The 140,842-nt window shown below is 45.7% G+C and overlaps 7 protein-coding genes and 1 pseudogene across 28 annotated transcripts in view; 4 read left to right on the forward strand and 4 right to left on the reverse strand.

Annotated features, from left to right (window-relative positions):
• Positions 1–606: 606 nt before the first annotated feature.
• LOC308490327 (zinc finger protein 805-like) lies at positions 607–18,677 on the reverse strand. Its single transcript, XM_081032380.1, has 4 exons — positions 18,422–18,677; positions 12,282–12,408; positions 10,635–10,730; positions 607–4,577 (listed from the first exon to the last, which is right to left on the reverse strand). Exons 1-4 carry the CDS (start codon positions 18,434–18,436, stop codon positions 3,484–3,486), a joined length of 1,332 nt encoding a protein of 443 aa, XP_080888506.1. The 5' UTR covers positions 18,437–18,677; the 3' UTR covers positions 607–3,483.
• Positions 18,678–23,367: 4,690 nt separating this feature from the next.
• On the reverse strand, positions 23,368–53,420 carry LOC308489449 (zinc finger protein 550-like). 6 transcript variants are annotated; one of them, XM_081030576.1, is made up of 5 exons: positions 53,080–53,410; positions 51,060–51,186; positions 48,923–49,018; positions 36,409–36,483; positions 23,368–24,219 (listed from the first exon to the last, which is right to left on the reverse strand). In XM_081030576.1, the coding sequence occupies exons 1-4, from the start codon at positions 53,089–53,091 to the stop codon at positions 36,440–36,442; spliced, it is 279 nt and encodes a 92-aa protein (XP_080886702.1). In that variant the 5' UTR covers positions 53,092–53,410; the 3' UTR covers positions 23,368–24,219; positions 36,409–36,439. The 6 variants fall into 6 exon arrangements, with proteins under 6 accessions (XP_080886702.1, XP_080886704.1, XP_080886700.1 ...); XM_081030577.1 differs by lacking the exon at positions 23,368–24,219 and adding an exon at positions 29,217–29,227; XM_081030578.1 differs by lacking the exon at positions 36,409–36,483 and having other exon boundaries at positions 24,150–24,219.
• Positions 27,357–48,898, forward strand: LOC308489448 (zinc finger protein 181-like; the record flags this gene model as incomplete). Of its 9 annotated transcripts, none has more annotated exons than XM_081030570.1 (6): positions 27,357–27,601; positions 28,264–28,340; positions 32,805–32,925; positions 33,185–33,280; positions 34,285–34,358; positions 34,581–36,547. In XM_081030570.1, exons 2-6 carry the CDS (start codon positions 28,332–28,334, stop codon positions 35,754–35,756), a joined length of 1,476 nt encoding a protein of 491 aa, XP_080886696.1. In that variant the 5' UTR covers positions 27,357–27,601; positions 28,264–28,331. The 9 variants fall into 9 exon arrangements, 6 of the variants coding, with proteins under 6 accessions (XP_080886696.1, XP_080886694.1, XP_080886695.1 ...); XM_081030569.1 differs by having other exon boundaries at positions 27,512–27,601; positions 33,182–33,280; XR_013992098.1 differs by lacking the exons at positions 27,357–27,601; positions 34,581–36,547 and adding exons at positions 43,225–43,355; positions 43,889–48,898 and having other exon boundaries at positions 28,222–28,340; positions 33,182–33,280.
• A 4,431-nt stretch (positions 53,421–57,851) lies between the features above and the next one.
• LOC308489856 (porimin-like) lies at positions 57,852–58,613 on the reverse strand (annotated as a pseudogene). The gene has a single exon. The product of its transcript is annotated as a porimin-like (transcript).
• A 3,054-nt stretch (positions 58,614–61,667) lies between these two features.
• On the reverse strand, positions 61,668–71,565 carry ZNF792 (zinc finger protein 792). The gene is made up of 4 exons (XM_081030720.1): positions 71,068–71,565; positions 67,821–67,947; positions 67,180–67,302; positions 61,668–66,526 (listed from the first exon to the last, which is right to left on the reverse strand). The coding sequence occupies exons 1-4, from the start codon at positions 71,098–71,100 to the stop codon at positions 65,031–65,033; spliced, it is 1,779 nt and encodes a 592-aa protein (XP_080886846.1). The 5' UTR covers positions 71,101–71,565; the 3' UTR covers positions 61,668–65,030.
• Positions 71,566–101,625: 30,060 nt separating this feature from the next.
• On the forward strand, positions 101,626–126,002 carry GRAMD1A (GRAM domain containing 1A). Of its 4 annotated transcripts, XM_081032323.1 has the most exons (21): positions 101,626–101,725; positions 102,550–102,868; positions 111,656–111,866; positions 111,955–111,975; positions 112,416–112,500; positions 112,628–112,731; positions 112,818–112,913; positions 113,771–113,851; positions 116,937–117,049; positions 117,220–117,370; positions 117,895–118,093; positions 119,089–119,232; positions 120,823–120,941; positions 121,020–121,162; positions 121,744–121,847; positions 121,931–122,104; positions 122,196–122,283; positions 123,183–123,194; positions 123,521–123,628; positions 123,711–123,831; positions 125,544–126,002. In XM_081032323.1, exons 2-21 carry the CDS (start codon positions 102,600–102,602, stop codon positions 125,634–125,636), a joined length of 2,436 nt encoding a protein of 811 aa, XP_080888449.1. In that variant the 5' UTR covers positions 101,626–101,725; positions 102,550–102,599; the 3' UTR covers positions 125,637–126,002. The 4 variants fall into 4 exon arrangements, with proteins under 4 accessions (XP_080888449.1, XP_080888451.1, XP_080888450.1 ...); XM_081032326.1 differs by lacking the exons at positions 101,626–101,725; positions 102,550–102,868 and adding an exon at positions 105,649–105,869; XM_081032325.1 differs by lacking the exons at positions 111,955–111,975; positions 123,183–123,194 and having other exon boundaries at positions 111,656–111,886.
• Positions 126,003–128,815: 2,813 nt separating this feature from the next.
• SCN1B (sodium voltage-gated channel beta subunit 1) lies at positions 128,816–138,477 on the forward strand. Of its 2 annotated transcripts, none has more exons than XM_081032327.1 (6): positions 128,816–129,211; positions 130,865–131,031; positions 131,810–132,050; positions 137,088–137,229; positions 137,687–137,758; positions 137,848–138,477. In XM_081032327.1, the coding sequence occupies exons 1-5, from the start codon at positions 129,172–129,174 to the stop codon at positions 137,751–137,753; spliced, it is 657 nt and encodes a 218-aa protein (XP_080888453.1). In that variant the 5' UTR covers positions 128,816–129,171; the 3' UTR covers positions 137,754–137,758; positions 137,848–138,477. The 2 variants fall into 2 exon arrangements, with proteins under 2 accessions (XP_080888453.1, XP_080888454.1); XM_081032328.1 differs by lacking the exon at positions 128,816–129,211 and adding an exon at positions 129,569–130,184.
• Positions 138,478–139,668: 1,191 nt separating this feature from the next.
• HPN (hepsin) overlaps positions 139,669–140,842 on the forward strand; it is a 19,039-nt gene continuing 17,865 nt past the window's right edge. For 2 of the 4 annotated variants that reach the window (XM_081032958.1, XM_081032954.1), the window contains exon 1: positions 140,413–140,562. The gene's annotated coding sequence lies outside the window, so the exon portion shown is untranslated. Of the gene's footprint in view, positions 139,798–140,412; positions 140,563–140,842 lie in introns of those variants that run through there. The other 2 variants (XM_081032957.1, XM_081032956.1) reach the window with 2 other exon arrangements.

Consider the following 140,842-nt stretch of genomic DNA (forward strand, 5'->3'; position numbering starts at 1 on the left):
TTCGGGCTTCTTGAATTTGGATATCCTTTTCCCTCACTAGATTTGTAGAGTTTTCAACCATTTTGTGTTTAAGTAAGCTTTCTGCCCCTTTTTCAACTTCCATGTGTAGTTATCCCTTGGTATCCACAGGGTATTGGCTCCAGGACACCCTGTGGATACCAAAATCTGCAGATGCTCAAGTCCCTTGCATAAAATGGCATAATATTTGCATAAAACCTAAGCACATCCTGCCCATACCTTAAATCAGCTCTAGATTACTTATAATACCTAATACAAATAGTTGCTATTCTATATTATTTAAGGAATAATGACAAAAGTGTACATGTTCGGTACAGATGAAACCATTGTACTGAACTGTATAGGCCTACCTACATGGCGAGTCAGCAACAATGTAACATTTTTTCCAAATACTTTTGGAAATACTTTTGATCCATGGTTGGTTGAACCCAATGATGCAGAACTTGTGGATACAAAAGGCTGACTGTATATTGGTTTGCTTGATGGTATCTGTTTGTACTGGTCTCAGCCTATCAATAACCAATGTTGTGGTTGGATCAGTCCATGTGTCTCTTGTTACGACTGCAAGAAACCCTTTAGCAATAACCATCAGGAAACTTTGAAAATATACAAGTTTATTACTTACAAGACCTGGAAACTACACAGTACACCTAGAGCCACACAGCAAATTTGCAGGTAGAGGGAGCACACTTAGGGTTCCACTTATATTGTGGTTGAGGGTGGGGGCCTAGGGTTTCAACAGGCTCACTCTTTATTGGTGAATTTAAAATATAAGGGTGGGAATTTAAAGTGTCGGAAGAGAAAACAAGTAGTCCAAGTGGTCAGTTATTATGAGGTTGGTGCAAAAGGAATTGCAGTTTAAAAGGTTCGTAATTTCAAAAACCGCAATTTTGCACCAACCTAGTAATAGCAACAAAGACCTCTAAAACAAAAAAGCCTCCGTGGGGGAAGGTGGCCTGGCTCTTTAGCTATTTGTGTGGCTGGCAATGTGTTGATTCATACATTTGAGGTATGTTTTTGAAGCAGATGCCTCTTTGAAATGAATGCCTTGACAATCAAAGCTAAGTCAGGTACTTGCATTATAAAAACAAACAAGCAAAAACAAATGCCAGGGCTTACATTAGTGTCCTCCGAGTCCAGTAGACTTTCTTTGCTCTTTCTTTCCTGTTTTTGTTTCTGTGTATTTTCAGGACTGTTTTCTGAACTCGCTGGTTCTTCCTTCTGCTTGATCAAGTTCACTTTTGAAGCTCCGTATTCAATTTTCTAGGTCAGTCATTGTTCTTCAGGTCCCATAATTTGTTTGGTTATGATTTCTATCCCATTGTTGAACATCTTGTGTTGTTCACAGTTGTCCTGATTTTGCTTAGCTATCTGCTTAGCTGTCTTGGAGCTCACGGAACTTCCTTAAGATAATTAGTTTTTCAGTCTATTTTGTAGATCTCCACACCTTTAGAGTCAGTTACTGATGCTTTATTTCATTCCTTCGGTGGCACTCTTTCCTTGTTCCTAATCCCAGCAGCCTTGCATTGGTGTCTGCACATTTAAAGAAGCTACCTCTTCCAGTAACGATAGATAGGCTTCAACATGGAAAGCCTTTCACCAATCAGATTGTGCAGACATTCTGGGAGAGGCAGCTGGTGGATTTCTCAGGAAAGCCTGGTACCAGAGTCCCTGGGTTGACAGGCCTGGTGCCAGGGTCTACAGGAGCTGGCCTGACACCAATACAATCACCCAGACCTTGGCACTAGGCCAGTCAAGGACTTAGCTACATAGCCTGTCCATATGGGCAGGCCAGGAGCCTGGGCTTGACCTGGCGTTGGGGTGGGCCTGGCGCCTAAGCCTCTGGCCGCAGGCCTGAATGCATAGGATTTGGCCTGTAGCCAGGAACCAATGTGGCAGGCCTGGAGCCTGGGTCTCCCAGAGCTGACCTGGCATCTGGGTTATATGGGGTAGACTAGAACCTGGGCCCATAGAGCTGGGTCTAGAATCTGAGATTGAGGGGGTGGCCTGATGCCAGGAACAACTGGGGTGGGCCTACAGCTTGTGTTCATGGGTGCTGGTCCAGAGGGCCCGGCCTGGAAACTGGGCATGTAGGTCTGGAACCTGAGTCTGAGGGGAGTACCTCGGCCCCAGGGTGCACTGGGGAAGGACTAAGTCTGGGTCTCTGGGCGCAGGCCACTAAGATGGTAGGTGGGTGGGAGCTGCAGTAACCCTGGAAACTGTTGGAACCCAGGTCTGCTGGGGCGGGCCTGGACCCTGGATTTACAAAGTCAAGCAGTTCACTTTTCCACGAGAGAACTTCTGAGTGGAGAGACTCTCTCTCAGTGCTTATCTAAATGGATTTAGGTAGAGGTAATGAAGTAAACTGAAACTGTTGATCCTACCTACCATGCATCTTTTCTCATTTCTTTGCTCTACCTGAGTGTTGAAATCTCTCACCTGGATACTAGAGCTTTCGAGAAGGCATTTTTGTGTGTGAATCATTGTCAAATTGGAGTTTGTGACAGAATGAAGGCTGGAAGCTCCTATTCCACTACCTTGCTGATGTTGCTTTTTATGTCTTAGACTCTTTACATCCTAAGTAAAACGGAATGAAATAATTAATTCTAGGTGCTCCTAATGATGCAGATTCCTTGAAAGGCGCCATTTGTAGAGGAAAATAAAGAAGGTCAAGAAAATAATTTGATTGACTGAAATGGGTGAAAATGGTAAGCACCTGATCCAAGTTGGGAATCTGGGTCTGACTGTCTCTGGTGTCTATGCTGTTTAACCAAAAACTTCACAAATTGCTCCAGAAAGATCTTGAATCCAGCCATATCACTGGAGTCATAACAGCCAATCCACACTCACTCAGCAACAAATTCTATCTTAGTTTTGTCATACATGAAACCATTTACCCTCACAACAGCCCTGTGAAGTAAGTACTACATTACTAAATTACCCATTTTACCACTGAGGACACTGAAGCAGAGGGAAAGTTAGTAACCGGCACAAGGCGACACAGCACCCAGCCAGCAGAGTTGGGATTTGACACCAACGTGTTATGGCTCCAGAGCACTACACTAAGCAGGAAACACCTCACAGTCCTGTCAGGAGCCAGCAGCCTTGGAGAAAACAGGCCATGGTGGTGCAAGGGAGAGGTGAATGAGAGGATTTAACTGTGGGAACGTGAGAGCAAAGGAGGCATTTTGGTTATTGCATGAAGTAGTAAAAAATACCGTTTCCTACAGTGAGGCTCCTATTATGCTGGACAAAGATGAATATTAAGTGAAAGCAATTCCACATGTACTGGCTTATCTCATGTGAATCTGTTGGCGTTTTATGAGGTGCGCCTGGAGAATGAAAGCTTTCCTACACTTGATGCACTCACAGGGCTTCTCTCCAGTGTGAATCATCATGTGTCTACTGAAATAGAGTAGTGATACAGCAAAAGGCTTTCCCACAGACTTTGCATGCAAAGGGTTTTTATCTGGTAGGACTCATATGATGACTACAAGATGAGTGTGGGTCGAAGGCCTTTCCACATTTATTGCATGCATGGGGCTTCCCTCCAATGTGTTGAATATTCATGTGTTGACACAAATTAAACTTGGAGCAAAAGGTTTTCCCACATTCTTTGCACTTAAAGGGTTTCTCGCCAGTGTGGATCCAACTGTGTTGGACAAAACCAGACTGGAAGGAGAACGATTTTCCACATTTACTGCACTCATAGGGCTTCTCTCCTGTGTGAATCCGCCTGTGCTCCGTAAGGTGTGACTTGCGACAAAAAGCTTTCCCACACTCGCTGCACTCATAAGGCTTCACTCCAGTGTGAATCTGCATGTGTTGGCTCAAATTAAATCTGTAGCAAAAGGCTGTCCCACAGTCTTTGCATACAAAGGGTTTTTCTCCAGTGTGGGTCTTCTGATGCTTACTTAAATTAGAATGGCTGAGGAAGGCCTTTCCACATTTACTGCACTCATAGGGCTTCTCTTCAGTGTGACTCTTCAGGTGTCGCCTGAGAGCAGAACTGTTGCAAAAGGTCTTCCCACATTCTTTGCATTCGAAAGGCTGTTCTCCAGTGTGAATCTGTTGGTGCTGCATGAGGTCTGATACCCACCTGAAGGTCTTCCTACACTGTATGCACTCGTAGAGCTCTGCTTTGGCACGGACACAGTCCCGCGCAAGATCCCGATTCCTGACATTCTGGCAGTCACTGTATTCATAGCGGTTCTTCCCTGCTTGATTCATGGGGTCTTTAACTTGTCTGTGTGCATGACTGTCATGGAGAATACCTACTAAAGAGACTCGCTCCTGTAAAATCCTTGAGTGTGGACTGTCATCTGTCCCCAGCTCATTGCATTTAGGGTTCATCTTCCCAGTGCCAGTCTTCTTGTGGGGCTCTGTCACTGGCCTTAAGATTCCTTCCTGCCTTTCTGATGGCCCTTCTTGAGTTTTGGTTTTTCCAGTCCTGGAGTTCCTTGAAGCAACCTGTCTCCGCCATAACTGAAGTGAGGGTCCCTCAGACAAGAGCAGCTGAGAAGTGGTTGACGTTGTAGTCTCTGATTTTGCTCTGGTTCCTGAAAAAGAATTCAGTACACAAGAGTGACCTATTAGTGACGCCAACACAGAAGAAACAAAATCACCACTTTTTGAGGGAAAATAATGCCTCTGAGCCTGTTATGTTTTCACATTTCTGAAACCCAGGTTTATGATTTTGTTCTTTTCTGTTCCTTGGGCTCTTGATGTTTAAACCGGGAAAACTCAAGAGGGGACGCTGAGGCAGAGGACAGAAGGTCTGGTGAAAGAATCTTCCTTATAGTCCTGAGTCAAAAAGGGTGGACAGAATTATGATGACATTATATACAGTACGTTGGCTCTAAGAGAGAACCTCTCATCATCGTGCTAGGAAAGCACAAGTAAGATGCACTAATTCTGGTCCAGATGAGAGAGAGAGAAATCACAAGAGGTTTCCCAGGAGGTGCACCGGGAGTTGTTTCCTAATAGAGAGGTAGAAACTGCCTGACAGAGGAAGTGGAAGGGGGTGTTGCAAGCAAAGAGACAGAATGTACAAAATCAGTCTTGAGTGAAACCCAGATGCCTAGAGAATTTTAGGGCATGAGAGGATGTTGAAGATATGGAGGTAGAAACACACAGAGGCAGAGGGCAAGCAGGTTCCCAGGATTTTGACTGGGGTGCCAATGAGTACAGTCATTGCTATTCCCCACAGTTTACAAGGTAGAAGTGAGCACAATACGAGCAAATATATTGAGTCTGCTGTACCAGAGGAATAGCCAGGTAAAAAGACACAAAACAGATATAATCTAGATAGCGAAAAAAATAAATATTTACGTCGAGGCATTATGTAAGTGGAAATATTGACAATATAAAGGTGTTCATTCTTCCTCAATGGGTCTATAAATTCAATACACTCTAGATAAATTCACAGTAATGTTTTTCATAGAACTTAAAAAGATGATTCTAGATCTTATGTGGAAGAATAAAGGGCTAAAACATAGGGCCAGATGATTTACTGCTAAATTGTACCAAACATTTAAGGAAGAAATAATACCAAGTATCAATTCTGTATAATCTTTTCCAGAAAACAGAAGAGGATGGAACACTCTCAGTCTCATTTTATGAGGTCACATTACCTTAATATTAAAACTGAAAACTGATATTACAAAAACTGCTATCTCTCAAGAGAGACTAATATCTCTCAAGATCAAAGACACAAAAATACTGAACAACATATTAGCAAACTGAATCCAAAATATGAAAGATAATATTAATACATCTCAAAGAACAGAGAGTCAATGCAGGAATGAAAGGCTGGTTCAACATATAAAAATAAATCAATGTAACTGACCCTATTAAAGGACTAAAAAAAAAGAAAGAAAGAAAGAAAACTGTGATTACATCAACAGACAGAAAAATCAATCAACGAAATTCCACTTATGATTAAAAAAAAGAGACTCCTAAAGACCTATGGAATAGAATGGATGAAGTGCAAATCTAATAATACGTGTGGAATTTGTGTGCTAAAAATTACAAAACACTGGTGGAAAAAATAGGAGATCTAAATAAATGGAAAAATATTCCATGATCATGAATTGGAAGACTCAGAACTGTTAAGATGTCAATCCTCCCCAATTTAATCTTTCAAGTCGGGGTGGCCGGATGGCTCAGTTGGTTACAGCCCGAGCTCTGAACAACAGGGTTGCCTGTTCGATTCCCACATGAGATGGTGGGCTGTGCCCCCTGCAATTAAAGATTGAAAATGGTAACTGGACTTGGAGCTGAGCTGCGCCCTCCACAACTAGACTGAAGGACAACGACTTGGAGCTGATGGGCCCTGGAGAAACACACTGTTCCCCAATAAAAAAAAAAAAATAAAAGTAAACCAAGTGTAAATCAATTTCAAGCATAAGGAAAAAAAAAGTTTAATCTTTCAAGTCAACATAATCCCAATGAAAATTCCATCCAGTTCTTTTTGACGATACTAAAAAGGCAATTATAAAATTTATATGAAAAGGCAATGGAAGTAGAATCAACAAAATAATTCAGAAAAAGAATAAAGTCAGAGGATATACCTCACCCAATTTAAAACCTACTATGAAGTTACAGTAATCAAAACTGTGGTGTTGCTGAAAGAATAAACATACATAGATCTGTGGAATAGAACAGAGAACACAGAAATAGCCACCTTCAAATAAGCTCCTTTTTAAAAGATGCACAGTCAATTCAATGGAGAAAGATAGTCTTTTCAATAAATGACTCTGGATGTTTATAAGGGGTAGAAAAATATACCTTGACACATCTTATAGAAAAAAATAACTCAAAATGGATCATAGACCTAAATGTAAAACATAAAAATATAAAACTTCTAGAAAAACACATAGGAGAAAATCTGTGAGACATAGTGTTCAGCAGTGAATATTTTGATAAGAAAAGCTCAATTGTTAAAACAAATTGATAAATTGGACTTTACCAAAATTAAAAAATGTTTGCTCTATGAAAGACACTGTTAAGAGAATGAAATAAGCTACAGATGGAGAAAAATGTTTGCAAATCATATATCTGATAAAGGACTCATGTCTATAAAGAATCCTTAAAACTCAAATATAAGAAAACAGTAAAAACAAAATGAGCAGAAGATCTGGACAATTCACAAAAGAAGTTGTACATGTGAAAAGGGGGCGTATGTCATTAGACATTTGATTGTCTAATGACAATCATTTGTCATTAGAGAAATGAAAATTAGAACCACAATGAGTTACCGCTACGTATGTTAGAAATGGCTAAAATTCAAAGAAAAAAACTGCCAATACCAAATGCTGGGAAGATATAGATCACAAGGACGTCTTACTCATTTCCAGTGGGAATGCAAAATGGTATCGCCACTTTGGAAGTCACTTTGAAGTCAACCCAGCAATCCAATTTCTAAATGTTTTCGCAAATGAACTGAAATTTTATACTCACAAAAAAACCTGTATGTGAATTATTACAGCAGGTTTATTCGTAATAGCCAAGCACCAGAAACAGCCAAGACTGTGAATAGATAAACAAACTGACATATCCAAACGTTGTAATGCTGCTCAGCAAAAAAAAAGAATGAGTTGTAGATTTACCCAATGACGTGGATGAATAGTAAATGCATTCTGCAAGTGAAAAAAGCCAGACTCAAAGAGTAACAGATTCCATCCATATCATTCTGGAAAGAGTAAAACTATTGAAACAGAAAACAGCTCAGGGGTTGCTAGTGAATGGGGAAAGGGACACTGGCTGCCTATAGAGGGCTTGCCAAGGGAAACCTGTAGGTAATGGAACTGTATTGTATTGTACTGGGGTGGGGTGTACGTGCCTCTATGCATTTGTCAAAACCCATAGAACTGTACATTACAGTGAGTGAATATTAATGTGTGCAAACTAAAACCAAACAACAAAAAAATAGGATGTCAGGGGATCCCAGGATGAAATGCACACTGCGACAAATGCACCTAAGTGAATTATAAATGTAAGGCTTAACCTCATTGAAGGGCGGGTGGAATAAAGCGACATGGGTTAACTTTGGAAAATGGTGCTTGGGATGCACAATGTAAGGCTAACGACAAAACTAACTACAGTTGACTCTGGAACTGCATAGAGGTTAGGAGTGCCTATCACCTGGACAGTGGAAAATCGCATAACTTACGTTGTATCTCTGCATAGTTAACTCATTCCCAACCGTAGTTCCCAAATACGTACACATAAACATTTTACTCTAGATGGTAAATTTGTTTCCCAGGGAAACTACTTTACATGTATAATTGAGTTGAAAAAAATAAGTCAACAAATGGTAGATAAGACAGGTAGAAGCTAGGTTTGTCATGGTCAGAGAAGAAAGTTACAAAAAAGCAAAGAGGGAAGGCTAGAGTGAACCATGTCCAACAAGATTAGAGTTGGAAAATAAGTATAGTGTACACACCTGTATTCTAGAAGCAACACTGTAGCCACGTGCCCCCCCCCCCAGTACCTAGATCTTGTTTCTCAGTACTACTATTTGATAGTACTTAGAAAAGGGAAGCAGGGATCCTTGGAGAGACAGCTGATTCCATGGCAAAGACAGGGAAAAGAGAGAAATCTGGCCTCTCATAGTACCAGAAAATAAAGTCCTCAAAAACTAAAGAATAGGGACATATCAAAGGGACACAGAAGCCATCCTGAAAGAGCTCCCAAGGTCCAGAGTTTGCAAAATAAAACAAATAAATATAATATTGGATTACAACCCATATAAAACAAATATAAAACAAATATACATGAGTATATTTGTATAAATATACAAAGTATAAAACAAATGTACATGAGTCCACACTGATAAAGGACCAATTGGATAAATAAATAAATGTGTGAGACGAGACAAGTTATCATAATACATAGAGGATTCCTAATAATATATGTAGGTACTTCTCTTCCCCTTGAGTGTGAGCTGGACTCTTCCAAAGAAGAGAATACAGAGAGGGAAAAATAATAACGTCACAGTGAAGAAATCTGGTCGATACAACCTTAACCCAGTGATTAATGTCACCATCAGCAGTGATGTGTGGATATTATGTATCCCTCACATGAGCTGGTAAGAAGGACACTCACCTCTGTGCTAATCTTACCAAAACCTATTACCCCAGTCTAAACATGAGTAATGTAGCACCGAAACCAAATTGAAGGACATTCCACAACAGGCCTGACTAGAATTCTTGTTCAAAATTGCCAACAACATGAAAAATAAGGTGAGACTGAGAAACCATCACAGGCCAGAAGAAACTAAGGGCACATAATCAAATGAGAGATGTGACCCCAGACTGGATCCAGGAAAAGATAAAGGACATGGATGTTAAAACTGGTCAAATCCAAGCCTGGAGTTTAGTTAATAAACTAAACGTAGCATGCATAACATAGTTATGTATTAATACGATATTAACATAGGAGTAATAATAGGTGAAGGAAGAGTACACAAAAACACTATATCATTTATTTAACTTTTCTATAAGCCTCAAATGATTCTAAAATAAAAAGTTGACTTAAAAATGAACTTTTTGGCAGTTAATTAGTCCCACTCGAGCGTATGTTCCTCTTTCTTTTCCCTGCTCGTCGTTACAAGGTTTTATAGTAAAGAAGGGATAGGAAGCCAACGGAGCTAGGGGTTGTTTCTGGCTGACAAATGGGAAGATGGATAAATGAATGGAGGAAGGTGGGACGCAGAGTATAGGCACATATAGTAAGATAGGCTCTTTTTCTTCTGAGTCCAGAAGGACATGTGAGATGTTATGCATTGTGATTGATACCATTACATGAAAGATCCTAATAGCTGAGCTCAGGCATGGTGCTAAGCAATTTCATGCCTTAAACGATTATACCTTCAAACAGCCCAATGAATTAGACATTATTACCACTTTCATTTTTCAAGAGTAGGCTGAGTGCAGCAGACTGGATCGATGTAAAACAAACCCACCTGCTCTTTGCCTTGGGCACACGGCTAAAGCTCGTATCCCTGCTCCATCCTAAGAGGGATGGCCAACTGCTGAGTTCTCGAACAGAATGCAAGGGGAAATGACGTGTGTGCGTGCAGCTGAGTGTGACTCAATCCCTCCTCTCGTTTCCCCTCTGCCAGCAGAATGATGCCAGGGTAACCATAACGCCACATATGGATGACAGAAGGCACATGAGTGACTGTGTGACATGAGCTCCCATGCTGACCCACATGGACCCTGCCATGAGTGAGAAAAATATTTTTCATGTGTTGAGCCACTGAGATTTTGGAGGTCATCTGTTACTGCCGTAAGCATTAACCTAGCCTGACTTAGCTAAAGGAGGAACAAAAACGCCATACCACTTCCCTATCATCACAGGGCTGGTGAGGGGCAAAGGCAGGTTTTAAGAGCAAGCAGAGCCCTCACTCTTACCTGCCAGAACAGGTTCTTCACAGGCAGCAGTAAAGAATGTGTTGAGGTGGGAGGGCAGAGGGACCTCAAAACAAAGGGCTCTACCCCAACCAGGCACCCAAGGAGACCACAAGAAGCTTCCCCCGGAATTCCAGAGGCAGTGGTCCCCTCACAGTTAAGGCTGCCATGACAACCACTGCCTAAATCTTGGCCACCCACCTGGACAGACACTTTGGGAGAGGCCTCTCTTCACCATCCATAGCTCTTGCCTGTGCTCTGGCAGGTGGATCAGCTCTGATTTGGGAACTGAACATCCTGTTTATGGAGAAAGAAATAACATATGCATATTTTAGCAAAGACAAGAAGAAATGTCTCAATGCTGTCTGGGATTTCGGGACAGAGAGGAGACCTCGGAATAAGGCTGCTCTTGTCCAAGTTGATGTGTGACCTGGGAACCAAGGCCAAGAATACCATCACTGGGTCCTAAAGGCTGAGTGAGGTAGTGCTGGCTGTCGAGGCCGATCCATCTCCCTTGAACTCCATTTTAGAGAACCCCCCCAAACTGTTCAAATGCAGTCACAGGACCCATGAGCACCAGCGCTCCTAGAAGGTTAATTATGACCATTGCTATTAATTGCTTTTCTTTACACTGACCCACTTTTTATTTTCATATATGTCTTCAAAAAGGGAATCTTGTGTCAATGTGAGAAATTGAAAAACCAGTTTCATTTGTTACAAGTGGAAAGTTACTACAAGAAAATCAAAATAGCACAGTTAAGTCTCTGTGAACTCACACTGCCTGCTCAGGGCTGTGAGTCTGAGGCTGTCCCCTCTGTTGAAAAGGGAAATTACCAATAGTCAAAGGGGCATTAAAAAAGACAGCACAAAACAGGTACTTCCTCCCTAAACAATCAGCAAGCAGGAAAGAAAGGGAGCAAGCAGGAAGAAAAGGGAACGGCTTTCTCTGATTGTCTATCAATGACATTTCTCGTATTTGTACTCCCTAAAATGGTCTCCCATACCAAGAGAGGTTCATGGCCCAGCCTTCAGGACACAAGGGATGAGCAGGTAGCCATCAGGGGCCAAAGGAGCCTTTTACATGAACTGTGTATAAAGAAAGATGCCCCCTGGTGTCCTGTCTTGTTCTCTTATTTTCAGAACAACATCCCATTACCCATGGGTCCTGCTGACTAGGCCATGAACCAACCAAGCTTGGCCACTCAGTTTCCATCTTATGGGAATCTGGGCAATGGACAGACTATGGCCAGCCTGTGCCAAGCACTGGAATGAGAGGTAAAGGGGAGTGTGGCCACAGGTGGCTACTTCCTGCCACTAGGATATCAGTGCAGACAGACAGGTGAAGAGGAAGACAGAGAATGCAAAACACAGAGAGAGAGGTAGAGACAAGTAATTGGGGGTTTTCTTAGAATGAGGACAGGGGTGGCCACTTCTTGGTATCAACAACCTGTGGCAGAAAAAGCCAATCTGCTGAGAATGGCACAAGTAGACTCACAGAGACATAAAGATCAGAAGTCCTTGAGGCCAAGATCTAATCAAGATTTCTTCTATTTCCTGAAGTTAGCCTTTCATGGTACCCAACTGGACATCTTGCTCTTGAATATTAAAAGAAACCCATATGGCCTCCTGCAAATCCCTCTCCTTTGGTATCTAAGACATTTTGAAGGGAACTATGTTTCTTGCCCAAACTTCCCAATAGGAGATACAAGGAGACAAGCCAGGAGAAGGTAAAACCAATGCATGTTAGGGTTGCGAGGTGGAGAGAGAGCACCCTATAGAAATCTTCTGAACAAAAAGTGGAATGAAGGAGGCTGTAGGTCCCCACAGAAAGGAGCAGTGAGGCCTTACCCAGAGAGACCAGGAGCCTACAGGTATCCAGCATCACTTCTCTGTATAGGGTTTTCTGGGCAGGCTTCAGCTGCCCCCATTCATCCTGGGTAAAGATCACTGCCACATCCTTGAAGGTAATTGATGCCTGAAAAGTGAAACAGAGGTAGCTTCATTGGTCCAGGGCCAGTCAGATGGGATGAGAGCCCGATGCCCAGTCATTGGTAAAGGACCACAGAGCCCCAAGGCCAGTATCACTGAGCACTTCCTGGGAGACTAGCTCTGTGACAGGTTCCAAAGAGTCAGCCACAGCCGTTGGACAGAATGCGATTGTGTTAGAGACAACAGCTTTCTATGCCGAAACCATTCATGAAAGACACAAGACGCTGGCCAGGCCATGTGCCCTGAGAGGCACAGACGACAAGCACTTTGGGAATGAAGAGGAGTACGGAGGACATGACAATGATTAAAGTATCAAACATGACAAAAGCAGTGGCCGCTGAGGCTTGCGGGTCCTTACTGTGCTGAGCCATGCTGAGGCTTCACAGCCACGCTCCAGCTCTGGAGCTGGATTCCGACTTGGAGTCTAGCCCCCTGGGAATGATACTTGCCTGCTCTGTACTCCGGGGGAAGTCAACTTATTTCTCTGAGCCTTGATTCCACATTAATACAGTAGTGGTTCCCACTTCTCCAGGTGGTTGTGAGAATTCAAGAAAAAATGTTCATGAAGCAAACACATGTGCTTGGCACAGGTCAGTGCTTGGTGTTCTCCCTACTTTCCTTAATCCACCCACAGCTATGATGTAAACACCATTATCATCTCTACGGCACAGCCAGTGACCTGAGATTCAGGCAGCTCTAGCAAGTCACCCAGAGTCACGTGTCTCCGGAACACAAACAGAATTTGAGCATCCGTGAAAGACCACACAATCTCACTCTCCTGAGTGAGACCACCTCAGAGATACTCCCTGCCTGTGTGTACACACTTCCATCTGGCTGGAAGGTCCGCCACCCCCCTCATTCCCAGGTCCACATGTCAAAGGGACACCTTCCTGCCTTCCAAAGTTCACACTAGGTATAACCCCCGGGCATCCCCAGTCCACTGTGGCTGGAAGGGTGATTAAGGACACAGGCTGTGGTGGTCAGTGTACCGCGTGTTGACTTTTGGCTACTTAGGGGCTATGTGACCTTTGGCGGGCCTCAAATTCCTCTTCTATAAAGTAGGGATGATTAAAAACCTAACTGTAAGGTGGGGATGACTCTGCCTCAGCACAGATCGAGTGCTAAACGAAGGCCAGCTCTTATGGTTGTTTAGTCATTTTTGTTCCTCTTTGTTCCCAGAACACACTGAATAAAAAAATGAGCCAAGCCCTCGTGTCTGCTTTTGTAACTATACCAGATTCGGTGCACAAAGATTTCAGAAGATGGGCAGGTGGGGACGGGATGCTTTATATAGAACTAGCAAGGCCAGGGAAAGACCCTTCTAAGAGGTGACACTGGGGCAGAGCTGGAAAGGGAGGAAGGAGGCAGCTCTGCAGAGATCTGGAGGCCGTTTTCCAGGCTGGGGAAACTGCATGGGCAAAGGCCCGAAAGTGGGAAAGAGCTTGGAATGTTCAAGAGAGCTTAGCTAGAGAGCAGCGAGCAAGGAGGAACGGGAGAGAGCAGAAGGGGAAGCAGATGTCGCCTGGCCTTACAGGTCATGGTAGGAGTCCCTGAGGAGTTATTCACTCATTAACCACTTATGGAGCCCCAGTGACAGCTCCTGCACTGTTCTAGGTCTGAGGATAAGGCAGAGAACAGGAGGCCATGTTCCAGGGTTGATGACAGGTACCCAAAAAGGAATGCAAAACTACGATCTCGAATGGCCAGAAGGAGTCTACAGACAACAAAACAGAGTGAGGGTATCAGAGATTGGGATGACTTTAAATGGGGTGAGTGTGGAAGGCCTCTCCTAGGAGGGGACATAGGAGGGAGCATGAAATGAAGTGAGAAAGGGAACCACATGGAGGACAAATAAGACAAGTCCTGATAGTGATTAGGGTTATGACAAAAGTAAACAGGGTGCCATGCTAGAGGGCAATCCAGGGCCTGTCGTGTGTTTATGTCTAAAAAGGACCTGCACACCATTGTTACTGATGTTGATGTAAGAAACATCCAAACCTGTTGAGAATTTTTGTAAGAGTTTATTTGAGCCAAATGGCAACACTGCCCAGAAGCCAGATCTCAAATCTCCAGAGAATGAGTTTTGCAACTTCTTTACATGTGGAATTAAGGTGGGAAAGGAAGATTATGTGAAGGTGGGAGAAGGTAAGGTACAGGACAGTTAACAAGATCATGTGCTCCCTTGAGGGTGGTTACAACATCAAGGGGTCTGGAAAAGAGGACTACTGCTGGCTTTTCAAAGGTGTGTTAACCTAGAAGTACAAGAACAATGGACAGATTTTGCTTAAAGCACAGATAAACCTTTTACTAAAGAAGTTTTAGGCCTGGGGCATGACTTCCCACCATGACCTGTCCAGTTACGCATTTAGGACGAGATCACCCTGTGATGTTATTTTTAGTTAGATTTATTGCAGCACCCCTTTTAAATCCACTCTGAATATGTGATGGATTTGCTTGTCACATGTGAGTGTCTGTAACGCCAGGTGTAACACTGGGGCTCAGCTCTCAGCAGATGAACGTTGGATATGGTAAGGCCGAAGAAAAACAACGGTGCCACAGAGAGAGGGTTCATACTGATATCTTCTCGAGGGCACTCGGTTGAGACACAGGAAGCTACATCTGCGCTCTCTGGAGCAGCCCAGACAGCTTTATAGCATACAGAACGATAGTGGCTAATGGCCAACGGGTTACATAAGTGCTTACATAGGGATGAGTCCAGTGCATGTGCAGTTACATAACCGAGCCACGACTTTCGCATGTGGGGCCGAGAGCCTGGCTCTACTGCTCTCTTGGACCTTGTCCCAACACTCCACCCCTCCAGGGTCTCGCCTCAAATCTACACAATAGGTGTCTTCCATGAGGGACCCTGTGCGAGGAAACGGGAGCATTGCATCCACAAGCCACAGAACAGTAAAGGCTGCAGCAGCAGACCACCGAAAAGCAGGCGACACCTGCTATGGCCAATAGGGTAGTGCGCCAGCCGGAGGCTAGAGAGGACCATCTTCATCCGGACCACGAGAAAGATTTTCTGTCCAGTCCAAGTAATGTCCCGGAGGGTGTCCCTCGCTGTCAATTTAGATAGCCATTGCCGTTTGGAGCGGTTGGCCAAATTTTCCACAGCAACCTGGAGGTTGAACTCGTGGGCAGTTCCGTACAGACCCAACAAGCCAAATGATTTGCCACACCGGCAAAAGTGTGGGCACAATCCACCAGGGCCAGACGGACCACTTTCACCCGGACGGACTGTCCACCATAGCTGTCAATGACAGCTGGCAGCCCGGGAAAGCATTCGGGATTCTCGTGCAGGAGCGAACATTCCGCACCTGTGTCCACGAGAACAAGGACTCGCTGCACACTGGTGGGGACCAATAAATAGCTAAGTCAACATAAGGCCTCTGGTCCCCGCTTTCCTCCGCCAAGCGGGTCTCTTGGCCTTCCCCTAGTCAACACGAAGGATCCAATCATCAGCCTCTGCTGCCCCTGAGGTGCCGGGTTTTGGGGCAAGGTAGTCCTGTAGCGAAACCGCCAGACACAGGGAGAGGCCTTGGCAGTAGGTTTTTCCTTCTCTCTTAGGGATCTGAATGGCTGTTCTAGCTTTAATTGCTGCCACAATTCCAACAGAATCTTGTTAAACTTTCCATCCAATTTCTCCCTGTCGGCCCCTGCCTCTAGCAGGTCAACCCACATTTGGGTTTGGGTGACCCGAGTGGGTCCCCTTTTTCCCTTTTGGATGGTGCTATGTACCCCCTTCCATACGTGCACAGCTTCTGCCTCTCCCAGATTGGCTACAGTGCCAGTGACAGCATTCATTGGTTGTCCTACGTATGGTGCCAAAATGGCCACCAAGGGACCGAAGAGGGCAGAGGGAGCTGTTTGCAAGATCACGTCTAGCATATCGGCCATAGAAACCTCCTCATCTGGCCTGTGTGTCCCTATATTGTAAATAGCATTCTTCATGCCCAGCTCTTGCAATACTTGCTGGAGCTCCGCATAAGTTAACCAGCTGTTCCGGTTGCCAGGAGGCCACCGGCATTGGGCCAAGCAGTTCGGGCCACAGCCATTACCCATCCCAGGAGGGAGTAGTTACCCCAAGTTTGATGAGCATTTTGTAACCATTGCCGCAAGGTTGGGTGAGTGGTGACAGAAGCCAACTTTCCCATCTCTGGTCCCGTCAGGAGCAGACCGTCCACCCCCACATCCCGTAACCACAGTAACCAAGTGGCCAGCGACTCAGGGGGCTTCTGCTGGAAGCAGTACCCCAAGTCCACCAGCTTTGCCTGTGTATACGATCGGAACACCTGATACTTGATCACCTGGGGCAGGGGAGGCAACTGTCCTGGGGCCCCACAGGGTTGCTGTGTGTTTACCTTCTGTGTGTGTTACCATGGGCCTGGCTTGGAAACGGAGTGAGTACCAACCCCTCCTCGTCCTTATTGTCTTCCTCAGAGGTGTCTACAACTGTGGCAGAGGCCTCCTCACGCTAGGGTAGCTGCTCCGTCCTCTCCCTCAAAGACTGTACCTCCGCTCCTAAAAGACCCCGAGTTTTCTCCTTGCAGATCGCATTTCCTGCTCCCAGGGCAGCTCCTCTCAGGTTTCCTGTGACTGAGTGTCCATGTGCAGAGACTGCTCCGCCACCTTTTGGAGAGCTGTGAGAAAGAACTAGCCCACGGCACCTGCAGCCACCGGGTAGCGCACTTTTCAAAAGACTCCTCCAACTTCAATAAGGCCTCCTTCAAGACCTTAGGGGACCTATCCATTGCCTCCTACTCCGGAGGTGGGGGGCCAGGTCTCCAACAATGTGGCTACTGCAAACTACATATTAGTAGGGGGCCACTCTGGGATCCCACCCTCCGGGGGAGCAGCTCCATGCCTTCGGCCTCCATTGTATCTTGCCAACTACACCAAGGGTAATGCCAGGTGTAATGCCAGAGCTCAGTTCCTGGCAGGTGAATGTTGGATATGGTGAGGCTGAAGAAAAACAATGGAGCCACAGAGAGAGGGTTCATACCAATATATTCTCAACGGTGGCTGATCGAGACACAGGAAGCAACATCCGAGCTCCCCGACAGCTTTATAGCATTCAGAACAACAGGGGCTAACGGCCAACTGGTTACAGCTGATGGCCAACTGGTTACATAAGGGCTTTACATAGGGATGCATTCTATGCATGTGCGGGTTACATAACTGAGCCACTACGGTTCCATGGGGGGCCAAGAGCCTGGCTCTAGCGCTCTCTTGGACCTCGTCCCAACACTGTCTTAAACAGGTAGATTGATTCAGTACTGTCAGTGGCAAGTCAACCCCCCTTGCAAGATGGCAACTGCAAAAGATGAGTTCGGGGGATTTCTTGGCTCTCAGCCTGACCTGCAATCTTCTGTGCCCCAGCAGAGCAGCAGCAATTCCAAACCCACCTTTCCCCCCAGGCTATCCATCTCCCACTCCACTCATCAGTTATGTAGAGGCCAGAACCAGGAAGGCCCAAGGGCCAGATTCTTCTTGGGGTGAGCCCCTAAGATCAACACACAGCCCAGGAATGCACCTCTCTAGCAAGAGTACAGAATGACGCTCCCGGGCGTGCTGGGGGACAGACACACATAACACCAGGGCCCTTTCCAGTTCCCTACACCAAGAGGGAACCATAGGTAACACTCATTCTATAGCCGAGAAAATGTAGGCCAAAGATCATGAGTGGACCGAGACAAGGTCACAGTCCCGGAATGGGTACCGGCCAGAATCCACACCGAGTCTCTGCACTTAACAGCCCACGTCACACCCAGCAGGAAGGTCCACGCGGACAGCGTGTGCTGGAGAGATTCTGAGAAGCTACCTTTCCTCCTTCCACGCCGCCAACTGGTGAGTGCCAGACATGAGAATCTCTCCATGCAAACCCCATTCTGGATGTCATACAAGGGGCTGCGAGTGACCCCCAGGCCAGGACCCCCAGATCCTACGACAGCGAGGGGAAGGTGAAGACACCCCCGATTAAAACCAGCTCCTACCTGCGCTAGGTCCATGGGAGAGAGCACCAACAACGAAATCCGTGTACCAAGCGGGGGCCAAGACAAGCAGCGAGAGACACGATCTAGTGAGCTCACTCCAACCCTCCCCCGGGTCCTGCAAGGCGCGGAGGCGCTGCCTTTTCTTACGGTGCTTCTCTGCAAGATGCGGAACGGCCGCCAGTCCTGGTGAGTCCGGTGGGCACAGAACACCGAGGTTTGCGGAACCAGGTGGACAGTGACACCGGAAATTCCGCCCAACCTCACGGGAGGCAAGCAACGCCCTTTCACGGTCCCTTATTGGCCCACGTTGCACAGACTTCTGGGTAACGTAGTTTCTCTCCTGCTTGCAGCCAGACCCCGGGAACTCGTTCCCATCTCCTGAACCACCCCATCTCCTGGACCCGGTGGGGCGCTGGGAAAAGGTGGCTTTTAGAATAGGGCAGGGCTTCGCTTTTCTTAAGAGGGAAGCACCCTGTTTTATCTGTCACCCATCACAGGAAACTAAAGACACATGATTTCATATGTCCCTGTGGGAGCGCAAGAAACTTTCCTCGACCCTCAAGGTTCTTTCAGCTAATCTAATAATTCAACCTATAAAAGACAGATAACAAGAGAAAATAAGCAAATTTAATATATACCTGCTGTGAACAAAAAAGGGGGTCTGTAGTAAATGTGATAAGCTAGTGACCAAAGTAACCTCACAGGGTGATGTGATCGGAAATTCCTGACTGGGCAGTTCAGGGTGGGTACTCGCGCCCCAAGCCCATAACTTCCTTAATAAAAGGTTTATCTTTGCAGTAAGCACATCCTATCATTTGTTCTTGTGTATCTAGGTTAACACACCTTTGAAATGCCAGAATAATTCTCTTTTCCAATCCCTTGGATGTTGTAACCACCTGCAAGGGAGCGCATGATCTTGTTGCGTATATGCCATTCCTATTTACTGTGAATATTAAATATTAACTATCCTGTACTTACCAATGTAAAAGAAGTGTGTAACTCTCCATTTACTTTTTATCCAACCCTAGAGATTTCCCCGTTTTGCTTTCTCCTGCCTCCTTAATCTACCATTTATGGATTTCATGTAACCTTCCTTACGTTTTCTCCTTTGTTTCTACCGGTATGTATCCGGTATCTACAAAATGAACTGCAAAAATGCCATTCTCTGGAGATTTTCTCAATCTGTTGAGATCTTGCTTCCAGGACAGTCCTCAATTATAAAAATTTTATATAGGTTTGGACTTTCTTTTGTCCACAGCCTATAGGGTCTTGGTTGCCTTTAGCTCAAAATAATCTGCATACTACAGAGGCACATCTTGGGGTGACTTATTCTGAACCGCTACAGTCCCCTCCTCTGCAGCTTCCTGAGAAGTTTTAATTTCCAAAGTTGGTTTGCTAGATTGTTCCATATCTCATTAAGCTAGTCTCGGTCTTGGTAGTTCAGTTAAACAGCTGTGTCTCATTTCAGGAGGCGGAGATGTAGGTAGGCTGCCAAAGCTAGGCCTATGGTGCAAACAATTATGTATTTAACAAGAGGTATCACTATAGAAACAAAAGAAAAATAATGGTTAATGACTGAAGCAGATCATAATCTCAGTTTCTGAGTTTTGAAGGCAGCCAGTTGAGATTTCTAGATGTCTGCCCCCAAAACATCTTCAGATGGAGTGAAGGCAGGCCGTGAGAGTCTGATAGATTCTCCTGTTCTGCAGTTTGAATGTCTTTGGTGATTTTTCTGCAATAGGCATGAAGACTGCCCATATACTATGAGTTGTACTGGTGATTTCTCTGAAGTGCATATCAAGTCATCCCACTTTAGCTCGCATGGCTTTGGCAAATGGCAATTTTGTTCTTTATATATTTCTTTATGAATTGTATTTAGTGATTTTTATTTTTTTAAAAAATTATTGGGGTAATGTATTAATAACATTATATAAATTTCAGGTGTACAACTTTATAATACAACATCTGTACACGCTATTATATGTTCACCACCAAAAGCCTTGTTTCCTTCCATCACCATGTATTTGACCCCCTTTACTCTTTTCATACTCCCCCTACCCCAACCCACTCTGGTAACCACCATTCTGTTGTCCTTATTATCCATGAGGGGTTTTTTTTGTTACTTTTTGTTTCATATTCCACATATGAACGAAATCATAGGGTTCTTGTCCTTTTCTGTCTGACTTATTTCACTTAGCATAACACTCTCAAGAGTAATCCATGTCATTGCAAATGGCAGTATTTCTTCCTTTCTTATGGCTGAGTAGTATTTCATTGTATATATGTATCTCATCTTCTTTATCCAATCATCCATTGAAGGACACTTAGGTTGTTTCTGTGTTTTGGCTATCATGAATAATGCCACATTGAACACAGGGGTACATATACTTTTACGGATAAATGTTTTCAAAATTTTCAAGTAGATACCTACAAGAGGGATTGTTGTCATATGGTAGCTCTATTCTTATTTTTTTGAGGAATCTTTATATTGTTTTCCATAGTGGCTGTGCCAATTTACATTTCCACCAGCAGTGAGTATATGATGGTTCCTTTTTTCCCACATTATCTGCAACACTTGTTATTTCTTGTCTTTTTTGATAATAGCTGTTTTAACAGGTGTGAGGTAGTACCTCATTGTGGTTTTGATTTGCATTTCCCTTATAGCTAGTGAAGTTGAACAACTTTTCATATATCTGTTGGCCATTTGTATGGTTTTGTGGGGGCAAATGTGTCTGTTTACGTCTTCTGCCCATTTTTTAAGTTGGATTGTTTGTTATATTGTTGTTGAGTTGTATGAGATCTTTATATAGTTTGGATATTAGCCCCTTATTGGCAGTATCATTTGCAAATATCTTTTCCCATACAGTTGGTTGTTTTTGTTTGTTTGTTTTGTTGATGCAGAAGCTTTTAGTTTGATATAATCCCATTCATTTATTTTTGCTTTTATTTCCCTTGCTTTGAAGTCAATTTCATAAAATCCATTCTAAGACCAATGTGCATGATTTTAGTACCTATGTTTTCTTCTACGCATTTTTTTGTTTCAGATCTTATATTTAGGTCCTTCATTCATTTTGAGTAAATTTTGGTGTATGGTGACAAATAGCTGTCTAGTTCTATTCTTTTGCATGTGGCATTTCAATTTTCCCAGTGCCATTTATTGAAGAGGCTTTTTTTCTCTCTATCGTATGTTTTTTGTCTCCTTTGTAAAAAATTAGTTGTTCATATACACGTGGGTTTATTACTGGACTCTCAATTATGTTCCATTGGTCTGTGTGTCCATTTTTCTGCTAAGACCATACTGTTTTTATTATTATGCTTTTTAGGATAACTTTAAGTTAGGGAGTGTGACACCTTCAGCTTTGTTCTTTTTTCTCAGGATTGCTTTGGCTATTTGGGATCTTTTGTGGTTCTATACAAATCTGAGGACTTTAAATTCTATTATTGTAAAAATTCCATTGGGCTTTTGATAGGGATTGTATTGAATCAGTAGATTCTTTAGGTAATATGGACATTTTAACAATGTTTGTTAATTCTTCCAACCCATGAACACAGACTATCTTTCCACTTCTTTATGTCCTATTCAATTTCTTTCAACAATGTGTTGTAGTTTTCAGTGTATGGGTCCTTCACCTCTCTTGTTAAGTTAATTACTACATTTTTGTTGTTGTTGTTGCAATTATAAATGGATTTTGTTCTTTCTTTGTTGGCTTCAGGTGTACAAAACAATGTAATAATGTGGGGAAGATGTTAGGGAAATGTGCCTTCATTGGCTGATATGACTCCATTGTTTCTTGTGTCTGTTTCTTCCTCATCTCATCCCTGGCAGAGGAGAGATGAGGAGAAGTAACCAAGGTATATAAGAGGACATGGCAGACACGTTGCCAAGCCTTAAATGGCCTTGGGCCAATGGCCCCAGGTGGAAACAGCAGGTTGTTTGTCCAGATGAACTTGCCCTTCAGCCACATAAACAATATCCTTATCACATTAGCTGCTGAACCCTCCCAGAACTGGCCATTCCCCGAGGGGGAAGCAGGAACAAGAAAATTGGCTCTAAGGTGCATCTAAAGAGATATATAAGACAGACCTCAATTGGCAGTGCACTGGAACTTGCATGCAGCTTGCAGTGTTGGGGGACCCCCCCAGTCTTGAGCCGCAGACCTGGTGAGGTCTTTTTCTTTGGTTCCTAACCTTTCCAGTGCTGTCTCCTCACTGGAGTTTGGTGAGCTTCTTTGGCATAACATTGTTAGTAATGTGTATAGTTTAGTCTTAACTGACTTTACCTTCTGTCATTGCACATTTTCTGATTGCCTTTGTCTTTTGCTATGGTATATTTCCAAATAAATTGATTGGGTCCTCTTTGGCACGTGCTCCTCTCCATTTCCCCACTCATCATTACAAACAGCTACACATTTACACCGCTCACAAAGTGATAACTGCCCCCAATCTACAACCCCTCTGACAGCAAATATAGCTGTTACAATTCCATTGACTGTATTCCCTATGTTGCAGTCCACCTCATATATAGTTGACATTCAATATTATTCAATTACATAGTTGACATTCAATGTTATTCAACTTCAGCTTTAGGTATATAGTGCAGTGGTCAGGCATCTATGTAGCCTATGAAGTGTGTAAATGGGATTTTTTTCATTTCTCTTTCTGATATTATTATCAGTTTTAATAATTGTATGTTCATTTAGCATAGCATCTGTAGTGTAGGAGTTGGAATACATAAATATGAAAAGAGTTAAATTGCTCTGCACAGTAGAAGGCTTTCCTCCCCTTGTCTTCAAGAAGGTAGGGGTAAATAAGAGAGATTTAGCAGGGCTTGGGATGATAAAAGGATACCTGAAGAAAAAGATTGAGAGGAAAGCACTGAGTTCTGTTCAGTTCCTTGTTAGATGTGAGCACTGGGATTTCTCAAATTGAATCCTCACACGCAAGATGAATTTGAGAATACCGACCTTGTTTTGTGCCTGGCTTTTTGCTAAGTTACAAATTATTTGGGGGTGGCTCAGTCTCTCTTGTTTCTGAGTCTGTCCACAATCTGATTTTAGAGAGTTCTTCAATAAATGGGAGAATGAATTTTAAGATGAACAATATTCAGAGGCATAAACTCTAACTTGTATAGTGCTCTGACCAGCTTAGAGAAATGTTTGATCCTTGAGCAGAAGGCAAGTCAGAATCTAGAGACTTGGGGGGTCTCTGTAGATGAGCACAGAGGGGCTGAGAGTGGGGAAACCTGCAGCAATAAGTAGAGAGGCATTCATCAGGAACCAACTGGGTTTATCAAAGTGAGACATATAAAAGGTAAAGAATGAAGGTCGTGAGTAAAAAGAGACAAGTATGTTCACAAAGATGAGGATGCTCTATGTGGCTTCGTTCTTAGTGAGCATTTTTTTGGTGAGAGGTTTTTGCTGTGAATGTGTAGGACATCCTCACGTCTATCACGTTGAGCATCACGGAGCCAATGGCCGCAACTGCAGCCAAAACAACACATCATTGGAGGATAATATCACTAAATGCGATTAGCACACAGTTCTGTCAATAATTATGCCAGAACGGTACCCCAAATTCTGTTTCTCTGTGAGGATTTTGCTTTCCCTTGTGCCTGTAATATACATAGGTACAATAAAATTTACCGGCATATGAAGGTTCCACCAGAGATTAATTAAAAAGCCAATGTACTTGGGGGCTTTGACCCTGAGACCTTTCACTGAGGGCTGCTGAGGCTAATTGTGATGTCCTGGAAGCCATTCAGGATTGATGTGGTGCCAAGGGCCACCCCTCTGGTCATTCTGTGAAAATAAAAAGAATAGTATATATGCACACATATTCAGGAAATATTTCATTCCAAAAGCTGCATTGTCTCAAGTATTCATTTAGCGAGAAGAACCAGTTGGCAAATATCAGGTTTTTGAAAATCAAATTTATGTGCCTTAACCCCATCCAATACAATAAATAAAGATGTAGTAACAAAGAAGTACAGTATTCCCTAGTGTTCCACCTGCTGACTGAGAAACAAATATAATCCCCATTGCCAAGGCACTGTATGACATTCAATCACAAGGATAATAGGTTTATTCAGGACCAGTAAATCCTAGGAAGGAACATAAGTGGTGTACTTTATCAAGGCAATTGAAATCTATTGTATACTGCTAATCATTCTTCCCCACTCAGAAATGCCGTACATAAAATACATTCCTTACCTTAAGAACTTTAAAAAATATTGAACATGAAACGTCAGTTAGGTTTAAAACATACACTTAAGTGTGTTGTTTCAGTTCAGCATATACATCAGTTTTTTTTCTTTTTTTTTCTTTTTTAAAGATTTTATTGGGGAAGGGGAACAGGACTTTATTGGGGGAACAGTGTGTACTTTCAGGACTTTTTTCCAAGTCAAGTTGTTGTCCTTTCAATTTTAGTTGTGTAGGGTGCCATTCAGCTTCAAGTTGTTGTCCTTTCAGTCTTAGTTGTGGAGGGCGCAGCTCAGCTCCAGGTTCAGTTGCCGTTGCTAGTTGCAGGGGGCACAGCCCACCATTCCTTGCAGGAGTCGAACCCGCAACCTTGTAGTTGAGAGGACACACTCCAACCAACTGAACCATCCAGGAGCTCAGCGGCAGCTCAGCTCAAGGTGCCGTGTTCAATCTTAGTTTTAGGGGGCGCTGCCCACCATCCCTTGAGGGACTCGAGGAGATGAACCGGCAACCTTGTGGTTGAGAGCCCACTGGCCCATGTGGGAATCAAACCGGCAGCTTTTGGAGTTAGGAGCACGGAGCTCCAACCACCTAAGCCACCGGGCTGCCCCCACATCAGTTCTTTAAATATCCATATCCATATGTATCTTGTCCTTATGCCATTTCTGTTTTGTCTGTGCTAGAATATCTTTCTGCACTCTCTCTAGTCAAATGTTCCACTAATGACTAAATATCTTATACAGTCTATAAATGAATTTGAATGAAAATGCTGGTGTTCAAGATATAATATGGATAACCTATGTCAGAGTATAATACTAACAGAATAATCGACCATAATCAAACTAGATTATTAAGTGTAAGAGCCTTTCAGTATTAGGACTTTGAAGCTGAAGATTCAGTTGCATTTCAATGAGGAGCAAGCTATAATGACCACTACCATAGCAAATATTCAAAAACATTGCAGCCCCCTCCAAAAAAACTGAAAAAAAAAAACCCATAAAAATATTCCTGCCTATCCCAAACAATAGAGAATGAAAATATAAAGACTGTAAAGCAAATCATTAAACAATTTTATTTTTAGATAATGCAATGCCTTTCTTTTTAAGTGAAGAGGATTAAATCAAAATTTAGTAGAATATACGATGCCCAAATACAAAAAATATATTAAAAAATCAAGTCTTTATATATCTTAGCATCAAACATATGAAAATATATTTAAAATACAGTTGACCCTTAAATGACATGAGTTTGAACTGTGCAGGTCCAGTTATACATGAATTTTTAAAATAAATACTGTAAGTGTATTTTCTCTTCCTATGATTTTATTTCATTTTCTCTAGCTTACTTTATTGTAAGAACACAGTATATAATACATATAACATACAGAATGTGTGTTAATCAGCTGTTTATGTTATCAGTTAGACTTCTGGTCAACAGTAGGTTACTAGTAGTTAAGTTTCTGGGGAGTCAAATTATATGCAGATATTTGACTATATATGTGTGAGGGGGTAATCTCACACACCTGTAATCTTGGCACCTGTAATCTCACACACCTTGTAATCTTGGCACCTGTAATCTGCTGTGTTGTTCAAGGGTCAACTGCATTTATTTCACATCTTTAAATGTCCATTAAAAACTTGAGTAATAATGACAAGAAATGTGCATTATGTGGATAGTGAAAAAATTTTAATTTCTTTTTTTAAAATTAAATTTATTGGGGTGACAATGGTCAACAAAACTACATAGGTCTCAGATGTACAATTTTATAATACATCATCCATGTATCACATTGTGTGCTCACCACCCAGAGTCAGTTCTCCTTCGATCACCATATATTTTACCCCTTTTACCCTCTTCTACCACCACCCTCCCTACCTTCCCCCCCACCTTACCCTCTGGTAACCACTAAACTGTTGTCTGTGTCTATGAGTTTTTGTCTTGCTCCTTTGTTCCTTTAGTTTTGTATCCCACATTTGAGTGAAATTATATGGTTCTTTTTCTGACTTATTTTGCTTAGCATAATAATCTCAAGGTCCATCCATGTTGTTGCAAATGGCAGTATTCCATCTTTTTTATGGCAGAGTAGTATTCCATCGTGTATATATACCACATCTTCTTTATCCAGTCATCTATTGGAGGACACTTTGACTTTGGTTATTTCCATGTCTTGGCCACTATAAATAATGCTGCAATGAACATCACAGTACATATGTCTTTATGGATATTTTCAGATTTTTGTGGTAGAAACCCAGGAGAGGGATTGCTGGGTCACATGGTAATTCTATTCTTAATTTTTTATACTGTTTTCCATAGCAGCTGTCTCAATTTACACTCCCACCAACAGTGTATGAGGGGTCCTTTTCAGTAGAGGCCAGTTCTCATCCACCACCAGCTAAGGACTGCCCACATCCAGGCAGGAGAACATGAGCGGCAGCAGACGAATGACCCAAAAACCTTTCACCCACATAATTTTCTGAGAAGTGTAGTCTCGTGGTTCAGACGCCATTGTCTTTACAGCGCAAGTGTAAGGTAGCAGTGTTCAACACAGGCGAGGGTTGTCTTCTCCATCCTCTGCGTGCACGGCCTGATGAGCTGCTCTGCGGGGACAGCTCCAGGCGCAGTAGTTCCTTGGAAAGCCGAGGCAGTAGTTCTCGCGGGGCTCGGAGACCACGCGCTGCCACGGGGACTTCTGGGAAATGTGGTTTTGCAGGAGGCGACCGGCGAGGCGCCGGTAACTTGTGTCCCTGACACCCAGGAGTACGAGCAATGCCGCTCCAGTGTGCGCTCCGTCCTTGGTCCACCCCGCGGTAGTCTTGGACCCGGCGGCGGAATTCTCCGCCCTGGAAGTTGGGAGCGCTCGGGGCAGTGCAGTTTCCGCGAGGGCGGCGGCCATTGTTGGCTCACAGCGACCCGGCGCGTCCCGTCCGCGGAGGTGCCAGCCCCGGACGTCCCGGCTCGGGCCTCCGGCCCGCTGAGGATTCGGGCAAGTGTGGGTCCGGGGAGGGCGGCCGGCAGGCCTCAGGCTGGCGGTGCTGGGCGCTGGGCACTGCCGCCAGATCTTGCTGATCCCAGGGTCTCCCCTCCACGTGAGCCCAGGCAGGGCCATAGCTTTGTGGGCCTCTCTGTCCCGCTCTTGTCAAAGGGACCTCAGAATGGCCCTACCTCTTACCTCCTAAAGCTTCGCGAAAAGAAAATGGGCGAGTGAATGTACCGAGTACGTACTGAAAGGAAACGCCATCTACAATTGTTTTTGTTACCCAATCACGAAGCGGGGGCTTTCTAGTTGTATCCCCTGGAACAAATTGCTTCACTATCGCCAAGTTTCAGTTTTTTCATCGTTCAAAAAGGAAATCTGGAATAATGTGAATGCCCACCATGCGTAAAGGGGTGAAGATTAAACGAGCGCACATTGAACATTATTACTGTTTTATGAATTTGTCTCGTGTGTATAAAAGCTGATTTACACGCGGGTGGCACCTGGTAAATGGTTACGTCATCCTAAGGAACACTCTCTTAGTTCAGAGAAAGAGCGGAGCTCTAGAAAGTGATTCCCACTGTGCTTTTCTATGCAGGTGTGGCCCAGAGCTGCAAGATAAGCATGATTTTTCATAACTGCTTTTTCCTGTGCTTGATCTCCCTTCTTAGGACAGTACCCTTCTAAAAGAGGAGAGCCTGGGAAGAGGACGGTGTTGACGATTGGAAACTGGGAAGTCATGTTCCAGGTAAGTTGATATGTCTCCAAATCTTCCTGAAACACCTTCTTATCAGGACTCTTGAGTGTTTGCTTTGCTTCCCCTACCATTTCCCACTTAACAATGTCCGTTTAGGGACTGGATCCATGATTTCTTTCATTATAACAAAGGATGGGGCCTGCAAAAGAACACCAAAGTAGTATCTTCTCTGTTTCTCATCTTTTCTACCAGTTTCTTACTAGAAGCCTCTGTAGAGTCTTGGACGAAACTTTTTAATATTACAGTTCAAAATTTAAGTTTGTAATTTAGGTTATTTGCTTTATGGTTGTCAAAGTTGTATCATGTGGTCTCAGTGGTATATCAATTCTTTCAGTTATTCAAGTCAAGAGATGTTTGGAGTCATCTTGATTTCTCCCTATCTCTCTTTTTTTTTTTTTAATTAATTTTATTGGGGTGACAATTGTTAGTAAATTTACATAGATTTCAGGTGTACAATTCTGTATTACATCGTCTATAAATCCCATTGTGTGATCACCACCCAGAGTCAGTTCTCCTTCCATCACCATATATTTGATCCCCTTTACCCTCATCACCCACCCCCCACCCCCTTACCCTCTGGTAACCACTAAATTATTGTCTGTGTCTATGAGTTTTTGTTTCTCATTTGTTTGTCTTGTTCTTTTTGGTTTATATACCACATATCAGTGAAATCATAGGGTTCTCTGCTTTTTCTGTCTGACTTATTTCACTTAGCATTATTCTCTCGAGATCCATCCATGTTGTCACAAATGCTCCTATATCATCTTTCCTTAACGCCGAATAGTATTCCATTGTGTATATGTACCACAACTTCTTTATCCATTCATCTATCGAAGGACATTTTGGTTGTTTCCATGTCTTGGCCACCGTAAACAAAGCTGCAATGAACATTGGTGTACACGTGTCTCTATAGAGAAATGCTTTTATATTTTTGGTCTCCCTATCTCTTATAACTCACATTCAGACACTGTAGTTGGTTCTAAAATATATATACAGGATATGTACAGATTCTGACTATTGGTTACCCTGTCACTGCCACCACCACTGTCACCCTGATCCAAGCCAACCTAGATTTCAGTAGCCCCTAGCAGGGTTCCCTGCTTCTGCTATTGACTCTCTTCAGTCTCGTCTCAGTACAGCTGTCACAGTGATCCTTTTGTTATATAAAATCTCATTCCTCAGCTTAAAACGATTCGATGGCCCAGCTCAGAATAGAAGTCAGAGTTCTGTAGTGACTTAAAAAGCTTTATCCAATTAGGCTCTCTATGACCTCTCTGATCTCATCTTTCTTCTCTGTCTCCTTGTTCCCCGTAGGCTCCAGCCACACTGGCTCCTGCCTCTGGGCCTTGGAAGTTGCTGTCCCATCTGCTTGGAATATTCTTTCCCCAGATATATGCATAAGCTTGCATTCTTACCTTCTCTATATTTTTGCTCATTGGTTGCTTTCTAAGTAAAGCTTCCCCAAACACCTATTTAAACTTGTCAGTCACCTTCTTTCAACTGTCACTTTCACCCTTCCATCACTGTTCTGCTGTTTTCCATAGTACTTACCATTCACTAGCTGATATACTATGTGTTTAGTATATACATATGCTCATGGTTCGTCTCCTCCCACTGGGAGGGAGTTTTTTTCTTTTTTGTTGGCTGTTTTATCTTCAGTACCCAGAGTGGTACCTGGCACAAAAACAGATGCTTAGTAAATAGTTGTTGAGTGAATGAGTGATGAAAAAATGGTGGGCAGAATCATGGGGTGGAAGGTGAAGCTTGCACAGAAGGTATGAGTGACAGATGTGCATGTTGGGCAAAGTCTGGTTTCTTGGGAGTATTAGATAATTAGAATTGAAAGAACTTTTGTGTTTTGAAGTGAAAGCTAAAATGAATTGATTGCCAAAATCATTCATTGATTCATTTCCTAAACACTAATGGAGTACCTGTTCGGAAGAGTCTTACCTAGGTTTGAGTCACACTGACATGCAGGACTTCATGTGCAGTACTGTCTAAGAGAATTGTCTACAGTGGTGGAAATATTCTAAATGTGTGCTGTCCAACATGGTAGCCACCTGCCCCATGTGACTATTGAGTACTTGAACTATGATTAGAGTGACTGAGACATTGAATTTTTTTATTTTATTTAATTTTTAATTTAAATTTATATAGCCAAATGTGGCTAGTGGCTACTGTATTGAGCAGTGCAGAACCTGTAGAAAAGTAAGAAAGCATAAGAAATTATGATAAGTGCGAGGACAAATATCCTAAGTTCTCCTGTGGACAAAGATGGATGAACATCCCAGGCTACCCAGGCAATTGACGGGGAAGAAAGAGTTGAAGCATCCCTGGGGAAGCAAGGGTGGAACTGGTTTTGGTGGCCCAAAGTACCTGGGAGGCAGAGGTGGAAGTGAAGTTATACTGAACTGAAAGAACACCTTGAGTACAGCTAGAGATGCCTAAGAGAGTCTTCCAAGGAACTGCCAAACTTATCTACAGCAGTGGTTCTCGAACAGGAGGTTTTGTCCTTCTTGACCCTACCGATAGGGGACATTTGGTAATATTTAGAACATTTTTGGTTGTCACAACCCTAGGGAGGAGGGGGGTTGCTACTGGCATCTAATGGATAGAGGTGAGGGATGCTACTAAACGTCCTGTAGTGCACAGGACAGCCCTCCACAATATGAGGATTATACAACCTAAAACGTCAATAATGCCACGGTTGAGAAACGTGATCTAAATAAAGAGCAAAGAGTGTTAGTTAGTTAATGAGGTTTCTACTTTAGACTTTTAATACAATGGCATTCATTAATGTGTTCAAAACTTAAAATATGAAATATCTTTGCCTTGGTGGAATAAAACCTAGTGTTTTATGCATTTAACATAGTGTTGGTAAGAATAAATACGAATGGAAAAAAGAATTTTCCCTGGTACAAAAGGGAAAAGACTCCCCCTTCCCATTTTCTTAAGAGTATTTCCTTGAGAAAAACCTGTAATTGTAAACCCTTTCCCTGTCCCCTTGAGATGCTTGTAAATCTTTTTCAAAGTGAAATAAGTCTCTGCCAATTTTCCAAGGCAGTGAAGTCTTTCTTAGGGTTTTGGATCCATCTCTTTGAAAGGCAAACACGAAGTAAGATGCTCCCTTAACTACCTGCTTGTGTGGGAGTTTTAGCCTAGGGTCCTGGCTCCAAGTTTAAACTATGTGCTTATCATAAAGATAAGAGAGGTTTTATTTTTCTTAATTACCTGGTAAATTTAGGATGAACTATGTGTACCAAATGATGCTGTGAACTCCTCTTACTGAAAGACAACTTATCATTTATTTTGAAAGCATGTATGTAATGGATTGTATCTGCCTGGCTTTGTGAAAGGGTGAAATTTCTTTCTGTCTTTGGCGTCTCATTAGTGATTGCCTATCAAGTGCATTACAGTCTGGTTTAATGCTTATTCAGTAATAAAACCTGTCTCTTTTCTACATTGTGGAGAGGATTTTCTGCTTGACAGATAAAGTTTTTAATTATTTTCCCAACACCTGACAAAGGTAAATTTTCAGAGTGGAACTAAAGACCAGTGTCACTGATAAACATACATGCAAAATACCCCTATTAAGTAATAGGATATTGAATCAACCACTCGTGGAATGAAAAATTTATCATAGCCAAACAATGTCTGTTTTACCAGTGAAAGATAGTAATAATGCCATTTTAAATGCATACCTTTTTGCACATATTATAATTTGACTAACCAGTAAGCTGTTATTGAACATTTAAGCTTTTTCTAAAGTTTCACTGTTTTAAATAGTACATGAATGAGTACTCTTGAGAAGAAATCTATTTCCTTAGAATATTTTCCTTGAAGTGTGCCCTTTTATTCTTTAACCTTACTTTAAGGTCCTATTCAGGGACTACCTATCACATGAAACCATCCTTTAGTTTTCTTGCCAGAGGGTCTCAAATTATTTTAATTATAGATTGATTATCATACAAATTTTAAGTATATGCCATAAATGTTTTTCTTTTTTGTTTATAGATTATTTATGTATGTCTATCTTTAATATAAAAGTGTTTTTTTCTTTAATATAAAAGTGTTTTTTTTCCTGACCCATTGGATATTTTTTTGAACTGTGGTGGATCTTCATTTTTTTATTATTTACCTAGCATGTAGCTATAAAAAACATAACTAAGCACTTTGTCAAATGTTGAATGCTGATTTTTAAAAATTTTTGTAATTCTGTTCCCTAACAAATTAACTCTCCTGAAGCAAAACTCTTCCTATTTGTCTCTCATCCTTATGGTACAATACGAAAAACATAATTATCCAATTATTATTTAACTTAGATCAGATTTCTGATTATTGTCACAACTGCTGAATCTTGTTCCCTTTCTTGTATAACCAGGGTAATTTTATCCTTTGTCCAGTGACAGAAGAGGCCTGGGCTATGGCTGAGCCTAAACATGTTTATTATTTCAGGTAACATTTAGTGACGTGGCCATAGCCTTCTCTCATGAAGAGTGGGGATGGCTAGATTCTGCTCAGAGGGATTTATACAAGGAGGTGATGGTTCAGAATTATGAGACTCTCGTCTCTCTAGGTAAGCATATCTCCCCCTTCACCTCAGTGGGGGAGAGCTTTCTTTGGCCACTCTGAATTAATGGAAATTCTCCTGAGTAAATGGCTGAATTTCTGTTCCATGTACCCAAGGAAGTTTGTAGCTCTGTTGTGCCCTGCCTGAAGCTTATCTTCCCATTTAAGTGGACATCCTTCAGACCTTTCTTTGGTCCTTTTTGTGATGCTGGCTTATCCTCTGAGGACCACAGCTTAAACAAGTTCCATATTTTTCCTGTAAGCAGGTCTTTCCATACCTAAGCCATATGTGATCACTTTATTGGAGGATGGGAAAGAACCTTGGATGGTGGAGAAAACACTGACAAAAGCTATGTTTCCAGGTAAATCATGGTGAATCAGCAAATCAGGTCTTTGTTAAAGACGCTTGTAGAAAGGATGTGTGGGGGGGCATTTTAGGATATCTTAGGGTGACTGTTTTCAGAGATTTCCAAATGTAACAAAATTGAGGTATCCTTAGCTTAGATTTCAAAATGACCATTCCTCCATTCCAAATTATTTTCTGTATTAGTCATGTCATCTAATCAAAAGTGGAGGGTTTTGCCATTGTAATAATTCAAAGTGTTACTTTATTTGAAACAAAATAAGGCAAATTACTCTTTTTAAGTCCACTTAAGGAAAAATATACTGATGGTTTTAGGTTAAGAAAGATGTCAATTAGATGGAAAAATCACTTGTCAACTTAAGGCTGAGCTTCAAAGATTAAATACAAACATAAGTGTTAGAGGAAGTAAGTAATGTATAAGAAGTTTTCTAAGAACAGTATTTTCTAATGTCCACTAAATAATATGATTTCACACAGATCTTCCATAAACTCACAAAAGCCTAAATTTTTGTGAGCTATGAAGTGTATTTAGATTATTTTGCTGTCATTGTAATTTTAATGCAGCACTATCAATTTTGCATTTTAAGCATACTAATCTGACAGCAAATTGAGATTGATTGAACGTTGGAGTACCAAGGCTGTGAGACAGAATGTGTTCTTTCACTTAAATATATAGGCACAAAATGTTGGGTTTGGATTCCAGAATGTCTTCCACATTTTCTTTCTGATAGTTTGATTTTTTCCCACATACTAATTGCCTATGTTTAACCCAGGTTCTTTATTGCACTCTGTTCCTGCCTCTGTGAACTATCTGTATTATTCTCTGTGCTCTACTTGAACTGTGTTCAGAAATCATTGAATATTTGAGAGTTGTGAGAGCCATGTGTTTTCTGGGAGGTCAGGGTAGACCTTTATTTTTTAATCCAATTCTATTTCTATCATAGAAATTTCTTTTCAGGAAGTACAGAAAAAGCAGTGTTTTGCTTTCTTGATATATTTCAGATTGGGAATCAAGATGGGAAAACAAGGAATTATCAACAAAGGAGGATATTTATGATGAAGATTCATCCCAAACGGTAATAGCAGAAAAAATTATAAAACAAAGTCATGAATTTTCAAATTTTAACAAGGACTGGGAATATATAGAGAAGTTGGAGGGGAAGCATGAAAATCAGGTAGAACATTTCAGATCAGTGACTCTCACTATTAGAGAAACTTCTACTGGGGAAAATGTTTACAAATATACATTTAGAAGCATCTTCCATTTAAATTTAAAGTCTATTCTTTCTGAACCACAGAGAATTTCTGCTGAAGGGAAATCACGTAAACATGATATATTTAAGAAGAGCTTACCGAAAAAGTCATTTATAAAAAATGAGGATATCAATGGTGGGAAGAAACTTTTGAATTTTAATGAAAGTGTGGCAGCCTTCAGCCAGAGCAAATCTCTTACTCTTCACCAGACTTATAATAGAGAGAAGGTCTATACATGCAGTGAATGTGGGAAAGCCTTTGGCAAACAATCAATCCTTAATCGCCACTGGAGAATTCATACAGGAGAGAAACCCTATGAATGTCGTGAATGTGGGAAGACGTTTAGCCATGGTTCATCCCTTACTCGACATCAGATAAGCCATAGTGGAGAGAAACCTTACAAATGTATTGAATGTGGGAAGGCCTTTAGCCATGTCTCATCACTTACTAATCATCAAAGCACTCATACTGGAGAGAAACCATATGAATGTATGCACTGTGGAAAGTCTTTTAGTCGTGTTTCACATCTCATTGAACATCTGAGAATTCATACTCAAGAAAAACTCTATGAGTGTCGAATATGTGGGAAGGCCTTCATTCATAGATCATCTCTCATTCACCATCAGAAAATTCATACTGGAGAGAAACCTTATGAATGTAGTGAATGTGGAAAAGCCTTTTGCTGTAGCTCACACCTTACTCGACATCAAAGAATTCACATGATAGAGAAACAATTCGAATGCAACAAATGTCTGAAAGTCTTTAGTAGCCTCTCATTTCTTATTCAGCATCAGAGTATTCATACTGAAGAAAAACCCTTTGAATGTCAAAAATGCCGGAAATCCTTCAACCAACCTGAATCACTGAATATGCATTTGAGAAATCACACTAGATTGAAACCTTATGAATGCAGTATATGTGGGAAAGCCTTCAGTCATAGGTCATCCCTGCTTCAACATCACAGAATTCATACTGGAGAGAAACCTTATGAATGTATTAAATGTGGGAAGACCTTCAGTTGTAGTTCAAACCTTACTGTACATCAGAGAATTCATACTGGAGAAAAGCCATATAAATGTAATGAATGTGGGAAAGCTTTTAGCAAAGGCTCAAATCTTACTGCCCATCAGAGAATACATAATGCAGTAAGTGTGGAAAAGCCTTTAGGCCATATGAATTACTATACATGTGAAAAATCATGTAAGAGAGAAACTGTATGAATGCAGTATTCATCATAATACACTTCAGCCATGGGTCCTCCCTGATTCGAAATCAGAAAATTTATGTTTGAGGTAAGTCTTATGAATGTAATGAATATGGGAAGGTCTTTAGCAATAATACAATGCCTTATTGTCCATCAGATTTCACATTGTAGAGGGACTATATGAAGGCAATAAATGTGAGTATACAAAGGCAGAATACTGCCTTTAGCAGTATTAATCCCTTAATTGACATAAGTAAATCCACACTGTATTTACTGTTACATATATGTAACAAACATGGGAAAGACATTAGGCAATATGAATCTCTTATACGACATGTATAAATATATACAGGAGAGAAGCAAGATGAATATAAAAGTTGTGGATAGTCCTTCAGTTAGAGTACATCCCTCTTTCTACATCAAAGAACTCAAACTGGAGAGAGAGCTTATGTAAAAAATATATTAAAGTGTTCACTAAGAGTTCTTATTTTCCTAGATGTCAGAAAATTAATGCTAGAACAACCTGAAGGATGTAGGAATTATGTTAAAATCTTTGCAGTGATGCTACTTGTAAATGTTTCTACAGGAGAGCAAACAAGCATATAAATTAATATGCATTTCTTATATAGGTAGCTTACAATTTTACTCGAGTTGTACATAGAAATTACCTTCAGTTAATGGACATGTGAACATATTTAGTCATCCAGTGGATCCAGTAAATGTTATAAAGTTGAAAATTAAAGCTGCAAAAGAAGTAAAAAGTTGTGTGAATAAAATTCTTGGTTTTTAATAAAATCATTTTTATATAACAAACTTTCACTGTGGCACTGGTATTTTGTAAAACTTTCTGTTTCCTCTTGAAGAATTAAGTTCATCCTTACTATAGCCTTTAGTGGGAGACTAGCAAACCTAGAGAAAAATGGCCTGATCTTTGTGCTAAAAATACCATTATTTTGGTAAGGATAATCCATAGTCCATTTCCAGTTGGATTAATTAATCCACGTTAATGTTTACAAGTACTGTGAGGACATAACCAAGAAACAACATACTATGAGAAATCAGAGCAGGCTTAACTGTGGCTGTGCTTTTTAATCTGAATCCTAAGGGATGAGGACTAATTATGTAGCTGTGTGCACTCACACACACTCCGGGTCAATCTAGCAGAGCAGATAAGCAAGTTCTGTCATGTTTGCTGCAGCTGGACTCCCAGGATCCAGTGTGTAGTGTCAGGTTTTGTGTTTTTGAGGTATTACTGTTGGCAGCATCACTAGTAACAAGAGCAGTCATCTCTCTATCCCTGGATCATAGTTACAGGGGTTTACCTTGAAATTAATAGTCCGGTCCAGTCCACCTACCAGTTTTTTTTTTCCTTCCAAAGCTGTAACACCAGAGGAATTATTATTTTTTTTAATTGGGGAGTATTGGGGGACTGTGTTTTTCTAGGGCCCATCAGCTCCAAATTGTCCTTCAATCTAGTTGTGGAGGGCGCAGCTCAGCTCCAAGTCCAGTTGCTGTTTTCAATCTTAGTTGTAGGGGATGCAGCCCACTATCCCATGCGGGCATTGAACCAGCAACCTTGTTGTTTGAAGGGCTCACACTCTAACCAACTGAGCCATCTGGCCACGCAACTCACCAGCTTTGAAAGCATTAATTTTCTGCAGTATATGTCTTGAAGTATACGTAAGAGAATTTTTATTTTCTCCACTGAAACTTGACAGAGAATTATAATTTGTGAGGAGGATGGCTTCAAAATTTTAGATGAGAAATACATTAGTTTTACTGCCCCCCATGGTTCCTATCTTGTGACTAGAAAATTAACACAGATCAATGATTGGGGTTGTGTGGACACTCTTGCAGATAATGGGCAGTTTATATTGCTTGTATTTCAGATTATGTTCTCTATGGCATTTGATAATTGTAAACAAGAAATTATTTTAAATAGGAATATTGTTTCACTGATATAATAATTCTGGTGTGGAATGAGTGATAGGGTTTCTGACTTTAAACAAAATACTCTCGTTCTGTAGTACATGTGCTATCTCAACTGAAAGCCAAGAGGTGAAGGCACATTCCTTAGCAATTCTCGGTAGAGATAGTGGTTTGGAATGGGATGCTGAAATTTTAATGTTAAGCAGAGATTTAGCTCTCCTTTGATTTTTTTAGTCATGAGATTTACCTTGAAATTCTAGGGAATATTGAAGAATATTTGAGAGAGAATTAAGGAAACATGGCATGGTTCAAAAATTAAGAGCAGTTGTGATTATGGATAGACTGGCCACTACAGATAGTTGTGGGCTAATGTCAGTAGCTTTTTGTTTCTCCCATTCTCTGTCCTTCCTTTGCTCTCCCAAGCACTGATGCTGCACAGATGAGGTAGTCCTTTTAGAAAAAATACAAAGAGGAGTAACATTTCATGACACGTGAAAATTACTTGAAATTCAAATTTGTTTCCATAAAAACATCTTAGAATATAGCTACACTCTACATATTGTCCATGGCTATTTAGGTACTTCGATGACAGAATTGAGTAGTTATGAAAGAGATGGCATGTGGTCCTTTCATTGCATCACAGTGTTGTGTGTGCACAACAAGTGCAGCGATGCTGTTTTAACTTAAAAGCAGGTCAAGTGACATGCATATTTCCATACCTTGGCATTATATTTTTGTGGATGTGTGCATATGTTCATTGCAGCATTTTTCACAATAGCCAAGATGTGGAGGCAGCCTGGGGGTCTGAATGGAAGAATGGATAAAGAGAAGGTGGTACATAAATACAATGGAATGTTGCTCGGCCATGGAAAGAAATGGGTTCTTGCCATTTGTGGTGGCATGAATGGATCTGGAGGGTATTGTGATGAGAGGAGTATGTCAGACAGAGAAAGACAGATGCAATGTGATTTTGCTTATATGTGGAATTTAAGAAAATAAAAAACAAACTCATAGATACAGAGAACATTTTGATGGTTGCCAGATGGGAGGGGGTTTGGGGGACTGGATGAAAAGGGTGAAGGGATTAAGAAGTACAAATTGGTAGTTACAAAACAGTCATGGGGATGTAAAACATAGGGAATATAGTCAATAATATGGTAATAACTATGTATAGTGCCAGGTGGGTAGTAGACTGGTCAGGGAGATCACTCCTTAAATTACATAAATGTCTTACGTAATATGCTGTACACCTGAAATTAATATTGAATATCAACTGCAAATGAAACATTTTAAAAGTGGGAAACAATGGTGAAGGGGAATAAGAGGTTCTAATTTCCAAGTATAAAACAAGTCATGGGGATGTAATGTACAGCATGGGGAATATAGTCAATAATACTGTGATAGCGTGGTACAGTGTTACATGGTTGTTGGTCTTACTATAGTGATCACTTCTTCAGGTATGTAAATGTTGAGTAACTATGTTGTACACCTGAAACTAATATAATGTATGTTAGCTGTATTTTAATAAAAATCTTTAAAACAATTAACCTTATTTCAATCACAATATCAGGAAGCTTTATACACTTCTCATGCTGACAATAGTTATAACAAGAAGTGAGAGCTTCACTGAACACCCATTTGCCTCTGATACATTTCCCAAGCTCAAACTACAATTCCTGCACGGATTTTCAGACTTGATGCAAGTTTGCAAAGGAAATTTCCTTATGTATAAATTCATTTAACTGTGCCACTGAGAAATTTCCACATTTAGGAAATAACCTGAATCGGAAGTGATTAATCTGCAGTGTAACCACATGCAAAACAGGCAAATATCAAGAGAAGAATCTAATGGAATTCTATACATGCCACCCAAGTGATAAATATACTCTGTTGAAATTGTACAGTCATGGAATGTTGTCAGTGTTTGACAGTACTGATGTCATGTGCAGAGACACTTTAAAAGATGAAATAGTAACATTTTATGAGTGCTATACTGCATTTTATTAAAATTCATTGTTAATTTTTTTAAAAAGATGAAATTGGTGAAATAAATTCAGACATGCTTTACCACATGAACATTTGTCATCTATTTTGATAAGAAACATTAACTTTTATCTCATTAAGTAAAATGTTAGCTCCCCCCAAAATAATAATATACATTGTACTGGTAGACCTATATTGCAAAACTATACACTCAATCATTATTATATTTTGAATTTTAAGAATTAAAAATGTGTAGAAATTTGTTTCTCAGTTGTTATATGTGTGCTGATATAACATCCTTTATTTTTGCCTCTTGGCCTAAAATATTTACTATTTGGCCAATTAGAGAGAAAGTTTCCAACCTCTGATGTATACCACAAACTCTAAATCAATCACTAAACTTAAAAAAGCTAATAAATCAATAAGAGGACATAAAAAGGAATTAAAAAATAATCCAAAGGCTGATTTAGTAAATACTGAGCCACTGCTACATAGGGGAAATACAGGTTCAGGTTCCTGTGAGTCTCTGGTCACCACAACCAATCAGTACGTGACCTTTTATGGAAATTTTTTTCTGTTTAAACGCACCTTATTTAATATGTTTCCTATAAATAAATTATATGCAATATTTCATTATAACAAAAGTATTTCATTATAACAAAAATATTTCAATTACGTCTTTTGTGTAATGTACTCTTGTTATTGTATTGCTTTAACTCTCAGTCATACACATGTACAAACAGTACATATGTACAGTACTCAAACAATAAAACAGTACACACTGCATAGTACTGTGAACATACACACTATGCTGTTCAGTACAGTCCTGTAAAGTAATTCCTAGAAAATAAAACTGAAGGTTAACTATTCAGGATAATCTTTTGGACAGAGAAATATCTTTTTCAGTATCTGATAATTCACACTGAAGAAAAACATAATTGTCATGCCTGTGAAAGTTTTCTGTGGCAGGTAATTACTTGTTATCTAAACGGTCATATTAGAAATTGACCCAGCCTAGAGCCTTCCACTACACCTGAGAATTTTCCATGAGAGAGACTCAGTGGTTATCATGCATTTAGGAAAAATGTATACAATAATCTCCTCATGTTTATACTATAAATCCATCTGAAGAGTATTTTAAAAGAAGGAGAGGTAGAAGAGAAAGCAAATGGAAAAGTGTGTATAGCTTCTTTCCAAGTTCCCTGACACGCTTATAACAACTGGTTATTTTGAGGTGGGCGGATTGGGATATGAGGGATAAAAAGGCCTTACCCCCTTTATGTGTTTTTTAATAACATCCAAAGATAGACCATTGAGGGTAGCTCTGCCAACAATTATTAAAAGTACTCTTTATTCCAGAACACTGTCCTGTCTACCTTTGAGGAACATAAGCTAGGTGATATGCAGACCCAGGAAACATGCAGGAGCCCTACCGAGGTTCAAAGGTGGGGCCTAGCAGTTCCGGAAAAGAGAACTGCACATCTAAGTCCCTGAGGTTGGCTAGAACCAGGTCAAGGCTAGTGTGGCCAGAGAGAACAGCAATTGATAATTGACGGAGTGGGGTAACAGGGCCAGAGGCACAGATAGGGCACCATGGACATTTTTATTCAATTATTATTCTATGAAACCATGAGAAGAGTTCAGCAGGAACACAAAGATTTTCTCCTGTTTTCTAAAAATGTTCTAGTTGACTGTTTTACATTTTGGTTAGAATTTCTCAACTTTCTAAACACTGCATGTTTGTCTCCTCATTTTGGCCGCCTCCCTTGGTTCGTTTCTGTGTATTAGGTAGATGTGCTACGTCTCCCAGTTTTGGCAGGGTGGCCTTATGCAGTAAATGTCCTGTGGGACCCAGTGGTGGCGTCTCTGTTCACCTGAGCCGGGTGCTCCAAGAGGTTTATCCCCACAGTGCACTGGCCCAACGCACATCCTACAGCTCCATCAAAAGTAGAAGTTTAGTTAATGTGTATATTTAATTGGTTATATTTAAAAGGAAAGGTATTTCACCAGTATGAGTTCACTAAAATTGACTGAGGTGAACACACTTGCAAAAACTTTCCTACAAAAAACTTCCTTTTAAACTCTGGTATGAATCTTTCGATGGTGAGTAAACGATGAACTGTGGCTGAAGACCTTTCCACATTCACTACATTCAAAGGGTTTCTCTCCAGTGTGAGTCCTCATGTGTTGAGTTAAGGCAAAGTTGTCACAAAAGGCCTTTTCACATTCTTTGCACTCATAAGGTTTTTCTCCAGTGTGGATCCTATTATGCCGAACAAAATTTGCAGGTTGGGAAAAGGCCTTTCCACATTCTCTGCATATATAGGGCTTCTCTCCAGTGTGAATCCTCATGTGTCGAGTAAAGGAAGAGGTATAGTAAAAGACTTTTGCACATACTTTACACTCCAAGGACTTTTCTCCACTGTGGGTTCTATTATGCCGGATAAAAACAGAGTGGTGTGTAAAGGCCTTTCCACATTCCCTGCACTCATAGGGCCTCTCACTAGTGTGAATCCTCATGTGTTGAATTAAGGAAGAACTGTCACAAAAGGCTTTGCCACATTCTTTGCACTCAAAGGGCTTCTCTCCAGTATGGGTCCTCTTATGCCGGATGAAAGTAGAGCGATAAGTAAAGGCCTTTCCACATTCACTGCACTCATAAGGTTTCTCTCCAGTGTGAATCCTCATGTGTTGAGTGAAGGATGAGTTGAGGCAAAAAGCTTTTCCACATTCTTTGCACAGAAAGGGTTTTTCTCCTGTGTGGGTCATATTATGCTGGATGAAAGTGGAGCGGTGGGTGAAAGCTTTACCACATTCTTTGCATTCATAGGGCTTATCTCCAGTGTGAATACGCTGGTGCTCTGTGAGGTGAGACCTGCGTTTGAAGGCCTTCCCACACTCGATACACTTGTATGGTTGTTCCCCAGTGTGAAACCTCATATGTCGAATGAAGTCTGCCATATAGCGACAGGCTTTCCCACATTCATTGCATTCATAGGGCTTCACTCCAGCATGAATCTGTTGATGCTGAACAAGAATCCAATTCTTGCTAAACCCCTTTCCACATTCCTTGCATTTGTAGAGGTTATTTCGTCCATCAATCACAGGGCCGTTTCCTGGTCCTCGGGAATCGTGTTCACGCAGCACATCTCGTGGACTGACTCGCTCCTGTAAACCCCTTAAACGCAGACTACCTTCTGTCTCCAAATCATCATGTTTATGGCTCAGGCTCCTATAGTCTGTCTCCCTGTGGGGGGCTGTTCCTGGCCTCAAGCTCCCTTCCTGCACTTCTGATAGCTTTTCCTGATCCCTTGCTTGCCCCAACTTGGAATCCCTTGAGTTTCCCTGTGTCATTCCTTCCTTACAAGAGGCTTCCTCAGACAAGGCCAGCTGAGAAGCAGTAGGCTCTGTGGTTTCAAGTTTTGCTTCTTTACCTGAAGGAAGTCCAATACAAAAACGGTGTGTATGAGTGATGGTAACAAAGAATAAACAAAATCACCATTTTAGGGAGAGAATGAAGATGAAAATAATGCTTCTAACACTTACTGCATTTTCCCATCTCTTAAATCCAGATTTACAATTTCTTTCTTTACTAACCCTTGAACTCTTGACATCTCTGAAAGAAAACCCAGGAGGAAAAGCTGGGGCTGGGCACAGAGAATCTAAAGTGGAGACTCCTCCTCAATCTCCAGAATGGGGGAAGGTGGGTAGAGTACTGATTACACTGTATGTAATGACTGTGCTCTAAGAGAGGATGTCCCATGGTGCAATGACAGCACAGGGAAGGGGCACCTAATTTGTCCCAGATGGGAGACAGAAAAAGGTCAGTGGAGGCTGCTTGGAAAAGAAGCTATGTGAGCTTATTTCTAGAGGAGAGTAGAAATTCCCAGGCAGAGGAATTAGGAGGAAAACCGTAACAGACAGAAAGTACAAAGGTTCAGAGTCTAGAGAGAATGCTGAATGCCAGGTGAAGTAAAACAGGTAAGAGGATGAGATGGTGGAGATGTGGATGGAAAGGCAGGCAGTGACAGATGAGAAACATTCTCAGGATTATGGCCTGTGCGAAAGTGGGGGAGTGTGAGAAGCCACGGGTGCACATACTGAGTCTACTATGTCTGAATAAAGACTAGGTGAACAGACACAAAATTGATAACCTCTAGATGAAGGAAATTATAAAACTTAATGCATTAATAAAGATCTACATGAAAATAATATAAACTCACTGATTTTCCTCAGATTCTTCTGAAAACTCAATACAACTTCAGATAAAATTCCAGTAGGGCTTTTCCTGGATACTGACAAGCTGATTGTGGGATTGACATAAATGAACAAAGGAACTAGGATATCTCTGAAGAAGAATAAAGCCAGGATGGCTTGCCCTTTGAAGGTAGGATTATGATGAATTTATATACATCAAGACAATGTGACGTAGGCATAGATATAAAAAAAATTGAAAATGTTAGTTGTTAATAGCAGTATAAAAATGATATGTACACCTTAAATTTATTTTTTAGCATTTTTTATTGTGGCAGAATATATGTAACATAAAATGTACCATTTTAAGATGAAACGATCTAAAAAGTAATGGATAGAATAATCAAATGACGTGGACAAATTCCTTGAAAGGCTCAAATTACCAAAACTGACACAAGAAAAAACAGAGTATGTGAACAGCCCTATATTTATCTAAAACAACAAATTTGGAATAACAAACCTTCCTACAGAAAAAGTAATGGAATAACAAATCCAAAATAAAGTGGTTATCTATGTGAGGGAGGCAGCACAGGAACGGAAAAGGAAAGAAACACATTGATAGATGTAAGGAGTAGATAACCTTCTCGTACTTAGGTGAATGGTTTGCAGGGGTTCATCACAATCTTTTAAAGGGGAATGAATGAATACTGAAATAAAATGAAATAAAATAAAACAGGACATACATTGACTAATGATAACAGTATCATAAATCACAGTTGACGGTTTTTCTAAATCTGTACACCTTGGGACAATTATAAAAGTTAGAAGGCCTACACAGTATTTACTGTAGTTTTCTTTAGGGTCTCTGAGACAAAGGCCCCAGTCTGAAACTCCAGCAGCATCTCACACTAGCTCTGTGGCCTTTAGCAAGCCACTCAAAGTCCTTTAGCCTCCCTGATAGGTCTGTTGTTAAGATGAAGTGAAAGAGTACACACACAGCACTTAGTAAGGTGCCAGGCACTGGGTAAGCACTCAGTGTATGTTAGCCATCGTGTCTATATTATGGGACCTAACATACTCGGGTTGAGGTTGAAGGTATAAACATGAGTGAGTTCACCAAGATAAACAGCATAGAATAAAAAGTAAGGGCTGTCAGATTCTTGCTGAAGACAATGTTGAAGAAGGGATTAAAAACGATGCCAGAGAAGGTCAAGTCAGAAGAGGAAACAAAAGCAAAATGTTACAAAAGCTCAGGCATGATAATGTGGGAAAAGTTTTTGCTGAGTTGAGAGGCAGTAAATCACTGTGGTTGAAAGTGTGGGGTCGGGAGCCAGATACCTCAGTTCCAATTCTGCCTCTGCCAAGCTAGGTGTTCTTGGGAAAGTTATTAATATTTAGTTTTCTGTAATGGACTGAATGTTTGCATTCCCCCCAGATTTATAAAGCCCTAACCTCCAATGTGTATTTGGAGATTGGGTCTTTATAGAGTTAAGGTTAAGTGAGGTCATAAAAGTATGGCCCTGATCCGACAGGATTAGTTTCCTTCTAAAAGACACCAGAGAGCTTTCCCCACCATGCACCATGCACCCACCTAGGAAAGGCCATGGTCTCCTTCCTCTTCTTATAACGACACTAATCCCATGATGAGGGCTCCACCCTCGTGATCTCATCTAAACCCAATTACCTCCTCTTAAGATGATCACATTGGGGGGGTTATAGCTTCAACCCATGAATTTTGGGAGGACAAAAATTTCAGTCCATAACAATGTTACTTGAGAAAAAGCATGTAAATCAATCAGTACAGTGCATGGCAAATGTTCAGGAAACTGTAGACTGCTATCTATTATCATTATTATAGTTGCTGCATTTGCCAGTCAGAATGTCAACAGCGACCTCTGTAAGAACATTTTCAGTACTGTGGTGCTGATAAATACCACTACTGGGCCTCAAAGAGTAAAGGGGAAGATCCCACCTGGTCACCAGTATGTGGAGTGGTGAGGACTCTTGCACATGGCTGGAGGGAATGTGAAATGGTATAGTCACTTTGAAACAATTTGGTGGTTTTTATTAAAACGAATCATTATCTATACTACGACCCAGAGAGTTGACTCATATGTATACTACCAACAGAAATGTGTGATTATATCCAACAAAAATATGATCTAGACCATTGATAGCAGCATTATTTATAATATTTCGAAAATGCAGACAAAAGCAATGTCCACCAACAGGAAAATGGGTATATGTAATCTGTTCATTTATTGAGATAAATTTATTACTGCACAGTAATAAATGAACTCCAAATATATATAAACAAACCACATGAATAAATCTAAGAGTCATAATGCTTATCAAAAGAAGACAGACATGACAGTATTAAGTACTGCGGGGTTCCATTTATAAGGCTTCAAAACTAATCAATGGTGATAGAGTTGCAACCCTTTTGTAGAAGGGGATATTGACAAGGAGGGAATCTGTGAGGTGCTGAAAATATGGTATTTCTTGACCTGTGTGGTGGTTACTTTGGTTAATATATTAATATATATGCAAAGTTTCATAAAGATGAACCTTTAAGATTTATACATTCACTATGTGTAAATTATACCTCGGTATAAAAATGAAATCATAAAAAACAGTATAGGGGAGGTCTAGAAGTCCTGTGTGAATGTCTCTTCCAAGAATGAGAAAACTCCTCCAAGAAGCTTAGTTTTCAGATAAAGCAGAGTCAATCAACAACGTTTAGATGCTGTTGGAGAGCCAAGAGCATGTTTTGTTTTATGTTTCCCCCAAGTGTCAGAAACTTCACGTTTCTCATGTTGGGAAGAGAGAAGAGGAAGATACAGAAGAGGTAAAAAGTAAGCGAAGAAGTGTGTGCCCTGATGCAGCAGACAGATTCATGTATGGCTTCCCATAATCCCTGCCTCATGGTGTTCACATTCTTTTATGATCCCCTCTGCCTGAACGCTGGCAGGACCTTGATTTGCTCCTAATGAACAGAATATAGAAGATAAAGTATATGTGTAGTGTGCCTCTTGCTGGAGTCTCTCACACCATTAATTGATCTGAAGATGTACACTGACATGTTGTGAGCTGCCGATGATTGCAGTTTCGCAGAGGACCCAGCTAAGCTGTGCCTGGACTTCTGATCCATATACGAGAGAGAATAAATGAGTGACATTTTAAGCTGCTATGTTTGTGGTAATACTGCTACATAGTAATAGTTAACTAACTCACCTGAGAAGGCAGGTGAAGGTGTGATCTAGACTCTGTTGGGGGAATAAACGATGAGTGGGGATGAGAACTCTTACTCAGAGGCGAGAAGGAAGCTGTAGGGATGAGTCAGTGAGGGTTAAAGAGCAAGGAAAACAAGTTCATAGCCTTTACTTTCAACATGAAGTAGCTCACGTGCTAAGTTATAAGTGGCTTGGGAGATGGTGATATTTGGAACAAGGTATGAGTGGACGGGGAAGCAGATGTAAGGCACAGAGCTGACGAGAAGCAAAGAACAAACATGGGGAGGCCACTTAGGAATCTGTTAGCATCATGGAGGCAGGAGATGATGATAGCTTGGAGTGCTCATGCTGGAACTGGTGAAATAGGTGAAGGTGATATGTCTGATGAAATATGATTGAGACGTGGGCATGGCTGGATATTGGGTTTGAAGATGGAGGTGTTGAGAGGTTGTCAAAGTTTCTTACTGGCTTTCTCAACTTACTGAATGGCAAGGTCAGTAATTCAAAATGGGGTAATTTGTAGGTATAATGGGTATGAGATGCCCTTGAAACATTCAAGTGAAGATGTGGAATTGTGGAGAGGGGTGAAGGTTTGACAGACTCGAGGAGCTTAGAGGGAGCTGGCCAGAAACACTCACAGACTGAGCAGCCTGCAGGAATTCTAGAGGGGAGAGATCACGCATCTGCCTCGGTGCAGATCCACACACACGATGGCTCCAGCTGCCCTTAGCAGCCCAGATGTGGGGCTGACAAAGGCAAATGTCCCCGTGATGTTTTATAAGACAAAAAGGCGACAAGATAACAAAGCTAAGGACTCCTTCTAAATATCTGATTCACAAATGGAAGGATGGGTGCATGCATGCATGCATGTATGTATATATAAATAAATGATTGGAAAAAAAGAGTGGGACGCAAAGTATAACTGGAAGTAGTAATCTGCAGAAAAAAGGGCGGTCTTTTCTGAATCTGGAAAGAAGTTTGAGATGTAATTATTCATGATGACTAATAAGACATGAATATTATTAATAGGTAACTTTTGTTGAGCCGCTTACTTCAGGTCAGGCAGTGAGCTAATAAGCCATTTTGTGTTATCTAATTACATTCCTGAACAATCCAAGGATCTAGGAACTACCACTATGATGTTTGTCAAAAGTAGGCCAAGTTTAGCAGACTGAGTATATGTTCTGTATACACATGGATTCTCCTTGGGCACAAAGTTAAACCACATTTCCCAGTGTGATACAACATGGACACTAATGGACAGTTCTTGACAATGGAATGTGAATGGAAGTGATATGTGTGTGCAAGTGAATATGAATACTCTCCTTCTCTCCTGTTCTTCTTGGCCAGTTGGATGATTCCAGGGCAACCTTAAAGCCATATATTGACAAAAGAATGCACCTAGATCTCTGCATAATTATGTGTTACAGATTCCCCTGTTAACCCACATTTGACATGGCATGATGAGAAAAAAAAACCTCTTGTTTAATCTGTTGACCCACCAAGATTTTGCAGTTTGTCTTTTAAAGCAGGTACCAATAACTCAGCCTAACTTGTATATCAAAGGCACAGTGAGATCACACAACTGTCCCAGGATCACAAGGCTGGTGAGTGGCTCAACATTTCCAGCCTGTCACGTACCTAATGTACCACCTTTTAACCCTAGTAATGGCAAAGAGAGTGATGGGGGTGGGAAGACAGGAAACACAGTTCAAAGTGCTCCATGACCACCTAGGAAGATCACAGGAAGGCCACAAAAAGAAACTGCCGCTCACAGAATTTCACACACAGTGATTCCCTGCCGACTTCATGACACCCACCTGCCAGACTCTCAGCCACTTACCTGTACAGGTGCTTCTGGAGAGGCCTCTCTTTACTGTCCATAGTTCTTGCCCATGCTCCAAGAGGTAGATCAGCTCTGGTTTGGGAACAGGCTGCTCTGTGCATGTAGAAAGAAATGGGGCAGGGTGACAAGGTAAAGACAAAAGGAAAAGTCTCAACTATACAGGACTATACACTTTTAACACACCACCATGAAACCCCAGAAAGGGGATTCCTCCTTCCAGAAGGCTTTCCCTAATTAGGTCAGTAGGATTCAACCTCCCCGGGCATCAGAACTACCTAGAGATATCTGGGTTTCGAACACAGAACAAATTAAACCAAATCTCTGGGCATAAGGACTGAGCCTTGGTATAGTTTTTAAAGTGGCCCAGTGATTCTGGTGCCCAAGGATGGCTAAAAACACTGGACTAAATCAACTGGTGAATGGCATCTAATGATAGTCAGTTGTCTGAGGTAGGTCATGACCTAAAACTGCTACCCATTCTGAAGAAAGAGGCTTTCATCCAGGTTGGGAAGATAGGGCGACATGTGGGGACCTGCTGTCCCACGTGCTGGGGCATCATCCTGTGCCTACTTCAAGGATTCCAGCCTGATGACCTGGACCAAGGAGAAAAAGCTGACAGAAAACCGGCTGGCATCTACCAACCCAGGAGGCTGCCCAACCTCAGGGCCTCTCGTTAAGTGAAGTAATAAACTTTTCTCAGGGTGAAACCAGTATGAGGTGGTTTTCTGGTACATGCAGCCAAACACGTTTTGTCAAATGTGAAAGTTTAAAACCAGGAGGACTCTGGAGAGAAGTCAGTGACTTAGGCACCAGGACCCACAGAAACTTTGAGTAGAAAATCCTGTACTGCAAGCCAGAATTCATCCAGTCGTCACTTAGCAAATGTTCACTGATGTCTGCTGTATGCATGGCACTGAGCTCCATGATGCGACAGTGAAAATCGTGAATCAGACCTTCCTTTATATCTAAGGGACTAAGCTCACTGCCCCCTCAGGTCCTTGGCTTGTGTCGGTCCTCCACCTGGAATACTATTCCCGATACTTCTCCTTTCAGCCACTAATCACAGTTGTCAGAAAATAACACTGTACTTACTGCACTGATGACTGATCTCCTGGGAGACACTATGTACGCACAATGCTGGGAAAGCCCTGTCAGACGTAACTATTTGGACATGGGAAAAGGGAGACCTTAGGTCTCCATCAAGTTGTATTAGACCAATTTCTGGATAAACTGGACATTTAGAGTTTAGGTGGAAGAACATTTGGGATTTATTAATTTATTATATATAATATGTACATAGCAGTTGCTATGTTCCCAGTCCTATTTCTAAGCACTTTAAAGATGATTAGTTCACTTGGGCTAAGTAAAAGGATACAACAAAAACATGATAAGATCAAAATAATTGTGGCCCCAGCAAACTCATGCTGCCTGCTCAAGTCTGCCAGGCTGTTCTTTCTGCTGAAGGGGAGAGGAGCCAACAGCCACGGGAGTATTAAATATGCAGCACTAAGTCCAGACTCTCTCAACAACAAGAAAGAAGCAGGAAAGAAAAGGGAAAAAGAAACAGCGTTGGCAGATGCTTATCACTGCCATTTGAAAACATGTCTGTACATCCTCTAAAATTAACTCCTGTAGCAGCAAAGAAAGGCATAGGCCTTAGGCAATAAGGGACAACTGTGCGGGTCTCAGAGGCCAAAGACTTTTAGCGGAGATTGAGTTGCTTAGATGCCAGTAGCACTGATGACAAATAACTTCTTGTCTGTCTGATTTACCCCCTTCTTGGAGAACCTCCTATTACCCACAGGTCCTGCTAACTGGGCTGTGGGGACATCTGACTCAACCAAGCTCAATCAATCAGCTTTCCTCTTATGGGAATCTAGAATAAAAATGTCTGACCGGGGCCAGCTTGTGCTGGACACTTGGGTAAAAGTGTCGAGAAGAACTGTTTCTTATACAATAATCCCTGAGGCAGACACAGGGATACCAAGCAAGAGGAGGTTACACCAGAACATGCTGAGGCTGTGGGGAGAGGGGAAGGTGAGTTCCTGCGGTCTTCTCAATCAGCCATTCTTAGAGAGAGAGCATGGAATGAAAGAGGATATGGGTACCACATGGGAGAGAGATGAGGCCTTACCCAGTGAGACCAGGAGTCCGCAAATCTCCAGCATCACCTCCTGGTATAAAGTCTTCTGGTCTAGGTCCAGATGTCTCCATTCTTCCCTAGTGAAGGTCACAGCCACATCTTCAAATGATACCAATGCCTAGAAAGTCAAACAGAGGTGGTGGGGTGGCCGTATGCCTATTGAGATTACAGCCTACTGCTTGGTTAGTGGCAAATATCCAGACAGACCCAAGGCCTCAATCACTGAATATCTATTGAGAGTCTAGCTCTGTGTTGGGCTCAGGAGAGAGGTAAATGGTGCCTTTGACAGAATACAAAGGTGTGGGACAGAAAAGCCTCCTATATGGGAAGCCATTGGACAGTGACACAAAACAATAATAATCTCATGTGGACTGTGAGCAGCAGACACTAAGTGCTCTGGGTCGTTATGAGAGTGGGATCAAAATAATAATTCCAATAATGATAACAGCAGCAACACTCGTCCACACTGCCTGTACCTGAGAGCTTTAGATGCTGTGTTAAAGCAACTGAAGTTTCTAGGTCTGGAACTAGACTCCCAGGGTTTAAATCCAGCTTTTTGAACCGACACGTGCTAATTTCTTTGAGCCTCAATTTCCACATCAACACAATAATAGTTCCCACTTCATCAAGCGGTTGTGGGAATTAGAAAACATTCATAAAGCAAACACTGCAGTGTCCAGCACGTCAGTGCTAGATGTGTTTGAGAATTGGATTAATCGTCCTGCAACCCATGCGGTAAATACCATCACTGTCTCCACTTCACAATCAGCAAACGGAAGCTCAACGTCACGTTGCTTAGATTCATATGTGTAATGGCAAGGGGCAAAATTTGAACCCAGGTCCCTCTGGTGTTTCAGATTTAATCTAAGCACGACTGGAGCTCCAGAAGGTAGAGTCTTTCATTCATCGACCACTTAATGAGCACCTGGTACAGGCCCAGCCCTGTTCTAGGCCTGGGATAGAGTACAAAGAGGAGCTCATTGGGGAAAGATTGACAAGAAACTAAATAAATGCGCAAGATGAAATCATATGATGCTAAAGGCCGAAAACCACAAAAGAGAGTGAAACGAATACAAAGATTTGGGGGATACTTCAGAGGGGACAACCGGGGAAGACCTCTCGGAGGGGATTCTGGAAAGAGGCTGGAATGAAGTTAGGGAGCGAGCCAGGGGAGGAAAACCGAACAAGCCCTGAAGGTGACCAGACCGATATGATGAGAGCAAACAGGTGGCTCGAGGAGAGTAACTTAGGGCCTGTTGTGTGTTTACATCTCCAGAGACTCATTCATAGGCACTGTAACTAATGAATACTGTAATGGATTCCCTTTTGAAACATAAGTAAGTGTGTTAAACAGGAAAACGGATTCGCTGCAAGCGGCAAGCCAACTTCGCTTGTGTTACACAGACGGCATCTGCAAAGATAAATCGAGGGTCGGTCGTGTCTTCCAGCCTGTCCTGGGACGTCTACTTCTGCTGGAGGAGCAGCACTTCCCAAAACGCCGCTCCCACTGCGCCTCCCCTCTCCCGGCTCTCGTCCCCCGTTTTCAGATGGATCAAGGCCGGAGGCAGGGCGGCCCGAGGGTCAGACTCTCCGCGGAGGGAGCCCAAGACAACGGCAGGCGCAGGGGGCTCCCTCTCCCGAAAGCCCATCCACAGGACGCTCTCTGGGAGGTGCTGAGCACTGACGCCGCAGCGCCCACGTACACCCCATCCAACTCCTCGGCCGAGAGAGAAGCAGATTCCGGTCTGAGACCCGAGGGACTGGGGGCCAAGAGCGGCGGAGCGACAAGCTTAGGGTTACGCCCAGAAACGGGGGCCTCTTCTTACACCCCCTGGCCTGGATTCGGAACCCCGGGTGGGAAGTGGTTAGACCCGCCGCCCCTGCGCCCCATCCCCCCAGGCCCTGGAGCTCCGAGAGCCTTAAGATGGACAGGCGAAGACGCCAGGGCCCCCTGCGTCCCACAGGGTGGAACCGTACGTCCGGCGCCCCCCGTGCGGAACCTTCCACTCACCGGCGCCGCCATGGGGAGCGAGGCCGCGACAGGCGGCGACGAAAGCCGGTCCTGCCTGCTCGGCCGACCCCTCGGGCCAGCCCCGGGCAGAGTGACCGGCCCCTCAGTGGCCGCCGTGTCGCACGCGCACAAGGCCTAGGGCGCCGCGTGCCGGAGCTGCGGAGAGCGCTGGGCGGCCACCCTGTTACAAGGCGCAGACAAAAGCGTGGACGTGGGTACTAGTCTCGCTGTCCTTCGCTGGGTCTCGGAGACCCATCTGGGTAGGTGCCTCTGCCCAGCGCTCCAGCCACCAGGGTAGGTTAGGACACCCGCCACAACCGAATGACGTCCTAGGACAAGACGCCGGAAGTCCCGCCCCCGCCCCCGCAGGAAACGCCCCTTGGTTTTCCGTAGGCACCGCCTTTGGGTAATGTAGTTTCCAACAATCCCGATGCACCGGAGAGCCCACGTCCTGTTTTCTGAGGAGCCAAAGAGAGGACGTAGCATCGCTTCCTCTTGAGGGAGACCCATACAGGTATCCGGAGCACTTCGGGCAAATTCCTGACCGTAACCACCTTTAACATGTGATCCGTGCATTTTATGTTTTGACAAATATCACCAGTGTCTCTGCTAAGAAGTACATCAGAAGATCCATGCCTGCAACTTCCCTATGTACCCCTGCGCGAGCACTTCACCTCTCTGAGCTAGCATTTACAATGAAAAATGAAGATAATTCATTTAATATAGTAAACGTTCCCGGAATCAGTAGTTTTCAACCCGCAGGCCACATCGGCATTACCTGGGAATTTGTTACAAACACAAGTTTCACTTTTCACAAATAGGTTACCATCAAAATACAACAACAATGAAATCAAAATGATGCTTTACGTTCCGGTAAGCTTATGTGGCCTGCCCTGCACTATGAGTCAGGGGCTGCTCCCTCTGTTGGAAAGGAACATTAGCCAAAGTTGGGAGAGGTGTGGATGATTTATCTCTAAAGCAAAACTATCCTGACCACAATCAGAAGGCAGGAAAGAGAAAGGAAAACTGAACGGCTTTCCCAAAGTGTCTATCAATGTCAGCTGATGATATGTCTGTACACCCTCTAGAATCATCTGTACCATCAGAGAATTGTGGCCCAGGCCTTAGGAAGCGAGGGATGGTCACGTGGGCATCGAGGAAAAAAGAAGCCTTCTAACCGAGACCATATAATTTCGGTGTTGCTGGGTGGCCTGCCTGACTCATGAATTTTTTTAGAGAATGACCCCTCACCTCCAGCCCCTGCTCACTGGGTGATGGGGACACCTAACCCAACAAAGCCTGACCACTCAGTTTCCCTCTGGTGAGAATCTGGAATAAGGACCTCAGACAGAGGCCAGCCTATGCTAGGTATTGGGGTGAGAGTGTAGGCTTGGTTTAATTCTTGGCTTAGTTTTTTATTTCACTTCCTGTGTTTTTTGGCCCCTCACGGTACCCGCTTGGACACAGGGAGAACAGGAAAGAAGAGGAGGCGAGACAGGAACACAGCAGGAGTTATGGGTAGGAGGAAGGGTGGGCTCCAAAGGCCTCGTGTACCAGTCAGTTCTGGAGTGAGAGGGTGAAATGAAGAAAGAGGCTGAGGGTTCTCCACATGGGAGGGAAGTGAGCCTTACGCACTGAAACCAGGAGCCTACAGGTCTCCAGCATTCCATCCTGATACAGAGTCCTCGGAGGAGCCAAGTCCAGTTGCCCCCACTCCTCCCAAGTGAAGGTCATGGCCAAATACTTAAAAGTCATCAACACCTGTAAAGTCAAATGGAGACAGCCACATTGGCCTTGGGACTGTTGAAGGAGATTAGAACCTGTTGCTTGGTCACTGCTAAAGATGCAGAGAAATCCAAGGCACAAATCACATCTAGTGAGCTGAGCTCAGGACTATGCTCAACGTGGAGGCAGGTGTGGCCTTTGGATGTAATGCAAGTGTGCCAGAGAGAAAAGCCATCAATGGAAGAGCCATTGGAAAATGACACAAGATTAGGACAACGCCGTGGGTGCTGACAGTAAGGTGCTGACAGTAAGTGCTCTGGTGTGTCAAAGAGAATGGAAAAATGTGATTAAAAATTCCAACAATAAGAGCAACAGCAGCTGAGCCTCACTGTGTGTCGGCACCATGTTGAGGACTTCACATGCTCTGTTCAAGTGTCTAAAGTCAGCTCTGGACCCAGATTCCCAAGTTTCAGTCCAGCCTCTAGAAACCAAGCTTTGCCAGGTGCATGACCGAGGGGAAATCACTACGTTTCTTTGAACCTCAATTTCCCCATAGATACAATAATACTTCCCACTTCACCAGGCTGTTGTGATAATTGAAAAGAAAACATTTCAAAAGGAACACTGGAGCAGCTGGCTTATGGAAGGACTGTGTGTGTGTGTGTGTGTGTGTGTCCAAGAGTTTGGAAGTTTCTATTTTTGTTTTTGTTGTTATTACTAGACTTTTTTAGAACAATGTCAGATTTCTAGGAAGTCAGCTGATAATAGAGTTCCCATAGTAACCCCCCACCCCATTTCCCTTCAACATGATGAAAGTGAAGATGCAGACATTCCCCAACCTGTACAAGGGCCTCACCTACTGCTGCCTGAAGACATACTCCCAGGTGGGCTTCCGGGGATTCTACAAGGGGACCAGCCCAGTGCTCATCGCCAACATCGCGGAGAACTCTGTCCTCTTCATGTGCTATGGCTTCTGCCAACAGGTGGTGCGGAAAGTGGTGGGATTGGACCGGCAGGCAAAGCTGAGGGATCTGCAGATGGCAGCTTCGGGTTCCTTTGCTGCACTGGTGCTCTGCCCCACTGAGCTTGTGAAGTGCCGGCTACAGACCATGTATGAAATGGAGATGTCAGGAAAGATAGCCCAAAGCCAGAATGGAAAGCATGTTGGACTAGCGATCAGAAAACTTGGGCTGCAGCCCTGGCTCTGTCCCTGACTTGCAGTGTGATGCCGCATGGGTCTCTTCTCTCTGGGGTTGGCACTGAAAACATTTCCACCACCATCCAGATCTTTCAGGGGATAGTGTACAGAAATGAATCTGGCCTGAATTCTAGTTTGTGTGTCGGAAGGTTGGTCAATAGTTTCTGATGGGGATGACTTAATAGTGCTGGTCTGTGTCTCCAAATTCTTTCAGAGGCACCACCACCAATGCTATCAGTGGGCGCTGAAGGTGGCACTAGTGTCTGCCGGACCTGGGTCATATGCTGTCTCTGCCATTTGGGAGTGCTATACCTTTGGACATGTTAATTAGTCATTTGGAGCCTCAGTATTCTTTCTGTGGCTGGGGACGGTATGGGATCTACCTCAGAGTAGACTAGGAAACATTTTAAAGCTTATAATTTTGTTGTAGACACAAAAGATTCTACACTTTCAGGATATGGAGCCTCTATCAAGGGACTATTTAGGTAAACCACTGAGTGCTTATAAGCATGAAGAACCATTAGCCCATGAAGAATTTTAACACATCAAACTAAAACCCTTAAAAAAAATCCCTGATTCTCAATCAATTATGCAAGAAACTTGCCCTGAAAACAAAACAAAAGCAAAAATAGTTTTAACATGAGATATAGTGGTTCTACTGGGTTTATAAAAGGCTAGAAATTTATTTCTGCATGATTATCATTCATAACATCCACATTACCTAAATATATTGGATTAAAATGTTATTTATACAATTAGTTACAAGTTTTATATTTATATACATTAAGTCCACATGAGTCTTCCCAATTCATGGTATTCTCAGGACATTTTCTCCCCACTTGAAATATCCTTTATCCACTAGGCTTAGGAAATACAAGTAAATATTTTGGGTGTCAGCTTAAAGTGAAATTCGCAGCTGGTTTCTCCTTCCAAACTCACAAATCCTGAAAAATCTCAGTATTACATTATCATGAAATTCCCTGAATGTCTGTAGTCATAACATTGTACATTAAAAGATCATCTTTGAATAGTTATACAATGTTTGTTTTCGCATCTACTATAAGTGCTATTAGGTCAGGGTTATTATCTTTTTCTTTCAGTATCGAATCTCAAATTCCTGGCAGAAAAACTGGCACGGTGTATGAGGCTTATAAATATAAAAAAAAGAGGTTATTCAATACATTATTGAATGTGATGATGGGAATGTATAGACAAGATGCTGTACTTGGAGAAAATGTTCTCCTTGCTCAGCAGGCAGAATAGAACTGAGAGCTGTGAATGTCATTGCTAGTGAGCACAATGGAGCCGAATGTCAAAACCTGAAGACACAAGTGCAGGGGTCTTTCAGCCTGTAGTTTGGTTTCACAATCAGGGCTATGCAAAAAGACAAAATAGAAGAGAGTAAAATGAGACAAAGAAGCTCATCAGGATCAGGATGGCCCCTGTGGCTCTCGCTTATGGGAAGGTCTGGGGGAAGGTCTGAGCCAGTGTAGGACAAAAGGCATGGAGCCATCAGTCCAGACCCGGAGGCCCAAATATAACATAAATAGTAGAGACAATGACTATATTTCCTCACCCTCTCAATCTGTCTGGAATATCCCAAAGAACAATATGCACACGTTTTTATTTTATACTTATGTTTCTGCTCTTTAATGTGCCAGAATGTAAAACTGTGGGCCTTTACCAAGAAATTTGGGGTCTAGCAGGGGAAATAGCAGAACTCAGTGCACTTTGGGGAGCTAATTCTCAGTTCTCAAGGCCTGTTTATATGATTTTCAAAAAAAGAATATTGTCTTAAACTAATTGATAGGGTTATATCAATCTTCTTTCCATTATTTCTTGGATTTCCTTAAATAACATCACATTCATCGATGGTTCTATATCAAGTGCTCCTTCTTGAACAGTACATTTTGCATCCAATGTAAAGACAGATAAAATTCCCAGTGTTAATGCAAAACCACCAACAAAGTTGCCAATACCAAATTTCGATCCTTTATTTTCTTTCAAATTTATAGTTGCTTTGATTGTTACTGATGAAGAAACAGATGTCACTGAACTATTGTGGGTTGTGTTCATCGTGGATGTTGACATTTGGGCTGTGTTTTGTGAAACACTTGTTATTTTGGGTGTAGACTTTAAGGTGGTGGAAGTCATATTTGTTGAGACCTCTGCTGTTGTCATTTTAGATGTTGCTATGGGTTTCAAGGTGGTGACTGACACACTTTTTGAGACTGAGGAAACTGGAGTTGTTGATGGTTTTGCTTTGGTTTTCGAGGTGGTGACTGTCACTGAGGAAACTGGAGTTATAGATGGTTTCACAGTGCTTTTAGAAGATTCACTTGTATGGCTGAAAGGCACCATGTGGAGTATTCCCTGTGGGTTTAGTAGTGGGGATTTTGAGACATGTGGAAGGATTTCTGCTTGAAGATCCCACCGAGTTTTCACTGTCCACCATGGCCTTCAACAGCGCTAGCACCAGTAGTGCCCCCACCATGAACATGGCCAAACCACCTCGCATGCCAAGTCCCATTATTCTGAGGGCAGGGCACAGAGGCCTCATGGGTCCCTAACCAAGATGGCAGAGGCGCAAGCAGGGCAGCCCTTCTTCACATCCGAGTCTGCTCTGTGTCCCCTTCCACCACGCACGCCTCCCCTCCTTCCACCTGCCCCCCAGTGACCAAATAGGGCACGGGTGCTGAGCCTGGGTGGTGGGATGAGGCCGCCCTATACCTATTAATTAAATGTGGAAGTAGAGACCTTTGCACAAAGCAAACAACAGGCTTAAATGCTTCAGTGGCGAAATCTCCCAAACATTCAGGAAATAAACCGTACCAATTATGAACTATTCCAAAAAATTGAAACGTAGGAAATGCTTTCCCAACTCATTCGTGATGCTAACATTATACTGATACAAAAACCAGACAAAGGCATTACAAGAAAACCACAGACCAATATCCCTCATTAACATACATGTAGAACCTCAACAAAATTTTAGCAAACTAAACCAATAATACATAAAAAGTATAACATATCAAGAAAAAGTAGTTTATACCAGAAATACAAGGTTTGATATTTGAAAATTAATATATAGCTCACAATTAAGACCAAAAATGGTAAAACATACTAGTAGAGGGGGCTCTAAGATAGCCCCCCCAAATCCCTACTTCCCAGTATTCTCACCCTTGTCTATCCCTTTCACATTTTACCAGAGTTCATCTGTATGAACCATGTAATACGGCAAAAGTGAGGGCATATCACCTCCAATTTTAGGGTATAAAAGCCACTGTGGTTTCCTTCTTGGGTGCACTCTCTTGCTCTTGGATCACTTGGTTTGAGAGAATTTTTGTGATGAGCATCTCTGTAGAGAGACCCACATGGCAAGGAATGGAAGCTCCCGTTAACAGCTATGGGAAAGCTTGAAATTGAATCTCCAGCTTCAGGCAAGTGGTCAGAGACCACAGCCCCAGTAGACAGCTTGACCACAATTTCATGGGGGATCTTGAACCATAACTATCTCCCTAAGCTGTTCCCAGATTAATGTAATTTTCAAAAAAATGTAAACAAATATATAGTGACAAAAAGCAGATTAGTGGTTTCCTGAACATGAGCAGGTAGGGAGAGAGAAATTATAAAGGGCATAAAGAAAATCTTTAATCTTATAAGTATAAACATGTATCAAGTTGTATTTTTTAATATATGTAGTTTAGATTTCAATTAGGCTGTTTATTTTTAAGCTAATAGATACTCAAAACTCATCATTCGCTAATTATTTTACTACATTCTACTATTATCTATGCTTTACAGGTTATTTACATCTATTGTATCTGTATGGGGGAAATAGAATACAGTGATGTGCTACTGGACATCTTTTTGCAGCTTCAAATTTAGAGACATTATTGTGTAGCTTGAAATTGGCTGTGTGGTAAACACTACAACTTAGAGCTTGATTTGTTGTTTCATTGGCTGTGAAGATTTAAGAAAGTAAAGAGTATGTTAACAATTCAGATTAAACTTAAAAGTGCATTGTGCCTATAGTTTTCCACTGGAAATAGCACAAAATTTTGAGGAAGTATTCCTTCAGTATTCAAAAACTATTATCCCATTAAGCAAACTATTGTTGTAACTGATGAATGGCTGAAGTTTCAACAAATTCCTTTGCTGTGTCACTGTATTCTTGTTAATGAAAATAGAAACATCAACCAACATTTATTTTAACAATAGGTAAAAGATATGAATGGACATTTCATCAAAGATGGGCAACAAATAAATGCATAAAAAATGCTCATAATCATGAGAAATGCAACGTAAAGCCACAATGAGATTCTACTACATGCCGGTTGGAATGGCAAACAACCCAATTAAAAAATGAACATTGTACCTGCACAGATATTTCTCCAAAGAGGACATACAGATGCCATAAGATATATGAAAAGATGCTCAACACCACTAATTATCAGGGAAATGAAAATTAAAACCATAATGAGATATCACCTCACACCTATCAGAATGGCTATCATCAATAAATCAATAACAAGTGCTGGTGAGACTTAAACAACATGTTCAAATGGGATTTATCCTAGAATGCAAGGATAGTTGAACACGAAAATCAATGTAATATACCACATGGAGAGAATAAAGGGGAAAAACAAATTATCACTTCAACTGATGCAGGAAAAGTATTTGACAAAATTCAACACCATTTCACAACAAAAACACTCAATAAACTAGGAACAGAAAGAAACTACTTCAACATAATAAAAGCCATACAAGGAAAACCCACAACTAACATCATACTCAATGGTTAAAGACTGAAAGCTTTTCAAGCCGGAGTAAAGCTTGCCCTCTCACCATTTCTATTCAACATAGTACTGGAAGTTCTCCCCAGATGAATTAGACAAGAAAGAGTAATAAAAGACATCCAAACTGGAAAGGAAAAAGTAAAATTATCTTTGTTCACAGATGATATAATCTCATATGTAGAAAACCCTCAAGAATCCATGAAATTATTGTTAGAATAAATGAATTCAAAGTAGGGTACAAAACCAACACAGAAAAATCATTTGCATTTCTATACGTTAACAATAAAGAATCTGACTAGAAAATTATGAAAACAATTCCTTTTACAGTAGCATCAATAAGAATAAAATACTTAGGAATTAACAACCAAGGAGGTGAATACTTGTACTATAAAAACTATAAAGCAGTTCTGAAACAAATGAAATAAAGAAGACATGAATAAATGGAAATACATCCGTGTTCATGAGTTGGATGACTTAATACTGTTAAGATGTTGATATGACCAAAGAATCTACAGATTTCATGCAGTCTCTTATCAAAATCCCAATGACTTTTTTTGAAGAAAAAAATATATATTCTAAAATTCATATGGTATCGCAAGGGACCTCGAATAGCTAAAACAATCTTGAAAAAGATCAATGTTGGATGACTTGCACTTCCCAAATTCAGAACTTACTATAAAGCTACATTAATGAAAACAGTGAGGTACTGACATAAAGACCAATGGGATAGAATAGAGAGCCGAGAAATAAACCCTTGCTATACAGACAAATTATTTTTGACAAGGGTGCTAAGATTAAACATTGGGAAAACTGGATTTCCACATGCAAAAGAATGAAGGTTTTTGTGTTTTTTTTTTTTTGGTGTTAAGTTGTATGCATTTCTTATATATTTGGATATTAATCCCTTATTGGATGTGTCATTTATGAATATCTTCTCCCATTTGGTAGGTTATCTTTTTGTTTTGTTGAAGTTTCTTTCTGTGTGCAAAACTTTTTTACTTTGATGTAGTTGGACCTTTACCTAAACCATACACAAGAAATTAACTCCAAATAGATCAAAGACCTAGATGTAAGGCCTAAAACTATAAAACTCTTAGAAGAAAATGGCAAAATCTTCATACTACTGAACTTGGCAATGATTTCTTGGATATGACACCAAAGGCACAGGCAACAAAAGAAAAAATAGACAAACTGGATCTCATGACAATTAAAAACTATTGTGCATCAACAGACACTATCAACAGAGTAGAAAGGCAACCTACAGAATGGGAGAAAATACCTGCAAATCACACATCTGATAAGGAATTAATATACAGAATGTATAGAGAACTCCTAAAACTCAACAACAAAAAACAACCCAATTTAAAAATGGAGAAAGGGCTTGAATAGACATTTCTCTACAGAAGACATACAAATGACCAATAAGTACATGAAAAAATGGTCACTATCATGAATCATTAGGGAAATGCAAATCAAAATCACAATGAGATACCACTTCACACTCATTAGGATAGACAATATCTCCCAACCCCTCCCCTCACCTAACTCCACGCCCCCCAAAAAACCAGAAGATGTTGGTGAAGATGTGAAAAAATTAAAGCCCTTTGACACTATTGGTGGAAATGTAAAATGGCACAGCCACTGTAGAAAACAGTATGGAGGATCCTCAAAAAATTAAAAATATAATTACCATATGATCCAGTAACTCCACTTCCAAGTATATACCCCCCAAAATAGAAGGCAGGGTCTCAAAAAGATATTTGTACATTCATGTTTATAGCATTACTGACAACAGCCAAAAGGTGGAAGTAAACCAAGTATCTATTGACAGATGAATGAATAAACAAAATATGGCACATACATACAATGGCATATTATTTAACCTTAAAAAGGAAGGCATTCTGACCCACACCTCAACATGGATGAACCTGGAGGACATTATGCTGAAATAAGCCAGACACAAAAAGACAAATACTATATAATATGAGGTGCCTAGAGCAGTTAAATTCACAGAGACAGCAAATAGGATTGTGGTTTCTAGGGGTTTGGGGAGGGGGGAATTAGGAGTTATTATTTTACAAGATGAAAAGAGATCTGGAGATGAATGGTGGTGATGGTTGCACAATATGAATGTACTTAATACAACTAACTGTGCACTTAAAGATGGTTAAATTTTAACCATCTTCATGGTTATGTGTTTACCAGAATTTTAATTTAAAAACTAAAGCATAAGCAAATAGTGGGGGATTCATATAATAGAGTACTACTCAACAGTAAAAAGAATGAATTATTCATACATACAGCATGGGTAATTCTGAAGATACTTATGCTATATGAGAGAAAGTAAACCAAAAATAGAGTATAAATAGTTTATGATTCCAATTGCATAAAATTCTAGGGAAGACAAATCTATAGTGGGGAAAAAAAAGGTAAATCAATATAAATTCCTTAGGATGTGGCTAATGGTTTCTTGGGGAAGGCAAAAAGGACTAATAAAGGAGCACGAGGTAGCTTTGTGGGTGATAGATAAGTTCATTATCATGAGCATAGTGTTGGTTCCCTGAGTGTATACATATTTAAAAGCTTATCAATTTGTACACCTCAAATATTATGTACAGTCAATTATTGCCTGACAATTTTATCTCAACAAAGCAGTAAAAGAAATTGTTGCACATAAAAATCTGATATCCATTCATTTTAGAAAACTGGATGATTTGGCAACCCTCTACTGACTCTACTGTATCTCCTTGCCTTGGCAGCAAAAATGGCTGCATCCCTGGAGTACAGGATCTCCGTCCACTCAGTCCCCATTTTTCTGCCAATGCAGCAATGGCCTTGAGATGAACAGTGCAGTGAACCTGCAGTAATCCACAAAACCTTTAGATTATTTGCTCTGCTAGTGACCTTACTCATAGGATAGAGTTCTGGATATCAGGAGATTTTCTCCAATGCCTGAATCCTGCATAGTCAGATTCAAAAGAACACTGTGGATGCATTTTTTTAAATTTATTTTTTTTTAAGGAGGGCACAGCTCACAGTGGCCCGTGAGGAGATAGAACTGGCAACCTTGGTGTTATCAGCACCATGCTCTAACCAACTGAGCTAACTGGCTACCCTGTGGATGCGTTTTTGGAATAGGTACATTCCTTCTAGTTGGCTGCAGTTGCACCTACTCCCTGTTATCATCCCCCAGTGTTTCTGTACAAATTATGGTCCCAACTGGGCCCAGTAAGTCTTACAGTTAGAGACACCTGTATACCAGATGTTAGACTTCAAGGTATATGGCTCCAGGGCAGGTTTCAGGTAAATAGTGTCCATTCAATGGGGTCCATATTAGGCATCCCCTGGAAACAAGGGGCCTAATTCATGCTGCTCTCAGAAGCACTGGAGCTTGTCACAAATGCCCCTTTCTCAAGGTAATCTCTGACCCACAAAAAATCATGCCATTCAGACCCCAACATTAGCTCCCCAAAGCTCTAAAATTTTTCCTAGGAGGCCTTGAGTAGCAACGCAAATGAGGCCAAATCTGGACTGAGACTTGTTCTCTGCCATCCTGCTGTTCCCTCTGATGCAATAAATTTGGAGACCCCGTTAATTCGGTAGACCTTAATTCTGCTCTTAACCCATTCCACACAGTGATAAGAACACAGAAGAGTAAAGGTGGCTTTATCAATAAGACCCTTATCATCACCCAAACCAGAGCACTGTAAAGGAGTAGGTAGTTGCTGGGATGGGTAATGTGGTGGCTGGATAAATTCATCATGAGCATGATATGAGATCAACATTGTCCTTGAAAAAGGGGAACCTCAGCCAGCTGCCAGCAGAACCAGCTCAGGTCTTCACAGCCAAAGCTGCACCATGTGCACAGCTAAACCAGTCACAACAGAAGTGAACGAGGCACTCTGATGGCCACAGGCTTTTCACAATTCCCTCTTAGAAAGAGAGAACAGAGGTTTTCCACCCCTGAGCGCAGGGAGTGATTGACACACAGTCTGGAGACGTACCAGTGGGTAGAGATGAGATGGCTTCTGCCACAAACACTAGCAGTGACAAAACTCTGGTAAAGTCCATGGTCAGAAAATGCAACTTAGCTGTAGAAAGCTGCCAACATATCTAGCATTCATAGGGAATTTTCCCAGGGTGGCTATTTGGATGAACAAGGTTCAACTTCTGGCCGATGGCTCCCTCATAAAGACTACTCTCAGAGCTTATCTCTAGTGTGTGTTCTTTCATTGAAGGAGCACATTCTCTGCACTCTTTTCTCTAGTGTGAATTTTCTGATGTCGAATGAGGGTAGGCCTTTGGCTGAAGGCTTTTCCACATTCACTGCACTTATATGGCCTATCTGGTTTGTGAACTTTCTGATGCTGCCTCAGATTAGACCTTTGTCTGAAGGTTTTCCCACATTCGAGGCATTCATAAGGCCGCTCACCGGTGTGAAGTCTCCGATGGTTATTGAGACTAGAGCTTTGGTTAAAGAATTTCCCACATTCAGGGCACTGATAAGGCCGTTCACCAGTGTGAAGTCTCCGATGACTATTGAGGCTGGAGCTTTGGCTAAACGATTTCCCACATGCAGGGCACTGATAAGGTCGTTCACCAGTGTGGACTCTCTGATGTTTCATGAGGTCGGAGCTTCGGCTGAAGGCTTTCCCACATTCACTGCACCCATAAGGCCGTTCACCAGTGTGAACTATCTGATGTTGGATGAGACTGGCAATGTGGCTAAAGAATTTCCCACATTCATTGCATTTATAAGGTCTTTCTCCAGTGTGAACTCTCCAATGTTTAATTAGGCTGGAATTGCAGTTGAAGGATTTCCCACATTCACTGCACTCATGAGCACTTTTACCAGTATGAACCCTTTTATGATGAATGAGGTTGGAACGTTGGCTAAAAAATTTCCCACATTCATTGCACTTATAAGGCTTTTCTCCAGTGTGAACCCTCTTATGTTGAATGAGGTTGGAGCTTCGGCTAAAGAATTTCCCACATTCATTGCACACATGAGGGCTTTCACCAGTGTGAACCCTCTGATGTTTAATGAGACTGGTGTGTTGGCTAAAGAATTTCCCACATTCGCAGCACTCATAAGGCTTTCCTCTATTGTGATCTCTCTGGTGTTGAAAGAGGCCAGCAGTGTGGCTAAAGAATATTCCACATTTGCTGCACTCATAAGGCCTTTCTCCAGTGTGGGTTCTCTGGTGCTGAGCAAGTGTGGGTTTGTCACTGAAAGCGTCCCCAGGTTCACTGTAGGTGTTATGGCTTTGCATGGTGTGAAAATCCCCCACACCTTCGGGGCCCTGCTTTGGCTCCTCCACAGTGTGGATGACCTGATGCTGCAGAAAGCCAGATCTGGCCACAAAGTCCTTCCCACCCTCCCTGAATGTGAAAGGTTTCTCAGATGTGAAATCTCTGCAGCTCTTCACAAGCGAGGCCCTACCCTCCTCCCTTCTGATAGACTCCTGCTGCATTTTTTGCTGGTGAAGGTCTGCATTGAACTCGAACTCTCTCCCACTTGCCTCATACACGTATGGTTTCTGACTGGAATATGTTGCCTGGTGTTCAGCCAGGTGCAAAATGTCTTTCAAGTGTAGGTCACACATGTCACAAGAGTAGTCCTTCTCGGTGGACAGAGCTGTCTTTGGATTCCTGTGCTGTGACATTCCTACAGAATCACTATGCTCAGAAGGTGACCCCTCACCCTCTGCTCCACGGCAAACATCTGAAAGTAGAGAAATGTAGGTGAAGTTCATGTTAACTCTGATAGAAGAAAACAGCCCCATTACAAATGTATGTCGAACCCATGAGTCCATGGGATTATTGGCCAGAATAGAGACCTGAGGGCAGGGTAAGTGACGGTCTGCTCTGCAGTACTGTGCCTAGCAAGGTCATAAAACAGGGGAGCCTTACTAGGACCAAGGGCACAAGAATGGGATACAGTATCAGGCCAACAAGCAGACTTTGCTATAAAGGCTTTTCAGCAAGGCTCTGGCTGCTGGTAACACAAGAGCCCTGTGCACAATGGTATATCTAGGCTCAGGAAAATCTGATTGCAATTGGGTAGCTGGTGTTCAAGGACTATTAAAGGGAATGTGCATATCTCATGACATATTAATTGTAGACCCATGTTGGAGAGTGCCACAGAGGGAGCTGTGGAAAGAGTGAGACATAGAGACCAGAAAGGTGGGGCACAGCCAGGGGCCCCAAGTCAGACTAGAAATGACAAGTAGGCACTGTGTCAAGAATAGGAAAGGAAAGGTAGAAGAGAGATATGGCCATTGGCTTTGGCACCAAAACAATGATGAACATGAGAAAAGTTGCAAGTATGATGTGAAGACAGTAGTGATGTCACATGCTCCCCCATCTCCCACTTACCAGAGCCAGGCCCTCTATATGCCCCTCTTGCCATGGCTGAAGTCATGTCCACTCTGTCAGGCACCCAGGGCTCTGCCCCGATCTCCAGCTGGGCAACTACGTGGGACCTGAAAGATGTAAGTCCTAAGGAAAAGACAGGCCAGGTAAGTGGCTAACACTTGCCCAAGAGAACTACTCCACCAGAGACCACAGGAAAGCAAACAAAATAATACAAAAAGAACATACAAGGAAGGTTTGGCAGGAGCATCCAGTGGTCACAGCAAGTAGTAACAAAGTCAGTGCCCAGAGTTCCTGGTAATCAGCCTTAGGAAATGTTAGCTAGAGGGAGGGATTAGGACAGAACTGGGCGATCAACCAGGCAGGAAGTGGCCAAGTCAGGAGCCTGGGCTGACTGTAAGAGTCCTCATTCCTGGCCGCTTCCCAACAAGGCTTCAGGGCAGCAGGTATCAGCGCTGCTCAGACATAGGATGGGACCCTGCACAAAGCTCAGCCCTGGAACCCACAGCACACACGAGTATACCAGGCAAGTGAGGAAGGGAGCAGCACCATAGTCCTGCTGAGGGAAGGAAAGTGCTACCTCTTGGGAAAAGGGGACAGGAAGAGCTGAGCTCAGGACACCGGGGTGGGGGCAAAGGCCTTACCCAGTGAGGCTATCAGTGCAAAGTTCTCCAGCATCACGTCACAGTACAGGAGTCTCTGAGCCTCATCAAGGAGTCCCCACTCCTCTTGGGAGAAGTAAATGGTCACGTCCTCAAAGGTCACACAGTCCTGTCATGATGGGGACAATTCATTTCGTGATCAGCTTCTCTCCTGAGGACTCCCTATCTGTCCCCTGCTAACCTGCCTCTCCAGCTCCCCATCTCAGAGGAGATCCCAGACCCTGGTTCCATTGGTGTGTGCTCTTTTCTCAGGCCTCACATAACTGCTGGGTCAGCCCACAGCACTAACAGGCAGGTGGCAGAGAGACACCAGCTAAGCTCTAGAGACACCAGCTAAGCTCTGGGCCTGAAGTGCAGGTTCCAATTCCCTCTCCTGCGGGCCCCCTCCCTTAGTGTCACTAATGTTATTGTACCTCCCAGGTACAAACGTGGGCTCAGTCTTCTCCCTTAATCTCCAGTACCACGGCCCTGGAGCCAACAGCTCACACTCACTCCCTAATGCATGTCATTTTTTGTTTTGTTTTTTAAATTGGGGAACAGTGTGTTTCTCCAGGGCCCATCAGCTCCAAGTTGTTGTCCTTCAATCTAGTTGTGGAGGGCGCAGCTCAGCTCCAAGTCCAGTCGCCATTTTCAATCTTTAGTTTCAGGGGCCGCAGCCCACCATCCCTTGTGGGAATTGAACTGTCAACCTTGTTGTTGAGAGGTCATGCTCCAACCAACTGAGCCATCCAGCTGCCCCTCCGAATACAGACTGAAGGCAGCTTGTTGTTTTCAATCTAGTTGTGGAGGGCGCAGCTCCCTGGCCCCTGTGGGAATCCAACCAGCAACCCTGTTGTTCAGAGCTCATTCTCTAACCAACTGAGCCATCTGGAAGCTCCCTGCGTGTCACTTTTTGAACTGCAACTTCCTCAAACTCTATACCTCACCACTGCATCCCCATTGTCACCATACTGTCTCCACATCCCGGCCCACATCACAGCCACCTCCATGAGCTCCCACTTGTCACTCTGCACAAAGCATCCAGAGAGTTCTTGGAAAATACAACCATGATCCCATCCTGCCCTAGACCTTTGATAGCTCCCATTGCCAAGGGCAACACCCACCGTTGATTTGGAGGCCTGCCCACCTGGCCCTGTTCCTGGCTTCAATCTAACCCCCCAGAACAACACACAGCTGTCAGATCTCAGTGGCCCTTTTCCTCTTCTCTGTCCCACATTCTGTGCCTTCATCAGTCACACTCATTCCAAAGCCAACTCCTCTGGTCCTCCTACCCCTACCCACCCTGGGTCTAGTCGCTCTCCCACCTGTAATATTATTTCCATTATGACTAAGCCTCAGCACCTTTCTCATCACTATACCCCCAGGAAAATGTGGCCACCTGCCAGACCCCCTTTTCCTTACACCGCCCCACCACCACCACAGCCACCACTACTCTTCCTCATCTGTCTATATGCTGCTAAACAAGCCAATCGTGGTTCCCAAGCAAGGTACCCCATTCTCAGTTCTCAGGCTTCACCCTCCTCTTTCCTCCTAATGTCACTGCCATCATGACCTGAAGTGTCACCCTCCTAAATTGGACACAGAGCTATACATCAGATGCCACATTGTGGATGTTTCTGTGGAAATAAATGAAGACCAACCAAATGAGAAAAGCAACGGCTATTTATTCCGAGCTTGCTACAGCAAAGGCCATTGGTGCGTATGTTTTGGCTGAGAGGAGTGGGGAAACTTTAGAGTGGACAAAAACAGGGCTTCCAGTGGGCCCTGTTGACATGGGGGAGCTGTAGGCAGCTAACTAGAAGCAGGGTATCCTATGTGATTGGTCAGGGTGCATGTTTGACTTTCTCTGGTAGGTTCTAAGTTGGAAAGACGAACAAAAATTAGAGAGGCTGTCAGTTATTAATCAAGCCCTGGCCACTTGGGGCCAGTTGTTACAGAGGTTATTGTTTACCTTCCTGGATTGTCACTACAGATAGCAATCTGACTTCCTGCAGGTCTGACTTACAGCAGCCTGGCTTCCCGGGCTGTTTATTGTAGATAAAGAGGTTGGTTTCCTGGGCAGGTTACTGTAGGTTGTGGGTCAAAGTTCTATTTTTATATATGGTCTGGCCATTGTCTCTTTGGGTATTCAGTCTCATTACAGCTCCCCAGAACACCGTAACTGTGTGTCTAGCTACCCACTCTTTACCTTCACTCAGGGGTCTCTGGAACATCAGAGCTCAACATGGCTAAAACCTAACTTCTGTTTGCCACTGAAAATTTGTACAACCAACTTCCCCATCTCAGTTAATGGCTCATCTATCCTTCCATCTGCTAAAACTAAAAGCCATGGAGTCATCCCTTCTCTTTCCCTCCACATCAAAAAATCTGATGGGCCGGCTCGGTGGCCCAGACGGTTAGAGATCTATGCTCCTAACTCCGAACGCTGCCGGTTCGATTCCCACATAGGCCAGTGGGCTCTCAACCACAAGGTTGCAGGTTCAATTCCTTGACTCCCACATGGGATGGTGGGCTGCGCCCCCTGCAACTAGCACTGGCAACTGGACCTGGAGCTGAGCTGCGCCCTCCACAACTAAGACTGAAAGGACAACTTGACTTGGAAAAAAGTCCTGGAAGTACACACAGTTCCCCAATAAAGTCCTGTTCCCCTTCCCCAATAAAATCTTAAAAAAAAAAAAAAAAATCTGGTAAACCTGACTTAAAAGACCCAGAATCTAATCACTTCTACCTGCAGCCACCTGCCCTACCCACCTGGACAACTGCAGTAGCCTCACTGTGGATGCAGTTTTCCACTCTGCATCCATAGGGATAAGACCTGAGTCAGATCACCTCCCTCCTCTGCTCTGAACCTCCTGTGGCTCCCAACACCCTCAGAATAGAGGCCCAGCTCCTCAGCCCACAATTCCATAGCTGACTTGGGCTCACCTGCTCTCTGCACTCTCCCAACTGAGTCTCACTGCCAGGCATTTGCACATGCTGGTCCCTGTGCCTAGGAAACCCTTTCCTACCTCTTCCCACTAAATTTAAGAAATGGGAACCGCTCTATGTAATCGTTGGTCTGGATTCAATACCCTAGGTTGGGAGTGACTCCCCGCCAGGCCCCCAGACTCCAAAGCAGAGCGCGGGGAAAGGCGGAAAGCCGTGGACCACGCGCACCTTTTCTATCCCTGCGCGGGGCGCCTGCGGGTGGGAGTCGGGGCAGCCGCGGGCCTGACGCCGGCAAACTCACCCGCGCCGGGTCGCTCGGAGTCGCCGCCGCCATCGAGGTGGGTGACCGAGGCTGGTGTCGCGGGCTCAGCCTCCCTCCCGCTTTGCCTTGCCCTGGGCTAGTGTGACCTGCACTGGGGTCACCTGCTAGCCTCCGTCTCCCGGCGTGAAAGGCTCACGGGGCACGGGGCGCCCCTTCTTGCCCCGCGGAGAGCGCGCGTCCGGTCGGGGCCGGGGCGGACTCCTCGTCACGGCTGTCACCGCTCATTCGAAGGCGCGGAGGAGGGTCCTGGCCTCGCTGTCCTTCCCCACTCGGTCCAGAAAAGACGCGTGGGAAGCGCCCACGGCCAGGGCGCACAGACCCGCCAGGGAAATACTTGCGGGGCTGAAACGCAGGAAGTTCCGGCCCCCACCTCCCCGGCCCGAAGAAACGCCACTCTCCCGGGCTGTCATTGGCCTCGCGCCAGCCGGTGACGCCCAGGCTCAGCCTCCGGGATTTTGTGCTGCGCGTCCTGCATCCGGCCCGGCGGGGGCGGGGGCGGGGGGGGGCGGGGGGGGCGGGGGGGCGGGGGCGGGGGCAGCGGCCGGAAAGCGAGCGGCCCTCGTTAGTTCTCGGTGACAGTGGCCGAGCGGCAGCGCGAGGTTTTCCTCTTAAAGGGGCTGCCCCCAGACTGCGACAGCCTGGGGCCACGTCCTGCCCACCCTCGAAGTCTATAAAAGCCCCTCTTTTGCCATTGTGGCATGGATGGGGCCCTTCACTTCTCAACACCCTGGGCCCTAGATTCACATTGAAAATGAAGATAAATACCTGATTTGCGGGGTCTATGTACGACCACTGAATGTTGCTCTTATTCAGTGCTTCTCAAACCAGTAACTTCACCATCATCTGGGAATTTATTTAAAATGCAAGTTCTTGGGCAACAACCCAAAAGAGATTCAGAAATTCTGGTGGTGGGGCCCAACTTTCTGTGTGTCAACAAGGGCTCCAGGGGACTGCAGTTTGAGAAAAGGGACTGTCGTTAAACCCAGTAAATAAAATGGGAAAAATGATGCTACGTATCTCATGGTAGATAACAGGGTCTTAGGCATGGTTACTACTGGATATTTAGAGCTGTTGTTACTGTTATCACAAGTCACAAAGGCTGCTGTGGGAGGAAAAGTCAGAGACACTTCTCTACAGGGTAATTAGGGGTGTTTGTCAAAATATAAATATACAGTGACTTTCGAATTCAGCAAGTAGCTGCATAGGTAATGATTGTAGAGGGCGGGTGCCTGTAAAGCACCATCACAAAACTGAGAAGCACGAGATAGAGGAAGTTACTTGGGTAACACCCACATTCTGTAGGATGTGTCCGGATGGCTTAAGACCACTAGCCTCTGGCAACCCTTCTTATGTTAATGCCCCTCCACCCAGCAAAAGAATGTATATAACCCATGATTGAGCTGCAATAAAGAGAGACTTGATCAGAACTCCTGTCTTGTCTCCGGTCTTTGTGTTTCCCATTTTCCTCCCTTCTAGGTGCTTCGGGGTCCCTTGTGTAGTGTCCCGCGGGTCGGGACAATGATGATCATTTTTTTTACATGAAAGCACACCTTTTACCATGTGGCTATTTTATTATTTGAAACACATCGTGCAGAAGAGCTTCATAAACTATAGTTGGGCTTATTGCCCAAGGGACAAAGTTTTACAGCTATCTGATTCAACATTTGAGAAAATCAGGGCTAAATGCCCTCAGTCATAAGTGGACAGTGGAGTTGACCTGGTTTCAAGTTTGTGACAGAAGATGACTCTTCTCTAATTCTCAGGTCTTAAAGAAAAAGTTACTCAAGATATGTGTTAAACAATAGCAAGGCAGACTACTTAGGGGAACTTTTGTGATACGTATAGGAAACACTGAAGTAGAAGCTTGCAGTGTGTAAATGTAAGTATATCCAAACCTGTAGAGAATTTTTATAAGAATTTATTTGATTCAAACTGACCAGATGGCTGGGAAGCAAGATCTTAAATGCTCCGGAGAAGGACTATTTTGCCGTTTCTTTTATACATGTGGAATTAAGGAGGGAATGTAAGGAAGATTATGTGAAGGTGGGAGAAGGTAAGGTACAGGATAATTACAAGATTATATGCTGCTCCTCGAGGTGGTTATGCCTCGAGGGGTCTGCATTTCAAAGGTATGTTAACCTAGATGCACAAGAACAATGGACAGGGCTTGCTTAAAACCTTTCACTAAAGAAGTTATAGGCATGCGGTCTGACTATCCACCATGACCTGCCTAGTTAGGAATTTATGCTCAGATCACTCTCGCCCCACTTTCTGTCACTGGTTTTGTCAGTTTTATTACAGAATCCACACTCCTCATTGTGATCTTGTTGCCCGCATACTATCTCTATTTATTGTTGTTAAATGTTAAATATACTATATCCACCAACATAAAAAAAGTATGTAGCTCTCCATTTTACTTTTTATCCAGTCCCAGAAATTTTCCCTGCTTTGCTTTCTCCTGCGTCCTTAATCTACTACCAATGGATTTCAGGTAACCTTCCTTATCTCTCTCCTTTGATTCTAAATGCATAAAAAGAACTGCAACTCTGTCATTTTCAAGAGTATTTTCTCAATCTGTTGTGATCTTGCTTCTGTACATGTCCTCAGATTTGGCTCAAGTAATCTCTTACACAATTTTTCTATATGTTTGGACTGTCTTTCCTTAATGAGATTTTATGTGTGTATGGGAGAGGTACCGTTTCCCTGAAAATAAGGCCTACCTGGGCAATCAGCTCTAATGTGTCTTTTGGAGCAAAAATTAAATAATACCCGGTATTATATTATGTTATGTTATGTTATATTATATTATATTAAAGACCAGGTCTCATATTATAGTAAAATAAGGCTGGGTCTTATATTAATTTTTGCTCCAAAAGACGCATTAGAGCTGATTGTCCGGCTAGGTCTTATTTTTGGGGAAACACAGTATATAGCAACCCTCTGTACTATCTACTCATTTTTCCGTAAATCTAAAACTAGTCTAAAAAAATAAAGTCTAATATTAATGAAAAAATAAGGGCTCTCCTGGAGTTTACAAATATGATTGTGGATAAAGGATATTCCAAGAAAAGTGTGGAGGTATAAAAGTAGATGTATATTGCTGTTGTTTCCAGATAGGGGAATTGGGATTTGCAGATATGAACTCTTCTGATGAAGTTCAAGGTTAATCTTTTGATAGTGTCATTTACAGAGAACCAAATCTCCAGTTTCTATATGTGGACTAATTTAAATGGGAAGACAGGAGGGAAAATAGTGCTAACCTGTTGATAAGTATGGGTATAGTTAATGAGTCCATTGAAATATCTGAGGATGTCTGAATTGTCCAAATTGGAATCTTCTATAGCCCATGCCATGTATGAAATTCTCATGGATCTTCCAGTAATTATGCCATAGAGGAAGAGTTGATGTACCCTTGTAGATGACAATCAGAGAGTCATAAAAGCAAAAGGTAAAACCTTGTGTGGATGAGAAAAAGGGGGTTCTATGGCAAGAAACCTCACAGGTGATCGGATCATAAATTTCTAAGTAGTCAGGTCATGGTGGATAGTCACGCCTCAGGCATATAACTTTCTTATTAAAAGGCTTATTTTTGCCTTAAGCAAGCCCTGCCCATTGTTTCTGTTCATCTAGGTTAACATGCCTTTGAAATAAGCATCCTCAAGAGAGCGCATAACCTTGATAAATATCCTGTAATCCAATCCCTGCCTTGCTTTCTCCCACCTCTGTGTAATCTTCCTTACTTTCCCTTTTTAATTTGAAATGCATAAAAGAAGCTGCAAAACTTATTTCTGGAGCGTTTAAGATCTGGCTCACTGTCATATGTCATAAGTTTGCCTCAAATAAACTCTTATAAAAATTCTCTACAGGTTTGGGTGTTTTACATTGATACTTGGAACATGGAAGGCCAAGTTTCTCTGAGACTTTTGCAATTTAACGTTTAATAGTCCATTTGCTCACTCAGTCAGACAGGGCAAGAGGAGTTATCCAGGTGGAGAAAAATCACTCCCACAGAAATTTAGCAACAGTAGTACCAGTGGCCCTCTTACATGGGAAAGCTTCGATCCAATAAGAAAACATGTGAATAATAATGAGCACATATTTATAATCATGAGAGATAGTTGAGTAAAATCTAATTTCCAATGAAGAAAGGGTCCTTCTGGGGATGGCTCTCTTCCTTGCCCCACTTTTACAGCTTTATAGATTACGTTTTTGGCAAATGCGGCAAAAGGATACAATTTGTTCCAGGTAAGGAGTAAAATTTTCCCACTGTTGCCAATAGAGGAGCTAATCTAGTTTTTCTTTCCCATTTTGTGAAAGCCATAGACTAATTTCAGGCGAGGGATGGAGGCGAGACGAAATAACCATCTGGTGTCTCCAAATTTTATCTAGGTGTGTAAAACATCCAGCTTGTTTCCAATGGGTCTTGTAATTTTAGGGGCTTTGAACTGATTTTCATTTCCTCTCTTAGAGATCTGGTGGTTGGCAGAGGAGACTTAATATTCTGTCTGGTTGTAGTGGAACTGAGGCAGATTTACGAGCTGCTAACTTAGCATGTTATCAGCTAATGAGTTTTCCCTTTGCTTCAGTATCTTATTGTCCATATGAGCTTCTTTTGAAAATACGTCCACCTCTTTTGGTAATAATAAATCCTCAAGAAGACAGCCACGTGTTACCCATCTTTAATTGGTATTTCATTTGTTGTTACAAGTCCCCTGGATTTCTTTAACCTATCAGTCATGTACTAACTCAAAAGCATATCTGCTGTTTAAGTAGATGTTAATTCTCTTATTCTTCACTAAAGTGCAGGCTCTTGTGCGAATTAATATAAGTTCTGCTCTCTGGGATGATTTGGTGTCAGGCAGAGACTCATATTCCACATGGTTTTGGAAATCTGTAATGGCATATCCTGTATTGCCTAGAATGTTTCCTCTGAGCTGCGGCGATACTATCCATCGGCAAAGAGGAAGAGGTCTGGATCCGTAAGGGGAGCCTCTAAAAGGTCAGGATAAGGAAGGGTTAACATGTAGGTAGCTGCAATGCAGTCATCTGGCTATCCTGCAGTTAGGAGAGGAAGACAAGTAGCAAGGGCAGATTCCGGAACAACTGAAGATCGTAGTATTGGGAGAAAGAGAAAGCAAAAGGATGCAAGAGAAGTAAGATGAGAAGTCAAAGAATATTGGGTGTTTCAGTTAGGAGAAGGATTTGGACAGCACAGGGAACATATATTTCAGGGTATGACCTAGCGCAAGATCTGCGTTAGCTTGAAGCAATTTTGTTGTTGCCATAACTGTTCAAAAATAAGAAGGGGAGGCTTCAGCTATGGGGTCTAGAGTGAGTCTGAAATACCCAATGGGCCTTTGGTTTCTGTTATTCTTCAGAAATAGGGCACCTAAAGCATGCCCTTCTCTCTCATGAATGAATAGGGGAAAGGGCAAGGAAATGGTTTGGAAGTCCTAAGCTGGGGGCAGAGAAAAGGGAGGTTTTTAAGGATTCAAATATCATCCTGGAAAGTAAGTTCCATTGTAGAAGATCAAACACAGTTTCCTAAATTGTGCCATAGAAAGAAGATGTACAACAGAAAAGTAGGAATCCAGTTCCTACAATATCCAGTTAATTCCAGGAGGTCCCAGAGTTGACTCTTTTTTTGAGGTAGAAGATAATTAAGGATGGTCTTGATAGTTCTGAGGACAAGGGTTTTCCCTGGGGAAAAGATCATGTCTTAAATAATGCCCCCAAGGACAGCAAAGTTCTGTTTTGACCCTTGAAACCTTATGTTCCTTACAAGCCAAAACTTCTCGTAAGTATTGGGTGTCTGTGAGTTTCGGAACCTACCATAGCAGAACCAAGACGTTCATCCTCATTGTGTCAGAGGGTATAGAAGCAAAGCTTAGTATTGGCATTTGGGAGCAAAAACAATATGAGTTTTACAATTTTATTTATGACTCACAATTCTTGGACCAGTTGGGAACCCTTTCCATCAGGTTTCTTTACAGGTAGAATAGGTGTGTTATGAGGCAAGATGTGGAGACAAGAAGGCCCTTGTCAAGGAATCCATGAGTAATAATAGGTCTGAGACCATCAGCTGCATCAGGTTTTAGAGTATTGGGTTAGTTTAAGGAAAGGTATAGTGAGGTCTATATCCTCCTTAAAGGCTCTGCTTCCCAGATGTGTCCTACATCTGTCATTCCTTTATCCCAAAGTGAGTCAGAAATATGAATGAACACGTCCTGAATGTGGGGAGTAGCAGGGGCTTGGGGAGCTATGAGGGTTCGTGAGAACTTGAGTAATTTATGAAAGCTAGGAGATGGCAAAATGGGGGGTGGAGGACAGAGAGTCCAGACTTCAAAGGTTAGTGCCTTGGACCAATGTAAAATATTAACACTATAATTAGAAATTTAATCTCTGCCCAGCAGCTTAAAAGGGGTTGTGGAGCATAACATAAAAGCTATGGTGGACATTATGGGGTCAGATGCAGAAGGAGGTTTTAAAAGAGATAAATCGTGTGGTAAATTATCTAACCTCACTTCAGAGATGACTTGTGTTCTCTGAGGAATTATGGTGAGGAGTTGTAAGGTGTTGAGGGTGGAATAGGTGGCCCCAGTGTCTACCAGAAAGGTGTAGGGGGGTGATGCTCATTGAGATTATAATTTCACCCAGTGTATTCAAAGGAGGGGCCCTACAGGAGCAGATTTCTCAGAGGGGAGTCATTGGGACTCCTGTAATTGTCCTTTTCTTTAAAATTAGACAATATTTAAACCAATGTCCCTTTTCCCTGCAGTATCTGCATGTACATTTCTATTAAAGATCTTGGTGGCTACCTCTGAGGCCTTGGGACAATTTCCGTCAAGTTATTTAAGTTGTAGAGCCATGGGTTTACATTGTACGGATTTAGTTTTACCAGCCTTTGCATTCAGGTGGGGCTGCAGTAAGCATGGATTTCAGAGAGAAGAGCATTGTGCCAATTAAGAGGATGTTTTTGCCCCTCTCTCAGTTCCACATGGAAGCTATTAGCAAAGTGAATACTTAAAACAGACACCGTATGGTCATCTGGGGTTAGGCCCAAGTAATCCTTCCAGATCTTTTCTAAGCAACACCTATAGTTAGCAATTCATTGTTTCCTGCATTCTTGAATCTTTGACCGTCTATTTTAGATGGATGGTCTGTAGGGTTGGAATCCAAGAGCTTGTCTCCAATTTCCTTACCTCTGTGATAGAATGTGGGTGTATTTTTATTTCATTGTAAACCTTCAGAGTCTCTGACCCATTTGGCCTTTTTAAACCATAAGGTGGCATTTCCAGGACCTTCAAGAAGTTGGACTAATGGGTAAAGTTCTGAAAACCTGGAGAACGTACCCATAAGACTAATCTGAGACTAATTCCTTCCTATCTTTTTCATGGGTCAGGGAAGTATTATTACAGCTTGTAAGTCAGACGGAGGCCAAGGTTTTATAATGACTTGTTTGGCAATCGAGGTCCTTCAAATTCCTGTCTGTTCTCTAGGGTCTGCATACTAGGGGAGCAAGACTGGGGTCTCAAATAGCTATAGGAACCTGGGATCAGGTTCAGGGAGAGGCAGGTAAATACAGAACATGATGTCAGAACATAATAGCGTGGGTCGCAGGAACAAGTTGGGAGGAGTGATGGGCAAGGAGAGGAAAAGGAGGGAAGTGGGTGTGTCTTTCAGGTTGGAGTGAATGAGGGAATCATGTGATCTTTGAAAGATCAGCTCAGATAAGGTAGACTCAGATTGTTGAATGACCTGATTAAGGTTAGACTGAAACGGCCGGTTTTCAACTTTTATACGAGGAGAAATAAGCAGACCATTGTTTAAAGGGAATTTTGAATCCTCAGGATTCCTTCCCAATTATTCTTTCCATGGAAATTTAGAAATCCCTTTTCAAGTACCAAACAAATAATTTTCTGAAAGTTTTTATGGAACTTGAAAATCAAAGTGGTTGGGCCTGAAGCTCCCGTGTCCGTGGTATGGGGTAAGAAACAGTGATTTCCATTATTTTTAAGTTTTCTTTAGGGGTTATAGCTCTCATTAGGTTTCCTCTCTTTTTCAGCTTATATGTATAACTTATAGTGCCCAGATTATTGTTTATATTACCTATATTTTAATGCATTAGTGTAACTTTGTATGTTTTCTAATAAATTTGTTGTAATGCTATCTGAGATGAAGTGTGATGACAGTTAATATCTGTGTCTCTGGAATCAGGCATAGATTTGATTCCTGGCTGAGCTGCTTCTTAGCTTGCCTTAGCCTCCAAATGCCTCATCCACAAACGCTCCAAAGAGCCTGCTGTGAAGTTTAATGAGAAAATGTATCCAGAGATGTAGTATACAGCACAGGGAACATAGTCAATGCTATTGTAGTAACTTTGCACACAGTGACAGATGGGTACTAGACTTAGTGTGGTGGTCAGATCATAAGGTATACACAGTGTTTCCCCCAAAATAAGACTGGGTCTTATACCGTATTTCCCCGAAAATAAGACCAGGTCTCATATTAATTTTTGCTCCAAAAGATACATTAGGGCGTATTTTCAGGAGGTGTCTTATTTTTTCATGTACAACAATCTACATTTATTCCAATACAATCATGGCATCTTCTGGAACATCGTCATAACATACTAAATGTGTCCATCTGGCTGACCATCTTAACTGGGGCTTATTTTTCGGGGTAGGTCTTATTTTCGGGGAAACACAGTAAAGGTCATATCGCTCATCCAGAGAGAGCCCCAGAAGACTCTTGGTCAAACTAGGCAAAGCATGAGTTTCAGGTGGTGCACCTGAAACCAATATAATGTTGTATGCCAACTATAATTTAAAAATTTAAAAAACAAAAGTAAGACGAATAAAATAAGTACATGGAAAAGAAAATGAATGTAAACCAATCACGTTACTAGTAATCAAGGTGTCTGTTTTATGCTAGTAGTTTTTCTGATGTTGTTCCTTTCAAAATATAGATTTCTTCTTTATACAGGTGCTCAACTATAATTGCTTCATATGATAGCGGCATCAGTGCTGACTCCACACATAAGGCAGGTACCCCAGACCTGACCCCCAAATTAGGTACAGCATTACATAACTCCTTGTTGTCCTCTCCAAATGCTCAACTTCCTATACAGTGGAGATGAGTCTCTGAAGACCACTTTTTCATTCCCCCTGAATACTGTACATTTCCTCCTGATTTCCAAACTTGAACAATGTGGGGCCTAGGGGTGCCAATCCCTGCACAGTCAAAAATTCATGTATAACTTTTGCCTCTCCCGAAACTTAGCTGCAGTAGTCCCTTGTCCCTCAGTATCCACAGAGGATTGGTTCCAGGCCCCATGCAGATACCAAAATCTTCGATGCTCAAATCCCGTAAGTAAAATGGGTGTAGAACAATGTGTATAGTTGGCTCTCACATTCATAGACTCCCAACCACTGATCAAAAATTTCCAATCTTTCTGGGGAAAAAATGGGAGGAAAATGGAAAGGGAAAAAAAAATGCTGAAGTGAATAACTTAATATCTATGTCATACCTCATATTTGTGCATATCTCTGTAGGAAAATTTCTAGCACCGTAATTCCTAGTTAAAAGCGAGGTGCATTTGTAATTTTAATAAATATTTCCAAATAGCTTTCTATAGAGGTGATGTCAATTTATGTTCCTACCAGCAATGTATGATGGTGATGCCTGTTTGCCCATATCATCACCAGCACAGTGTTAGCAAACTTTTTTTGTCATAGCCAATCTGATACATGAAGAATTATGCTTCCTTGTGGTTTTCATTTGCATTTCTCTTAAGATGAGTGAAGCTGAGTGGCTTTTCTTATGTTTAAGAGGGCTTAGATTTTCCTTGTCTATGAACTATCTCTCCATATTCTTTGCCCGTTGTTTAAACTGGATTGTTGGTTTTTTCTTATTGATTTTAAGAACTCTTTATATATGTGGAAAATTAACTCTGTTATACGACTAGCAATGATTTTTATCAGTATCTCGTTTGCGTTTTACTTTTTTATGGCATTATGTTAATGTAGACATTTTTTAATTTTTATGACATCATACATAGAAAGGCCACCCCAAAGCTCAGTTTTAAAAATGCTCTTCACATTTACTTATAGTATTTTATGGTTTTGGGGCTTGATGGTTACGTCTTTGCACCATTTGGAATGGATCCCAATTTAGGATGTTGGCTTTGTGGGGAAAGGAAAAAATTCCCCTTTCTTCCTCTGGTTCTTTTGGCTGGTTGCTAATCAAATCAACATGAGACAGACTGACAAAAGAAAATTGTCATACATGGGAACCCCACATACATGAGAGAGTCAGGGACCCTGTATACATGAGAGGTTCAGAGACAAAAGTTAAAATAAGGTGTCTATGGCATTGTGAGCCAAGGATGAGGTAAGGCACGTTGGAGCTTCAGAGGGGAAGAAGGTCATTGCAGGACGATAAAAAGAACAGATGTTCAGTAATCAGTAGTTTGACCTGCCCTATAGATGGGTAATAAAAAAACTTATTTCTGGTAATAAATCTTTTTATGGGCAAAGCCCCTAATTAAATTCTTCTGCGTAGTTAGGGGGGTGGATGCAGAAGTTTCTCTTGAGCCTGCAACATCTCGTTGCTTATAGCTCAAAATAATCCACGTACCACAGAGACAAATCTTGGGGTGACTCATTCTGAACCCCTACAGGTCTACATGTCTTATCCTCCTCCTCTGTAGCACTAGTTCCAAAGACAGTGTCTGGAACCTAGTAGATACTAAATAAGTGTTTGTCAAATGGATTAAAAAATTAGCATGCAGGCCTGCTAACACATGTCACCTGAAACCATTATTTTCTGTTGCCTCTGGTGCTTTATTGTATCGCAGGGACCTCTGTACTGCATGCCTCCCATTTCCCTTATCTCTCACAGGAGATCTCCCTCAGACCATGTCCCCACAGAGCAATGTGCACTGATGTTTCTCAGAAGTTGAGAAAACTACCAGCATTCTCTCTCCAGGTGAGGGCCTAGGCAGGGAAGACCAACATGGCTCTGCTTACAGCTGTCTGCGGTATTGGTCTCTGTATGGTGCTTACCTAACTAGTCTTGCTGAATCCTTTCTCATAATGTGGGGTGGCAACTAGGTCGTAACTACAGTATGCCTCGCTCCAGAATATAGAAAACATCCTCTTCTATTTCTGGCCCTGACAACGATTGCAGATGTGAATACAAAAAGCCCTGGGAAAATGCTCTTTTCTCTAATAATTGAGAACCAAAGCAGGTCCATTTTTCTTGGTGTACAGTGCTTGGTTCTGGTTTATAGAATGTAAATTAAGACTGTAATGTGTGAAGACAAAAGGAAAGATTGAGGGTATGAAGGGAACCTTTGTGGGGAAAACAACTTATGTTGTCACATAATATAAGTGGGTAGATGTGGGAGCAGAGAGGGGAGACAGGGAGACCAAGCAGAAATACCCAGGTGGCCTCAGCTTTCACTGTCCTGCTTCCAAGTTGTTCTTCATCCAATAAAACTCAGCCCAGAATTCCACTTTTGCTCCTCTCGTCTTCTGGTCTGCACACTTGAGAATTCCTCCATCAGTTACACTGGGCAAGTCTTCTCAGATTTCAACATGGAGAGCATAGGTGGCTTCCGACCGGGTTCCAGATCTGCCAGAGAAGGAAAGGCGGGAGCTCAAATGAGAGACACAGTTCATGAGTTGGAGGAAATGGTTCTTCCGGCCACAGGAAGAGACAGTACATGCTGAGGAAGCCACTTGTGCAGAGCCAGAGCCTACCTGGCCCAGAGGGAGAGTACATGAATTTGCAATATTCAGGGGTGAAGTGTGTGCCTGAGGCTTCACCTGATCAGGCAGAGTGTGACACAGACACCAGGGGAGAAGATTTATGGGGGTGAGGCATGGAGTCAAGTGTGTCAAGATCGGCCCAACAAACACAGGTACAGACACCAGGGAAAGAAGGCAGCGGGCACGTGGAACTGAACTGCTTCCTTCATTTAGACATCGGCTGGCACGCTCGGGTGACAATCCTGGTGTGTGTGGGCATATGTTTAGCCTGAGTGTGATTGGGGATTCTGAAAAAGAAATGACACACGGGCAGCCAAGGGAAGGGTAGTGTATCAGTTATTTACAAAGGGTGCCCAAAAAATGTATACACATTGTAAGAAAGGAAAAAACTGTATTAAAATTGGAATACAATGAATGACGCTCGCATTCATTTGATGAACGCCATCTTTTGAGCGAACGTCATAGGACACATTGCTACCGTAATTCAATTCAACTTTGAAAAGTAATAACATAGAGAACATCTCTTAAAATGTGTACATTTTTGGGGCACTCCCAGTATTACTGCGTAACAAATTGTCCCCAAACTTAGTGGCTTAGAACAACACACACTTATTCATATTGTCTCCTAGTGTCTGTAGGTCAGGAGTCCAGGCACAGCTGAGCTGGCTCCCCTGCTCAGGGTCTCTCCCGACGTGCCAGCCAGGGCTGATGTCTCTTCTCATGGCTCAACTGAGAAGGAGCTGCTTCCAAGTTCTTTCTGTTTCTCACAGGCTGTTGAACTAAGGGCCTCAGTTCTTCACTGGCTGCTGGCCAGAGGCTGCCTTCAGGTCCTTTTCTCCAAATGACAGCTTGTGTCAGCAAAGTGTGCAAGCCAAGAAAACAACTGAGAGAGTCTGGTAGCAGACAGAAGCCACAATCTTTTGTGACCAAATCATGGAAGTGACATCTTCCCTTTGCCATATTCTATTGGTTAGACGCAAGTCAGGAAGTCAGAGCCACACTGAAGGGAAGGAAATCACACAAGGGCACCAGTAACAGGGGGTAGGGATCCCTGGAGGCCCCCTTGGAAGTCTTCCTCCCACAGATGGGGAGATACCTGGAGAAAAATGCCTAAAACACTTTCCTCTGTACTACACTGTTCTTGAGCACTATTTAAATGAATTAAACGGCAAAGAAGAAGTTATAAAAATGCCATCCTTTATAAAACATTTTAGGGCTGATTTCCTAATAGTTTATAAGCATTGGACTTAATCTCTAAGGAGACTGTCTTTTAAAAATAGCAATTAGGGCCAGCCTGGTGGCTCAGGTGGTTGGAGCCCCGTGCTCCTAACACCGAGGTCGCTGGTTTGATTCCTTCATGGGCCAGTGAGCTGCGCCCTCTACAACTAAGATTGTGAACAACAGCTCTCCCTGGAGCTGGGCTGCCGCCGCTACCACAGGCTATCGTGTGCCAGCGTGAGTGAGTTCTCCTAAGTTGCTGTGAGCGGCCAACCAACGACTGGCAGCTGACTGCTTCAGCCGGGGGGAGCGCAAGGCTCCTAATACCAGCCTGGGCCAGGGAGCTGGGTCCTACACAACTAGACTGAGAAACAATGGCTTGAATCAGAGTTGGGTGAGGGGAGGCAGAAGAAGGGGGGAAAAAAAGAAAGAGCTTTGTGACCCTTATTTAAAAAAAAGTAATTAATGATAAATAGGCCACTCACCTATAATTAATCAAAACCAGAGTTTCCTCACCTCCACCCCCGCCACGTCAAATTCAGTGTATTTTCCTCGGGAGAGTGTGAGAGTGTTCCAGTTACCCATTGCCACATAACAAATCACTCCACAGTTTAGTGGCTTAAAACAGCATTTATTTTGCTCACAAATCTGCAATTTAGACAGGACTCAGTGGGAGCAGCCGATGTCTGCTCCACTCGGCATTATCTGGGGCAGTTGAAGACAGGGAGCCAGAATCTTCTAAAGGCTGCAATTGATGCTGGCTGTCAGCTGGAGCTGTGGCCCTGCTATGTGGCTGCTTGGGCTTCCTCATAGCATGGTGCCTGGGTTCCAAGGAGGTGTATCCTGAGAGAGAAAATCGGGCAGGATGTATCATCTTTTATGATTTAGCCTCAAAAGTCACCTAGCGTCACACCCACCATAGTCTCACATCTTCTAGATTCAAGGGCAGGGAACATAGACCCCATATCTTGATGGAGGAGTCTCCAGGTCACATGATAAGAAGGGCATGTGGGATGGGATTCATTTTTGGAAAATTCAATTTGCCACAGAGAGCAAAATAGCCCCCTGGCGCATCCTTGAGCTTTCACAAGTGTCACTGACAACAAACACCATAATATTAAAAGAAATGTGCAGTCATGGAGAAAGAGGCAGCAGGTATAATCTTGACACATGGAAGTGCAATCCTTTCTGCCTCTTCTCCTACAGGAGGCTGGGTACCAACCGGTCTGCATGGATTAGAGAAGAGACATGATGCAGGGTCACTGGCCAAGCCTGTAGGCTTGGGATTCTCATTATCCTGTTATTGTGAAGCCTATAAAACTCTGTGTTTGTTTTCTATTGCTACAAAACAATTTCCTACAAATTTATCAGCTTAAACAATACTCATTTATTACTTCACAGTTTTATGGGTCAGGAATCCAGGAAGGTTTGGCTGGGCTCTGCTCAGGCTGAAGTGAAGATGTTGGTGGCTGGGCTCTGGGGAAGAATCTGTAAATACTCCAGAAATTATATTTATTAGAGGAGGCTTCTAACATCAGTTCTTCTCTGCTAGATGCTGCTAGGGAGATTTTGACCACCAGAGGGCGCAAGAACCACAGTCCCTGTCGCGTGTGAGCCTGGCCTGAGTTCCAGCTTCTCTCTGTCACTATGGCGGAAAGCAGAGTTACCAGCAGAGCAGCATTAGCATCACCTGGGAACATGTTAGAAAAGCAGAAGCTCAGGCCCCAGTCCCAAACCTGCTGAATTAAAATCTACATTTTGTCAAGACCCCAGGCAATTCGTGTACGCATTGAAGTTCAAGGGGCTTAGTGGTTCTCAACCTTTGTTGTTAGGTAGAATCATCCTAGGAGCTTTAAAAATTTCTGATATAAGACAACCTTCCCCCCACCCCCACTCCCTGAGATTCTGATTTTAACATTCCTTGGGGCTGGATTCTTAAAAGCTCCCTTGAGGATTTTATGTGCAGCCAAGGTTGAGAATCGCTGAGGCCAGCTCATTCCACACTGTAAGAACCTTGTGTGTGAACAGAGCTGTGCTGTGTCCGGTGCCACACCACCTGGTGTGGACAGAGAAGGACATAGAGCCCACGCCCAGGGTCTCCTGGAATGCAAGACCCCAGGCCTAAGGGGCCTCCAGGTTGTAGTGAAGTCAGGGCTAATGTGAAAATGTGAAACACTGAGGAAGTGTTAGCTCGCATTCAAAGTGCTTTGAAGACCCACGTCAAACACCAACTCTCAGACAGAAATTGTAGTTCCCTGGGCAGGTACTCAGTGACGGTGCTCCCTGATCGGTGCTCTCTGATCAGTGACAGTGCCTCCTGACTTCTACCTCAGGCTGCTTGAGAGCAGGGAATATGTTGGTTCTCCTCTGCAGACGGTTCAGTGAAGCAGTTTCCTCAACAATTTCCTCAACCCTCCACCACTGCCACGTGACCTGGGCTGACCCCAGCTGGTGTAGGACCTGATGAGCTCAACCTCAAGAAAGTAGGTACCTGGAGGACAGAGAAACTCAGCAGTGTCAGGAAGGACTTTAAAAATATTTATCCCTTCCTGTTGACACAGCACTTTGCAGTTCCCAATGAGATTATGTGCGTTATCTCATGATACCTATCTGCATCAGATTAGATTGGTAGAGATATGGAAAAGTGAGTGACAGAGAGATAAATGGCCATGCTGAAATTTGCAGGAGGAGTCAAGCAGAATTAGAACTAGAAATTGCTTTCCTAAATTTCCTGAGTTTCTAAGTGCTATGTCTAGGATGGAGCAATATCCCATGTCTGGCTGCTCTAGCCTCACTGCTTGAGGGCATTTCTAGGGATTTTGTCTTTGTTCTTTCTTCTCCATTCTCTTCCCCATGTTGAGGGTTTGTTTTGTCATTCTGGAATTCTCAGTCTCCTACGAAATGTCTGCTGCCATATATTTCTCATTTTCAATAGAAGATTCACCAGGTGTGGAGTAAATTCTCAATATGTGCTAGCAATAATGATAATATTTTATCATATTATAGATGTCTTGACTGCAAGGAACTTATTTCCCGCTGCGTCTCTAGCACTTTAACAAAATATTTGCGAAATGAGTGAATCACAAATACGAATAAAGTGAATGAATTTGTGAAGTTAAGTCTGAGAGAGACACAGAAGAGTATTCCAGCAGCAGGTGGTGGGATGGGCAAGGTTCTAACCTCTGAACCAAAGGCTGTGAAAGATAGGGTATGTAGAAATACTGTCAGCACCACTGGGAGGGATTTGGTTTTATCTTCTAAAATAACGGCCCACTCCCCTGCATCACATTGTGCAGAAAAAGGAAGTTAAAGTCTATATTTTCTACACAAATGAAATGCTGTATTGTTCTTTAAAGAATTCAGTGAACTTCCGATGTTGATTCTTTTAATCTGGGCCTTCCTGCTCTCTCCCTTTCTTCTGTCAAGTGCTCTTACTCCTCTGGCCTCAGAAATACTTCTTCTTGGGGCCCTAAACAACTCTCCTCCCCAGACATCTGAGATGTAGGAAGGATGTGAAATGATGGGTTTCTGCCCATCAAAATGAGGCCCCCATCTCAAGCCCACCCCTTCCTGAATGGCTAACCTTTCCCTTCTCTCATGGCTTGTCTCCCACCATCTCCCACTTTCTTTCTTGAGACCTGGCCCTCCAAGGATCTGCAGTGCCCATCCAGGGTGGGGCTGTGGCCAAGGGGCATGGCTCCTGCCCTGCCCACTTTGCCCTTGGTACCGAGAATCAGTGTCTGGCATCCATGGTGCAGGAGGCCTCTGTTTGCTCTTGGTCCGTATTTAGGGTCTCATGAAGGGCAGGTGATGGTGGGTGAAGAGGCTACCACCAGTGGACACCTGAGACTGACAATAGGCAGGCTGAGGGAACAGTGATGGTACCTGGTTAGAGTGCGTCAGGAACCACAACCCAGTATAAAGAAAAACTTTGTTTCTCCATATCACAAGGAAAAAACTTACACGAGTGTGTGGATAAAAAGAAAGAATATTATGACTAGATAAGTTGAGGCCGGTTTGGGGTTGGAACCCAGGAAAGTGAAGAGGCCCTAAAAGGCCAAATCTTTCCCTTCATGTTGCCTGCAGGGTATTTAGAATTTCCTGTTTCTGCAAGACCCAATCCCTCTCCCTCAGCTTGTCTTGGATCACATCTGAATGAGGTGGTAGACATTTATTAAGAATTTTTATCCCCAAAACTCTGTGCCACGAGGGAACTTCTGGGGCTCATGAGTACATATATTTGCCAAATCATTGAAATGTACACTCAAAACAAGTACATTTTATTGTGTGTAAATTTTATCCCAGTAAGTTGATTATTTTTAAGATTGGCAAGCATATTGATAACTGTCAAAGCTGGATGATATACACATCACAGTTCATCTTGTTTTTCTCTGTACTTCTGGGAAAATTTGAAAATTTCCATAATAAAATGTAAAAACAACAACAAAAGATGTACTCTGTGTGCTAGACTTAGTTCAAGGAAGCAAAGTCATACTTGAATTCTCCCATTTCACAAGCAATCCTTTGAGCCTCAACTGTGTGCCAAACATTGCACTAGACACTGCAATGTCCAGGCAGGGCATGACCCAGTCATGCCCTGTCCCTGCCTTGGGCATTCAAATAATCATCCAGATAAATTATGACTTTCAAAATCCATATAAAGAGTACGATGCCATGAGCTATTATAGAAGGACCCGTCTGACTCTAGGCAATCACAAAGGCTCTCTAGAAGAGGTGATAGTTAAACTGGGTGCTGAAGGGTGAACATGAGAGAAAAATACTACAGAAGCATATTAATTCAGCAAACTTTTATGGCATCAATGATGTGTGACTAATATCTAGTACTTTCCCTTTGGGGATTCTTATTCTATCAGGAGATTTCAAATGGCAGTGAATACTTTAATTCAAGGTACTTTGATAAGTACTCTGACAAAAAACATTCATGTCTTTGGGGACCAAGATGAGAAAGATTTCTTGGAGAGGATTACTGCTAACGTGTTTACAGGGAAAGTTGCCAGCAAACTGAATGTTAAAGCAGAGTGTGTGTTCACCAGGTAGGCCAAAGGGTATGCATGAAGCAGAAATGTTCCAGCAAGTCAAAAAACTGAGTGAATAGTGTGTCTAGAGATGATCCAGAAGGAAGATGTAAGCTTGAAACTGGATTTTGAAAAGAGTGGACAGATTTATACAGGGAGAAAGAGTATTCCGTGCAGCCTGGTAACATGAGTTTGGAGGGGGGTATTTCCCAGGGTGTGTGTGGGAGGTCATGGGACTTGAGTGAGGGTGTCCTCTGAGATGCAGTGGGATATATGGTCCAGCCTTTAAGTTAGATGGGGTCAGGATGGGGTTCTTGAATGCCAAGCTGAGGAGGTTGGAGGAGTCAAGTGATGTCATTGGCACAAGTTCAGCATCAACAAGAGTCTCCAATTGGGGGTACAGTCAAGGGGGAGACTTTATTCAGTGCAAATAGCTCAATTGTAATACAGCTCAATTATGATATGGCATGGTTGTGGAACATCATGGCTGTGAAGCTGAGGCAGCCCTGGGCACAAGGCAGCTCAGCTCCAGTGTGGCAGCTTGGCCCTTCTCCAGAGAGATGGCTGCAGTCCACCCGAGACAGCTCCACTCTGCTCTAGCCCTCTGCTTGGTCCAGCAAGACAGCTTTGGTGTTACAGCTCCAGTAAGGCAAACACAAAGCCCAAGGGGAGCCAACCTACCGAAAGAGAAGTTCCTGCCTCTGGTCCCTGATTGGTTCATTCCATGCAAATAAGAGCTCCAAATCTCAGTTTGATTGGTTCAAAAAGCACTGATTGGTTGGAATGGAGCTGCTCTGGTTGGTCGGTGAAGATGCAAATGAGGATATAGTCACGTGGCTCCAATTGGATAGGAAAGTCTCAGTCCTCCTAATGGAATAGGATTTCAGGAACTTCTTTATAAGGGTTGGCTCAGCCAGCAGAAACAGTACAGGCAGATTAATGCAGGCTTGTTCCTGAAGTGTGACTTGTGTGAGAGGCCCCTGTTCAACAATGGCTGCTAGGCTCTATTTTTAAATGTCAGCCCAATTAACCACCACGATCCTTTTTTGGTAGGTATTTTCTTTTTCAAGTAAACAGAGCAATCCCAGACGGTAGGAACTCACTGCCAGTTGTGGTTTCCTCTCCCTACCTCAACTTTAGGCCTGTGGAAGAGCAGAATCTGGTGGCATTTTACTGCCAAGGAGAGTCTTCTATCAAATTTGCTGAGGCTCAAGCCTGGCCAGGACACTTCATCTGGCTGAAAATGAATGTGACCAGGAGCTTAGGTTAGCATCAGGTGGAGAAAGAGCTCGCGGCATGACGACCAAAGAATAACCCAGTTTACATCTTTCTTTGTGAAAGAATCTTCAGGTTCTCTTGCTTGAACTACAGGCAGTAAGTTTCACGTGTCCCTGCTTATAACAAACACCCCAAAGCAGTTCATGCCCTGCTGGATGTGGTGCATGGAATTGATAGCGATAGAAAAGAAAGACAATAATGTCATCCACTATGAAATGAATTGACAAAATTCTAATCTTCTCAAAATAATTGCTTGAAATATTAAGTGCTATATTTTTATGTGCCTTTCAAACTCTAGGTACATATACAGTAATATTAAAAGACATATTTAACATTTAAGCATCATATAATGTTAAAAAGATATAAATAAACAACTATCCTTTGCCCTCCAGCCACTTCCTGTAAGCAATCACTTTCATCTTTTAGCTCTTCTGACATTGCTCCATGTTGCTGTATAATTTTCATATCCTGATATCTTTTTTGCGTTTTAATATTATTGAAGGATAATGTATGTACAATAAAATGCACCTCTTCTTTTTTGTTACTTGTCTTTTTAGTAATACATTCGTTGCATTCATGTTCATTAAATATTTACAATGCCCTAAGTACATTACAAGTAAGTCTTTCATATATTAGCTTAGCATTTTTACACAGGCATATTGGTAACATGGGAAGTAAAACAATTAATTATAATGTTTTGTTAATGATATCTTGTAAATATCACACAAAATGCCTTATTTCTTTGTCTCCGTTGCAAACCATGTTGCATTGAACATCCTTGTACAAAAATGTTTAGGTATATTACAAGTATTCCTATCACTTGGATTCTTAGAATTAAAATTGTTGAGCCTAATAAATACAAACTTTAAATTTTAATTTTGATCAAAGTTGTACACATACGTAATAGAAAAGGTGAAATAATTCAACAGGCAGTCATCTTCTCCACCCCATGTCTTCTCATCCTAACTCTACTCTCCAGAATCATCCAGTATCTCTTTTAGTGGATACTTCTATTTTAATCTTCATGTTTACAAATAGTAAGTTTATATGTAGCCTTGATTTTTCAGCTTTATATACTATTACCAATTTACTTTTCACTAGATGATGATGAATTAGACCTTAACCACTCCTCTCCCTCACACATATTTCCTTCCCCTCCATCCATCCCCTAAAAATTGTTATTTCAAGATTTTTATTAAGTCAAGTTCAGCGATTATATTATGATAATTAGGAAAATGTTAAAAGTGAGCTATGTAGTGGGCTGTGGTTTACATTTTGTTCTCATGTAAACTTTGGTTTTTCTTAACAACTGGAGCTAATATTTGCCTTTTTTCCCCCTTTGAATAGTTTTACCTCTAATATCTCTGTTCTGTTCCAAGCTGGACTGGCTGCTCTCTCTCTTTTAAGGAGGGTGCAGCTCACCAGTGGCCCATGCGGGGATCAAACTGGCAACCTTGGTGTTATTAGCACCACACTGTAATCAAATGAGCTAACCAGCCACCCCCTGGACTGGCTACTCTTAAAGCCAGCTGCTGAATTCTCATGCTGGCACATCCCTTCACCATCTTGTATGTTGATTGTCCCATTTTCTCTTTCCTCATTTACTCCCTCATGTTTTTGGTGGAAATATCTTCCAGAAGCTTCCTGAGAAAGAGTTTTAACCTTCTTAATTGCTTGGGAGGCATTTTTTGTGACATTGTATGTCTGAAAATGTCTAATACTGTTTCCACTTGATTGATAGTTTGATAAAGTCTAGGTTAAATAGCCTTTTCCCAGCCCTTCCAGTGAGCTTCCGACTACGACTCTTTAACATAATCTTTTTTTTTTGTCTCTCTGGAAACTTTTTAAACTGATGTTCTGAAGTATCATTACCATATATTTTTTTAAGATTTTATTGGAGAAGGGGAACAGGACTTTATTGGGGAACAGTGTGTACTTCCAGACCTTTTTTCAAAATCAAGTTGTTGTCCTTTCAATCTTAGTTGTGGAGGGTGCCGTTCAGCTTCAAGTTGTTGTCCTTTAAGTCTTATATGTGGAGGGCACTGGCAACCTTGTGGTTGAGAGCCCACTGGCCAATGTGGCAGCCTTCGGAGTTAGGAACATGGAGCTCTAACCGCCAGAGCCACCGGGCTGGCCCCTCATTACCATTTTTTTAACATCTGTGAAGGACCCTTCTAATTTCTTTCACTTGTGGGGATTTTTCTTGTAATATTTCTTTCTTCACTTTCTTTACTACTGTATTTTCTGTTTTGTCTTTTTGGGGATTTCTGAATTTATCCTCTAATTTTCTTTTCTTTTCTCTTGTTAATCATTTTGTTTTATATTCTACTTTCTACGAGTTGTCCTTTTAGTTTAACACTTTTAGTGCGTGTACCATTTATCAAAGTACTCTTTTATTTTCAGTTTGCTAAGAAATTTTAATCAAAAAACAATCTTGAATTTTTTTTGCATCTTTGGATCTGTCAATGCATTGAATTACATTTATTGATTTTCTATGTTAAACCATCCTTGCATTTCTGGCATAAACCCAACTGCAAGATTCAGTCCACTAATATTTTGTTTAGGATTTTTGCAGGATTTTAAACCAGTAATTCAACCTATTTAATTTATTTGCTACATGACCATTTACATTTTGCATTTATCCTGGAATCTGTTTTGGCAAATTATATATATTTATCTCTAGGAATTAATTGTTCCATTGTATCTAAGTTTCCAAATATATTGACAAAAAGTTGATCATAATATTCTCCAAATGTCATTTTAATATCTGTAGCATCTGTATCTTTGTCCCTTTTATTCATTTTTTAAATTTTTTGTGACTTTACTCTGTTTTTTCCCTTGATTAATCTTTCCAAAATTTTGTCAATTAATCTTTTCCAAGAACCAACTTTTATTATTCTCAGACTTTATTCTGCTATCTCTTTTCTATCTTTCTAATTTGGTTGCTTATTTCCTTAAATGGCATTTAAGGCTATCATTTTCCTTCAAGTTTTCATAGGTGGCACTTTAATTATTGTTAATTCCATATATTTTCTAATTTCTATTATGGTTTTTTTTTGACTCATGAATTAATTAGAAGTGTGTTTCTTAATTTCAAAATATGAGTTTTTCAAGTAATCTTTTTGTATTAATTTCTGACTTAATTTTATTATGACCAGAGATTGCATTTGTTTGCCATCAAGACTTTTAGCAATGCATTGATACTTTCTTTATGACCTAGACTTATACTAGACAAATTAGACTTTAAAACAAAGGCTATAAAAAGAGACAAAGAAGGATTCGCTAATCCCACTTCTGGGTTATTTATTCAAAGAAACCCAAAACACTACTTCAAAGGGACATGTGCCTCCATATGTTCATTACCGCATTATTTACAATGGCCAAGGAATGGAGGCAGCCTCAATGGATGAATGGATAAAGAAGAGGTGGTACAATCATACAATGGAATATTACTCAGATATAAAAAACAAGGAAATCTTGCTATCTGCAACAACATGGATGGCCCTAGAGGGTATTGTGCTGAGTGGAGTAAGTCAGACACAGAAAGACAAATGTTCTATGATTTCATTTAGAGGTGGAATTTGCAGAACAGGATAAACAAACAAAACAGAAACAAGCCCATAAATAAAGAGAGCATTTATATGGTTGCTGGAGTTGGGGTAGGGGATTGAAGGGGGTTAAGAGGTACAAATTTGTAGTTACAAAACAGTCATGGAGATGTAGAGTACAGCATAGGGAATATAGTCAGTTGTAATAACTATGAATGGTGTCAGATGAGTACTGGATTTATTGAGCTGATCATAGAAGTTATATAAACATCTAATCACTGTGTTGTACACCTGAAACTAATATAGTAGGTCAACTATAATTAAAAAATAAAAATTTTTAAAAATAAATAAATAGACTCCACCCATTTCCCAGTTTGTCAACCTTAAGGGAAAAAAATAGCAAATTGCGGGCATCAAGTCTACCCCTAAATCCATCAGTGCACTCTTCTTCTAATTACCTATCTCCGAACCAGGAGGGAGCAGTGCTCTTTATGCCGCTGACTGAAGAGGTTTATGTGGGGGAGGGGAAGGTTTTGTTTCTGCCAAGCAGGAACTCTCCCTGTGTTCCAACTTCTGAAGCTCCAAATTCAGAGGACTGTGTGCAAGTGGAGCTGTTTAACCTGCCTGTGCCCCAGCAGGCCAGGAGTGACAGCAGGAAGGTCCTTACAGTGCACCTCACAATCTCACCTGCCAAGCAGTTTCAGCAAAGATTCAGCTGCCAGGCTCATTCTTGTATCCCAGTCAAGTGACTGCTGGTTGCCCGTGGGGACGAACCTCTTGTGCTTTGCGGGCTCTGCCTGAGGTCATAACCAAAGGCACTCTGTCAGCCTTGGCCTAGACCCATTTGGCTTTCATTGTATTGGCAGCCCTTCCTCCCAGGCCATGGTCTTGTCTTTCAAACACCCTCTAGTTATCACAGAAGTGGAGAGTGCATTTATGTGTCTAAATTCTCTTTGCTGGTTTGGTGTAATTCCTGAAAGAAAATGTTCAGCAGAGATTTTTATTTGTGAAACATTTTAACATACAAATGTCAATGTTATGGTGATGGGGGCCATGTGGAGAGGCCAGAAGTAAACTTCTGAGGGTGGTGGATATGCTGGTTAGCCTGATTGTGGTGATGGTTTCATGGGTATACATATACCAATATCAAAAATCAAATTGCATGCTTGAAATATGTGCACTTTCTTATATATTAATTATGCTTCGGTAAAGCTGTTAAAATAGTTTTAATGTTGCTATATTGCAACTTTACATAAAATTTCATTTTGTAACTATTTATTGAGGTATAACATACATACAGTAATGTGCCTAAACCTTAAATACACAGCATAATTACATTTTCATATATACAGAGGGTGCCAAAAAATGTATACACATTTTAAGAAAGGAAAACACTGCATTAAAATTGTAATAATATATACTGATAGCAAAAGACGAATACAAGTCATGTGTATACTTTTTTTGGCACCCCAGTATATACTGTAACCACACATATTAAAATATAGAATATTCCCATGTCTCAGAAGCTCCAATATTCCCTCCCAGTCATAACCCCCTAGAGAGTAAGCACTATTCTAGCCTCTGGCATCGTGGATTAGTTTTACCTGTTCTTGAACTTCATATTAATGGAAATGTATCCATGCTTGTAGCAATAGTTTGCTCATTTTCTTTGCCATGTAGTATTCCACATCATGACTATATCACAATTTATTTAATCATTCTATTGTGGATAGACATTGGGTCGTTTCAAGTTTTGGGCGACTTTGAATAAAGTTGCTGTTATCATCCTTGTGTATTTCTTTTAATGGATCTTTACAGTCTCTTCTTTTGGATGATATAGTGGTGGGTAGCCACCTTTTCCTCCCATTTCTGAGAACAGGTAGTGTTTTGTTGCAAGTACGGTAGAGTTGAGAAGCTTGTCGGTGTGGATCTGCCAACCTTATCCACTGCAGTGTGGGCCACTTTGAAAGCCAGGTTCCATCTCAAGGTGTCTATTCCTTAAGTGGTCTGTGCCTCCTCTGCTTGCGTGGCCAGTTTCCCCTACTCCTGCCCTTCCTCTGCTCCGGCTTTCAGGGGTGAGGCTAGTTGTTTCCTATTAAAATTAGCCATACTTACATTAAAATTTTTTTTTTAAATAAAAGCAAAAACTATGCATAGTACCAATTCAAAAAATAGAAAAGAAAAAAAAAAGCCGTACAAAACCTGCCCTGTTTGCAGGGCTCCCCTCTTCACAAGCCTGACTATGCAGCAAAATGAAATCTTTCCAGTTCCTCCCTTCTTTAGTCTCTTTGCAAGCAAGCGTGTATTACCTTCCCGTTTTGAGCATTTGTCTAATAAGTGGTGTGTAAAAACACCCAGGGCTAAACAAAACCAACATGGGGACATGACAAGCATTCTAGAATTTTTATTTCCAGCATCGTATATAGCATGGTTGTTGAAATCACGATCCATGGATGCTCATTTCAACACTCCTCCCTGCCTGCCCCCCGAACATGTAATAATAGCTAGAACAGTGATTGAGCACTCACAGCGTGCCCAAGCCCAGGCTAAGCACTTTACTTCTATTATCTCATTAGATTCTCTCAAAACCCCCTGAGGTGGGTAATAACATTTTCCACACTTCACAGATGAGGGCTGTAAGCTCACTGAGTACCACACTGGGTCCATCTGCCTATAGTTTAATTCTCATTTTCTAGAAGAGGAGCTGACAAGTACCGTGTTTCCCCCAAAATAAAACCTAGCCGGACAATCAGCTCTACTGTGTCTTTTGGAGCAAAAATTAATGTAAGACCCAGTCTTATAGTAAAATAAGACCGGGAATATAATATAATATAATATAATATAATATAATATAATATAATATAATATAATACCGGGTCTTATATTAATTTTTGCACCAAAAGATGCATTAGAGCTGATTGTCTGGCTGGGTCTTATTTTTGGGGAGACACGGTATGTCCATGGGAGGCAACAGGAAATCATCACAGTTTATCAAAAGGCTTCCCATCGTCGCTGCTGAAATGAAGACTCCAATATCAGAAGTTTCCTTGAAGAGTTCCCAGTCTAGGCGAAATACTGAATGAAAGTTCCCTGGGCCATTATTGATCCCTCCAAAGCAGTTATTTTCTACAGAAAATGTTATATTTGGTCCTGTCAAGCTCTTGCAGAAATGAACCCAAATGATCATGAAAAAAAATACAGTTCTTTAGATTTTGAGAAGTAGAACAGGCCATCCTTTCTTAGACTTATTTGCACCCCTTCTTGCAGTTTTTAGGGTCGGAAAAAATATATAAAATGAGAAGGCAAAACAGAAAAAAAAGGTTCTAGGAAGGAAGTGGGGGAGAAGAAAGAAACCCTTGGGAGGCCTCATCTTTAATTCTCTGGTTGACAAGATGCAAAACATCCATCTTTATCCTTCCTGCCCTATCCTTGTCAAGGTACACGAAGCTTCCTCCCAGTTTAAGGGCAGGAAACGGTCTTGGGCAGGGTATCTTTGCTCTGAGAGCAGAAGCACCAGCATTTGGATCCAAGATACTGGAGTGACTGAGCAGCAGTTCATGAGGAACAGAGGTCCCCAGCAACACTGTCGGCGAGGTCAAGTCAGCAGGTGACATGGAGGGAACAGTTCAGCTTGTCCCACGAACAGCCATCAGTTTTGTAGGAATGGAGCTCAGTCTTGCCAGGAGGGAGAAATCGCAGGAGGCAAAGAGACAACTGAAGGAGAGGACATCAGAGAATGTGGGACTTTCCAGAGTAGAGAGTGTGGGAAGGATTTCTTAAAATCAGACACACTTGAGTAAGACCTTACATATGTAGATAGTGTGGGTGAGAGTGGGTAAGAAGTCAACTTACCAAACCCACACGGGCATAGAGAAGAAACCAGAAGTAACAGTTCACTGGAAACTGAGAGACACATAGGAAAACGTGAAGTATCTGGGGAGTGCAAACATCACATTATTGGTTATTATTTGCCAGAAATACATAAGCCCGCACTCTTTGCATCACCCCATAGGAGTGGAAAATGGAAGTCAGCATTGACTCTACCTGTGCGTCAACTCTCCATGTGGAAGAATGCTGTGGGAATGGCACCAAATCCGGACCCCTCAACCTACCACACCAACCCCAGCTGGGAGGAGACTCCAGTGCACAGTCTCACGACACTGCTGCTCCCCTGAATATGGGGAAGGCAGAAAGAATGGAATAAGAGGCAGATGGTTTTCAATGCACAGAGCTTTTAGGATAGGAAACATGGGGGCCTTCAGGTGGAATCCTCTCATGGTTGTTCTTAGGGAGCTCTGCTATGTTTGAGGCTTCATTTCCACACACCAGCCTCTCCCATGTTTTCAAGGACATCAGTTTCCTTCTCTCCACGGCCCTAATGCCAACCATGAACTTTACTCAGAAATCTGTCTGTAAAGCAAAGAACAGAAAAGGTAAAAACAGCACTAACTGTAAGCCCAGGTCCCCACATAACTCAACCCCTAAGTAAGAATCACAAGTCAACCTCGGTGTTTCTGGAAGACAATCATCCTATGCAGGGAGAGAAGGGTGGGTTCTCAGCAAAGATGTGAGGTGAGGGACAGCTCGACAGCTGGACACCTTGGGGCACATGATCACTATCAGTTACTGAGGACACCCAGAGCCAGTCCTGCTCTTTGCTTGGCCAGCTGCCTGCTGGACCTTTCCATCTGGAGTTTCCACAGGCATCTCCAACAAGTTTTTCTAAATAGAGCTCCGATGTTTTTCTGCAAAACATTTTCTTCTTTCAGTCTTCGACTGCCCCTGTAGTTGGAAGGCTAAGCTTTGTGCTGGGCCCCACTTCTACATATGAACGGACAGGCAAGGACTGTATATATACATGCACTGTATCTACATAGATAGGAAAATTAGGTATATTTAATCAGGACAGTGTGGTTTTGCACAGGGAGAGACAAATGGATGGATGGAGGGAGGGATATTTGACGGGTAACAGAAGCACAAGGAGACATGTAAGTATGTTCCTAGCAGCACTATTTTTAAGATTCCAAACTAGAAAGCCCTCAAATGTCCATCAACATAATCAATATGTATATAGTGGTATTTATCTACAATTTATTTTATCGGTGGAATACTATACAATATTAAAAATCAACAAATGTCAGCTATGCACAATAAGGTGGATGATTCACAAATATAACGTTAAATGGAAAAAGTCAAATATGAAAGAATTCAAAGTGTGCTATTCTATTTATGTGAATGAAGTTCAGAAAGAGGCAAAACTAAACTAGGCTGTTGGAGACTGTGCACTCCAGTAGTAAAACTCTAAAGCAAAGCAAAGGAAGGGGTTGTCACCGAAGTCAGGGTGTATTTGTCTTTAGAGGGCAGGAGGGTTTGGTTGTGGCTTCTAGACTGCTGGCGACATGCTTTTTCTTGACCTGGGTGGTGGGTCCCTGGGTGTTTCCTTTATAAATATACATTTAGCTTTACATTTATATTTTATGCCCTTTCTTGTGTGTATTATCAGGTACAAAAAAAGTTTGTATAAACATAAAATACCAAAGGAAAACAACACTAACAAAAATACGAAAGGATTTTACAAGAATCTTTATTTTTCAAAAGTACCTGAACACTTGCGGGTGATGATTGCACAACAACGTGAATGTACTTATCACTGCTGAACTGGACACTTAAAAATGGTTATGGTTGTAACTTTTATGTTATGTGCATTCTACCACAATTTAAAAAAAAATTCCTAAACACACAGAGAGTGGCATTAAAACATACCTAAATTCAGGGAGACTGACTCCATGTGTACATTTTGGAAAACTCAGTGTGTTACCATGCAAAGGGCCCGGCTGCTTGCTGAAAGAAAGCCAACACTCGAGAGGTGAGAGTGGTGGAAAGAAAAGCAGGTTATTCCAAATTGCCAGCATTAAGGGAAGATAGTGGACTCCCTGTCACAAAGACTGCCTTTTTTCTCTTAATATTGCCAAAAGGTGTTATAGGCACACGAGGAGGGGCAGAACAAAGGAAGGAGAAGTTGACTAGACAACTCTAGGAAAAAGTGCTTCCTAGAGGTTGGTCTGCCCCAGGGTTAGGAGTGAATCCCATAACGATGCAAAAATCCCCTCCCAACTTACCGGGCCAGGCTTGCACACTGGCCAGAAATACACAGAACCATTGAAACTGGTTTGCACAGTAAATGTATAGCAAACAGAGTTATTAAGGTTTGGAGTGAGGTCAGAGAAGCAAAGAAAAAAATTTTCAAAAGTGCCAAGCCAACCCTCAGTCAAATCCAATTATATCAGCGTTTTAAATTTCAACAAGAGAAGATATAGGGTCACTGTTACAAGTAGTGTAAAGATATCAGTTGTTAGTTATAGCATGATATAACCAACAGGTTATATTAAAACCCTAGGTTGATTTCCCCGCCTTGGAAGCTGACTCTGGCGGAAGAGGAACAAGATAGGAAGACTTGCTTGACCAAATATCAAGACTTACTTTAAAGCAAAAGTAATTGCAGTAATATCTTATAGACTCAGAGCTAGAGAGATCCATGGAACCAACCTGAGCACTCAGAGACAGACCTGCACAGGTAAGGCATGGGTGGGAGTTACCCACCCAGGAGTTACCCAAGAAGCACACCCAGAAACATTCAGGGCTGCTTCGGTCATCAGAGCAGAGAATCAGAAACAACCCAGCGTCCATGGGCAGGAAACAGAGATAAATAAAGTGTGGTGTGTTCCAAAAGTGAAATATTGTGCCCCGGTAAAATAGATAAAGTGTAATTCCCTGCACCCCTATGGATGATTCTTAGAAATAATGCTGAGTGAGAAACCCAAGTCACAGAAGATGACACATAGTATGATTCCATTTTATAAAGCTCAAAAGCAAGTAAAACTAAGAAATATATTGTGTAGGGATGCATATCAATGTGACAGAAAACTATTTAAAAATGTGAGGGCATGATATCTGACAAACGAGGGATGATGGAGGGAGGCAGAGGTGGGACAGGGGAAGGGGCCTAAAGCAGCCATGAGTGGGGTGGGGGCACTCACCAGTGATATGCCGCTTCTCACACTGGATGGTGGGTAGGGGCGATGGGCTTTATTTTATTGTTATACTTGGTAACTCACATCTGCGGTACAGGCAGACTTTAGTACGTATTGATTATTATGTAATAAAAATGGAAAAGTCAGAGAAAAGTGTCTGGACCTAAGCCATGGGGAATACCAGCTTTTACAGATCAGGTAGAGGAGACAGAACTGTGCACAAACATGAGATGGGAAGGAGAGCCAGAAACTGAGGCATTTTGGAGGCTGTGAGAACCTCCCAGAAGGAAAAGGGGGTCTCCCAGTTTCCGGCTTGTAAGAACAGGGCGGGAAGATGAGGCCTGGAAAATGTCTTGAACCTGACCCCCTGGAGGATCTCTGGGCTTGGAGGAGCAGTTCTGGGGGAGCAGTGAGGACAGAAGCTACGTTGTGGCTGGCTGCTGGCCAACGGGAGGACGGACCAGCAGAGGCCTAGGGTGCAGACAGCCCCTTCCTCAATGGGGCAGTCAAGAGGGAAGGGTGAGACAGCCGACTTCAGCTTCCTCCATGGTATACACATCCCCACCCCCACTCTGTTGTTTCTCCCAGCTGGCCGGAGGGGAACATGACTCCACCGGACATGCTATTCCAGCCAGCAAGGTCATGACTTTCTGGCCCAGACAGGACAACTAGGGGGAGGGAAGGACCTGTTTCTCCTGGCCTTACCCTGGAAGTCCAAACCCTATGAGGACAGAAGGAGATAGAAGCGTCAGGTAGGAGTATTGGGGAGGTGAAGGACCCTGGGGTCCAGGCCTGGCCAAAAGAGTCAGGGTCTTGCCTGAACCAGGGAAAGCTTTCTCTGGTTCCCACAGGCCTCTTTCCCTATTCTCTGGCCGCTGGGTGCCAAAAAGCCTTTGCTGTGAGGATAGACACTGATCTGATCTCCCCAGACCCAGGCGGCCTCCAATATCACAGCCGCAGCCGGAGGAACTGGCCTGGCTTCCTCCCATCAGAGGAGGCCGCAGCCCAGCCTGGGCCACCCTCCCTTTGTTTGTCTTGGGAGGGGCAATTGCTGAGCTGAGCAAACAGGGAAGGGAAATCCTGGATTCTGCCTCTCTTGATCAGCCGCTACTCAGGCCTGAGGCCTTTGGGGTCCCCTCAGGCCTGGCTCTTTCCTGGCCCTGTGTGTGGAAGGGAGCTGGCTGGCGGGTATAAAGAAAACCCAGGGCTGGGCCGCGGTGAATGCTTAGAAAAAATAAACCCCAGCCCTGAACAGGTTTCATGAACAGACCTTCACTGACCACTTACTGTGTGCCCGGCCTGGGGCTGGGTGTGCCACATGTCAGAGCTCTCTGACACTGCTCAGCCACCCGAGGATGTCAGCATCAGGACCTTCAGTTTCTGAGGAAACTGAAGCTCAGGGGTCATGAAGGGAGGATGTTGGCAGAGGTCGGAATCCCACCCAAACCTCTCTGATCCCCAGACGATGCTATGCACCTCAGCTCTGTTCCCTTTTTAGTGGAACAGCATGGGGAGAGTGGGAGGGGCAGGGCTTAGACAGGAGATCTCCCCTTTACCTCTCTTTTTTCTACCCCAGAGACTACACAGCTGTCCAAGGTCCCCAACTGGGCAAGCAGAGACTTCCCCATGGCCGAGCTCCTGCCCTTGCTGCCTGGGGCACCCCTGCTGCCCCAGGGTGGTGCCCAGGACTCACCTGTCCCCCCAGTCGAGTGGCAGAGCCAGCAGCTACAGGATAGCAGGGCTGAGGGCCTGGCCTCTGAGCCCTGGAAGCTCCTGGAGGTGCCCTCCATTCAGATAATGCCATCCAGTGATGGGGAGTCACCCCACTGCATCCCAACACCCCAGTGCCTGCAGCTGCTGAGGACCCCAGACCTGGAGAGTCTGCCCCAGGACAGGTGAGACCTGGGCGGTGGGACAGGAAAGGGATTCTTTCTCTCTAGGAACTCGTGCTCTAGAGTGGGTTTCCTGTGGCTGTCACTGTTCAGGTGGGGGGCTGAAGGTGAGTTAGCATGTGGCCACAGGGGCCTGATTGTAAGTTGTAAAATAGATGCACAAACAAAAACAGGCAACTGGGACAACCGACTCTGAGCTCAGCGGATCACTACTTGCTAAGACTGGAGGTGGACACCCCCTTCTACCCACCCAATGTTTTTCAAACTGTGGGTCATGACCCCTTTAAGGGCCATGAAACCAATGTTAGTGCATTGCAATCAGCACTTTTTTCTAAACAGAACTAGGATAGAATCGAAAATAACACAGCATGTGAGGCATAGTGAGTAAGCGTGGTTTCCTGCAACTTTTGTGACATTATATATATTTCTAAGTGTGTACTGGAAGCCAACGTAAAAGGTTTTTCCTGCTGCAGCTCATGGGCAAAGAAAAAGTTTAAACAAAACTTCTGCAAAGAAACCCTACCTTTGGCAGAAAGAGACAAAAACTGGGAGGTTCAAGGTTACAGGTGAAAAGAGGACAGAACTACATTGGCCCTGAAGAGAAATATTCACTATGGTTTCTTCCAACAATGAACACTCGATAAGAGTTAAAATTTATGAAGCAGGGCTCTGTGTATCAATGTGGACAAATCTCAGAAATGATGATAGAGAAAGGTTGCATGATGACACAGTGGGAGCCTAATTGTGCATCTTTTTAAAATACCTTGAACAATAGGACATATTGTTGATGGAGGTATCCCAATGTTAGAAAACGTTTGGAAAAGTGCACAGGAAGAATATACATCTACTTCGGGGCAGCGGGTACGTTGGGGGGCAGAGGCAGAGAAAGCAGGGATGGGAGTTGGGCCTTTGGTTGTAACTGTAATCATTTATTTCTTTGAAAAAACAAAAAAGGATCTGAAGCAAAAATGGCAAAATATCCATATCAATTATATATGTGTGATGGAGACATAGATGACCATTTTTTCCTGTTTGAAATAAATATTCCCTAATAAAAATTTTAAAAGTATTTCAAGAGAAGAAACAGGCAGAGAGAAATACAATGAAAGAGAGCAGTGAGACAGAGGGAGATGGTGGAAGGAGGGAGTCTCTGATCTCTGACAGTGAGAGGCAGTCTAGGAAAGAACTGCAGGAAGAACTTCCAAGTTGAGAGAACAGAATGGCACGTGCAAAGGCCCCAGGGCAGGAATGTGCCTGGAGAGTTAGAGGAACTGTAGAGAGGCTGGATGGCTGCAGGGAGGGAGCTGGGGCTAGACAGCTGAGAAGTCAGAGTGGTCCCTTGGGCACCCAGATGAGGGCTTTGCTTTTAGCTGTAGGAGGTGGAGCCACAGGAGGGCTCAGAGCCCAGAGGCTCCCGACCTGACTCCGGCTCCTTGCGACTGCGTGTAGGAAGCTGACTGTGAGGGCCTGAACAGGAGCAGGAGACCAGGGAGAAGGTGGCTATGAGGTCCAAGAGGCTGGGGGTGGGGCAGTGGAGGGGGAGACGAATTTAAATTCTGGATAGATTGTGTAGCTGGAGCTCCCAGGGTTTGCTGAGAGATTAGAGTGGGTGTGAGGGGAAAAGAGGAGTCAGGAAAGACTGAAGTTTGGGGCCTGCCATCCATCAAAATGGGTAGGTCAAGTTGGGTTGTTTGGAGTGTGGGGCCAGGGATGGGAATGGACTTTTTTTCAAGAGGTAGGAACAGCGTCTCTTGCAGAGGGGTGGGGAGCAAGTCTCTGTGTGGGGGTTCCTCTGGCCACCGCGTGTAAGGTGGGGTGCACATTCTGTGTTCTCGGGCAGAGTCCAGGACCAACGTACTCAGGCAGCGGGCAGAGATAGGTGCAGGGTCGCGTCCTGCTCTGCAGCCCACCCGCTAGGTGACCTCAGCCAGTCACTTCCCATTTCTGAGATAGGGCTTCCCGGTCTGTGAAAGGGCTGCCGCTGCCCTTCTCCGCGCTGTCCCATGGGAAAGTCCTTACCACACAGGTAGTGGAATCCCCCAAACTGGGCTGATTTGCCCCATGTCACAGCACAGATAAGCGCTAGGAAGGCTGGATTCTAACTTGGTCTGGATAACGGGGACTGGGACCGAGAGGGGTCCCAGGAGACCAAGGTGCTGGGACCGCCTGGGACCAACATCTGGGGCTCGGACACTGGGATCGGCTGGGGGAGGTTGGAGGCCCGGGGTCCCGCGCCCCTCCCGCAACTGCGATCCCCCCCAGCGCAAGCTGCCTGAACACCTGGGTTTCCCAGCATCTCCATCCAACCCCAGCTCCGCCCCGCCTCTCAGATTCCGCCCTGGGAAAGGCGGGGAGCTCAGGGCCAGGGGCATCATTGTCGCTGAGGACCCCTTTCCGGGGACGAGGGGTGAGGGTGGCAGCCTGTACCAATGTAGCTGCCTGGGCGGAGTTTTGTTTTAATCAAGTCGGCTTCTGGATTTCTGTCTCCGTCTGTCTTTATCTTCCTCTCTCCCTCTGTCTCCGGCGTCCTAGTCACCCCTCTCGATTTCTCCATCTCGCTCTTCCTCCCCTGCTCCAAGGCCCCCTGTAGCTGCTTCTCCTTCCGGGCCTCTCACAGTCCCGCGGTCCCTCCTCCGCGGGGACCGGCCCCCCGGGGTCTCCCTCTCCCTCCCTGGCTCCTCCTCCGCCTCCCGCACCTAGGCCCGCCGTCCTCCCCCCCGCCCCGCCTGGGCGGGTCCCTCCCTCTCACCCCTCACGGGCGGGGGGCGGCGCTGTGACGCGCGGGGGCGGGGGCAGGAAGAGGGTGCGTGACGCTGCGGCGGCCTCCCGCGGCCTTCGGCGGCTCCGGCCTTTTGTGCCGGCGGCGGGTGGCTGGGTCCGTGGGGCGGCGGCCGCGGAAGGCGCGGCGGGTGCCCTTTGGGGACGCCCCGCTCGGCCCAGCCCCGCTCAGCCGGCCCGGCCCTGCCCTGCGGCTGGGCGCGCCCGCCGCCGCATCCATGTTCGAGTAAGGACCGTGCGGGGCGCGGGGGAGAAGATGGGGGGGCCCGGGCGGCAGTGCGGCTGCAGCCGCGGTGCGGGAGCCCGTGCACGTGGGCCCGGCCGGGGGTGGGGAAGGAGGCCTGGGGGGGTTTCACGAGTGCAAAAGGGGGCTGAGCGCAGACGCCCGAGAGGCCCCGGCCTGACTGGTCGCTGCCATGGCGCGATGCGCCGGGTTGGCGGGGCTTCCACCAGGGCGTCCCGGGCTCAGACCGCGGGGTGGGCCCCCGGCCTGGATCGCCCCTGTCTGGGAGGGGAGGGAGTGGAAGGGTGGGCGCGACGATAACCGGGTCTTTGGACTTGGGGTGGAGGCGGGGCGGGCTCGCAGGCCGCGGACCCTGGGGCAGGCCCGGGAGCAGCCCCTCGGGGCTGGGCCTCCTCCTACCTCCGTGTCTGTAGTGAGTCTCGGGGCTACTGGGGGTGGGGGCCTCCGTGTGCCCCGCCGACCGCGTGCCTGACCCCTCGGAAGTTCTCCTGCACCCTGTCTGGGCCCCGTGTGTTTCCGATTATGAATTGTAGGTGTCTTGGAAGTGTGTATGCGTGTCTGTGTTCCTAGGTGCAGGCAGCAGCTGTGATCCTCTTTGGCTGTGAGTGTAATTTACCTCGAATTCCATTGTTACTGTAAGTTCCCTGTGTGTGTCGGATTGTGACTGTAGTATGTGTCTGGGGCTCTGCTTGTGTGACTGCGACCTTCTGTGGTTGTATGTGTATGACGTATCTCATCCCATCAGACCTCTGCTGTCTGATTGGGGCTTTGGAGTGTGTGTACACGTGTCTAGGTCTCCTAGTTTGCAGACAGCTGTGATCCTCCCAGGCTCTGTGTGTGTGTGTGTGTGTGTATGTGTATTTACTTCTGTGGCTCCAAGTGTCACTGTAAGTTGCCTGTGTGTCCAATTGTGACTTGTAGTGTGTGTCCGTATGTATCTGGGGCTCTGTGGTTGCTGCTACAACCCTCTGCCCAACCCTCTGTATGTGCCTAGAATTTACCTCTGAAACTATTAGCTGGTTTGCAAATGTCAGTTACCTGTGCGTCCATGTGTGACACAGATGTGCATTTGGGGCCAGGCGTGTATGACAGATCCTCTGGGGTTGTGCCTATAATTTACCTGAGATTCCTTCTTTGTGCGAAAGTTCCTATGTGTGTCCATTTGTGACATTGTTATGTGTGCCTGGGCTTCCATGGGTGCACCTCAGACCCTTTGGAGCTTTGTGTGTGAAGAGCAAGGAAAAGAGAGACCCTTTGTGCCTCTTAGTGGGCTTGGGACCTTAGGTGTACCCTTGACTCTCTAGAGCAATAATCATAACTGACATTGTTCCCATTATAGTTTATAAAGCATGTGCCATGCTTTATTTCAATACCTGGCCGCTCTGTTGTTGAGATGTGTCCCTAATCCCTGGGGCTGTGTTATTCTGAGTCCTTCATGGTAGTGTGTCAGGGTTCTTTCTCTGCCTGTGACAGCAGCTAACACCTCCATCCCTTGCCAATTCGAGCAGGCCTTTGCTTTGTCTTCCTCGCCTGATGGTGCACCACATGGGAACTGAGCTGACCCTGTGACTTAATTTCCCTGGGTTGTACATGTGTTAGCTGGGGTCTTATGTGACTGTTCTTTCACTGCGTGACTCTCTCTAACTATAGGAATGTTGTTTATTTTCAGCTCTTCTCTGAGATGTTCCAATGGCTGTATGAATATAATTTATGAGACTTTCTGTGGTTTCCTGTGTGTCTGTGACCCTCTGCAGCTGTGTGTGTGTGTGTGTGTGTGTGTGTACATGCACATGTTATGTGTGTAACTTCGGGGACTTTGTGGCTGTATTATACTTGTAATGCTGCCTGTGTGTATGTAATTATGCTGGGACAGTGGGTCTGTGTGTGACTAGCATACCTATGATACTGCTGGGAGTGGGGAAGGGAGGGAGACTAATTGCAACTGGGGAGAACGAGAGTTTGCCTGGGACGCTGGCTGTCAGGTTTCCCTTGTATGCACATCTGTGAGTGCATCTGCCCTTCTCTGGGCTGAGGAAGGCTGGTGGTGAGATATCTGCCTGCAGTGGGCAAAACCCTATTCTCTTCTGAGTCCCCTCCCCCTCCATAACGGTCCTCCAGACATGCGGGGCTCCTCCCTTCCCTCTGCTTCAGCCTGCTTGGTTGGACAGCTCAGGGCTGGGCCTGCCCTTGGGCACTTCCTGTTCCTCCTGCCAAGGAGCAAGATCTGGGGGTGCGGGCTATGCCCTACTCTGCCTGTGTGTTGTACCTGTCTTTCAGTGCCCTCCCCAAGACCTGTGGCTGCGGGAGACTAGCACAAGTGGAGGAGGGGTCTGCAGTTCAGACTAGAGGGGAGATGAGAAGGGAGGAATGTGTCACCCCTTCTTCAGAACTCGCCATAGCTCAGCAGTGCCATCAGGGTGAAGCCCAGACTCCTGACCAGAGCCTGCGGGTGGGCCTGTGCCCTCCTGTCCTCCTCCCTCAGCCCTACTGGCCACCCTGTTCCTCAGACCTGCCAAGCTCAGCCCTGTTCCTGAACTCGCTGTTCCTGCCCCGAAAACAGCCTTCTTTTGCCCTTTGCCAGATCTGTTCTTTGTCCTTGGGGCTCAGCTCAAGTGTACCCTGTACCCCACCCTCCCATCCACCCACTTGCCCTCCTTTATCACTGTGGTCCTCCTACTTGAACATGCTTCAGCCTCCTGAGCCCACCCCCCCCCATCTCTGATTCAGGAAGTCTGCAGTGGGTCCCTGAACCTGCATTTTTCACAACTTCTAGGTGCGACTAGTGCTGTTGGTATGACCAATGTCAGTGAGCTCATCATCCTTGTTTATGTGTTTCCTTATTGATAGTCCGTTTCCCAATCAGATTGTGAGGCCTTGAGGACAGGGATTGTACCCGGTTTGCTCGCTTGTGTATGCTTAGTGCCTGGTACAGGGCAGGTGGTCAGTGCGTACTCAGAGAGTGAATGACTGCACTTTGGGGTCAGTTTGGGCTCTGCGTGCCAGATTGAGGTGTTTGTGCCATACCTGTCAGGGTCAGCATAGCATCTTGGACACAGGTGCGCGAGAGCGGTGGCAGGGCCCTGTACTCCATTTTGGTCTGACAGTCCCAAATGATCACACTAGAGTGCCTTCCCTGTGGTGGGCTGTATGTATGTATGGCCTCTTCCAGACAACCCTGTGAGGTGGATACTATTGTATTCCCTCTAGACTTAAGAAGAAGCTGAGGCACAGAGAGGTTCAGACACTTGCCCAAGGTCACACAGGGAAGTAGCCAAACAGACCTGGCACAGCCTCAGCCTGTGGAGGGTTGGGCAAGCCGCACACCTGGTTGAATCCAAGTTCTGTGAGGAGGAGGTGGAGGATCATTCATTCATTCCATCCACAAGAGCAGGTGCTCAAGGAGCATCCACCATGCACCAGGCCTCATTCTAGGAGCAAAACACCCTTCCCCCTGGAGTGCACCTCCTGTGTGGGAGGATCAGAAACAAGGGAAAATATAGAAGGTTAAGTGGGGGAAGTGCTGAGGAGAGAGATGAGCGATGGGGTCGGGAAATGGGGTGTGTGCTTTAAATTGGTGAGGGAAGGTATCTTAAAGAAATGTCCATTGAGAAGAGATCTGAAAGAGGTAAGGGAGCCCTGCAGACATCTGGGAGGAAGGACATTTGGGCAGAGGGAACAATCAAGGCAGGAGCTGGGGGTGATGAGAGGGTCACGCCATGGGCTTTTAGCTGGAGTGAGGTGTGCAGCCAGGAGAGAGCGCACCAGGAGGGCCCTAAGCTGACTCAGGTTCACAGGGGGCACAGGGTCGGAGCAGGGAGACCTTGAGAGAAGGTGGCTTCAATAGTCCAGGAGGAGTGGCGGTGGCCCAGGTCACCATTTTTCATTTATTTATTTTATTCCACAAATTCGTTTCACAAATGCCTACCTTGGACCTTGTCCTGAGCAATACTGGGGACAGCAGTGAGCAAGATTTGCCATCAGGGAGCTCACAAACCTGTGGGGAAAAGAGCTGTCATCAGTGACAGCACAGAGTAGTCAGGGCTAGGATGAGGGAAGCATAGGCAGAGTGGTCTGGGCTGGGATGGGAGCTGTGGGGACCCACAGAAGGGAGGCAGCATCCAGGACGAAGGGGGTTTGTGAGCAAGAGCCTGAAGGTTGCATAAGAGTTTGCTAGTCAAAGGAGAAAGGACAGTCTGGACAGAGGGAACAGTATGCTAAAGCTTGGAGGCAGGGAAGAAACGTTTGAGGAGCCCCAAGTGGTAGAGGGTCTCCCACCTTCCCCCCAGGGGAGATTAAGGATCCCACATTGGAATCTCCCTGAATTAAACCAGCTATGTGTCCTTGGACTGGAGGTTTGGTTGATTTAGCTGTTCCTCTGTGAAGCGCGCATGGTAACAGTATCGAATGCATAGTTTGTGTGAGGAACCTTACAGTTCATCATATGCAGAGCTTCCCACGGTCCTGATAACACAGTGAACAAAAGTGTCCCTTTAAAGTTCCCCAGATTGACTCCACAGCCCTATGACTGTTTGTGTTTATTCAGTCCTCTGAGCGTTGTATGTTCAGGAGCTGCCTCCCAGCAAGAGGCTAATCCCCAAGGCAGGAACCCCCTGTTTGGTGGTCTCTGCTGCTCCTAACTCCAGGCAGGGCGCAGATTATTCAGGTTATTCACGTAGTCACCAATGTGTATTCAGAGTTCACTATGTGCCAGTTACAGTTGGGTGCTGGGAACACAGTGCCAGTCAGGACTTCCTGAAGTTCACAGTCTGGGCAGACTAGGAGCAAACCAAATAAACCATCAGGATGAGCGGAGATAGTATGACTGGGTCTGGGAGCTGGGGGCTACTTCAGGTTGGGCCACCAGGGGAGGAGCATTTGAGTGGAAGAAGACAGAGCCCCGTATGCTGGGGCTGTGGAAGGACATTCCAGGCACAGGGAACAGCAGTGCAGAGGCCCTGACTTGGGAATACAATTGGCGAGCTTAATGGACTTAAAGAGGGGCTGGGATGGCTGGGTTGAAGAGAGTGGCAGGGACCACACTAAGGTCTTGGGCGCCATGATAAGGGCTTTGTTTTTAGCTGGAGTGAGGTACAGAGGGGTGATGGCTCAACCAGGAAGGCCCTGACCTGACTTGGGGATTCATAGGCTCCCCCTGGCTGCATGGAGAAAGCATCATGTGTGTGTGTGTGGGGGGGGAGAGGGGGTGTGGATGGGCGGGAGACCAGGGAGGAGGTAGGTACCTGGTATGCGGGAGGCAGAGGGTGGAGGCTAGGTCAGAGCAGTGGAGCAGGGGAAGTGGGTAGAATAGAAATAATGGATATAGATTTTGGAGGTGGACCAGGTGGAAGTTGATAATAGATTAGAAATGAGGGATGAAAAGACGCTTAGGTGTTGAGCTCAAGCAACTAAGTGGGTAGTGGCTGCTCGGTAAATATTTGCAGTATAAATGAATAAGTTAATTCAAAAAATAGCAGGCTTATTGAGAGCTGACGGTATGCCAGGCTCTGTTAGAAGCACTGTACGTGTACTGGTTCATTTAACCCTCAAATAACCAGATGAGGACATGTATTTTTCACCCCTGGATCACAGATGAAGTAACGGAAGTAACGGAGTTTGGGAACCTGTTTTGGGCCACACTTCTAGGAAGTGGAGTCGAATGGATGGGTGGGGTCAATGGGCTGATGGGTGAGCCTCCCAAAACAGGCCTATCCCCACACCCTGACCTGTTTTTCCCCATAACCCCCTTCTTCCTCTTCCCCAATAATCAGTACCACCCCCCACTCTGGGCGGAGCACGCCAAGCAGCTCCCCGTCTCTCCGTAAGCGGCTGCAGCTCTTGCCCCCAAGCCGACCACCACCTGAGCCAGAACCAAGCACCATGGTGGAGAAGGGGTCAGATAGCTCCTCAGAGAAGGGTGGGGTGTCTGGAACACCCAGTACCCAGAGCCTGGGCAGCCGGAATTTCATCCGCAACAGCAAGGTTGGTGCAAGCCTGGAAGGGTGGGGAGAAGGGTGTGAGGCGGAGGGATGCAGGGGCTTGTTCTGACTCTTATTTCTTTCTCTTGCAGAAGATGCAGAGCTGGTACAGTGTAAGTATTGGGCAGGGGGGCTTGCTGGAGGGGTGGGATGGAGGGGACAGCAATTAAGGAGTGGGTGCTAGGGTCAGCAGACATCGGGTCACATCCTGTGCTGCTGCCTACGTGCTGTGTGACCTTAAGTGAGTTGCTTCCTCTGGGCCTCTCTTGAGAAACAGTCCCAACGTTACAAGGCTGAAGGGAACTTTCATCAAGAATCAGTGATGGTGGTAGGTCCATGACTCAGGGCCTGACTTATGTAGAAATCAGTAAATGGGAGCTCTCATCGTGGTTACTCTCGTGTTACCGGCAGTGGAAGCCAGAGTAAGCTAGACTTGAAGCCTCAGAGAGCCTGTTGGGGGGCGGAGGAGACTGAGGGGCTTCTGGGAGCACTGTGAGGCAGAATCAGGGGTGTGAATCCCCATCTGGGTTCTCACCTCCTAAACTTCCCCCAGATGCTGAGCCCCACATACAAACAGCGGAATGAGGACTTCCGGAAGCTGTTTAGCAAACTCCCTGAAGCCGAACGCCTCATTGTGGGTGAGTCCCGATGCCCACCCTGTCCTGGACCCGACCCCGAGCTCCCAACTCTGCCCTCCCCGCCCGGGTGCTGGCCGGGCCAGCCGTGTGACTCGGGTGTCCGCCTGTCTCTCCCCGGCCGCCTCAGATTACTCCTGTGCCTTGCAGCGTGAGATCCTCCTCCAGGGCCGTCTCTATCTCTCCGAGAACTGGATCTGCTTTTACAGCAACATCTTCCGCTGGGAGACAACAGTGAGCCGACGCGGGGACGTGGGGAGAAGGAGGGGCCCCAGTGCAGGCAGGACCGTGGCCGCTGCTGACCCGCCTGTCCTCCTTAGATTTCTATCCAGTTGAAAGAAGTGACGTGCCTGAAGAAGGAAAAGACGGCTAAGCTCATCCCCAATGCCATCCAGATCTGCACAGAGAGCGAGAAGGTGAGCAAGAGCACCTGCTGACGGGGCCACGTGGTCACCGCCCTTAGCCGGCTCCTCTTTCCTCCGCCCACCAAAGCCCTGTTTCTTCTGCACCCTGAACTGCCCTTAGACTGTCGCCTTCTCTTTGTTCTTCCTGCCCCCGCCCTGGCCCAGGCTCCATCGTCTCTGACCTGGATCTCCACACTAACCTCCTCTCTTAGTCCCTGCAGCTTGTCCTCTCACAGACTGCTCAGAGATAATATTAACAGTAAAACTCTTCCCTCCCATCTATCTGCATCTCAGAAGTCCCCTCTCCTTGGAAGCCTTCCCCGGCTCTCCTCCTTCTGTCCTCATGATAGTTGCCTCATGGTCCCAAGATGGCTGCCTCACAACGATGGCCCAGACAGGAAGGGGGAAGGGATTGGGGCCAGACACACATGCGCACGCACATACACACACGCGTGCGTGACACTTCATAGTAGACTTCCCTTTCTGTTTTATTGGCCAGAAGGAGATCAGTTGACCACCTCTAGTGGGCAGAGGAGACTGGGAAAGTGCCCTAGGTTTCTTCCCTCACAGCCTTGTTACTCTGGGCTGACCCCATCTGGAGACGTGCCTGTCTCCCACCCTGAACTGTGAGCTCTGGGAACAGGGACAGGGGTCACCTCCTTATCACGGTGACTCCAGGGTCCAGTGCAGGGCTGGACCCAAGAGAAACATTTTGTGGAATGAGGGAAGGGATGAATGAAGGGATCCATCAGGATGGAGATGGAGGGATCCATCAGGAACAGAGTATGGATGGGGGTGGAGCTTCCCCTCCCTCTGGCCCTGTCTCTCCCCCACCCCCTCACATCCCTCCCTCTCTCTCCTTTGGGCAGCATTTCTTCACCTCCTTTGGGGCCCGGGACCGCTGCTTTCTCCTCATCTTTCGCCTTTGGCAGAATGCGCTGCTTGAAAAGGTAAGCCTGGGCGGGACCTGGCCAGGGGAGTTGGGGGGGGCCAAGGGAGAGCATGGGGCCAGGGATGCCAGAGGTCAGGGACGAGGACCCTGCAGCTCTTTTCCACGGACACCTGGCTCAGCGTACTGGCTGCTTCCTCCATAAGCTGCATCCGAGGCCAGCACAAGCTCAGTGCCCGACCCTGCCCACTAGAAATGTGTATCTATGACCCTTTATTCACCATCGACAAATCAAAAATGCTCTGAAAATGTAGAGGCTTTTTTGTTTTGTATGTGTGGTAGCAAGTTCTGATCAGAGGTAACATAGTTATTTTTATCGTGTATATCACCATTATCTAATAGAACTTTCTGCTGTGACGGACGTGTTCTGTATCCGTGCTTTCCAGTGCAGTAGCCACTGGCTACACGTGCCTATTGAACTCTGGGAAAGTAGCTAGTGTGACTGAGGATCTGCATATTTAATTTAATTTTAGTTGACTTAAATGGCCATTCGTGCTTCTTGCATAGCCCAGGTCTATATTGAGTCCAACTAATGTGACTATTCATGTGTTTCAGGACAAAAAGTTATTAATGTGTATATGTAAATCTTAGGTATAATTGTAATTCAATAAAAAGTTATAGTATCCAATATAGAATATTCCAGTGATTCTCAAACTTTATAGTTTCAGGAACCCTTTGCACTCCTTAAAATAATTGTGTGCACTCCTTAAAATAAAACACGCCAAAGAGTGTTTGTGTTAAGTGGGTTATGTCTATCGGTATTTACCGTATTAGAAATTGAAACTGGGAAAGTTGTAAACACAAGAACACACAAGCACACGTTGCAGCATTGCCTGTTCATAGAGCCCCTGGAAAACTCCACTGCATGCTCATGAGTGATAACAGTGAAAAGGGCAAGTAACATCTTATACCACTAGTAACACTTATCGTACTTAGGAAAATAGTTTTTGCCTCATGGACCTCATGAAAGGGTCTAGGGACCCCCAGAAGTCCTTGGACCACCCCGAGAACCTCTGGTGTACACTGCACTGGATACTGCATACATTTATTATTATTGGTGCTGTATTGCAGAATATGGTATTAGCACTGTATTGTTTTTCTTAAATCCCACATCTCAATTTGAATCATGTCTTGCCCCAAGGGTTTTGAAGAAGGGATTTTATTTTAGATTTTTACTTACTGCAATCTGATAGTCTATTGAGTGCCAGTCCTGAGCGGGCTCTCCTGGGATGCCCACTATGGTTGCATGGTTTTACGTAGGATGCATTCAGCTACAAATGACTGAAAACCCAGCCAAACAATGGTTTAAGCAAACAGATAATTGAATTATTTCATTTCATAAGGTATTAATAATAGCTAACACTTATGGTGCTATTGGGTGCCAGGCACTGATCTGAGCATTACATGAATTAACTCATTTAATCTTCACAACTGCTCTACGAGGCAATGTGGTTATTATTTTTATTTCGCTAACGAGGCACAGAGGGATAGACTTGTCCCCAGTCACATGGGTTTTGATGTGGCTGAGCTGGGGTTCTGACCCATTGCAGTTAGGTTCTGGAGTCCCCTCGACCTCTGCGTCACACTCACGCTCATGTAACGAGAGGTCTGGAGGCAGGCGGTCCAGGTTGGGTTTGAAGGCTCCCCTATGTCGTCAAGGACTCAAACTCTTGTCCCTTTTTGCACACGGTCATCCCTCTGCATGTTGATGTTTTGTGCACATGCTTGTTGCCTTGTGGTTACAACATGGCTGCTACAGCTCCAGGTGTCATACCCTCACATAAGAGTCCCAAACATGAAGGAGGAAAGGTACGGATAGAAAGTGGACTTCCCTTTATCAGGGAAGAAAAGCCTTCTTTAGCAGACTTCTCTTTGCATTTCTTTGGCTAGTACTCAGTCACATGACTACCTTGGTTGCAAAGGAAGCTGGGTATGTGGCAAAGGAAAGATGAATCTGTGTAAACCAATCATAATTCATCCCTGCGGTTGGAGAAGATTTTTACCCCCAGATCGGGGTTCTGCTGGCAGGGAGGGAAGGTGGCTAGATGTCGGGTAGGCATGGCACAGTGTCTGCTGCAGATGGCCTGTAGCACCTCACAAGGCCCAAACCTGCTCCTCTAGTAGGGCTGCTGTGCTCACGTCCTGTCCTCTCAGGGGCAGTGCCAGCTATGGCCATTGGGGACAAGAGTGCTGGAGCAGGAGCCTGAGAGAGGGAACAGTGCTGCGTCCAAGTCTGCAAGGAGTGTGAGGGCAGAGGAGGGTTCAAAGCTGAGGCCCTGAAGCCAGATTGCCAGGGTTTGAATTCCAGCCCCATCACTGAGGAGCTGAGTGACCGGGGGCAAGTCGTTGGACCCTATTGGTCAGGTGGGGACTGTCCCTACTTCACAGCAGCCAGAGCTGGGCCCAGAGTAAGTGCTCAGCTCTTCTGTGAGGCAGGGTTTCCCAGTGGTTAGCTCTAGGTGCTCTCCCAGCCCCTGGGCTCACGTCGCAGCACTGCCACTTGGGCACCTCTCTGCGTCGCCACTTGGGCACCTCTCTGTCAGTGTCATTGTCTTCAAATGACGACATTAGCCCTGACTTGACAGAATTTTTTTGAAGACTCAGTGAGTTAGCTCATGTGCAGGGGTTAGAAGAATGCCTGGTACATGGTAACATTATTACTGTTGTTATTACTACTTCATCATTGTCATTCAGCCCTTCTGGCTGTGTGTAGCTGAAAGCCCAGGGCTCCTGAGAACTCTTGGGAAATAGTCGGGGATGGGACAGCATGGGGTGTGGCAGCAGAGGTTCTGGGGGCTGGTTTGAATCCCTAAGTTGCCTCTTGTCACCTGTGTGACCTCCCCATCCAGGGCCTCATATTCTCTTCTGTAAAATTGGGACCATAAACCTGCAACTGTGAGGACCTGAGGAGAAAGTCCTGAGCTCCTTCCCATTGGGCTGTGATGGGATGTGACATTTGGGATGGAGACCGTGCTGCCCCCGTGTGGACACTGGGGGAACTGTCGAGGCTGAGCGCTGGTGGGGATGGGGTGGGGAGGGTTCTGGCCCCATGAGCTGGAGGCCAACCCCACGTCCTGCCTGCCCAGACGCTGAGTCCCCGTGAGCTCTGGCACCTGGTACATCAGTGCTACGGCTCAGAGCTGGGCCTTACCAGTGAGGACGAGGACTATGTCTGCCCCTTGCAGCTGAACGGTCTGGGGTGAGTCGGAGGTTGGCGGCTGGTTCCTGGGTTGGGGGAGACAGGACGGGCTGTTTGCCCAGCTCTTGGACTCCTGGGTGGACTGAGGTTGGGGAACGAAGTCTGGGAGACCAGGAGGGTGTGTGGGGTCTCCAGGATACAGCGGTCCCATGTCCTCTCTTTGCCCGTAGGAGCCCCAAGGACGTGGGAGATGTGATCGCCCTGAGTGACATCACCCCGTCGGGGGCAGCTGACCACAGCCAGGAGCCCAGCCCAGTGGGTTCACGCCGTGGCCACATCACCCCCAACCTTTCCCGGGCCAGCAGCGATGCAGACCATGGGGTGAGCAGGAAGGTGGAAGAGAGAGGGGGTTCTGAGGGGACGAGACCGAGGAAGGCTGGGGGTGGTGTTGGGGAGAGGGATGATGGACAGGTTGGGGGGACTAGGGGGGTGAGAAAGGTGGATGGAGGGATAGGACAGAGCCGGGAAGATGGGCAAGGAAAACGGGGAACGAGAGAGACAGGCAAAGAGGAGACAGGAAGAATGAGAGACAGAAGAGGCAAGAGATGGGGGCATGGATGAGGAGGAGACAGGCAAGGCATGGGTGGGACAGACAGATGGACAGGACGGGCATAAGAAACCTTATGGCCCAGTATCCCAGACAGTCCCGGAAGGGCTGAGAGAAGCCCTTGTCTGGGCAGCCCCAGGGCCTCTTGTACCTCAGCTGTAAACCCTACGTACCCACGTGACCTCCCAGCGTTGGTTTTCTTACAGCCTCCAATCCTTGTGGCCACAGTGGGGGCCCCCAGGGGGCCCTCAGGCTGGGATGGAGGTGGGACGCGGTTGGATTAAGCCATTCTCCGCAGGCAGAGGAGGACAAGGAGGAGCAGACAGACAACCAGCTGGATGCCTCCTCCAGCCAGACAGCGACGGCGGTGGCTGAGCCTCCGAGTGCAGAGCCCACCCCATCTGATGGGCCCACGTCCCTGGGCCCCTTGGACCTGCTGCCCAGTGAGGAGCTGTTGACGGACACAAGTAACTCTTCCTCATCCACGGGGGAGGAAGGTGAGGCAGGTGGCTCCAGTCATTTGCTTCGGTTGCACATGACAAACCGTATTCAGACTGGCTTAAATCAGGGATTTACTGGCTCACTGGGCTAAAAAATGTAGGGGGAGAGCAGGTAAAACATTCACATGGCACTGTTAGACATTTGTCTTTAGCTCTCCTTTAAAGGTAGCAGGGCAGGGTGGGTGGGAGCACAGGCTCTGAAGCCAGATCAGCAGGGTTCAAATCCTGGCCACAGTGATTCCTTGCTGTGTAACCTGGGCAAATTATTCAACCTCTGGGAGCCTCGTGTCCCTCATCTGACAAATAGGGTTAGCAATCGTACTCACCTCATAGGGTGGTTGTTAAGAATGAAATGAGTTAATATATGTAAAGTTCTGGGGCCAGTTAGTAAAGGTTGGCTGTTATTTTCGTTATCATCATCATCTCCATTTCTCTGTGCCAATTTCATTCTCAGGTAGCTTCTCCTTTTGTTGGGGCAGAGAGCCCCCACCTTGTGCTAGACAAGCTTGGCAGAGAGAAAGCGTGCTTTGCCCAGTGGCTGCACCAAAAGCTCTAGGGTTGGCTCTGATTGGAGAATGAGCCAACTCCTGAACCAGTCACTGGCTGCCTTGCCTGGCCTAGACCACACGTATATCCCAGAACCAATTATTGGGCAAGAGCCCAAGGCTGAGGAGCCTGGGAGCCTGTGCCCACCCTGTGATCACTAGGACTGCAGTTGGCTGGGCCTACGTGTGTGCTCCATCCTGAGCTGATCGTGGTGGCTTTGATTGTCTGGGCCTGAGGCACATGCCACCCTGAAGCCATCCCAGTGGCAGAGGGGGCCGAGTAGTGCACTGTGTCAGTGTCCACTCCAGTATAGGAGGATAGGTCCGCCCATCCACCCCACAAGTCTGGGAATGGGGAGGAGCTGTCACCCAGAGGGAAACCGAGGAACCCATCTGAGGAGGGACAAGAGCAGGTGGCCTCATCTGCTGCCCCTCTCTGTCGCCCAGCGGACCTGGCTGCACTGCTTCCCGACCTCTCTGGCCGTCTCCTCATCAACTCCGTCTTCCACGTGGGTGCCGAGCGACTCCAGCAAATGCTCTTTTCAGACTCGCCTTTCCTGCAGGGCTTCCTGGAGCAGTGCAAGTTCACAGGTCAGGGGCTGAGGTTCCCCAGGCACTGGGTGGGGTTGAGGGTGGGAGGCAGACAGGCAGTGCTGTGCACATTAAGTGTGGCTGGACGTGGGGCTTAAAAGCAGCATCTATGAGACCAGAGTGCTCTGCCTCTTATTAGCTGAGTGGCCTTGGGCAGGGGTCCAGCCTCTTTTAATGTTTCTTCTTTTGCATAGTGGGGGTGTGATAATAGTACCTGCCTTGTCAGGGTCTCAGGAGAACGAAATGACTTAATGTTAGAAGAGTACCCAGAATAGCAGCATACAGTAAGCAAGTCATAAATGCAAGTTAATTTCCACACATGTAGTGCCTGCTCTGTCAGGCCCGTGCAGAGCCCAGGACAGATAGTCGCCACAATCTAGTGACAACGAGGGTAGGTTCTCACACAAACAAGTGAGTGTCACAGGGGTAGCTGTGATCTGAGAGGTATCAGATCAGGAAAAGCTGCTGGAAGGATGTGAAATTGAAACCAAGGCCTGCAGGAGGACCTTTTCCAGGGAAAGGGGAGAAGGTGTGTGTGTGTGTGTGTGTGTGTGTGTGGGCAGCGGGGGGGGGGGTGGAATCCCAGGAGGGCAGCACGGTACCTGCATAGGCCCTGAGGCTGGAGGCAGGCACTATGAGAAATCCCTTGAGGTTGGGCCTCTGCAGCCAGGTGTGGAGAGAGGACGCCACAGCGCCAGGTGAGGCAGAAGGGTTGATGGGGGTCCAGCAGAGGCGCTCAGAGGCTGCGAAAGAGATTCAGGTAGGGAAGTGGCCAGTCAGATGGTAGTTTTTCTGTTTCTTTTTTCTATATTAATGAAAATGAACCTTCAGAACGAGTAATATTGTGCTTTATGTTAGGGGCCTACAAGTCTCCCGAAACTATGCTTACATCCTGGAGAGGCTAGCATCAGACGGAGGAACTCAGACTGTGTGAGGGCATTGGGGAGCCATGGAGTATTCTAGGCAGATAAAGGGCAGGGTCCGGCTAGTCTTGAAGAAGCTATCCCTGGACCAGAGGTGGAGATTGAGACCAGGAGCTGGGGGAGATTGGAGAGGGCCCTGGGTCGGCGAGGACTGCCTGAACCAGGAGTCATGCTTAGGAGGTGGAGTGAACAGACGGGGGAGGCAGGGAGTGTCCAGGCCTGGGGCTCAAGGGGGAGCCTGGAGGACAGTGGGGCCGCCCCTGAGATGAGGCCCCGAGAGGAGGGGCAGGTTTGAGGAGATGCGGAGGCCATTGTGGAGCTCAGTGGGTATGAGAGGTCCAGGGGACTTCCTGGGGAAGGTGTTCAGGAAGTCGCAGGAAACCTAGGTCTGAGGCTAAGAGGGAAACAAGCTGCAGAAGTGGATGCGATGGCCCCAGGAGGGGTGAGAAGTATAGGAAGGGGAAAGGTCCTAGCTCTGGAGTATAGTCAGCATCTAAAATTTTAGGTGTCCAGAGGAAGGTGGGGCAGACACCAAGGTGGGAACATGGAGAAGGGGTAGGTTTGGGGGCAAGTTCCCAGAGAACTGGAGCCTTCCAAAGAGTCTGAGTCCCACGGCCTGTGGGCAAAGCGCTAGAGAATGGTCTCATTCTGCTTTTCTTTCCCCCAGATGTGTCCTTGAGCCCCTGGAGTGGGGACAGCAAGTGCCATCAGCGCCGAGTGCTGACCTACACCATTCCCATCAGCAATCCGCTGGGTCCCAAGAGCGCCTCCGTGGTAGAGACACAGGTAAGCCTGGCAGGGTGGCCCGCCGGGTGGGGCGGCCGGGTGGGGTGGCCCTGACTCCCTCCTCCCTTGTCCCTGCAGACACTGTTCCGGCGCAGCCCCCAGGCAGGCGGGTGTGTCGTGGACTCGGAAGTGCTGACACAGGGCATTCCTTACCAGGACTACTTCTACACCGCCCACCGCTACTGCATCTTGGGCCTTGCCCGGAACAAGGCCCGTCTCCGGTGAGCGCCTGGCGCCTTGGTGGTCCCAGGGCCCCCATCCCATGCTCCCCAGCCCAAGTTAGCAGCAGAATGTTGGGTGCCACCCTGGCAGGCGAGCAGAAGTTTGGGTCCCTGAGGGATCAGGAACATCCGGAGGTGTGTGGCCAGAGCCTCTAGGTCGGGGTTGCCACTGACTGAGGGGGGCAGAGTAGGTTTGGGGGAAGACGAGGAGCTCAGCTGGGGATGTGTGGCGCTGCCTCTCACACCTCCGTATGGAGTTGGGCGCAGCAGCAAGATGAAAGGGGTTCCGGCCCCAGGTGTGACTAAGCCACCAGTTTGGGTGGGCAGTGCCCAGGCAGCACGTACGGCTGGGAGACGTGCCAAGGTAGTGGGTGTGGACACAGAGGGGCTGTGGGCTGACTGGCTGGCACTTGCGGTGAGTGGGGATCGTAGAGTAGCCGTGGGTGGGTGGGGAGAACGCATCTGTTTTGTGTGTGGGTGACACAGGGCCCTCTCTGAATCAGGGGAAGGAAAGCACCCCTTGGGACTGGGGCGGGGCTGGAGTCAGACCCTGACCCCCTCCCTCTTTCCCCCAACCCCAGAGTGTCCTCTGAGATCCGCTACCGGAAGCAGCCCTGGAGCCTTGTGAAGTCCCTCATTGAGAAGAACTCATGGAGTGGCATTGAAGATTACTTCCACCATCTGGGTAGGGGACTGAGTGAGGCCAGGGTGCGGTGGGGTTGTGGCCTGGTGGGCGCAGACATACAGAGCCCTCGCTTGTGTCCGCAGAGCGAGAGCTCGCCAAGGCCGAGAAGCTGTCCCTGGAGGAAGGCGGGAAGGATGCCCGGGGACTGCTGTCCGGCCTTCGGAGGCGGAAGCGGCCCCTGAGCTGGAGGGGTCACGGTGACGGGCCCCAGCACCCAGACCCTGACCCCTGTGCCCGGGCTGGCATGCATACTTCGGGTGCGTCTGTTAGGCTGGGGCAGGGCAAACAGAGGAGCAGGGCCCGGTGGAGTGGGCTGGAAGGGTCTGACTCTGAGTTGCTCTGCTGCAGGCTCCCTCAGCTCCCGCTTCTCAGAACCGGCCGTGGACCAGGGCCCCGGGGCAGGCATCCCCAGCGCCCTGGTGCTCATCAGCGTTGTGTGAGTAAGAGGGCCAGGCTTCGGGGCCAGACAGGCCTGGATCTGCATCTTGGATGTTTGACCCCGCGCGAGTCCTTGGCCTCTGTGGGCCTCTGCTTAAGTGGGAGCATGGGCTTACCTCCTAGCAAGGCTTCAAGGAGCTGATGTTTGGGATATTCCCAGCAGAGCTCTGTGCACAGTGTACTGCTCAGTTCATGGTGGAGAAGTCTTCCTGCTGGGAGAGGGATGCCCTGGGGCTTTGGGAGGTTAGAGGGGCCTGACCTTGCCCCGGGGCAGGGAGGGCTTTCTGGAGGAGCAGACACCCAAAGGAGGCAAAATTAGGTGAACCGGGAGAGGTATGTAAAAGAAGCAATTTCACTTAGACATTTCATTAGTTTTCTGTGCCTATCCCTAAGCTGGGTGATGTGGGGCCACAGTAGTGACAAACAGCTCTGAGGGGAGACAGACTGGCACCGACTGGAATGATGGCGGTTGTGATGGGGAAACACAGGCAGAGGGGACAGGGCCTGGATAGGGAAGCCATGGGGAGGCCACCAAAGGCTTCCTCCAGGTGGGACGGGGGGCAGTCACGGAAGGCTTCTGGGGAAAGCAGAGGACTGCTGAGCTGAGACACCTCAGGGTTAGGCAAGGAGCCCCACCTGTGCAAAGGCTTGGAGGTGTGAAGGGGCAGGACGCTCTGAGGGTATGGAAGTGAGATCCGTGCTTCCAGCAGACCCTGGGAGGTGTGAGTCAGATCAGCCATACACTCAGCCTCTCTGGTCTGGCCTCAGTTTCCCGACAGCAGCAGTCCAGTAGAGGCTGTGTGGCATGCTCTGCTGGGAGCCGGGGTTGAGGGGTGGAGTGGCTAGGATGGGCTGGGTAGCTCTCATTTCTTTGTCTTCTCCTCACTGCCTACTCAGGATCTGTGTGAGGTAGGGTCCTGCATCCTGTACCTCCCCTTACCTCATGTCTCGCCCCTGGCTGCAGCCCCTTCTCTACTCCGTGCCCTCGGCCCTCCCAGTAAGGTTGTCTGGCGTAGCGGTTAAGGGCGTGGGTATCAGACCAGCCCGGGTTTGAACCCCAACGTTGCTGCTTATGGACTGTGTGACCCTATGCATGTCTCTCCCCTTCTCTGAGTCTTAGCTTCTTCCTCTGAAGAAGAGGTAATCGTAGGTGTCCCGTCAAGGTGTGGCTGTGTGGGTGCCTGACTTGTGGCAGCATCCCAGCCCAACTCCTGACCTCTGACCCCTGCCCCTAGCCTCATCATCCTTATTGCCCTCAACGTCCTCCTCTTTTACCGCCTCTGGTCCCTGGAGCGGACGGCCCACACATTCGAGTCCTGGCACAGTCTGGCCCTGACCAAGGGGTGAGTGGGTACCCTGAGGGGGTTGGGAGTTGGGCAGGTCGAGGGAGGCCAAGGCTACACTGAGGCCCTGCATCCCCCACAGCAAGTTCCCCCAGACGGCCGCCGAGTGGGCCGAGATCCTGGCCCTGCAGAAGCGGTTCCACAGCGTCGAGGTGCACAAGTGGAGGCAGATCCTGCGGGCTTCTGTGGAGCTCCTGGACGAGGTGTGGCCCTGGGGCTGCGGGACCTGCATCCAAACTGCAAGATGGGGCAGAAGCCTCTGCGCCTCAGAAAGCCCTGGGTTTGAACCCTGACTTTGCTGTTAGGGTTCGAATGGGAAAGCCATTCATAGTCCCCACCTCCTAGGGTTGCTGGAAAAATCAGAACGGAGGAAAGAATGTATTGGCTCTTATCCTAGGAGAAAAGTCCAGGGGTGTCTGACTGAAGGCATCGCTGGATCTGGCCACTCATTGGTAGTAAGAATTGGTCTCTGGTACCATCTCTTGACCCTGCCGTCCCCAGGGTTGGCTTAATTTGGGGGCGTCCTTTCGCCCAGGATGACCAAGGTGGTACCTGCAGTTCTAGGCTGGCATCCAGAGGAAAGGGCTCACTCTTAATAGCTACTGAGGTCAGTGCTCACCCCTGAGCCAGGTTCCTGAGCCTCTGCCCCGTTTGGGGTGACTAAGGGTTCATATAAGGGTGGGAGATAGGTTCTCCAAAGGGTATTGGGGTCTCATCTCCAGAAGGATTTGCCCCAGACACCCTGTAGTTCAGAGGCAGCATCTATTCTAAAGGCCAGGTTCAAGTTTCTGGCGCCTGACCTTGTGCAAATGACTTGGGGCATTGACTTCCTTCTTTGTAAATGGTGTAGTGGTTGACAGTACCTCCAAGACTGTTGTGAGGATTAATGGAGTTCGCATTGGAATGGTGCCAAGCTCATAGGAAACACTGTATGTTTTTGCTGGTAGTAGGGTGAGCCCAGTGCCAGGCACACAGCAGGCGCTCAATCAGTGTGGTGGGTCAACTCAAATGTCAGATACTGGGGTAAGTGCTTATGGTGGGGAGCAGATGTGAGAAGCTGGGGAGCAGCTGGCATTGGCTGGGCACCCAAGGATATCAGAGCCCCAGGCGGTGGGTGACAGTGAAAATCGTGTCTGGTCACTATGGGCCATAATGCTGAGGGTCACCTCTGGGGCCTTATTGTACCCTGAAATGTTTGGGTGGAGACACTTATGCCGGGAAGAGCTGCGCAGGACAGTGTGGAGGGGTGTTGAGGCTGGGACCCCATTGCTCAGAGCGAGGGAGGGCAGGGCTGCCCCATCCTGAGTTAAATTCTTGTTTTTCCCCTCTCAAATTGCTATGGGCACAGAACTGACTTCTCAAATGAATGCTAATAGCAGATACCGATTGAGCAGGGCTGTTCTAAGTACTAAAATGCCCAACTGCTTTGCATCTCATGGCCAGCCTATGAGGGGGATAGGTACTCTTGTTGTCCCCGCATCTCACACAGGGGTGCTGAGCTATGAGGCGTTCAGACTTGGCCAAGGTTGTACAGCAGGGAATAAGAATAGCTAATATGCATTGAGCACCTCCTGTGTGCCAGGTCCTGGGTAGTCACCATTAGATCTTTGAAATAACCTGGTGAAGCAGGTATGTTACCCATCTTTCAGCTGAGGCACCTGGGACAGGTAAGGGGCTTGCCCAAGCTTACCCAGTAAGTAGTAGCAGAGCTGAGACTTGAGCCCAGGCCATCTGGGCCCCGTTAATCTGCTGCCCGTGAGAAGTTATACGGGGTCCAGTGTGTCTCTGCTCTTGTGACTTTGGCAGGGGACATGGCCTCTCTGGACCTTCCCCAGTTTCTCCACTGCAGGATTGGGGGGTGGCGACATCACCGCTCCCAGCGCTCACCCCCCACCCTGCCCACCTCTGCCCCCAGATGAAGTTCTCGCTGGAGAAGCTGCATCAAGGCATCACTGTCTCAGACCCTGCCTTCGACTCCCAGCCACAGCCCGATGACAGCTTTTCCTGAGGACGCCAGGCCACATAGCCGACCCCCCCAAATGGACAGACGGACACAGAGCCTCGGTCGCCACTGCTGGCACGGTGTGAGCGCCGGGAGCTTCCTGCCCACCCCTCCCAGTGGCCCAGCCAGGGGCCACACAGACATGGGGACCACAGAACCGAGATGCACTTTAGACCAGCGTGTGCGAGTCCAGCTGCCATTGCCTGTCCAGCCAGGGAGCTGGCCTGGCCTTCAGCAGGCCTCCTGCTAACTTATTTTGCTGGGCTGGGGTTGTGGGGGGCGCCTCCGGGGTGCACGATTTCCTCAGCTCTGGGTTTAATGTATTATATTTATTTGGGGCTGACAGAGCCCCAATAAAGGGTTGGAAATGGCTGTGGCTGTGCCTCTGGGGCCCTGAGAGCAGGTGGCCCCCTGTTGGCACTCAGATCCCATTGCAGGAGTGTGTGTGTGTGTGTGTGTGGGGGGGTCCATTTTCTGGGACCATAGTCACTGATGTCACCTGGAATTCCCCAGCGTCTTACACAAGCTTTGCATCATCAGGGTCCAGTTCAGGGGCTCCTGGGACACACACTAATGCCTTGTGGCCTGGGTTCACATCCTTCCTCTGATACTTCGCAGGCATGTAATCTGGAGCTGTCATTTTCTCCCAGCTTCAGTTTCCTCTTCTGTTCAGCGAGCCTAAGAATAGCACCAGTATTCCAGGGTTGTTAGAAGTGAGTCGTTCTCAAACTTTAGCTGCATCAGAATCTACCAAAGGGTTTGTTAAAAGGCAGCCCGCCAGACCTACCTGCGGAGTTTGTGACTCAGAAGGTCTGGGATGGGCTGACAGCCTGCATTTCTCACAAGTTCTTAGGTAGCGCTGACGATACTTGTCCAGACCCCACTTTGACAACCTCTTTGTAAGGATGCAAGGAGTTAATGTGGCTCCGTATAACAGAGTGCGACACAGAATAAATATTCAATAATGTTACTCTTCATGCATAAAAATTGAGTGGAGACTAGTAACTTTGTAGTGAGCACCAAGTACGGAGCAGGCTAAGCTGCCATGGTCTGATGTTCATTTAATTCTCACAGTGGCTCCAAGAGAAGGAGACAATAGTACATGCCCGAGGCCCCTCAGCAGGGAGGCAAGGGCTATTGGCCTGGCCCCTGGTGGCTCTCTATTTAGATGCAAGGTCCTAACCCCTTCAGGACCCCACAAGGTTGAGGCCATTCAGGTTGAGGCCATCTGGACCCATGTTACTGATGAGGAAATAGGCTTAGACACGAAGTCTGTGGTCTGGGTAGAACCTAGATCTGTCCACTCTAATCCTGTGCTGGTTCCAGAGTGAGTGAGGTATAGAGACTTTCTATATGTCACCGGCTGTAAGAATCTTTGTAGTTGATGGCTTGGGGCAGAGGACTGGACGAGAGGTTGGATAAAGGCAGGATGGACCACAGTGGTGAAGAGCAGAGCCAATCCTGTAGCTATGTGGTCATGGCAAATTACCCACCCTGAGCCTCAGTTTCCCATACCTGTAAAGTAGGCATAATGGTAATACTTACCTTGTAGGGAGAGTTAGGTGAGTTAATGTGAGTAAAGTGCATAGAGCAGCACCCAATCCATAGCAGATGCTCAGGGAACATCAGCTCATGGGGCTGTCAGGAGGTGCCGCTACCCGGTGCCGGGGGCCTGTCCCCATTGTGCTTCTGCCTGCCACCCCTGCCAGAGGGAGGGCTCAGAACAGCAAGAAAGTTATTTTTTGCAGAGGAATTTCACAGCCCAGGAGGTGCTGGCACAGAGGCCCAGACCACAATGGTGTCTGGTATCCCTGGCTTCCTGTATCTCTCTGCCCTAGGCCTGCCCCCACCCCCTGGTTCCTCTTGCCTGGCAGGGGTAGGCCAGGGGGATTCTGGAACTTCACCCAGACCTGGTGGCCAGGACCTGAACAGCAACCCCTGCCGGAGGTCTGACAGCCCAGAGCCCCACCCCCATTCTCTCTATTTGGCAAAACCTACTGATAAGGCAGGCCACCCGCCATCACAGGATAGGATTTCACCTGAGGCCCGGGGCATGACCCTAGGCAAGGCAGTGACTCGGCCTCAGTTTTCCTATTCTGTGAAATGAGGATAATAGAACTTGCTGCAACTGTTTAGGGAGGTAGACATGAATTCAGCATATCACAAGGGCTCTAACATTGGCATTTATTCATCCGTACAAGTATGAAACCTTCAATGTACCAGGCACAGTTTAAGATGCTGGAGACACTGGTGCATAGGACAGTGTCCTCACCTTGGGGGCGTTTATGTTCCAGGGTTGGAGGGACAGGCACTGAACAGAGAAACTATATAAAAGAAGAGTATAATGTCTGGTGACAACTGCTGTGGGAAAAAAAAAATCTGAAACAAGTAAAGGAGGTCAAGTAAAGGACCGGGAAACAGTTTCCCTGGAATGAACAGAAGACCAAAGGTGACATTGAAGCCAAGAGCTGCAGTAGGAGCTGGAGTGAGCTCTTTGGTCACCTGCGGAAGAACGGTCCAGGCAGAGGGAAGAGCAAGGACAAAGGTCCTGAGGCAGAAATGGGTTTGGTGTGTTGGGAACAGCAGGGACCTGGACAGCCAGCTGGGAGTGGGGGCAGAGAGGAGGAGTAGATGACATCAGAGCCGAGGAGGAGGCATTAAGAAGAGCCTCCTCCTGAAAGATGGCACCCAACCCCCCGGGGCAGCCTGTCTGGTTTGGATGCAGGGTGTTCCTCCTGCTTGGGAGGGGTCTGGAGTATTCCTAGTAACCGTAGCCTGGCACCTCCCCCCATGCCCACTTGGGTTCCCCCGATGCCAGGGATATGAGCGGGAGGTCACTTGCAGGTGCCGGCAAGTACCCCTAATCCCGTTGAGCATGATCTCTGTTCTATAATTTGAAGTCTGAAGCCCTGTCCCCCAATCCCCCCTCTCAACTCCCTTGTGACTCTGGGGGTGACCTTTCCCAGATTCTGATGCTGAGGGTCCCCAGCGTCTGGAGAGGTCCGACACCCAGACCATGAGCCCATGCCCGTAAGCCGCGGTCCCTGCGCCACCGGGAGAGGCCGGTGCAGCGGGCGCCTCCCGGCCGCTGCGGCAAAGGCTGGGCGGCCGCGCCCTCCCCCCGCGGTGATTCATCCCGCCCTCTCCCTCTCCCTCCTCCTTCCCGGGCCGCCGCCACCGCCACCGCCGCTGCAGTGCGCAGGAGAGCGCGGCCCGCGCGGCAGGGCCGGAGCCGGAGGGGGCCGGGGTCGGGGCGTCTGGTGGATGCGCCCCGCTGCGCGCGCCCGCGCAGCAGCCAGAGGAGCGGCTGCCGCCCGCGCGGCGGGGATGCCCGGACGCCGGGCCCCGGGGCTGGGCCCCCGGCGGTAACCGGAGCGGGGGGGCCGCGCCCCCCCCTCCTCCCCCCTCGCCGGTCCCAGAGCCGCAGCTGCTGCGCCCGCGCGCTCCGGGGACATTCTAACCGCCGCCGGGTCCCGCCGCCTCTCGCCCCGCTATTAATACCGGCGGCCGGGAAGGGGGTCGCAGCGCGCGCAGAGCAGTCATGGAGACGCTGCTGGCTTTCGTGGTCGGGGCAGCCTTGGGTGAGTACGCCGGGGACGCGCGGCGGGGGACACAGCAGGGTACCGCCGGGCGGCGGGTTCGCGCTCCGGACCCGGGAGAGCGGGGCGAGGGCCGCCCTCGCCCATCCCCCGGCCCCGCCGAGTCCCTTCAGAAGTTGTGCGCGCGGAGCTGGAGGGGCGGTGCAAGTGCGGGTGGGCCACCGCCGGCGGGGGCCCGGCTGGCACAGCTTCGCGGCTGCGGGCGCTCAGCCGGGGGCGAGGAAACGCGGAGTCAGCTGCTCTCGGAACCCCGCAGGCTGCAATGTGACACCCACAGCCGCGGGAGGCGGGGGGGGGGGGACGGAGGCGGAGGGAGGAAGGAGGAAGGTGGTGCTCGGTGAGTGGGACGGAGAGGAGAGGCTGGGAGAAATGGTGACAGGAGGGAAGGGGTGAGCGACGCAGGAGGACCCGGAGTACTCCTGAGTGCTCCTCTGGGACCCTGGGGAGTTGGAAGTAAAGGGGGACATAGGAGAGACGCAGAGTTTGCCAGAAAGAGAGGGGTTGAGGAGAGAGAGTTAATCTGAGCTGCAGAGAGAAACTTGAGAGAAGCAGAGATAGACACTGGTAGACTCACAGATAAATGGAGTGTAAAAGGGGACAGGGAAAGGTGGAGAGAGAGACCCATACAGGGAGAGGGTGTCTGAGCCTGCAAAGAGGATACAAAGTGGTGGCAGCTTCAGAGAGACCCCTACGAGATATAAAGAGAGGGAGACAGAGACAGATATGCTCAGGGAGAGGGAAAGAGACAACAGAGGAGGACAGAAGCCCCCAAAATTAATAAAGGAAGAGACTCAAGGACAAAGAAAAAGACCTAGAGCTGGAGCTGGAGAGACACAGCATTAGCTAGTGAACTTTTGGGGGCAGGAAGGAGGTGGCAGGTAAGAATGTGGAGGAGGGACCCAAAGGGACTGGTATCCAGTGGAGTTACAAAGGCCCTGAGGCACGGAAAGGCTTGGTGAGTTTTGATGACAGGTTGATCGGAGGTGGAAGCCTGGGACCAGAGGCAGGAGAAGTTGGAGTGGGGGTGGATGACACAGGAACTTGTGGGACTGGGGAGCAGGGTTGGAGTGTGGGGGTCTGCCCTGGTTCCAGTGCCCATCTCCCCCTCTAAGGTCTTGCCTTCTCCCAACCCATGTCTCTGGGGCTGCCTGGTTTTGCAGAACAATAAGGGTGGAAATGACTTTGCCGCCTTGAACTTATAACGCAGCAGGAGTTGTAGACCCACCACCTAGATGCTGCAGTACCTCAGACAAGTGGCCTTCTGAGGAAGGGGTACTTGGGTGGCACAGACTTGGAGTTATTAATACTTACCCCAGTAACAGCCTTATTGATCGGGGGGCCTTCTGTGTGCCAGCCCCCTGCGGGGGTCTTACCTAACTTATGGAATCTGCTCAGCAACCTCCAGAAGCAAAGATGATTGCTTCCCTCATCATTCACAGAGGGAAACTGAGACTCAGAGAAGATGAGTGACCTGCCAAGGGCATGCAGCAAGTGGCAGGGCCAGGCTCAGTGTCTGGTTCTGTCCATTCATCATCCTTATTGAGGGGAAACAGATGGCTTCTAAGGGGCCCGAGGGCCAATAACCAGCGAGCCTGGCAGGGCCTAGGGTGATGGGTGCCCCTGCTGCCCCTGCAGTGTCCTCAGCCTGGGCGGGCTGTGTGGAGGTGGACTCAGAAACCGAGGCTGTGTATGGGATGGCCTTCAAAATTCTGTGCATCTCCTGCAAGCGCCGCAGTGAGACCACCGCTGAGACCTTCACAGAGTGGACCTTCCGCCAGAAGGGCACTGAGGATTTTGTCAAGGTGTGTGGGTGCCCAGCCTGGGTGTGGGAGGAGGGACGTCGGTGTCCAAGTGGGAGGAGGGACGTCGGTGTCCAAGTGGGAGGTGGGATTCTAAGGAAGGGTTGTTTGTTTTCAATAATGTGCTATTATTGATGACCTGTATTCAAATGTCTGCTCCACCACTGACCAGCTGGTGACCTTGAGCCAGTCCCTGTCCAAGCCTCAGTTCTCTCCTGTGGAAAGATGGGGTGGTGATAGTCTCTAGCTCGAAGGTCTGTGTGAGGACTGATTGAGTTGACGCCTCTGGCCCATGGTTGGCACAAAGTCAGTGTTATTGGAATTAGGTAGTACCAGCAAGAACATCTCGGAGGGTCGTCATGGAGAAGAAGCAGCACTTTTTGGACCTCCTTGACACTATGTGTATTTTTAATTACATCTGAGGAGGCACCAGACACTTTTAGGGCCCGCTGGAGAATTGGGGTGTATAGAGGCTGGGTCAGGCTGCCTCTGACTCTGCGTGAGGAGTTTGTCAGGTGGCCAGGACAGAATCGTAGAGAATGAAGGCCAGGAAGTCCAAATGGGGGCTCAGGGATGATGAGGAATGTGTGTGTGTCTCAGGATCCGGGGCACAATCAGGGTCTGGGGCAGGCCCAGGGGTGCTCCTCATTCCACTGCGTCCTTCCTGCCTGAGCCCAGGTGTGTGTCCATCTGTCTCTCTGTGTGTCAGAGCAAGGGACAGAATAGAGGTCTAGGTGGGGGACATGGGCCCAGGCAGTGACCCTGTGTTGGCTGCCCCCAGATCCTGCGGTATGAGAACGAGGTACTACAGCTGGAGGAGGACGAGCGTTTTGAGGGCCGTGTAGTGTGGAACGGCAGCCGGGGCACCAAGGACCTGCAGGATCTGTCCATCTTCATCACCAATGTCACCTACAACCACTCGGGCGACTATGAGTGCCACGTCTACCGCCTACTGTTCTTCGAGAACTATGAGCACAACACCACCGTCGTCAAAAAGATCCACCTTGAGGTGGTGGACAAAGGTGAGTCAGGCCCGGCCTGCCCCCTTGTTCCTGTTGCCCCCTGGCAGCCAGATGGAGGGACAGATGGTAGGTAAGGGACAAGCTGGCTCCACTTCTGGGCTAGCCAACCGCCCACGGCAGCAGGGGCAGCTGCACCTTTTTACCAGCGCCAGCTCTTGCCTCCATTTCCCTTCAACCCACAGAGGGGGCATAGCAGGCATCTCCCATGAAAGTTCTGGGTATAACACCTCTGCTATCTGTGCTGTGTGACCTCTGGCAGGTGTGTTCCTGTCTCTGAGCTGAAGGGTCCCGTAGGAAACAGGATGATAATAGCATCTACCTCCAAGGTGTTAGTTGAATCATTCCTATGTTCCAGGGAAGTTGTGAGGATTGAGTGATATGCTTGGGTACCAGCTGCCGGTGTGCCTGGCTCACAGCAAGGCCTCTGTGTGTGGGGGAGATGGTGGCAGTTCTGCTTGTCAAGTGCCTGAGCCCTACCTCCCTCTGTCACAGTGGAGGAAGAGATATGAGTGTGTCACCTAGAGTAGTGCTCCTCACATTCTGTGCACACAGCTCCCCCCCCCCCCCGGGAATCTTGCTAATGTGTAGATCCTGACGGCAGAGCTGGGTGGGCCTAGGGTTCATTTCTGACAATCTCTCAGGCAAGGCCAGTGCTGCAGGTCTGGGGCCACAGTAAATAGTAGGATCTAAAGTGTTTTTGAACTGTTTCATCATTTTGGCTTCAGCCGCCTTGGACCTCTTCTCTGAACCATCTTCTGATGGGTATAAATTGGGTTCTATGGCCCATAGAAAGTCAGAGAGATATCCCAGACCTTGGACCACCAAAGAACTGTGGCAAGGCATCCCTTGGGGCCTGCAGCACACACCTAATCATGGGCAACATGCATTGTCCTTCGTTTCCTTGAGATAGGAGTCCCTCAGTGAACCTTCCACTCACCCTCTGGGCTGGGGTTCTTACTGCCCTATTTTACAGATGGGGAAGCCCAGACTCAGGGAGGTAAGAGTATATGGCCAAGGTCACAGAGCTGGGACCTGATTTGGAAGCCAACCAAACCTGTGTGACTGTCATTTCCTGTTCTTGGCATGATTCACTGTCCTCTGCTGGCAGCCAAAGCCAGTGGGTTTCTTTTGATAATTAGCATTTTTATATTTATTATCCAAGTGACCTAGCAGAATTCAATGCAGGAGACATGTCTGAGCAACTCTTCGATGTAGGACAAGATGCTGGGTGGGTGGCCACCCATATAAATAGAAGATGGAGCCCCACCTGTGTGAGTGGGGGGGGAAGTGGGATGGCGGTGACAAAGACGCCCCCAAATATTGTGGCTTAATGAAATCTGTGTCAATCCTGTCTCCCAAATCAGTGCTGTGGTGAAGAGTCAGGAGGCCGGGGAGGCTCTGTGAGCCCTTCAGACACCCAGGTTCTTTCCATCTTGTGGTTGGGCCTGGCTCAGACTGTGGTGGAGGCTGGGGCTCAGGCATGCCCGTGACCCAGTAGGGCCTCTCTTTTTAAACATTATCTACGATACCTCTCAGAGCCTGTGTTCCTAACAACATTTCCATAATACAGAGCTCTTTATGTTGTCTTCCCAGAGCCTGTGGTTTCAGCATTATCCACCATTCTCTAGTGTTTTTCTATACCACATTATAGTATTGCCTTTTTAACATTGCCCACTATATTATAATATTTTATACTATGATGTATACTATGCTATTTTAAAATTACCAACATACCGTGTTTTCCCGAAAATACAACCTAGCCGGACAATCAGCTCTAATGCGTCTTTTGGAGCAAAAATTAATATAAGACCCACTATTATATTATATTATATTACATTATATTATATTATATTAATTATATTAATTATATTATATTATGTTATGTTATGTTATATTATATTATATTATATTATATTATACCCAGTTTTTATATTATAGTAAAATAAGACTGGGTCTTATATTAATTTTTGCTCCAAAAGACACATTAGAGCTGATTGTCCAGCTAGGGCTTATTTTCGGGGAAACACGGTATAATATATTCATCACCTACTGCACTCTAGTATTTTTATCATTACGTATCACATTACAGAATTTGTTTCAATACCCATATTATTGTAGTATTAGCATTGTCAGCCATGCCATACACTTGTTTTATTATAGTCTACTGTCTTACTGCAGTTTGAACATTACCCATCAGCCTATATTGCCTCCTGGTAATAACTGGTAAGGAAGGAACTGAGTCACTTCCAAAGGAGGGACAGTGGGTATTGGTGGTGAGACCTTTACTGGCCTGGCAGAGGTGCAGAAGATGGTAGGAAGCACCTGGGGTTCCCCACCAGGAGTGGGGCTGGGAAATGGGGACGAGGGCTTATTCTATTTTGGATAGTGTTCTGAAGAAGAAAGAACAGCTAAGAGTTCTTACAATAAAAGTGCATTCTTGAGAGAAATCAGTCTTGCATTCTTAGACTCTGGATTAAAATGAGATGATAATCTTCTAGGTATCTGGTGGTTTAGATAACGGATGTCAGACGGTCTGGACACGTGGACATTCTTTCTAACTCCTTAAAGAGTAATCAGAGGTTTATCCGTAAGATCTTGTATACCGTGTTTCCCCAAAAATAAGACCTAGCCGGACCATCAGCTCTAATGCATCTTTTGGAGCAAAAATTAATGTAAGACCCAGTCTTAATTTAATACAACATGAGACCCGGTATGATATAATATAATATAATATAATATAATATAATATAATATAATATCTCGGTCTTAAATTAACTTTTGCTCCAAAAGATGCATTAGAGCTGATGGTCCAGCTAGGTCTTATTTTCAGGGAAACATGGTATATATAATGACCTAGCAGAATTTTATATGTATGTATGTATGAAATGAATACATATATATATATATATATATTCATAACTGGAGAGATAAAAATATATATATTCATAACTGGAGTTTAAAATGTTTAAGTTCCCAGGAAAGATAAAGCAAGAATAGAATCATTTCCTCTGCCTCAGCCTACTTGATTTTAGTAATTTAGCAGCCTGACTACAGTGACTCCATTTTATTTCTTCACTCCTTTCCTCTGATATACCCAGTATGAGTGAAGAATGTCTTGAGGTGAAGCAGTCTGAGGCTGGTGAGAAGTCCGGCCTGCAGAGGTGCAGGCTGGGGCTTCAGATCTGGGGGCTGCCTGTGTGGGCAGGCAGGGGAAGTTCTTGGGACTGGGACTTTGTGAAGAAATCAAAGGTCTCCCAGAGAAGGTGCCTCTGACCCTCTCTGTGACCTCTCTGCCTCAGTTCCTCATCTGTAATGTAGGTGAATCACAGTCTTACCTCCTGAGATGTCTGTGTGGGTTGACGGAGACGGCACTCGCTGTACGGCAGCTATTCCCAAGTCTTTCTTTGGCTGTGGAAGCTTTCCAAATCAGACAAGAGCTCGGACCCTGTAGTCAGTTATAGTTGGAGTTGAATCCTGGCTCTGCATGCAATTCTGGCTGTGCACCCTTGCCTAGCACCTTCCCTTCTTTGCGCCTCAGTTTCCTTGTCTGGAAATGGGCTACGGAGCCAAGCCTGTCACTGTCCTTATCCCATTCGGAGAGCAGGAAATACCGGATTACCTAAATCTGTTTGGGCATTGAGTTCCAGGTGCAGGGATGAGAATTCCAATGACGTGAGCTTTATCCAACATATATCCAACTCAGTGTACTTCCTGAGGTCAGCTGACATGGGAAACTAGGACTGTCTCTATACTTGGGGTTGTTTTAAAGAGTCAAGGAATGCTTAGATAAAGAACTCAGCACAGAGCCTGGCTCTGAGCATGTTTCCACTGCATGAGATGCATTCATGAGCTCTTTTGCGTGAGTGAATGAACAAACGAATGAACCAATGAGTGAATGATGAGGTAGAGAACCTGTCCTCAGCTCCTCCTGTGGGAAAGTAGGGGAGAAGCCCTGCACCCTCACTCGCTCTGGCCCAGAAAGCATCGATGCCATCTGCCTGGGTGAGCAGCAGTAAGTGCCCACTGACAGGAAGACCATGTGGGGACAGCAGGGAAGATGAGATCCTGGCCAGCCAGAAGGAGGGGCCGGAGATGCAGAGTGGACACCTGCGAAATCCGGGCCAGGATGACACAGTGGCCTTCAACTCTGCTTCCCTGGCTAAGCGCTCTCCTGTTACAGTTTAAATTTAGGCTCAATGAAAGGAAACTGGTGGTGGCAAGAGCCAATGCTGCAGAAGGATAGAGGGTTTCCGGAAAACGGCTCCCAGTCGCCAACACTTAGACAGTGCTGCCTGTGAGTGCATCCAAGCATGTGAGGGATGTTAACGGACCTTTCTTCTTCCCAGCAACGCTGTGAGAAGTTATGAGTATTACCCCCATTTTGCAGAGGGGGAATCAAGGCCCGGAGAGGGGGAGTCATTTGCCTAAGGTCACACACCTACTAAGAGGCAGAGCCAGGATTTGAACCCTGGCAGTCTGGCCACAGAGCCCCTGCTCTTAGCTACTATGCTGTACTGCCCCAATAATAGCAGTAATAATAATAATAGCAAACATTTAACTTCAGTTGTCACTATAAGTCAAGCACTACGCTAAGGATTTTTAAGCTTATTTAATTCTCACAACACTCTCATGAAGGAGATATTGTGATTATCAACTTGTTACAGTTGGGGAAACTGAGACCCAGAGAGTCGGACTTTTTGCAACTGCCCAAAGTCACACGGTTGCAAGTGGCAGAGCTGGGGTTTGAACCTGAGCCTTCTGGTTGCAGAGCTATAGTTCCTGGGTACCTACAGCCACTTGACTGACACAGGTGCACCCTTGAATTACACCGGGAGGCAGGGTGAGTCCCTCCTCAGCTGGTTAAGAATCACAGCAACAGCTATGACTTAAGGGAAGCAGCACGTTCCCATTGGCAGACCAGGCCCCGCGCGGTTGAGCCATTTGCCCAAGCTGGCACAACAAGCTCGCAGCACACTCAGGCTGTCATACCTCCTGAGCTTGGCCTCGGCTGCTACGTAACCCTCCTGGCCCCTGCAGCCAACAGAGACATGGCGTCCATCGTGTCTGAGATCATGATGTATGTGCTCATCGTGGTGTTGACCATATGGCTTGTGGCGGAGATGGTTTACTGCTACAAGAAGATCGCTGCTGCTACAGAGGCTGCTGCACAAGAAAATGCGTAAGTGGGTTCGGTGAGGAGGGACACCCAGGGTTTCCCAGAGGGGAGCATGAGCTGAGTGGGGAGGGGGCAAGGGAGCAACCCAGGGTGCCACCTGCCAGTCCTCCCTAGAGGGGAGCATTTGTTGTCAGAGATGGGATAAGGCCATGCTCAGGTCCCAGCTCTCAGGACCCAGGGTTCAGGCCAGCATCCTGTCCCACAAAGATACTGGAGTCCGAGCGCCAGCCCCTTTCCTCCCCAGGACCCAGGAGTCTGAGCCGCCAGTCCCCTCTACCTCAGACTCAGGAATCCAGGCCCCAGCCTGTACTTCTTGTGGATCCTTAGGAGGCCAGCTCGCAGCCATCCTCTCACCCCTTCTCTAACTCCAGATCCCTGTGTACCACAACCCTCTTCAGTCTCCTGGGGGTGGGCCAGACTAATGATGGGGTCACTATCCATCTGGCCTTTGCCCCCACAGCTCGGAATACCTGGCCATCACCTCAGAAAGCAAAGAGAACTGTACAGGCGTCCAAGTGGCCGAATAACCCTGGTAAGGTGGGTGGGTGGGCAGGGGCTGGTGGGCCTGGGAGGGTGTCAGCTCACTAGGTCCCTGATCCCTTGTCTTTTCCTCACCTTTAGGCCCTGGGCTCCGCCTCAAGGAAGAGCCAGCCCTAGTGGGGAACATCTGGGCACAGCCTGCCCCCAATGGGGGTTGGCCATTCCTGGGCCTCCACAGCCTCAGAGTCCTGCCAGCGGAGCCGCCAGGGTGGGAGAGGGCAGGGGACTTGGCTCACAGCCCTAATCCAGCCTTCTTCCTCCTGCCCCCTCACCCACCCTCACCATGCATGACGGGTAAAGCAATACTAACGCTGCTCCCACCCCTGCTTCTGCTGCCTGTTTGCGGGGGGAGGGGGGGCGGTGAGGTGGGGCAGTGGCTCTGCACCCCTTCTTCTTGCTGATTTGCACACATTGGCCGCTTCAGACACGCACTACTGGGGCCCAGCCCCTCCTTGCCCAGAGTGGGTTGTCATAGGCTGGAACAGTTTGGGGCAGGGGGTTCTGGGGCTCACTTCAACCCTCAGTGACATTTCCCCTCCTGCTTCCTCTGGCTGGACCTGGGGTCCCCTCTCCTGTGATGCACTCTTGCCCAGCCCAACCCCGCCTTCTCTCACCAGCCTTGGATTGTGGCCACTTAGAAAGGGGCCCATTCAGTCTCGTCTCTCTTTACACAAATAGTTTTGTTCATGAAATAAAGATTCTTGGACTTGATTCATAGTCTCTCTTGTGAACCCAGTTACCCTCTAGACCCCAAATCCATGAGCCTCCGTTTTTCTGAGGATGTGCCCTCCCAGGCACACAGTGGGGACTCTGCACACATTCAGGTGTAAGGATGGGTAAGGAACAGGTGGGTGCAGCATCTCAGACTCAGCACCTGCCTGAGGACCCAGCAGAGGCAGCCACTTGCTACTTAATTTATGTGGGATTGAGAGGGTTATTAGCTTAGTGGGGACCATGAGTAGGAGGGAGGTCGGGGTGGAGCCAAGGAGGCAGCCCGGGAAGTGGGGTGCTGCTATGGAGAAAAGAGGCAAGGCAGCAGTTCTGTGGGGTTTGCTGTGTTCCAGGCGAGCAGTGTCGACCAGATGACCGAACATCAATGAATCAGCAGGCTTTGTTAAAATTGAAAATGGCAAAATTTTATTCAAGGGACTTGGGCTTTCCAACCCAGAAACACTACTGGGTAACAGCCTGAGTGTTCCAAAGAAAAGAGAAAAATTGAGAGCTCTTATAGTAAAAAGTACATTCTTGAGGGGGGAAAAATCCGTTGCATTCTTAGCTTCCGTATTGGTCTGAGCGGGTGAACTTTCAGGTGTCAGCGGTCTGGGTATGTGGACATTCTTTCCCAAGTTCTTCAGAGGGTTATCTATAGGGTTTATCTATATCTCCAGGCATTGACACATGATTGAAAAGTTCAAAAGTTTAAGTTCCCCGGCTAGTTAAAGCAAGAATAAAATTGTTTCCTCATACCTCAAGCTATTGATTTCCATAATTTAGCAGCTTGACTATAGTGACTACATTTTATTTCTTCACTCTTTCCTCAGCAGTATGGAGTGGTAGGAGTTGGGGAGAGGGAAGGAGAGAGAAGAACATGGAGAGATAGGGAGAGACTAGGGGATAGGGGATGGGCAGCCCCATTTCTACCCCAATTTGTCCCCTGTGGGAGGCTGTGGCTCTGAGTGAAGGGGGTACATGGGGTGAGCAGGTGGGTCCCATTGTATGGGGACAGCCTATTTGGGGTGAGCTGCTGTAGTCTGTGTTTGTGTGGCTGTCCACAGGCAGGTGTCTGATGGTGACCATTGTGTGTCTGGGTGTTTATCTGGTCCTGGGGTGTGACGTGGATCACTCTTGACTGCTGGCGGGACAGTGTGTATTTGCCTCTGGACACTTCCGGCCACTTGGCGAGGGCCTCCACACTCAGTGTTGGCTTTTCCGGGCCAAGCCCCCTTCCCCCTATCTAGGACTTTCCTGGCTCCAGAGGTCATTGCTGCAGGCTGCAGAGAGGCTGCCAAAGCAAACCAGCCCCCGTGACTTGTAGGAAAGCAGCTGGGGGAAGGGGATTGAGGGGGGGTAGGGTGAACAGGGAAAAGCAGACAGGGGTTGGGTTGGGGACATGGGAAGGGGCAGAGACTGGAGCAAGAGTTGGGGCAGGGGAGGAGGTTGTGGGAAGAGGTCTGGAGCAGGGTCTGGAACTGGGGCAGAAACAGGAACTGCCTTGTTCAGGAGTTGGATAGGGGGTGCTGGAAGGGGCAGGGGTGGAGAGGAACGAAGTTAGGCCTGAGCTCCGGCAGGGCAGGGGCTGGGCAGGAGGTAGAAGTAGCAGGGGCAGGGTGGGCTTTGGGCAGTTGGGGCACTCTGATTCTTTCTAATTCATATCCCCATCCTTTAGTCCTTGTAAGCACACCCAGCCTGTTCTGTCTCCCCAGACCCGCAGTCCTCAGGCCAAGCTTGTCCCTGCTCCCACCTCCCCTCAGACTGGCACACCTGGGCCCACCTCCCAGGCGGGAGGGAGGCAGGTGGCTGGGCTGGCCAGCTCCAGCCCCTGCAAACCCTGCTCCACCAGCCAGGTGGCCTCTGGCGCTGCCAATCCCTGTGCCCGGCCCCTCCCCGCCCCTATCCCCGCCTCCTGCCCAGCCCCCTCCTCCTCAGGTGAGGCAGCCAGGCCTAGCAGGCCCCACGCCGCTGCCTCTGCCTCCTGGCTGCCGCTGCTGCGGGGCCACCATGCTCCTGCCCAGGCCTGGAGACTGACCCTCAACCAGCACCATCTCTCAGCTCCATCCCAACCCGCCGGACCCCAGGGTAAGGACCAGGGCCCTCAGTTCCAGTCCCCAAGACATGGGTCCCCTCACCCCCACTCAACCTAATGCCCACCTCCCAATAGAGGAATTCCCAGGGACACCAAGAGTGGGTTCTCTGACTTCTCTCCAAGGACCTCGGAGCTCCAGCTCTCTCTTCTTCAGGCTCAGAGATTGGGCGTCCGTCTCCTCCTCCCTCAAACCCAGGAGTCCAGGCCCCTACACCCCTCTGCCCTCTTTCCCCAGGACCCAGAATGTCAGGCCCCTGCTCTCTCCTTCCTCGG

This window comes from Rhinolophus hipposideros (assembly GCF_964194185.1).
Source record: "Rhinolophus hipposideros genome assembly, chromosome: 21".
In the NCBI taxonomy this organism is placed as follows: domain Eukaryota; kingdom Metazoa; phylum Chordata; class Mammalia; order Chiroptera; family Rhinolophidae; genus Rhinolophus; species Rhinolophus hipposideros.

Excerpts from the sequence above, each read along its gene's own strand:
- LOC308489449 (XM_081030573.1), bottom strand. Across the intron at positions 49,019-51,059 it reads CGGACTCCTGGTCTCACTGG|AGCAGCCTGTTCCCAAACCA; the intron begins GTAAGGCCTCAT and ends CTACATGCACAG. Across the intron at positions 43,087-48,922 it reads CTCCAGAAGCACCTGTACAG|GTAAAGAAGCAAAACTTGAA; the intron begins GTAAGTGGCTGA and ends GACTTCCTTCAG.
- GRAMD1A (XM_081032323.1), top strand. The coding sequence starts at position 102,600 with ATGGCCGAGCTCCTGCCCTTGCTGCCTGGGGCACCCCTGCTGCCCCAG. Across the intron at positions 119,233-120,822 it reads GGAGCAGTGCAAGTTCACAG|ATGTGTCCTTGAGCCCCTGG; the intron begins GTCAGGGGCTGA and ends TCTTTCCCCCAG. Across the intron at positions 121,163-121,743 it reads CGGAACAAGGCCCGTCTCCG|AGTGTCCTCTGAGATCCGCT; the intron begins GTGAGCGCCTGG and ends CCCCAACCCCAG.
- SCN1B (XM_081032327.1), top strand. The coding sequence starts at position 129,172 with ATGGAGACGCTGCTGGCTTTCGTGGTCGGGGCAGCCTTGG. Across the intron at positions 129,212-130,864 it reads CGTGGTCGGGGCAGCCTTGG|TGTCCTCAGCCTGGGCGGGC; the intron begins GTGAGTACGCCG and ends CTGCCCCTGCAG. Across the intron at positions 137,230-137,686 it reads GCTGCTGCACAAGAAAATGC|CTCGGAATACCTGGCCATCA; the intron begins GTAAGTGGGTTC and ends TTGCCCCCACAG.
- ZNF792 (XM_081030720.1), bottom strand. The coding sequence starts at position 71,100 with ATGGCGGCGGCGACTCCGAGCGACCCGGCGCGG. Across the intron at positions 67,303-67,820 it reads TGCACTGATAGCCTCACTGG|GACTTACATCTTTCAGGTCC; the intron begins GTAAGGCCTTTG and ends TCTTTTCCTTAG. Across the intron at positions 66,527-67,179 it reads ATATAGAGGGCCTGGCTCTG|ATGTTTGCCGTGGAGCAGAG; the intron begins GTAAGTGGGAGA and ends CTCTACTTTCAG.
- LOC308490327 (XM_081032380.1), bottom strand. Across the intron at positions 10,731-12,281 it reads TAGGCTCCTGGTCTCTCTGG|GATGTTCAGTTCCCAAATCA; the intron begins GTAAGGCCTCAC and ends CTCCATAAACAG. Across the intron at positions 4,578-10,634 it reads CTCCCAAAGTGTCTGTCCAG|GAACCAGAGCAAAATCAGAG; the intron begins GTGGGTGGCCAA and ends ATTCTTTTTCAG.